Genomic DNA, 144,179 nt, shown 5'->3' on the forward strand with positions numbered 1-144,179 from the left:
GTCTTCACAGACGGAAGAAACAATCTTAAAATCTGTGTGGAACCACAAAAGACTTCAAATAGCCAAAGCATTCCAAGAAAAAAAGAACAAATTCAGAGTTATCACACTGGTTTTAGTATATGTGCTGCCGAAGCGAGCACATCACACTGGTTTTAAACTAATACTCAGCAAAGGAGTCAAGAATGCCCAATGGGGAAAAATAGTCTCTTCAACAAATGGTATGGGGAAAATGGAGAAACACGTGCAGAAACCCACAATGGAGAAAAACGTGAAATAGATCGAAGTCTTAAACATAAGACCTGATATCAAAAACTGCATAAAAAACATAGGGAAGAAGCTCATTGATATTGATTCTGGCAGTGATTCTTTGGACATGAGGTCAAAGGCACAAACAACAAAAGTAAAAATCAACAAATAGGAATATGTTCAACTCAAAACCTCCTTTCTGCACAGCAGAAGAAACAACAAAATGAAACAGCCTACAGAATAGGAGAAAATTTTTGCAACTATATCATATTAGATAAGGTGTTAATATTAGATAAGGGGTTAATACCCAAAATATGTAAAGAACTAACACAACTTAATAATAAAAAAACAAATAATCCAATTTAAAAATGTGCAGAAGAACTAAACAGACATTTTTTATAAGAGAGAACATCAAAATGTCCTACCATGAAAAGATGCTCAACATCACAAGTCATCAGGAATATGCAAATAAAAACGTTACCCCTGTAAGAATGAGTACAGTCAAGAAGACAGGAAACAACAAGTGCTGGCAAGGATGTGGTAAAAAGGGAACATTTATATAGTGTTGGTAACAATGTAAATTAATCCATCCATTATGGAAAACAATATGGAGGTGCCTCAAAAATTAAAAACAGATCTGCAATTCTACTTCTTTGCATATGCCCAAAGGAATTAAAAGGATTTTAAAGAGATATATGCACACCCATGTTTATTGTGGCATTATTCACAATAGCCAAGATATGGAAACAACCAAAAGGCCAATTAACAGATGAATGGATAAAAGATATGATATATATATATGATGAAATATTATTCAGCCATAAGAAAGGAGGCTATTCTGCTCTTTGTGACAACATGGATGGACCTTGAGCACATTATGCTAAGTGAGGTAAGTCATGATATTATTTACATGTGGAATCTTCAAAAATCAAACTTCTGAAAAAACAGAATACAGTGGTAATCAGGAGAAGATGAGTCAGGGTGTGGGGGGGGTAAGACTGATAGTGTTTAAGGGTATGAACTTATAATGAGTGGAAAATAAGCCACAGAGGTCTAATGCACAGTTTAATGAATATTGTAAAATAATACTGTACTATAATGATGTAGTGGGAAAATATTGCTTCACTGGCAATAATATTACAATATATAAATGTATCAAAGTAGCACACTGAACACTTCAAATTTATAAAATGTAACTTCAAATTTATGAAATAAAATAGTTTTTCTTGACAATATCATTAAATAGTCCCTCTCTGCTATTACCTAAACTAAGTAGGTTTCTAGACGCATACCAATAAAGTTAATTTTAACGTGCTTATTGGATTCTTGAAATAGTCCATGCAGGATCCTTGAGAATAAGGATATGGCTTACTTATTATTGTATGTTCAGTGTTTTATGTGGTATTTAATGCATAAATGTTCATTGAACAAATCACTTTTGGGAGACAAGCAACAGGAGTGCTTTCTGGTAGCAACCACCGGCATTTTTACCTTAGTTCATGAGAAGAACTATCTGCTGATCCTAATGTAATGAAATGTTACATAGAACTCTTTCATTGTCTTATAACTTAAAGCAAAATCTCTGGATAGCAAGAGAGAGAGAAAAAAGTAGAGACTAGAAGACAGACTTCAGGGTGATGAGAGAGAAAGTGTAAGTAAGGAGTAGATTGCATTTTTGTCTCCGACAAGTCGAGACATGGGATTTTCCCATGAGCCAATGAGGCCCCTAGAAAGTGGACCACTTGGAGCCATCTTGCTGATGCCCCACTCAGGAGGGCCCCAGCAGTAAAAACTGAGTTGTGGGGGGTTTCTTGGTGACCTGGAACTGAAGAGAGTCACTGAGGAGATCAGTTGGAGAGCATATTCGTAACAAGGACCTGTGAAAGGAGCATTTGTCCTGAAGAACCTACACAGCTGCCCCAGGGGAAAGCAGCATTGGGATGTTGCCTTCCCAATGGCGGGCAACATGGTGGAAGACTCTGCTTAAATTCTCTATCTAATGCCTAATTCAGAGGGATGGGAAGGGAGGGAGGAAGGGAAGGATGAAAGGAAAGAAAGGGGAGAAGGAAGGAAGGAAGGAAGGAAGGATGGATGGAAGAGGTAGAACATCCAAAGAGCATGGAAGAGAAAAGCCTTACACTGGATGGAAGATGGACATTTAAAGACTGGGCTGGATGTTCTTCATATTTCAATATTAATAATATCAAGATAAGACTGTTCTAATACCAAGGGTAGCTTATGGCACAGGCTCCAGATATAATCAAGCCATATAAAGAGAAAGTTCAAAAGAGCAAGCATGAAAGCAACGATGGAAAGAAACCCAACTCTTTCCCGGGTACCCTTATGCAGCCAAGGCTGTGCATTGCACCCATTACACTCACAACCCTGTGAAGGAAGGAAGGAGAGGAGGAGGTGCAAAGTAAGTAGGTAAGTAGGCGAGTCCCTCATGCTTAGCTGTTAAGTGCACCCCCTGATGTTACAAAGTGAGTTAGCAAAAGTGAGGATCCTGAAGAGCTTCTGACTCTGCCAAGTTCTCTTTCCACTGCTCTGCCCTACCTCCTACCTCCTGTAATAAGGGCTTCTGCCTCTACTGCACTTTCAAATTAACAAAGCACTTGGATGAACCACTGCCTAGCCAAGACTGTTTAGTCAGAACAAAATTCTGTTTAACAAGGTGTCAAAACAACCATTAAAGATGTTTCTAAGAGCATTATCTTAGCACGGCAGGGAGTCTGCAAGACATAGAGAAAATGCAGGCTTGGCATTCCGAGGGAGGTTTGCATTCTGGTCATAGCTCAATGAGGAGCCTTGCAAAAGGAGCTCAGCATTTGGAGTCAGACTGAGATCCCAACTCTGGCTCTGCTATTTAGTAGCTGTGTGACCTAAGGCACAATTCTTAACCTCTTTAATCCTCAGTTTCTTCATGCATAAAATGGGAAACCGGCACCTACTTTATAGGATTGCTGAGAGAAATAATGAGATCATATAAAGGCCTAGGAAAGTGACTGGAACCGAACCCAATAAACATCCAATAAGGTGTGAGTTTTATCAAATTTTCATCAGTACATTTTCTGCTCTGCTGAGCCAAGAGAACCCACGTGACGATGAAGTACAACAATATATGCGAGAAAACTTTTTAAAGCACAAGTTGTTTAAAAATATTTATTTTTCTTCCTCAGAGAGCGCTTTTTCTGAGCTAGAGGTATCTCTGAACAGAAGCACAGGGTAGGTAAGATGGGGAAATTCCTTTTCCTTAGAAAACAAAGTCTAATCTCTAAGAACCAATTTGTTCTATATTTCTTAGGTGACAGTTATTTTTATTTGTATATATATAACTTCCTTTCAGTTACAGAGACATAGATTCATTGTAGAGAAGTGGTAAATATTTATTATAAAGTATTTTGGTGTTTCTTTTAGAGAAGAGTATTTTTAAGAATTAGGCTTTTATATACATATAGTTTTGCAATTTGCTTTTTAAAGTCCACACTATGTAACAGGATATTTAACTTAGGATCATTTGAAACTTAGTTGAAATATCTGAATCACTAAATAATAAAAAGAGAAACTGTAATTCATCAGCAAGCAATAGAGAATGCAAAGTTAGTTCCTTAAAGATGTTAATTACTGGGGTGCCTGGGTGGCTCAGTGGGTTAAACCGCTGCCTTTGGCTCAGGTCATGATCTCAGGGTCCTGGGATCGAGTCCCACATCGGGCTCTCTGCTTAGCAGGGAGCCTGCTTCCTCCTCTCTCTCTCTCTCTGCCTGCCTCTCTGCCTACTTGTGATCTCTCTCTGTCAAATAAATAAAATCTTAAAAAAAAAAAAGATGTTAATTACTGTGAATTACATATACTGAAAGCAGAAAATGCAAAACACAGGTGTATAATGCATAGAAATATAAGAAATGAAACACCAGTGCAATGATCCTTGGAATAAAAGATCTCTAGCTCTACAGAAACATGAGTGGGCATTTTCTCCACACTGCATCCTTTCTCCTTACATCCCCCCCGAAGAAACCTGTATCCTCAAGAGTGAGACTCAGAATGGTCAACAACTCTTGAGACCCATCATTTATCACTGCCAAGGAGAGTCCTACCTTACTCAAGGTCCTACAGGCCAAGGACACCAACATGTAAAAGCCATCTACCTGCCACTTGTCCTGTATTTTGATTTTGCTTATATTGTTTGTTCTTTGCATGTCAATTAAACCTTACATTTAATTGAACTTAGCAGTTTTTTCTCTTACTGCCTCTGTTTTTTTTTTTTTTTTTTTTTTTTTTTTTTTTTTTTTTTTTTAGGGATAGCTAGACATGGTTTCTCTACAACTAAGTTATATGGGAGTTCACTGATGTTTTCTTGTAGTACTCACATGATTTCATTCCATACATTTAGCTCTCTGATGATTAGCAGTGCATTTTGGTAGACATTTCTGAGGTTAGTGCATTTTGGTAGACATTTCTGAGGTTCAAGTCTATTTTTCTCTTAGTAATTTCAGATGCCATTTTCATTATGAATTAAATAGTTTGGGCCCATTTCTAGATCTTTGTTTATGTTCATTATTGTGTTTGTCTATTCGTGAGCCAATACCATACTGTTACAGGAACTTTATACTACATTGCAATATCTGGTAAACCTCATTTCTCATTGTTGTTCTTTCTGAGGGCTTTTTCAAGTGATTTTTCCAAATTTCTTTTTCATGTGAACTTCATGACCAGGTTGTCTAACTCTAACATCAAACCAAACCAAAGCAAGCAATACTTTTGTTTTACTGAGACTATATAAATTTATGTATCAATTTGAGGAGAAATACCATTTATAATGGTGAGATGCTCACCAAGAACAAGATATGTCTTTCTATTTATTCAAGGCCAGTTTTGTGTCTTTCCAGAATATTTTGAAGTTTATACCTTATAGATTTTGTCTATTTCATGCTAACTTCATTCCTAAGAATTTTGTCACTATTATGCAATAGGGGTTTTCTTCTCTTATATCTTCCAAATGATTATAGTTTATACAGAGCAATTGTAATTTCTGTTAATTTTATGGTGTACTACCTAATGACTTGATGATTGTGTTAATTTCGTCATTAATTCTCATGAATTCTACAGGTCAACTGTCATCTTATGTGCAAAGAGAGATAACGTTCCTTCTTTTCCAATTCTCACACCTCTAATTTTTTTTTACACAGTAGTAAAGATAGTATCATTGCCTTTTTCTTGACTGGAGGAAAATATTTTTAGTGTTTCCCCATTAAATTAGATGCTGGGTTTAGAACTGATAAAGTTAGCTCATACACACAAGCACACACAAATCTGTAGATGAATATATAGCCAAATATGTATACAAAACCTTTTAAATAAAATATTAAATAAAAGCAAACAACACATTAAATATATGTATTCTTCTAGAAATTCAGGGATGGTTCAAATACAGAAAATCCTGTGATATATTTACCATATTTAGAGCTCAAGGAAAAAAAAACCCACATGATTAGCTCTCTAGATGCTGATAAACAGGTGAACAAAATTCAACCATAATTCCTATTTAAAAACTCAATAAAAATAGAAATTTATGAATGCTATCATAACATGATTATCTATAAAGTATATCCATACAGAGATAGAGAGGGAAATGAAGAAATATACTTCAGTTCTAAATGGGGAAATACAGTTCTCAATGAGGAAATATCATGGACATTTCCTTGAACTCAAGAATTATTGTTTAACATTATTAGAAGTATAGCCAATGCAATCAGATGAGAGTTATGATGCTATTTAAGCCCAAACAACTTGAATTTATAGAAATATGCACAATTGTCAAATGTTTCACCTGCAAGTTAGTTACAGGCTAGATGGTACACATGTTGAGTCCTAGTAGAAAGGGGATGGATTTACTGTGAAGGAAAGGGATGTTTCTACCATCCACAGATTTGAGGAATGATTCATCCTGGGATCTGAATCACCCAGGCAGCCTGGGTGATTGCTATAACAAATATCTAAAAATATATGGAAGTGGTTCTGGAACTGGGTAATGGGTGGAGACTGGAAGAGTTCTGAGGTGAATGCTAGAAAATCCCACATTGTTATGAACAGATTTTTGAAGGTAACAAGCTTCAGAGAAAGCTTTAAATGTCTTATAGAAAAGTCATCCTGGACAGAATATCAGTAGAAATATAAATGGTAAGGTTATTTTGATGAGGCTTGAGATGGAAATGAGGAACATATTAATAGAAAATGAGGTGCTCCTTGTTATAAATTGGTAAACAATTTGGCTGAATTGTGTTCATATTCTGGCATTTTACCAAAGGTAGAATTTGTGCATAATGAACTTGGATATTTAGCTGAAGCTATTTCTTCACAAAAGGTTGAAGGTATGGCTTGGCTTCTCCTGACTATTTACTATAAAAATACAAGAGAGAAATGGTGAAAAACAGAATCAGACCTATAAATACAGAGAACAAATTGATGGTGGCCAGAAAGGAAAGGGGTAAGGAAGGTGGGTAAAATGGGTGAACAGGAGTGGGAGATAATAGGCTTCCGGTGATGGAATGAGTAAGTTATGGAAATAAAAGTTACAGCAAAGTGAATATGGGTCATTGGTATTGTAACACTGTTGCATGTTTAAAGATGGTAGCTACACATGTGGTGAGCATAAGACTGTACAGAGTTAATGAATCGTTATGTAGTGTACTTGAAACTAACACTGTGTGTCATTTGTACCCAAATTTAAAAAAGAAGAAGAAGAAGAGAGAAATGACTTAAAGATGGAATTATGGAATTGTTAGGCAAAAAGGAAGCAGAACTTAAAGATCTAGGAAATTCTCAGCCTATCCATACTGCAAGAAAAATGAAAAAGCGTAGTGGGATGAAAACACTAAGGGTGTGGCCAAATGATCATCTATCTGATAAAGAGATGAGTATGAATCAGTCATTTCAACGCAAGCCAAGAGCTCTTCTCCTAGATAATGAAAGAAAGACTCCAAGACAAATCAGGAATCATCAGGGCTGTCTCCTTGGTTTCAAAGTGGGGAACCATGGTCATTTTTTTTTAAGAGACTAGATGCCCCCATCCAAAGGTGTGGGGGCATGGCCATGTGGAGCCTTGGGGCCCAACCCCTGCCCAGCAAATCTGTGGAGGCCGATCTATTACCCCAGGGGGTCCAAAAGGTGGGACCTGTAGGATAGACCACTGAAACAAAGAGAATTATTCTTGAGCTTTAAGATCTCATAGAGTTTGCTTTATAAGTGTGGGCTTACTGGGGATCAATTATTCCTTATTTCCTATTTCTCCCTTTTGAAATGAAATGTCTATCCTATGTCTGTCCCACCAGTGCATTTTGGAAGTACATGACTTATATGGTTTCATAGGTTCACAGCTGGATAACAATTTGCCTCAGGATGAATCATACCTTGAATCTCATCCATATCTGATTTAGATGATATTTAGACGAGACTATAGATTTTAAACTTTAGAGTTCATACTGGAATAAGTTAAGACTTCGGTGCTGTTAGGATGTACTGGATATATTTTGCATCTGAGAAAGACAGGAATTTGAAGGACAAGAGGTAGAATGCTACATACCCAAAGTTTGTGTTTCCCTAAAATTCCTAATTGAATTTTGGAAACTAACCCTTGAAATTGAAATTGAATTTGAAATTGAAAACTAACCCTTAATGTGTTGGTATGAGAAGGGGGAGCCTTGTAAAATGAGTAGTTCATGAGTGCATAGCCCTCATGAATGGGATTAGTATCCTTATAAAAGAGATTTTAGAGAGCTCCTTCACTCTCTCTACTATGTGAGGACACAGAGAGAAGACAGCTATGAAGCAGGAAGTGGACCCTCACCAGACACCAAACCTGCCAGATTTTTAAGATCAGGAGGCAGGATGCGAAAGTTTGACCTTGAAACTTTCAGCCTCCAGAACTGTGAGAAATAAATTTCTGTTTTTACAAGCCATCCAGTCTATGTTATTGTTATAGCAGCCCAGATAAAGATAATGTCTATATATCAGATAGCTCTCAAACCTGGAAATACAGGTTTTCAGAACTGATCACTGAATAAGTAGGTCTAGGATGCTATCTTGGAAGCTCTACTCTTACTTTGTATTTCAAAGGGCAGACATGGTTTCAGATACCGTTATTTTACAAGGCTTTATTATTTGATTGGTTGTTTATTTTCCACCTTGTTTCAGAAAGGATTTAAGGCACCTTACCGGAACACATAAAACACAGCTAGACCAATTTAGAGTAAATTTAAAAAGAGAGAAAATTAAAACTGAGAATGTGAAATATTGGCACAGGGGAAACTAATACAAAAAGCCCATCCCTGTAGACGAGAAGTACTAAGGCTCTTTGCAGAGGCTGGGACACAAAGCCAATCCTGGGATACGGTGTGGAATAAATTACTGTACCCTTTCCCTCTCTCTCCAATTTGCACTATTTGCATGTGCACAAAGTGGTTTAAAATAAACAACAAGAGGGGGGCACCTGGGTGGCTCAGTGGGTTAAAGCCTCTGCTTTTGGCTCAGGTCATGGTCTCATGGTCCTGGGATCGAGTCCCGTATCGGGCTCTCTGCTTGGCAGGGAGCCTACTTCTTTCTCTCTGTCTTTCTGCCTGTCTCCCTGTCTGCTTGTGATCTCTGTCAAATAAATAGATAAAATCTTAAAAAAACAACAAGAGCTACTATAGGAAAAAAGGTGACATAAAGGTTTATCACAGCCTAAAAATGTATGTGCAAAAATCTGGAGTAAATCCCCGAACTTTGATTGTGACACAAAGGTCTGGAGCCTAGATATGGGCATAGCATCTTAGATTTTCATGGGTTTAATATTTTAGCATGGGCCAGCAGGGTCAAACATTTCATCTCCAGCATCTGTATTGACAAAGCTTTATTATCTATGCCCTGTGGCTACCACAGAGAATTTACAAACGATTAAATGGCAGCAAATGCAAAAACGTGTGTGTGTGTATGTGTGTGTGTACTTACAACAATTAACATGCAGATAGGAAAAGCAATTCAGAAATCATATAAAGTAGGGTATCTGAAACCAGGTCTACTTGATACTCATTATACAGTTCTGACTGCAATTGATTATTACACTTAGATTTTAATTGATTAGTCACTAAAGCAAAGAGGGAAACATGCCAGAGATTGTTCTCTGATTAAAAAAAAAAAAAAATCTCAACTCTCTTTAGGAAAGAGAGTTTTTCCCTGCTATTAAATTCTAAGAGGAATTTACCAAATGGAGCTATCCAGGAACAGCACTGAGTCATAATTCTACAGCCTTTACCACCCTCCAACATATCAGGAGATTGGCTTTTATCTCCCTGGTTTATAGTTAGGTCTTTAGTTAGCTCCTTACATGTGCTTTTCCTTATTTAGATTATGAGCTCTGTGAGAATTAGAATATGTCTGTTCAGCTTCCTAGTGTTGCACTTTCCTTGATATAGTAGGCACTAATAAATGTTTATCAAATGAGTGATGAATAATGAATGAATAAATGAACAAACAATACTTCCAGTGTCTAAACAATTATATCTCTCAGCTATTACCCAAAGAATTGGGCTGGGGGTAGCTATTTAACAGTCCATTTATTTAACAAGTACTTACTGAGCACCTACTATATGCCAGCCAGTATTTTTAATACTGGGATATTGACAGGAAAGAAAACCCCCTCATTTATAGTGCTTATAGTCCAAGGCGGGTTGGAGAATAAATAAATGGTTAATATATAAAATATGTTAGATGACAAGAAATGCTTTTGGGGGAAAAGAACTGACAGTGCAGAAATGAGAAATAGGTTCTGTGCTCTGTAAGGGTGTGTGCGTGTGCGTGTGCACGCGCGCGTGCGTGTGTGTGTGTGCATGCGTGTTTCAGAGAGAGAGAAAAACAGAGATGGAAAAGAATATAGAATAATCATCCAGGAGAAAAGACATGACTTTTGCTTCCTGCCTCCTTATGGAGACTGATCTAAATAAGAACAAAAAACATACTGAGCTATCTTTAATGATTGTAAGGCAGGTAATAGTGTTGACGGAAAGAGGATTAACTTATACCCAGAAACACACAGAATCATAGGTAATTGCCCCACTTTGCTGCACAGATTGATTTCCGGGTACATCCAAATCATACCACGCTGGCTAGGTGCACACATGGTGGGGAGTGGGGCTGGGAAAGGTAGTGGAGGACAGAGCTGGAGGACGGGGAAATTCTTGGGCACGCTGGGACTCCTTGCAGAGCTGCAGCAGTAATGTTTTGGAGAAAAGAACTTGAGAATTAATTTCCAACTGAAAGTCTAAATGTAATTTAGGTAGGCAAAAAGTAATTTCCTGGGTTGGATTTGGGCCAGGGCATTGGAATTAACACCTCATCTCTTCAAAAAATTGCCAGGGGATCGCTAATAATCACAAGCAAGGCTGGCCTCAGATTTACAGCCCGGGTGGAGGCTGGTATCTTCAGAGGGCAGCTCTGATCAGCACTCTGAACAAATTCCAGGTGACAGATGACACCTAAAAGCCACTTACTGATTTCCTCGCACTCCGAGCTCCCAACAGCCCCTGTGTACTTCCTAGAGAGCTCCATGCAGACGGACTTCCAAGACTTTGCTCTCTCAGCTACCAAAGGACCTCTACAGTCGAGAAAACTAAAAATGAAAATAAACAAACAAACAAACAAACAAATAAATAAACAGATAAATAAATGTTACATCGGTCAAGAGATTCTTGTTACGGTGATTGTTATTTTTAAGCAGGTAAATACATCGAGATCAATATTTCAGCTATAATACAGGTGGCGAACACTGAATTAAGAATCCCAGGCCAAGTTTTTGTCTCTCTGACTATGAAACCATGTCAAATCCAGTTAAGTCACTTCATCTCTTGGAGTCTCAGCTTCCCTGTCCCTATGCACCTAGAACGCAATCCAGACAACTTACCTGTCCTAAAAAATCACCACCTGATTTATCACCTGATGGTCCCTCCAACTTTAACAGCTGTTGCTATGCCTCTCTACCTGTGATTCCAGCCACACTGGCCTTCCTGTCCTGCGAATCTGCTGCCCTTGTCTGGATTCGGGGACTTTGAACTTGCTTTTCTTGCCACGTGGCGCTGTTCTGCCCTAGAGCTTTGCACGGCTGTTTCTTCCTGTCATTCAAGCATGATCTTCTCAGAGGCTCTACCTTATCACACAATCCAGTGTTGCTCCTTGCTCCATTAATTTTGTTTCTCATGGCAACCCATTTTTATTAACTGCACTTCCAAAAATGATCTTTTTAGGGTGCCTGGGCAGCTCAGTTGATTAGGCGACTGCCCTAGGTTCAGGTCACAACCCTGGAGTCCCGGGATCGAGTCCCACATCAGGCTCCTTGCTCAGCGGGGAGCCTGCTTCTCCCTCTGACCACCCACCGCTCATGCGCGTTTTCTCTTTCTCTCTCTCAAATAAATAAATAAAATCTTTTTTTAAAAAAAGATCTTTTTAATTCAATGGTGTACTTGTTCAATGGCCTCTTCCCCCACAGAATCAGTTCCCATAAGGAAAACAGTCTATGCCTTTCTCACCAGTTTATTCCCGACATTTAGGAGAGCAACGAGTAGAGAGCATCCTTAACAAAGATGGATGAATAATGGATACTGGGCTCAAGGATGGTTTTGGGCCATCCCAGTCCCAGCAGCAGTCTGGGAGCCCATGCCTCCCTAACTAGGATGTTTCTCTGCTCCATGCAATGCCATGAGCTAGACAAGTTGTTTGTAGTGTCTTTCTCCACCTGCCCTACCCCCTGCTTATTCTAGATATAACCTCTTGCTCCCAGAGGCACTGTTCTCAGTTACAATCACAAAGAGAGGAAGATTTGGGGGTAAGAGTAACATGAGATGGAACGAATTAAGATATGTAAATCTGTGCCTAGCTCCTAGTAACTTACTCTGTGTTTTCCCCATTTCTCCCTACCTGAACATGGTGACATTTAATATACTTATTATATACAATGGGGAATAGTCAAGTGTGTTTTAATAAAAGAAGGGTGACATTTTTAACTACGATAAACTTTCAAAATAATTTCTATGAGGGGATTTTTCAAGTGCCACCTGTATCTCATGACAGGTTGGGAAGGTGAAGGATTGAGGAAAAATGAGCACAGTTGAGACTGAGCACAGGTATGAAGGCAATAGGGTATTAACTGGCCGGGGGATGAGGCAGGACCCATGAATCTGTGAAATCCAAGCAAGACTGTGTTGTGGTTGGCACAGAGAGAATGGGAGTAGACAAGTAAGGCAGGTGAGTGCTTCTTGCCAAATGAAACAGCCAACTTAAGTCTCAAACTGTCGGTCGGAGGGCCAAACCTAGCAAAAGTTGTTTTTTGTGGCTCACATGGAGTCATTAGTTTAGAAACAGAAACTCAGTGCCTCTAGTCAAGGCACATCATCTTATCAAGATCCCTTCTTTTTCACTGACTCCATTATATACCCATACGGGTAGCCTTATGTGCCCATAGGTCATTTCAGATTGCCAAAAAGCTGGAAGGCAAAGTCTTACAGTCAGGAACCTCTATCAGCCAGGGATGTTAAAGGAATAAGGCAAGACCAAAACTGGCCAAATGCAATAGCTACCATTCTCACTGATGATATTTCTACAGCAATGCTGTCTTAAGTGGTTGGGTCTGAATATTTAGACTTAACCTCTTCTCTGTCCAACATAGCATCTAAATCTGTCTCCTTCCTCTTAAAAAGATCCCAGTATCAGATGGGCTCTACAAGATTTAATGGGAAGTTCCAAAAGACATCTTGCCTGGAATAGGAAAGGGGGCAAATATTTCTTTGACTGCTTCAAAGCAACTTCCTCAGAGATGAAAGCTTCCATATGCTAGTTTTATCAGAGACCATCCAAGTAAATAAAGCTCATCATACCGGGTAAATCCAACACGGATCACTTAATCTAGGTAACAGGTTGCTAAAGGTAAGAAGAATTGGAAGACCAACCAAGAGAAGATGAGGTAACACAGAGATTAGCAACTATAGGAAGCTGCTACCAACATGAAGCCTGGAGAGGGGAGGCACTAGAACTGGAGTCCAGAAGTCTGGGCCACATATGGACATGGAACCACGGTAGACCTATGGGGGGACAGGTGGGAAAGAGGTATGTGGTACCACAGCCATTGTGATATACACCTGAAGAAGAAAGAAGAGGGAAGAAATCTTTGATTCGTATCTTCTTCCAGCCTCTAGCCAGCTCTCCCCACTGCCCCAGAGGAGCTAGAAATTAGTTGGTAGCAGAGACTAGAAATCAGTTTTCAGGGGGTCGATCCCTCCAATGCAACATAACAACAGAAGATGAATCTGAGAACTACCAGGTCCCACAACCACACAGGCAAGGACTGACACATTCACTCCAGTTCACCGAAGCATGGTCTGCCCACCGCGCACTGCTCCACCACCCCTTGGGGGCTCTCATTTTTGTTTACTTGTTTTCATTTATAAGATCCTCTTTATGGGTTTGCTGTCAGCGTGATATTGCCATCTTGCTTTAAAAGTTTCCTTCTCACACAAGTGAAACCATTCAAGGCCATTCTATTTAGATGGGTGGTTTCTTTCAGTGCCAATTTGAAATTATGTTCATAAATATATATGTGTTTGAAACCAGCAAAGAAAAGAAAAGGAACAAATCTGAGAAGAGAGTGGAGTGCTAACACAAACCAGAAATCCATTACAGCGTGCTTCCCAAATACCGTAGGTAATTAAAGACTTTTAAGGGCAACTACAGTATTATTTACTTGACAGTGGAACTCTTACAGGCTATTATGTAAATACACATTGAGCACTTTTTAAAAGTGCGTGCTATTTACTATTCATAAGTGTTGTTAATATGTATTTCATTTAACCCTAAGGAGCCATTTCAGTCTCCTGTGTGAATTTACACTTATGAATGTTTTTATAAAATGCATATTATTTACCCAATAGGCAGCTTTGCCATAGGAAATGCTAGAGCTGATTGCCAATTTAACTTCACATGAGTTTCCATGCAATTGTTCCATAGGCCTGCCTGCATGATTGGGCATCCCTAAATAGCCCTTCTTTTCAGATTGCTCCAAGTTGAGACCCATGAGTTGTTCAGATGAAGGAACTTTCCAGTCTGTCTTGGTGGTTCTGGGGATTTTAGTATCACATAAAAAAGGGCCAAGATGTGTCTCATCTTAGGAAACAAAATAAAGATTTCAGCACTGAAGATGGAAGTCTATAAAGTATATGTGTGTAATCCCTTTTTTTGCTCTGTGTACTGAAGTCAATACCCACCATAAAGACGAGCAGGCTCTAGGATGAGATTCTGAAAAAGTGAACTCCCTCCTCCAACCATCCCTCCGGGGCTCCCCTCCTTCCTTCCTTCCACCTCTCTTTCCTTCCTTCCTGTCAGGATGGAATCCTTCCTGCCTCAGTCATTTTCACTAAGACACCACTATGATCCCCTTCCCCCTCTGCACACACACCATATGCAGAATTCACAAAAGGAATGAAGATTCCCTGCCAATAAACACACCATATGCAGAATTTACAAATGGAATCTGTTCCATGACTCCTGTACCCCTCAGGCAGATCAAAGACATAACAGGGATCAGGAAAAAAAAAAAAAAAAACATTAAAGAGAACAGACTGGTGAAAAGATGTCTTCAGAGAGTCTCTAAGCTGAAAGTCCTGTTCCTTCTTTTGGAAAAGGAGTGGATGAGAGTGCCACTTTCTAACCCAAAGCCTGAAGGGACAAACTGAAAGCTCTGAATTTGTTCCTATGGGAGAAACAAAGACTTGGTGATCAAAAAAGCTAACAGAGACTGAGAACTGAAGTCTGATGCCTACCCATGAAATCTAGAGAGCAAAAGAAAGGCTGCTGAACTACTTCGATGGCAGATCTGGGGAGACTGTTGCTGTGTTGAGGTTGTCCTGGATTTCTGGAATGTGTGAGAACGGAGATGTGCTAGTGTATTCTAGCGAATGGACATGTGCCATGGTGCAGAGAGCAAGTAGGCATCAAGTTGTCCTGAGTCTTAGTCAAGAGGCTGAGGTATGAAACTGGATTGCCTGGGGCCAAGGGAGAAATCAGAAGTAACTACCAAGATGACAAGTTCCTCTGTCCAAAGTCAAGGATAAGAGAGAGATCTCTAGTAAAGAGATTCACTGAGGAAAGTATGACTGTGCCCCACACAAGAGTCAATTTTAACCATGTGCCAGATCCAGGCACAATGGATAATCAGAAGCCACCTAGCTGAGTACACCGTGGCTGAGAGTGACTAGTAGCCAGAGAAAAAGACAGTACCTGACTGGCACAAATGTTGAACAGAAGCTCAAATTCTTTGTAGTAGATTGTAAAATAGGCCACATAACCTCCCTCCTGAAATGTGGTATTACACATTCTCTCATCCAAAGGTGGAATCTCTGTCTCCACACCTTGAGTCAGGATTGACTGATTGACTTGATTGACCCAAGTCTGGAAGATGGTTAAAGCATCTGTACATGGGGGACTTGCTCTCCCTTCTTGGTCTTGGAAATCCTGTGACCACCACCCTGTGAATGACCCAGCTGGCTGGAGGATAAGAAATATGGATCACAGGGCCCCAGCCAATAGTCAGCCAAAAACCAGATATATAAGTGAGGTCGCTGACTCCCAGCTGACTGCTGAACCATGAACGAGTGCAATGGAGAACCGTGAAAGAGCCAGGTCTTTGAACCTCACCCAAGCCACTGATCCATAGACTATAGACAAATAATGATGATTGTTGGAAGTCACTAGGTTCTGGGTCAATTTATTACACAGCAAAAAGTAAGTGATAGAGCGTTTCTCCCTCAGGAAGATTTTCAGTCTGAAGCAAGCCTGAACAAGGGAAGAGGAGAAGTTTACAATCTTTGCAGGTTTAAACGTCTGAATTTCTGAATCAAGACTGTATTTTTGACCTAACATGACTATAGGAACTTCCAACACCTAACAATCACTGGTCTGCATGAATTTCCATCTATCAACAGGGGGAAATCACTCCCAGTGACTAAAGTCTGAAGTCTGAAGAGATGGTAAGGCTTAAACTAAAAATTGCATTTTGATCAAAATCTATCTGTTGTTTAGCATTTTACTCAGACTTTAATAAACATGCATTATATGCCTTGTATAATGGGCCTGGCGTGACCTCACAACAAAATGCATGGCATTTTTGAACTTCATTAAATTAAATTACTCTAGGGTGGGTCAGTCAGTTAAGTGTCTGCCTTCAGCTTAGTCATGGTCTCAGAGACCTGGGATGGAGTCCCTCATCAGGATCCCTGCTCTGAGGGGAGTCTGCTTCTCCCTCTGCCCTTCCCGCCTACTCCTGATCTGTCTCTCGAATAAAAACAAATCTTTAAAAAATTCATCTATTCTTTATCAAATATACTCAAATATGAATTTTTTCAAAGATATTAGAAAATTAAAATGGACTGCATAGCATTTGATATTAAGGTTTTATAGTTTATTTTCTGGGCACTTGGCAACCAGAGAGGTGCCTCAATCAACAACTTTTAATGCAAGTGTTAGATTAAAACATATGAAAGTGTTAATTTACAAAGAAACAATGCAGCGATATTAGGAATTTTATATGGTTCAGTCTATGGCTAGCCCAGGTTAGCCAACATGAGAAAGAATAGAAAAGAAAAACTAGTGAACTTTGAAAAATGATGTTGATTGTTGATTAGCATTCCAACACTTCCCCAATATTTCTCCAGCTCTGCTCCCTCAGACTTCCTCCAGAGTTTGGAAAAGAAAATTTACTTTTCTAGTCCTATGGCATTTTTCTGACATATACAACCTAAGCTGGGGCTTCTGGAAAGACATTTGTTCTCTTAATAAAAGGGGTGGATTGGGACGCCTGGGTGGCTCAGTTGGTTGGACGACTGCCTTCGGCTCAGGTCATGATCCTGGAGTCCCGGGATCGAGTTCCGCATCGGACTCCCAGCTCCATGCGGAGTCTGCTTCTCCCTCTGACCTTCTCCTCGTTCATGCTCTCTCTCACTATCTCTCTCTCAAGTAAATAAATAAAATCTTTAAAAAAAAAAATAAAAAAATAAAAGGGGTGGATGAAGCTGGTACCATACTATGTTTTCTCTCTTCTTCCTGTCCTGGGTTTGATGCTATAGCTGTCAGCTGGCTAAAAGGTTAAAAATGCCGATCAGAAGGATAAAAAGCAGTTGGGTCCGTGATCACATCACAATGCTGTCACACCCACCCTGGGCTTTCTACCTCCAGATTATTGCTGTGTGAGAAAAACCAACCCATATTTACTTAAGCCATGTGTACCTGGGTTTTCTGAAACATACAGCTTAAAAAAATTTTTTTTGATATGGTAGTAAACATGAATGTGTAAGCAGACACATGGGAAATTATCAGGATTTCCTGTTTAAAAAATCCTACTAGTGGGGCGCCTGGGTGGCTCAGTGGGTTAAGCCGCTGCCTTCGGCTCAGGTCATGATCTCAGCGTCCTGGGATCGAGCCCCGCATCGGGCTCTCTGCTCCACAGGGAGCCTGCTTCCCTTTCTCTCTCTCTCTGCCTGCCTCTCTGTCTACTTGTGATCTCTGTCTGTCAAATAAATAAATAAAATCTTTAAAAAACAATCCTACTAGTAAAGTTAGGGAAAGTGCTTTTTGTAGCAAATTTTATTAGAATTTGTGTTAAATATGTCACATTTCTCTGCTTCAGTGACTACAGAAATCACAGGTCTGACTGTGTGGATCCCAGGACATACTCTAGAGGTAACAATTACATTTTTAATTTTTCTAGCAGATCTGTTTATTTAATAAATTTTGAAATTTACTTGTTTTCCTGAAATTTTCCTCTGACACTTGAAAGGAAAGTTTAACAAAACTTCAAATTGTTTATGGTTTGAGATCTCATAGCACCCAACACGGTGCACACACACACACACACACACACACACACACACACACCCTGAATCCTCAATATATTACTGATTAAAATCTGGTCACTGGAAATGGCTAGGTGTATCGAGACATATCAGACATACATACATGTATATCATTATATTTTCTAAAGATTCTCCTTAGAACAAATTATTTTAACTTCCAGGCTACACTAGAAATCCCTCAAAATAAGAATTTAAAAAACCAAATCTCCTAGGTTTATTACATGCTAGTAATAGTGACACAATCACTGAAAAGAGATTTAGTAGTGTTTTATCGGTTATTTATTAATTTGCCTTAAAAGATAATAAATATTATTAAAGTTTTTTTATGTAATACATTCACTTTTGAAAGCTGTCTGGAATGTCAAACATAATGCATTTTGCATTAGTTCTATATAAATTTTCATTGAATTCAAACTTTTAAATAAATCTTCCAGTATCTAATGCATCATATTATCAAAGCACAAAAAACCATTATATGATTATAAGAAGAACCTCAGAACTCACTGTCTTCAAATTTAATGGACTCCCAATGCTTTTTTTTCCCCCTGCAAAGACTGTTTTTAAGACATTTCACGGTATTTTATACATTATAAATGGATTCCATTCTCGGCTTAGTAATTCACCTAATGGACAATGGATACAAAAAAGCTGTAACTCCAGGGACATTAAATTGGTTCTAAACTCTGAAAATTACAGCTTTTACAAAAAGAAGAAAATACTAAAAACATGTCTAATGCAACACTGCATCTAATTTTCCAATACCTCCAGATTGTGTCTAAAAGCTCCTAAACTTCTTAATGACACAATATGTTAAAATTGTGTTCCTGTATATTTAGATCTCAGAAAGATCTTACCCATTTTATAACCCTGAGGAGGGCTTACCAGAAAGAAGGGCATGCATATGGGTTTGGGGGGCAGAGAGAGGAACAAGTGTGAGGCGCTTCATCTATTCCAGATACTGTGAATTCATACCGGGGTAGGAAAGTAGCACCTTCTATGGCAGCCTCTCACTCACCAAGACAATTTCAGATCCAAATTCCCATTTTAAGCGCTCATCAGTGGGAATTCAGGAAAGGAACAGAAGAGGAAAGAAGAAAGTGTTTTCTAGACATACCTGATGATCATCTCTAAGCCTCAAGACCAGCCTCTAGTTTGTAAAACCATCATTTAGGTCTTCCTCCACTCAGAGAACACATATGCAATGTTCTCTGAAGCTAAATATTACATTTTAGCAATGGGGGGGGGAGGTTATTCCATTCAAAACCAAAACAAAACAAAAACAAAAGGCGCCATATTTTGTGACTATAAAAATCTGAATAGCACCTGAAGGCAAAGGGTCTGTGAACTGTCACAGATCTGCCTTAGTATGTTACGAGCTCAGTTCTTCTATGAGATACTCTAATTTTAAAGCGGATACTTCCCCACGCTCCTTACCTTTTCTTTCTAAAAAAAAAAAAAAAAAAAAACAAGTGATCCAAAATATTATTACTATAATGTAAGTCCCCCCATTTAATCTGTTTATATTCCCCTCCACCTTATTCTGAGGTTGGGAAGTAACTAGCTTTGTGTGGATTTCCCCCACACCTTCATAAACAGTTAACATAAGCACGGTATGGACAGACGCCTATGTTACGCGTTCCTGAGTTATCTCAGGCATTTTACGTCATTGAATATTTATGCTGGAGAAACAGCAGTTCTGTTCTACCTTTCACTCACTTTCTTTTCTCTTCTTATTGAACTATGATAGAGTTTGCACATCATTCAGAGAATCTGTTTCTTCTTTTTAAGATTCATTTATATATCTGAGAGAGAGAGAGAGAGCTCAAGTGAGTGGCAGGGTGGTGGGAAGAAAAGAGGGAGAGAAAAACTCAAGCAGGTACCCCTCCATGTGGGGCTTGATCTCAGGACCCTGAGATCACGATCTGAGCCAAAACCAAGAGTCCAGCTCCCTCCAGGCGCCCCGAGAGAATCTCTGTTTCTTTTAAATTAGAATCTTTTGGCCATCCAGGCAAATAAAAGCTTTCTCTTGCCCAATACCCGTTTTTACTCCAGATCGGACCCTATTCTAACAGAAATTTACCTAATCCGAGTCTTTTTGGCTGCCTTGATTTCAGTACTTCATCCTCCTTGTAATATGTTGATAATCTTTTTTTTTCATGCTAAGGAAAGGACTCTTATCCAGCTTTCGTTCCCAGCTTTTCTCCTCATGTGTACCTATTCTCTTTCTTAAAGGCTGTGCCTCACGCTGCAGTTCTCTCGAGGAGAGCGCCTGACTCTAATGAGAAATTCCTTATTTTTGTTAGAGGCCTAGTTAACTGTTTTTCCCTTGAATTGGTCTGAATGCTTGGCCACAACTGAATCCTTCTGTCTTGCCCCTTAGAGCTTGCTGGCTATCACATACCACACCTTCATATTATGTGAGGTAACTGTGGTAAGCATTTCCCACCATTTTTGTAAAAGATATTTGTGTGAAAACAGGCCTTGGTTTCTCTGCATTCTCCCTGCGCCCTCTGTCCTGGGCCTTCGCCATTATCACCTAACGCTCCCTAGAGTCTGTTGAATTTAAACATTTGAACCAATTTCACTCTCTCTCACCACTATACAGCAATGTCACAGAAATCCGTGAATCTGAACTCCAAAGTATCTTCAGAATGTGGTCCCTTTGCCTTCTTCCCTCTTATTTTATGTACCTCTAATGATTATTAATATTGCAAATATTGCTAATAATATTACTAATATTACTGGGACATCTGGGTGGCTCAGTGGGTTAAAGCCTCTGCCTTCGGCTCAGATCATGATTTCAGGGTCCTGGGATCGAGCCCCGTATCGGGCTCTCTGCTCAAGCAGCGAGCCTGCTTCCTCCTCTCTCTCTCTCTCTCTGCCTGCCTCTCTGCCTACTTGTGATCTCTATCTGTCAAATAAATAAATAAAAATATTTAAAGAAATATTACTAATATTACTAATAGTGCAAAGTGAAATGTATTCATGCTGCTTTGTTTTATTCCATGTTATTCTATTTAGTTGCATCAAACCATTCCATCATTACAAGTCGGTAAGGTAGACCATTTTTCTTTACTCTATAGATGAAGAAATTAAGGCACATGTAAATTAGGTTATTTTTGAGGTCCCCAAACCAAGGGAGACATCAGTGTTTGAACCAGAGAATATAAACAAGCTTTCTTCTCACGTGGATTACTGCAAGACACTCCGAAGGGCACTTCCATCCTGTAGTTTCACCCTGAAGGCCAAGGCAATAAAGCTGGAACTCTGAAATATAATTCTGAACAAGCTATCTTTTTGCTTAAAAAACTTGAGCAGCTTCCCATTACCTAGAGGGCAATGCTCAATTTTTCCAGTGAGCGTATAAGGCCCTCTGCAGTCCAGCCTAACCTCTCATATCAAAGTTCCTGTGAGCACAGAAGCCATGACCTTCCATGTCTTTTTACCCCGAGTTCCGCCTCTGCTTAAAGTGTGAGCTAACTGTGCGCTCCTTGTGTGTACCTGGTCACAACTGTCCCTTCTTCTGTGGATCTTCTATGTGGACCTTCTATGGAAACTTACTGAAATGGCTTATTGGGAATCATTTTTCCCTCTACTGAGATGTCTGAGAATCTTTGTAACTCTACTGGAGCATTTATTTGTGATCGCTCTCTCTTGATTATATAACATGTCAAGGGACAGGACCACATCTTTAAGATCTTTTTCATCTCTCCAATGCCTGTTATACATAAATATTCATCAGATAACACCTGGATTCTTCTCCCCTATCCCTTGTCTTTTAATATCAGTATTTTATTCCCTAAATAAAAAGCATATGCTTAAAGATATTATCCAGGGATCTTTCATAGAAACACTGAGTTTCAGTCAGTCAGAATTTACACCCTGAAAGATGCTATTTGATCATTTTTTTTCCTCTTGGGTCACTTAGAGTTCCTGTTACCAAATCCTGATAATCCTCCAGCCAGTAATACTGCAGCAAAGCAGTTCTCAAAGTGTGTTCCAGGGACCACGAGGGGTCCCTGAGAGCCAGAGATCTGTGAGGTCAAAACTATTTTCATAGTAATACTAGGAACTTATTTGTCTTGTCACTCTTATTCCCTCCTGAGTGCCCAGTGCAGTTTTCTAGAAAGCTACCTGGCAGGATGATATAGTCAATTCATGGCTATTGGAATGTGTGTGTGCTGTGTTTTAAGAATTCCCGTTTTTATTACTAATTCAGTGACTATTGATAAATACTCAGCAAATATTGATAAATATTTCACATAAAGAAAATCTCATTGGGCTTTACAATAATTTTTAAGATGATAAAAGGGCCCCAAGACCGAAAAGTTTGAGAACCACTGCTCCAGCAATATGCGGGCCTACAGTGAATTGTAGCATGCTGATTAAGAACAGCATATGGAAGTGAATCAAAATTCTGAAAACTACACTTGCAACTTTATTGTAGATTTTTAGTTCTGTAGTGTATTCCAAAATACATTTATGTCATACTGGAATAATGTTGGCAAAAGTCTACTTTCTGGAAAGCGATGTTGATTGTGACCCAGAAGGTTGTGCTTTGATAGGGGATTACAAATTATCTGATGATTATTAGTTCCAGGATCTGCCCATGAATCAAGGTTAAATTGACTTCTCTATAAATGTAAGACTTGTCCTTTGTAAAAAAATAAAAATGAGTACACATTTTCTTTATTCAGGTTCTTAGAGAATTCAGTTATAGTAGAGAGAAGTTCTTTCTTCTTTTATTATACTGATTCATAAACTCGTCTCTGAAATATATATAATGCCTATTTCTTCATTCAACAGAGAAAACTTAACAATTCCTGAAGTTTTCTTTCATTTAGAAACGTACAACCCCTTTTCGAGGTCATACCCACTTTCACCACCTCACATTCTACAATGATGCACATTTTCAAGAAAATCATCTGCCCTTGTGTTCTGATGTTTTCTTACATGTAGTAATGAGAAAGAATAGTCTTCTAGAAAGAAGTCTCTTCTAGGATGAACCTCTATGCTTCCTAATAACGCAGACTTTAAATTTATAGTTTTTCTTACGTAATTTCTTCTCTCACTAAGGCATACACAAAAAGAAGTGCTAAGAAAAATTTCTACTTATTTCTACTTTCTAAAAATACCATGCATACATTCATCTTGGCTAATCTTTCTGTATGTGGTTTCAAACAGATTACTTTATAACATTTTGACTGGAATAAAAATCCTTCACGAATTTTCACTGATATTAAACTCATACGAGACATAAAATGCTTATAAAGGAGTGTCTGTTTCTTTTTAAAGTGATGCATTACCAAAATCAACCAGCATAAAAGATGATATGATGTGATTTGACAAGAATAACAAATAATTAGAAAACTTAAATGTTGATACCGTCCAGGATTTGGGGAAGCCATCAAAAAACTGTGTATTGATTCTAACACAAAAGTTTAAAAAAAATTACTTTCCTCCATTACTATCATTATCATGGAAATACAGAACTTTTGAAGGTGCAGCTAGATAAGGTAAACATTTTTTTTTTTTTAAATCTGATCACAAAATCACATTGAGCTAAGTTGTCTTGTGGAGTGTGAACCTTCCAGAACTACACCTAATTCTCAAGCTCATTGCCGTGATACTCTCTTTCACGCACAGCTGCCCTTTCGGGCTCTATCCAACCCCATATAGACACCCTGTTGTTTCTCACATTTTCTTGTAATTTGAAGAGATAAATGGTGCCAGCTGTCTCCTGTTTAACTCAAGGCACGATGATATTCAGCTCTTCAGGAAGTTGGTACACACCTCAGAAAACTTGCCAGGAGAGATGAGGAGTGATGGGTGTGTGTGCATTTAATCGGGGAGGAAGTGCAGAGGAAGAAAACACCTGAATCGAGTTGCTGCATTAACATTCTTCGGGGTTTTAATAGCCAGATTAGCAATAAAATTCTTTTAAGTTGTGAGTGAAGCCTATGGAGACAGATGAGAGTTCAATACACAAATGTGGAAAAAACCAACCAACCAAACAAACAACAACAAAAAAAACCCCACAAGTATCTGGCGTTATTTGGGAAATTTTTTACATAAATGTACTGGATTAAGTCACTCATTTTCTCAGTTGGACAGACCAACTGGGGAACAAAGGGGAGAGGCAGAGTGCTATCATTATAGTAAATCTATAAAATGCTCTTCTTATACGAAAATCTATGTTGAAATAAATAAGGATATGCACAGCTGAATATCAACAGATAATAGCTGACACTTCTTGGGGGCTTAATACGTGCCAAGCACTCCTCTGAGGGGTTCGTGGGAGGTTATTGATTCAAATCTCAAACACCAATGCCAAGAGGAACTATCAATCTCCCCATTCCACAAATGCAATGAAGACCCTGAGGCAGATAAGGTCTGCAGAGAGCACAGATAGCAAATGGGATTTGAACCCAGAAAGTCTTATTCCAAAGAGTCCGCCCTTAGACACTTCCTACTCAAGACCAGGTATAATACCAAGGTATAATACAACTCTCTCTCTATAATTCCATATGCTTGAATGTTCATTACTTGTAAGTATTTTTCATTGTTTACATTTTCCCCTACCTTCCTATAGGGAATAAATCAAGAGAACAAGCTCTGTAACAAATTCCCAAGAAAACTGAGAGGAATTTGTACATAATTAGAGTCAAGAATACACCTTTGTAGTGATTAGGTCACAGCTTAGCAATCGACACATAAAACAAGGGTTCCACAGTGTCCTCATTCACAAGTGTTTTTAAAATTAACATTTAAAAAGTTAAGTTGAGGGACGTCTGGGTGACTCAGTTGGTTAAGCAGCTGCCTTGGGCTCAGGTCACGACCCCAGACATGAATCGAGCACCACATCAGGCTCCCCACTCAGTGGGGAGTCCTGTTTCTCGTTCTCCCTCTGCCCTTCTCCACGCTTGTGTGCTCTCTCTCTCTCCCAAATAAGTAAATAAAATCTTTAAAAATCTTTAAGAATCTTTCAAAAGGTAAAGTTGACACTGTAATTATAAAAATAGTGCCTGTTTGTTGGAAAACTCATAAGAAATTACTGAAATGGGAGAGTGAAATCATTCCTAAAAATCAGCCTCTATACCATTGATCTGTCTCTACAAAGAAATGTCTAAGGATCAGAACTGGTCAAGAGTAGAATGAGGAATGAGCTTAATGTTATCGAAGGAAAGCCTGAGAAGGCAGGGAGACCACTTAGCCCATTTCACAGGATAGGTAGAGTCTGTGAGGTATCGGTAAACTGGATCTCAGGGTCAGAAAGTTGGGGAAGTCTCACAGTGTCTGCTAATTTCCATGAGGTAAATACTCTCACCTTGGCTTGATTCCAGGCCATTACCATACCACTGAATGTGGAGTTTGACTAGAGGCACCTATCAGCTCTCTTTTTTTTTTTAAGACTTTATTTATTTATTTGACAGACAGAGATCACAAGTAGGCAGAGAAGCAGGCAGAGAGAGAGGAGGAAGCAGGCTATCTGCTGAGCAGAGAGCCCAATGCAAGGCTCGATCCCAGGACTCTGGGATCATGACCCGAGCTGAAGGCAGAGGCTTTAACTCACTGAGCCACCCAGGCGCCCCCCTATCAGCTCTTGAGAGCCAGTACAAGCCAGTCCCAGTAGACCCTAACAGTACTCTAAGATTCTGACAGTCTAGGACTCCTTTAGCCAAGACGTTAGAGTTCATATTTCCTGGGTGAAATTATTTTCCTTCTCTTCTTCCCAGAATGACTGTTTTTGTCTCCCAACTGGTTCACCGATAGGAACATGGTCTTCTTCCTACTTGTCCTTCACAAGGCACCTAGGGTAATCTTTTAAAGATACAATTTGGAAGAGGCCTTTTATTTTTTTCCCTGCTTAAACAAATGCAAAGGCTTCTGTGGTAGGCTGAGTAATGGCCCTCAGTGATTGTCTCTGTCCTATTATCAGACTTCGGGAACATTGTTTTATATGGTGGAAAGGACTTTGAAAATGTTATTAATTAAGAATGTTGAGATGAGTAGATTATGTTATCTAGTTGGGCCTGATATAATCATAATGGTTCATAGAAGAAAGATGCAGATAGTTCAGGGTCAGAGCAGAAGCAGAGATTGGAATAATGTACTTTGAAGGTGGAGAAAGGGCCACAAGCCAAGAAATGTAGGTGGCCCAAACATGCAAATGCAAGGAAACAGAATCCTGCAGGGAGAACCAGACATGATGACACCTTGACTTTAACCCAGTGAGACAGACTTTGGACTTCAGAGCTCCGGAACTTTAAGAGAATATATTTGTGTTGTCTTAAACCACTGTCTGTGGTAATTTTTTAATAGCAGCACTGGAAAGCTAATACAGTGTTCTTCCCTATGAGGTAAAGACAGAATCCCTTTACATGGCCCCTTGTATGGTCCTGCTTCTTCCTATGCTCCCGTGTCAACTCATATCACATGATCTTTTTTCTTTCTGCCCTGGTCCCACTGTATTTCCTTCAGTCCACTCTATTTTCCAGGCCTTGGAGGTCACAAGGCCTTTCCATATGCTGTTACTTCCTCCTTAAAAGCTCTTTCATTTAACATTTTTCTAGATAATCCCTAATCTACATCAATTCAAGCATCACTTCCTCAGAAAGACTTTTTCTCAACCAAGTGGATCAAATCTCCATACATATGTATATAGCTAGCTAGCTAGCTAGCCTGATGATAGACACTCATGAGTATCTCTAACCTTCACTATATTTATAGCAATTGAAATTTTACATGTGTTTGTATGATTTTTTTTTTTAATTGCCTTCTCCTTCACTGGGTAGGGTTCATGTTAGTTCTTACTTACCTTCATAACCTAGGGGCCTGACAAATAAGAGACAGTTAATACATATGACTGAATATACCCAGTTCATTTTTCTCTAACAGTTGTGATCAACATACTCTGTTTCATTGTGCATCCAGTCAAAATTTACCAAGGGCCAACTGTACATAAACCCTGATCTCACATGTAATCTTCTTGCAATGTCTTCAACTATAATAACAATAGAGAAACAGTAGCTAATCTCTACTGAGAATTTACTGTGTGTAAAGCACCATAAGAAATGCTTTAAGCATACAAGGTCTTCTTACAAGATAAGCATATTATAATTGCTATTTTCAGATCATGAAAAAAATGGCCTTAGGGCATTTATGTAACTTTCAGTAGACCATTTGGCTAGAACTAGATTGAGTATGTTCATGTGACTCACTAAACTTTTATTTCTTAGCACAGTATTATTGTTTGTCCTTTCAAAGACCTATAATTTTTTGTAAGAATTATTTGTATATTGATGAATATCTATTAAAGTATTCTCTTATAGCCCATTCTCATTCTTTCTTTTTTCCTCACTCAGCATTCTGTTTTTAAGAACTATCAATCTCGTTAGAACACAGAGCTCATTGATTCTAAATACTATTGCACTTTATTAAAAAATACATATTTATTATAATCGTACAATACCAAAGGGGGCTAATTCTCCTCCAATATTCATTCCTCCTTCCTTTACTAATAGTGGACAGCTGAGAACCTGGCTGTCCAGTAGAAACCACATTTCTGAGTACCCTGAAGCAACATGTGGCCATGTGACTTATGTTCTGAACAATGACATATGAATATTTGTAATATGTCAGACTCTAGATTGAGCTTCTAAAGAGAGGTGGTAGACCCTCCACTTTTCTTTTCTTGTGTTTCCACTGACTAGAGCCAGAGCAATCATTTTATACCATAAGGCAGAAGTACGTATTAGGATGGCAGAGAATCAAAATAGAAAGAATATTTGCCAGAGATACCATGGAGCTGTCATATTAGTTCTGGACAACTGAAATTCAGAGATCTACTATATACAGATACACACATTCTATCTTGTTTAAGCCATAATTATTTTGGCATTTCTTAGCGCAATTATATTGGTATTCAAACCAATACAGTATCCATTTCTCTGGTGAGAAACACTGAATTTGCTCTAAGTCCCCACCACTGGACTAACAACGCTGTATGTGTCTTCACACATTCCCCTTACAAATCTATCTGAGACTTTATCTAAGCCAGGTATCCTAGAGTAGAGTTATGGGTTACGGTTTATAAGAATACTTAATTTGACTACAAATTGTCAGATTGCTTTGCAGAATGACATTATGTTCTCAATTATTACCCCATGCTTTCTCCCTCTGGAACACTCCCTCAACTCTTTTCTCTCAGTGTACAACTTTAGTAATCTCAGCTCCTCCTTGGTGTAAAGAAAAGTTATAATGAAAGAATATATAACATGAATATACAATTTATATATCAGAACATATTCATTACATAATCCTTTATAGTTTTATAACTCATCTTGTTCTCATAAACCATTATCTCTTTGATTGTCTTGGCTTGTTAGAAACTATGCCCAGTATCCGCCAAGAAGATTTTAGCATGATGAAGATTTATGGCCTGGGATCAGACTGAAGAGTTGCCCCTGCCTTTGCTGCTAAGTGGATAGAGGAACTTAGACAAGTCCCTTCTCATTATTAGCCATTATTTATCTCCCTTATTCATAAGAAAGGCAGACCCAAATATCTCTAAGCACATTAGCATGCATGCTTCGTGTTACCAAATGAAATGACTTAAGTGCTCACTAAATCCCAAACAGTCTGCTAGGTGTGCTGGCTACACCAAGATGAATGTGACATAGCCTCCCTGCTAAATGGCCTCACCATCGAGGGATGGATATAGTAAAATAAATAGGTGATTTAACACAGCACTATGTCAGATGTCTCTTGTACCTCCCTCACATTCCTTTCAGTCTCGCGTCTGATTCCAGCCATAGCACGGCAGACAGTTCTGTGTGGACCTACTGGTGAAGCCACACAATCTGTGGGTTATTGTGTTTCAGGGTAATGCTCACCACAAATCACACACTGCAGAGGAGCCACTAAACAGTCAGGTGGACAGGATGACTTGCTCTCTGGAGTCATCACACACAATATTGTCTTAAAGAAAGTGGCCCATTTTATGGCAAAGAAGGTGAGCTATTGGGCATATGATCACAGGAGCCACTAGTCCTGCTGTATATTACATGATCAGAAGGAGCTAACCTATAAGACAAGGATAATGAAGGTGCCAGCTTGAGGGATATAGTCTGCAGTGTTGGTTTCTATCCTCCTGATACAGCAGAGCACAAGGCTGATAACCAATATCTAGCACTCTGGCCCCAAGGTCTAGACTACATGAATCCAGGAATCAAAGGGTAGAGGTTGCTTATCTGAAGAGTTCTTTGACCCACTGAGAAATTACCACTTCCTGTCCCCAAATCTTAAGATCTTCTCAATTAGTCACCATAGTTTCCAGGGAAGGCGTGTTTCCATCAAAAAACACAGCAACAATCCCATTGATCCTGGTCACATCAAGGAACTTATGTTGGTAGGTCAGCCACCAAAACTAAAATAATAACAACAAAAGAAGTTAATCTTGACACAGAATGACAGGAGGGAGGGGTGCTGCTATAAAACAGGGGCTGAGAGAGGCATGTCTGGTAACCTTCACTGGGCTGTTTTTATTTCTACTCCTGGTGGTGGTAATGAGCAAATGACTGTAACAAACATCTCCAGACAATGGAAGGGAAACTAAAGCCTCAAACCCTTCAGGAATGAAGGTCTGGCTCACCCTACCAGGCAACTCAGACCAGCTGAAGTGAATCTAAAATGGAGAGTTGAGGAGAGAGATAGCGGAGTATCACTGACAGCCCTTGGACCATTTACACCTACAAAAACTGAAACTTACTCCACCAATCTTTGTGTTAAGAATCTGGAGTGTCTGGAAGAGGCTACCACCTTGAATCCTTGATTTAAGGTAAGCATGTATGGGTATGGGCAGTATAAACTGAACTGTATCAAACACATGTTTATTTGCCTCCTCACTTTGGCCTTACCTCTTCTTCTAGCCATAGCTCTATTGAACAGTTCCATGTGAATCTCAACACACAATGCAATGACAGCATCTTGCTATTACTTGGTAAGCTGGCATGGACAGCCTGGAATGGAAAAGAGCTACCTCAAATAATTGGGGGTGTATCTCAAAGAATGGGGAGCAGGAACTGGTATATACCTACTTTTCCCTTTCAAAGCTTAAGTGGAAAACTTGAAAGACATTCTATAACCTTCTCAGAAAACATAGGCAAAATCAAGTCCTTGGTGTCCACTGTGGTCATCAACTTGGTTGTGTATGCTTATATTGACTTTTCCTCCTCTGTTATACTCTCTTGATCCCCTGACTCTTAAGTTCCCAGGATCATCTCCAGCATACAAGTTGTTGGTTCAGCCTGTGCTTTTGTAGAGAACCCAAGCTAAGGGATAAAATTAGATATAGTGAAGGGCCCCAACTCCTTATCACTATCTTGATAATTATTTATTACCTATATGCTCCATTAGAACGGAAATTTCCTGCCTAAATTTAATGACTGTTTTCCAGTGCCTAAAAGAGTGTCTGTATGAAGAAAGTGCCTAAAACATATTTGCTATATGAATTCTCACTGTGGAGATATCACTTTAGGATGCCTAGGTGGCATCCTAACCTAGGTGGTTAAGCATTCAACTCTTGAGTTCAGCTCAGGTCATGATCTCAGGGTTGTGAGATTAAGCCCCACGTTGGACTCCACACTGGGTATGCTTAAGATTCTCTCTCCCCCTTCTCCCTCTCTCCTTCCCCTCCCCTTCTCTAAAATAATGGTGGTAATAATAATAATAATAATGGAAAATAAATACCTCAATAGTTCATTGAGTAGATGAAGCCTTAGATAGCCTGGCATGACAAAAAGCACCATGAGTCTTGATCTTTCTAGATGTAGTCAAGGAAGTAGCCAGAGCCAGAGCAAGGCCTAGATGCATAAGGTCAAGGCATTGCTCAGAAATAAATTGTACAGAAACACTGAAGATTAGAGTAACTCTTTAAAAAGTCTGTAGAACATGAGAAGTGATATATAAGGGTTTGTTAAGTAGAATAAAACATATCTCATATATGTAAACTGTGAACTGATATTTGACCCATTTGGTGAACAATACAATTATTTTAAAAAGGCAATTTAAATTTTATTAGGCACTGCAATGAAAGGACCATTTTAATTAACTCTTCCTTTGCCTCATTCTACTGAGGCAAATAATTATTACCGTCTGTAAGTGTGCAAATAGTCAAAAGTGAGCTATTAATCTAATTACTTGATTCTTAAAACAGCTCAGCCCTACTAGCATTTAGGAAACCAAGTGGTATTTCTGTTAAATTTGCACTGGGAAGCTAATTGGTTTACACTTGATCTCCTCAGGGGATGTTTCCTCCTCTTCAGGGGCTCAGCATCTCCAAGTTATCATCAGAGATGCTAATGCCGGAGGCCAGAGAGAAGAGGATAAACTCCTTGTTAATCTGGTCACGAGGCAGGGCTCTATACCTTGCCTGTGCAGAGTTGCACAAATAGAACTCCAGCTGCAAATGGGTTCTGATCACTGGGCAGTGGGCTGCCTGCATCTAACTGAGCCCTGCTGGAAGGAGAAAGTCATGCTGGGAGAGAGTTTTCATGTCATTAGTGGCCTGGGTTATGCCTCAGATGGAGGTGATCAAATACATCTTTTTAGACTGTGTAATAGCCTCCAACATCTTGGCCTCATGCCTAAAGACTCTTTTTTTTTTTTTTTAAACAATAAATAGGGTTTAACTCAACCATAAAGCTTCACACTAGTACTTCCCCAAGGCCATTCAGTGGTTATAAAAAGCTTCTGTAGGAAACCTCTGCTAATAAAAGTTGTGGAAAGTTCTGATTTTACAAATGAAAAGAGACAATTCCTGTCTCTCCCCATATGGAAGGCTTATCATCTCTGAGCTCCACTTCAAGGCTCTGCCATTATGCTCTGTATGGAGACAAATTTCTTCCTGTTCGCTCCAAATCTTTTCATCACTGTTGTCTTGCAATGAATGAACATTTTTTTCTCCTTATGACTTTTTTTTTTTTATACCCAGCTCCTGTACGCCTTTCCAGCCTTGCATCTCACCCACCCTGCTTGAGATCATTCCTTACTCCATCCCTCCAGCAACTCGAACCTACCGGAAGGTTGTCTAAACTTGACGTGGCACAATCCTTCTCCCTTCTGTGCCTCTGCATGTAATGCTCACTCTTCCTGAAGCATTATTCCTTCTACTCCCTTGTCCCCTGTGCTGAGCTCATTCCCATTTATCACTTGGACTCAGGAACATGGGTCGGTTAGCAAAAGCTTCCCAACTGCTACCTGAGTTCTGAAAGGTGAGTCTGGGTGTTCAGGTTTCTCACCTGCCAAGGTACTAACGCACTCCCAGAACAACAAGGTGAATTCTGCTCCAGGCAGAACATGTCCTCTTTTTAACTGTTTAATGACAAATACAATTGTGCAAATCAAAAAGTTTAGAAATAAATGAGCATCAGCTCTTCCAGCACATATTCTAAGCATGTGAACAACTATTTTCTTTTCTGTTGGCTCCTAGACAGACACATCACCAAGGCTGATATTCAGCAGGCACGCACTCGTTCCCTTGGCTGCGTTAGCATCTCACCTTGGATACTCACAAGAACTCTCATGCAGCTAAAGGGGTAAAGCCTGGCCCAGCAGGGGGCCTCCAGAACCCAAACTGCCCCTGCAGGAGTCCAGTCTAACTGATTGATGCCATGCTCCCTGTTGATATATTTCAAGTATCACTCCTGCAGATCACCAAATTGGCCCAACTTCAAAAGGGGCAACTGCAGGTATACTCTGTTGACAGGTGTAATAACAATGCACAGTGAGATAAGCCTGAATGTGGATAAAAATCAAGTTTGCAAAAAGAAAATATTCAATATGGCTTTCTGTTATGAATCAAAGGGATCAAAGAGTCATATTCCCGCTACCAAGGAAAGGCAGCTAGGATTGGAAAAAGGAGTACTTCAGGTTCCACATCTAAAATGATTTCATTGAAATTATCAAAGAGGATAAATAACTTTCTTCATAAGAAACTTATTTACAGCAGCAGTTCATGTGTGTAGGTGTTAAAGCACATTTTGATTTCATATTTAACAACTTGTCAAATGTATATTGGGCTTTTGCGAATTTACATACTTCTGGCATATTCAGGAACTAATAATTACTGAGAATTTACAATTGGAGCAGAACATCGTGGGTCTTATTTGCATAATTTAAGGATAGTGACGAAAAAAGAAGGGGTGGAGGCAAGAGGAGATACACAAAGATTGTAAAAACGACGTCAAGCCATCCAATAATGCTTCCAACTGTTGGAGAAGTTTAATAGATACTGTTGCTTCCATTGTTGTATTTGTGAGAAATAAAAAGAAAGTAGTAACAAAAGTACCAGAAATGAATAAAATAAAACCGAAACATATACACAGAGATAAATACGTCAATAAACAAATGTTCTAGGGCCCATATTTATTTATTTATGAAGTTTTTGTTTTAATTCCAGTTAGTTAACATAGTGTTATATTAGTTTCAGGTGTACAATATTTAACACTTCCATACATCACCTGGTGCTCATCACAAGTACATTTCTTTTTTTATTTTTTTAAAGATTTATTTATTTATTTGACAGAGATCACAAGTAGGCAGAGAGGCAGACAGAGAGAGAGGAGGAAGCAGGCTCCCTGCTGAGCAGAGAGCCCCGATGCAGGGCTCGATCCCAGGACCCTGAGACCATGACCTGAGCCGAAGGCAGAGGCTTAACCCACTGAGCCACCCAGGCGCCCCCACAAGTACATTTCTTAATCTCCATCACTTATTTAACCCCCCTACCGAAACTTGTCTCTGGTAACCATCAGTTTGTTCTCTATAGGTAAGAGTCTGTTTCTGGGTTTGCCCTTCTCTCTCTCTCTCTCTCACTCTTTTTCCCTTTTGCTCATTTGTTTTGTTTCTTAAATTCCACATATAAGGGACATCATGGTATTTGTCTTTCTCTGACTTACCGCACTTAGCATTATACTCTCTAGCTCCATCCATGTTGTTGTAAATGGCAAGATTTCATTCTTTTCATGGCTGAGTAATATTCCATTGTTCACTTGTTCTTTATCAATTCAGCAGTAATGGACACTTGGGCTCCTTCCATAGTTTGTCTATTATAGAATGCTAGTGTAAACATTGGGGTGCATGCATCTCTCTGAATTAACATTTTTTAAATACTTTGGGTAAATGCCCAGTAATGCAGTTGCCGGATTATTGGGTAGCTCTATTTTTAACTTTTTGAGGAACTTCCATACTATTTTCCAGAGTGGCTGTACCAGTTTGCCTTCCCACTGACAGTGCAAGAGAGTTCCCCTTTCTCCACATCCTCCCCAATGCCTCTTGTTTCTTGTGTTGTTTCTTTTAACCATTCTGACAGGTGTAGGATGACATCTCACTGTAGTTTTGATTTGTATTTCCCTGATGACCAGTGATGTTGATTTTCATGTATCTGTTGGCCATCTGTATGTCTTTCCTCTGGAGAAATGTCTATTCATGTCTTCTGCCCATTTTTAATTAGATTATTCATAGTTAGGATGTTGAGTTTGATAAGTTCTTTACAGATTTTGGATATGAACCCTTTAACAGATATATTCAATATCTTCTCCCGTTCTGTAGGTTTCCTTTTAGTTTTCGTTGACTGTTTCCTTCACTGTGCAGGACTTTTTGTTTCCATGAAGTCCCAATAGTTTAGTTTTGCTTTTGTTTCCCTTGCCTCAGGAGACATATTTGCTATGGCCAATGTCAAAGAAGTTACTGACATGAAACCATAAAAATCCTAGAGGATCCACATGTATTTAAATGGAATCTACCCCGGCACCAGTGGGAAAGCAATTCAGGTAATATGTGAAAAGAATTCTTATATCAGAATACCATTTTTTAGAGTGGAACCTCAGGAAAAGGATGTAGATGGACCAGTGAAGAAAAGATGTGACTTTCAGAGCCCAAGTGGATATATGGACTCTGTGAAGACTTACTGAGGTCCTACTTCATGCCAAGCATTCTCTCTTACAGTGATGGATACAAAGAGGCATACAGCATCATCCTGTCCTTAAAGAGTCCACAATTCAGTAATGTAAAGATACACAAATCCTCATCATCTGGTTCAGGATGAGTGAGGCAACAGAGAGCTACGAAGACACACAAAAGTGGGTCATTAATTCAGGAAGAGAAACACTAGGTAAAGGAGCTATTCTGAGTTTAGACAGAGACAGATGAGAAGGCTCCCTGCTAAGCAGAATAGTCAACATGTGATTCAGAGATGTAAAATCATTTATTTGAAGTGATGGTGAACTAACCAGTCATGTATAGTATCTACATAAACCAGGGAAGGCTTTTTTCTTTTTTTCTTTCTTTTTTTTTTTTTTTTTTTAGATTTTATTTATTTATTTGACAGAGAGAGATCACAAGTAGGCAGAGAGGCAGGCAGAGAGAGGAGGGGAAGCATGCTCCCTGCTGAGCAGAGAGCCTGATGTGGGGCTCGATCCCAAGACCCTGAGATCATGACCTGAGCCAAAGGCAGAAGCCTTAACCCACTGAGCCACCTAGGCGCCCCTCTTTTTTTTTTTTTTCATACCATGAGAAACAAATAAAGATGAATTTCATAGTATTTCTACAATATTTGAGAGTAAAAGTGCTACTCAGAGACAAAGTAGCCTCAACAGCAGCGGCACAAGCCTGGTATCCACATTCAGAGCAACCCCATTTGTTCTTCCCAGTGAGAACTGGTGCCCAAGGCAGTGTTGGCTAGACAGGCAAAGAGCAGGATAAAAAGAGAAAGGGTGGAATTGAAGCCTCTTCAAATGGAAAATCAGGATGGGAGAAGGAAACTAGAGGATTTGAGAAGCAGCGGGGCTCTGGCACCAGAGAGTGTAGACTATATACTGACTATCTAACACAGGAGCCACTAACCGCATGTGGCTACTTAGATGTAAATGTAAATCAATTAAAGTGGAATGAAATTACAGAGTCTACTAACCACATTCTAAGTACTTGATAGTCCCAGTGACAAGTGGCTACCGTACTGATGGGTGAAGATACAGAAAACATGGTGACAAAAGGTTCTATGGAACAATACTGCCTTAATGTTGTGAGTAAAAGAGAAGAGGGTGTTGATGAAGAGATAAGCAATGGTACAAGTGAACACAAAACAAAACCTAGACAGACATCTTGAAAAAAAGGACCAAGATCGTTAGATCTTGAGGAGGGCCAGGACACTGACTGAGGACTTTTTCTCTTCTCGTATAATATATTGTCAAAGAAGAGATGAGACAAAGGCTAATTGGAGAATCAGTAGCACATGCCATTCCCAGCCACACGGATCCAGTGCCATAACAGAGAATGGACAAATGACACCAGCAGGTAGGAATGCAGCTCTTCTCATTCTCTCCCCGCTCTACACATGCTCTGCTCTATTTCCTAGCTGTGTGGTCTCAGTTAGATTACTTAAACTCCCAGGGTTCACTTTGTCACTCATAATCTCGTGCTAATAACCACACTCCAAGCAATGGTTTAACAACCAAATGAGAGAACACCAGGTCAAGTTCATTAGAACCTACATAGTTCTATGAAAAGTTATTATAACTATGCACTCTTGACATACTTCAGTCATCCTTTGGCATCTTTATTACCTTTAGTCTGTCTTGTAAATTATAAAGGAATTTGAAGGCTCTAAAATACATTAAAAGTGACACAGCCCTATGCAAGATTATGATTTTTACTTTTTTGGACATCTTAATTTTTTTTAACATCTTTTAAGCATTTCTCTCTCAATAGATAGTAAAACATTTGAGTGCAGAAACTCTAAGACAGCACCTCATTTCTGATAAAGCCAGGTCACCAATTTGAAGATTATTCATTAAAATTATTTAGTGATCCACTAAGTCAAACATTTCTGCCCTGAGATAGGGATGAGCATGCAGGATATTTATTAGAAAGTTCTTGTGGGATGTGCACCTGTAGAAGGAAGTATGATTCAACAAAGGATAAAGGTGAGGAGCATACAGTTGTAGGTGACTTATCAGCAAACTCAAGAGAGCTGGAATAATTCTTCAGATTTGGGGTTAGGGAGCATTTATGCCCCTGTGTTGATCAGTGCTTGGCTATAGGCTCTCCCTTGATGAGGTGTGACCTCAGGTGAAGCAGGACTTTTCAAGCAAGAGAGTGTCAAGGGGAGGACTGTCAGCTGATGGCCAACTTCTGGCAGCACTTCCAACGAATGGGCGGAATAGTCCTTCATTCCTAAGGGGGATGTGGGTGGTCCACAGTGGCATTTTCTCCATGGGGACAGCAGAATGTGGGGAATATATAAAGAAGAAAGAGAAATTGCATTCAGAGACTTTGGAGGAAAATCAGAAGGAATTTGGGGATGCCCAGGAAGGTGAAGGTGTTAAAAGTGAGTGGCCAAAGGCATGAAATCAAACAGAGGTAATAAGGCAAAGACTTTCCAGTCTTTGCCTTATTAGATGTGACATTATTTGTGGACTTTAGCAAAAGTAGATGCAATAGAAAGGAGAGAAGTGAAACTAAATGGTATCAGAGAAAGGAGGAGATGCAAGACGCCTAATTTGGTTGGGAGGGGGGCAGAGGGAGAGGGAGAGAGAGAATCCTAAATTAGCTTTACGCCCAGCACAAAGCCCAACACATGGCTTCATCTTGTGACCCTAAGATCATGACCTGAGCTGAAATTAAGAGTCAGATGCTCAACTGACTGAGCCACCCACCCAGGCACCCCTAGATGCCTAATTTTTCAAAGAGATGAACTGTGAGGGAGAGCAATGGGATGACAATTAGAGGCACACATACATTTAAAGGAAGTTTCACTTTATTGTTATGTAGGAAAGCATCTTTCTTTGGCTACAGGAAAGAGCCATTCACAAGAGAATAGCTGAACCTTATGTATGGAAGCTGGGGGTGGGGTGGGGGGAGAGAGCAAAATTGATGAACAAGGGGCACACCCTAGGAAGACATAGAATTCAATTCAAAGATCAGCCTCATGTTCTGACATAGGATCCAAGAAGTAAGTGTAGATAGAGAGCAATATGCAGGAGCTATGGCAGGGGAGGAAACTGGGGGTGGTCCCCTCCTGATTTCTGCATTCTCTGAGACTAAACACATGGGATAATCGACTCCAGGAGACTATGAAGTGATGGAGTTGACGGATTAATTGGTTGAACATAAGCAGGATACAATTTTTTTTTTTTAAACAAAGCTTCATTCAACCAACCTCATTTTTAGATTCTTATTATGGTTTACTCTGGAAGGTCAACTATTCACCAAGAAAAATAATGTAGCTCAGAGTCTGAGAAAAGAGCCAAATGGGTTTCTCTAGGACAGGCAAACAGAACACTGCCTCTGAATTTCTTCTTGCCTGAGGACTGCCATCACTTGTCAAAATGGGGGAAATGCATGGGCCAACAGCGCTCAAGTCCATTATTTTGTCCATATAAATATAACCAACAAGTTATGTGCATAGGGCCTCCCGATGTGATAAACGATGATAAACGATGCCTTTCCAGAAAAGGACTAAAAGCAGACTCTAGATGCATTTCAGGAATCTCCTAAATCCTATATGTACCTGTAGTTTATCAGGTCTTTCCAATTCCCCACTGACTCACATCTAACCCATTCTCAAAATTGTAAGAAATTGTTTCATTCTCCACTTAAAGAGGGAAGAACAAGGAGGGAAGAAAGGAAGGAAGACAAGGCATAGACAGGATAACAGAAAATTGCAGATTAGCATTAACACGTCCCTCCCTCCTGTCCATTTCTGTACACTCCCCCCATCGCCGCCCCTCATCTCCCCACACCTGCCCCTGCAGCCACCAACACCACAGTCTTAACATCATACCTTTAAGGAGATGTATTTTTACAACTCCTGGCAACAGATCATTTATACGCCTTCCCTTTTCAGTCATTTAAAATCCTTAGATTTTCCCCCATTTTTCTGAAGGTATTAAAGTAATAGATTGAACAGTAAAATGAATAAAGATGTCAAAACATTTTTTAAAGTTAAAATTTCAGACCTTTCCATATTGTATTAATAGATGACTTGAAGTATCACTTTGAAATCTCCCAGAATTTTAAATAACAATGGTTCTTTTCAAAAAAATGTGACAAATGGAAAAGATAAAATAATTCTTAATTGTTATTCACAATTACTCTTTCTTTCTCCCACCCAAAGATAAGCTACTTAACATATAACTGCGGACTTTAAAACACTGATATTTAATTCAGAAACTTACCTAATATATATAATGTTGAATACTTTTTTTCAAGAAATCAATGTTGGTTATTTTATTTTTAACCAAGAGCATATACTTCAGATTTCCTTATGACAGACATTTGTTCCCACATAGATAAATCTGCCTGTTCTCTTACCTGCTCATACTGTCACTGACAGCAGAAAACAGGCAAAGAAATATGAAAACCACTCTTGAGGGATTCTGTTGCTTTTCGACTTGGAAGGTAGTATTGGTCTTTTTAGTATAAGCCTAATGCCTGGTATTTTCAGACTCAAGCAATCTCTTGGGAGGAACTTTCTTCTGGCTGAAAACAAAAATGAAATTTGCTCTTGCTACTTAACCCTATTATTTAATGTATAGCTCAAAATCATGCACCGCTATGAATCATTTTAATTTTTAACTTCTACAGTAATTCATGTTATGAATGCTTTGGTACAGGTTTGAAAAGTTTGATGGTGATTCTACAGAACCACTACATGCCAGGTACATTAACTGTAGCAGCATGGACATAGAGGGAGAATGAGCAGGGACAGTTTCCAAAATCAGGGGAAGCCAATTAAATGAGCATAATGACCATCTGCATTTTTGAATCCTTAGATGAGGAGAAACATCTTAAGAGCTATAGTTTTGAGGCACCTGGGGGCTCAGTCAGTTAAATGTCTGCCTTCGGCGCAGGTCACGATACCAGGATCCTGGGATGGAGCCCTGCATTGGACTCTCTGTTCTCCCTCTCCCTCTTTCTACCACTTTGCCTACCTTGCTCTCTCTCTATGTCAAATAAATACATAAAATATTTTTTAAAATGTTTAATAAAAGAACTATAGTCTTACTCTTCATGAATTTGAAGTGGTCTTTGTTTTTGTTTTTTGTTTTTTTGGCAGAAATTCTGAACAAGGCCATGTTATGGACTGAATGTTAGTGCCGCCCAGAAAGTCATATGATGAAGTCTTAACCCTAAGAAGAGGGTTACTGGGAGGTAAGTAGGTCTACTTCCAGAATTGTGAGAAATAAATGTCTGTTATTTTAAACCACTCAGTCTATGGTATTTTGTTATAGCAGCCTAGGCCAGGCCATCACTCACCAAAAACAAAATCTCATTATGTTAATACATAATAAAAGTCTTAATGCTGTATATATAGTGACACCTTTAATAATATCAGATCTCATATTTTTCCTGTCTCTGATTTTCTTTCTGCCAGGTTGTCACTGGTGATACTTCTTTACCTATAAACATGTTTCATTCGCTTCCACATTACCTAATCCTACTCACCATTGAAGTCCAACTGAAGAGTCTTCTCCCACAAAGAATCTTTCCTTCTCCAAGTTTGTCTAGTCCCTTATCTGTGCCTCTCACATTATATTCATCCATAATGCATTTCTTAAGTGGCAAGAGAACGTGGTAGGTAGTCTCTAAGATGACTCCCATGATCCCTACCTACTTCCTAGAACTCATGATTGAGGGCTGTACCTTGTGGCTTGCTTCCAACAAATAAAATAAGGCAAAAGTGAGGGTGTCACTTCTGAGACTAGATTTAAAAAAGAATCTGGCTTTCATCTTGCTCACTTCCCTTGGCTTTGGCTTCTGAGGGGAGCCAGCTGCCATGTTGTCAGCTGCTCATGGAGACACCCACGAGCCAAGGAACTCAGCCCAATAACCTGTGAGGAACTGAATCCTGCCAATAAAAATGTAAGCTGCATTAGATCCCTGACTCACAAAAATTGTGAGATAATAAATATTTGTCCTTTCAAGCTATTAGATTTTGGAATAATTTGTTATGCAGCAATAGGGAAGTAAAGCATAGAGCTAAGCACACTAATATGAAGTTATCACATCTTTTTTAATATTGTCATTTTTTATGCACGTGTCTTTTGCTTGCTACTGGATTATTACATCTGGAAAACAGGATTCTTTTTTGATGGACTAAAAAGGAAATGCAAGAGAGTTCACAATGCTCACAAAATGCTTTCCTTCACCCAGACCAACAAAATAAACTTTGATGTTGCCAGCACAATTTTATCCTTTCTCATTTCCTCCTCCAACCACCATTTTTCCACCTCCACCACTCTACCAGCAACAGTCCAAGATTTTGTAATGCTACACCAAGGGAGGACCCAGAGGGAGAGACCTGTGAGGCTGGAGAAGAAGGGAAAGACTTAGAAAATGTTACAGGATTGGGAGGAAGAGGAGCAATATGAGAATGGAAGCCCATGAGCTGGGAACAGAAAGGAACAGCTTTAGTGGTAATTGGCAAGGAAACCATGTTTAAAAAGAACAAAGAGAATATAATAAAATAGCAACAATAATGACAATGGCCTATTTAGACTGTCATCCTACAACTCAACAATGGACCTTGTTCAATAGCTTTTCTCAGTCATTCATCCAATCCACAGATATTTATTCAATGTTCTCTGCCTTCATGGAGGTGACATTCTGGTGGAGGAGACTGAGACAAATCAATGAAATATTAATGATACAGTCATACAGCCACATCTAATTAATTCTTTTTTATCCTTTGCTCCAACCAACACACTGCTTTTACATAATAAAAGATAATGTTCATTGGATAAATAAATAAGTACCTACATTTTCTATATTTGTTTTAATAGTACCCTTTATTTATTGTTATATAAGGAGTCTCATGATCTATCTATTAGCTTGCTAAAGTTGCCATAACAAAGTACCACAAACTGGGTAACTTAATCAACAGAAATTTATTTTCATAGTTCTGGAGGCTCGAAGTCTGAGATCAAGGTGTTGGAAGAATTTTTTTTCCTGGCTTATAGATGGCCATCTTCATCTGGTATCTTCTTACGGCCTTCCTTCTGTATGCATCTAACTTCCTCTTGTTACAAGGGTATCAGGTATATTCGATTAGGCCCTAATGATCTGATTTTAAATTAATTATCTTTTTAAAAATTCTAGTATAGTTGATATATAGTGCTATATTAGTGTCAGATGTATAATAGTGATTCAACACTTCCACATATCCCCCAGGGCTCATCACGACAAGTGCCATCACCGATTCCACCCATCCTCCCACCCACCTCTCCTCTGGTAACCATCAGTTTGTTCTCTGTAGTTAACAGTCTGTTTCTTGGTTCGTAAATTAATTGTCTCTTTAAAGATCCTCTCTTCAATAGTCTCAGCTTCTGAGATAATAATTCATCAGTTAGGAGTTCAATACATGAATTTGTGGGGGGCACAACTCTTCCCATAACACCATATAAAATGCAGTCATTTACCTCTTACTCAGAGAGTAATGGTTCAACTTGGACTCTGGGGTCGGATAGCCCATTTCAGGACTGACTACACTAATTCTTGACTGTTTAATCCTAGGCAGGACAGTTAAGCTCTTTGTGCCTCAATTTCCTCATCTGTAAATTGGATAACAAGAAGGTTTTATGAAAAGTAAATGAAATTAGTCACTAAAAGTTGTCAGAAAAGTCATTGACACAGTAAGAATCCAATACAAGTTAGCTTTTCATTATTTTATTTTACCAATGGAAAATTGAGAAATCAAAAGTAAAATGATCTGCCCAGACATAAAAGCAATTAGCAAAACAAAAAAGAAAATTCGGGTGTCCTAACCCTAAGGGAACTACTCTTTCTCTTCACCACAGCACATTAGTAATAGCTTTCTGCCAAGAAACACAGATTTACTTCTGCACACCTCCTAATAAGAGGCTGATTTATAATGACTTTGAGGGTTACATTTTGTTTTTCATCTGATCGAAATCAGCTTAAGGGATATGACTGTTAGTCTTTACTCCCTCAAGTAAACTACAAAATCTATCAGCATCTACTCCGCCTTCTTTCTTCCTACTTTTGTACATTTATCAAGTACTAAATGTGTGACATGACACAGGCTTGGTGCTATAGATCGAGGTAAGACACTCTCCTTGCCTTTCAGGGGCTTAGAGGATAATGAGGAAGTTGGCATGTGAGTACATAATCATAGTACTGTGTGATGAGAATGGGCAGCAAGCCACAAGGAGGAGGAAGAGATGATGCTGAGTCAGACTTGGGGGCAAAGATGCTACCAACAGGGCTGTATTATGATTTCCGTGCATGCTAGGCACTTTTGCATTCACTGGTCCCTTCCTCCATGTATACACAAAATCATAATGTATGACTATATGTGTATAAATGAGAGTATATTAAGACGTTTTCTTTGACCTAGAAGTTCACAGTTTTCTTATGATTTTAAAAGAAATTAAAATATTTTCATAAGTCGCTAAAAGTACTGTGGTTCCTATAATACTGTGTCTACTGCTGATAAGTTGGTCCTTACTACCTAAAGGAATGACTCTGGACCTGAATTTTGAAGGACAAAATTATCTGGAGTGGTGCTTCTCAAACTTTACAGAACATGAACACCATCTAGAGTCTTGTTAAATGTCAAATTCAGATTCAGTTTATCTAGGGTGGAGTCCAGATTCTGAATACCTTGAAGTTCCCAGGTAATTCTACTGCTATAGGGATCAAGCTTTCAATAGTAAGAATCTAGAGTTCTGTTGTCCAATATACTAGCCACTAGCTACATGGGGCTATTTACGTTTTAGTTTCAATTAGCTAAAATAAAGTTGAAAATTCAATTCTTCAGTTGCACTAACCGTATTTCAAGTGCCCAATAGGCATGTGTGGCTACTGACTTCCTTATCATACAGTGCACATATAGTACATTTCTGTAATTACAGCAAGTGGTACTGGACAAAACTGATCTAGAGGAAAAAGGTGAAAAGAAAATAGAATTTTGGTACAGACATGGATGTAGAGGCCATGTAGGATGAGCCACATGATTGAAGGTTATCAAGCTAGGTATAGGTATGTGTTTTCTTGAAGTAAAGCAACATCACAGGCTTAAACAGAACGGCATTATCTCAGTTCAATCTGTTTCTCTACTTCTGTCTGAAATACTGTCACAGATATGTTTGTAGTTACTGCTAATAAATACTGAATCTTAGAATTAGGTTGCCCATACATGTACTCTCAGGGCCTGCCAGATGGAGGTTTAATCAAACTAAACCACTAGATGGCCAACTTCTGTTCAAGGTAACATGGATTCAGAGCAGAGACAGGTGAAACCAACAGTGACCTGTCTGTGTATGTGCATGCATGTCTGTGTGTTTTTAAAGAGTGATGGTTTCCTCTTCTGAACTCAGTTTTAGGAAAACTAAATGTCCTTTCTGAGGGAAGTAAAATGAATGGTCCCTGTCATCAATCCTTGTGACTTTCCTTACTTGCTTCCCACATTTGTCCCACAGATGTGCTGTGCTGATGAAGGATTTTTCACTTGGTGACACATTAATTACAACTCCCATTATTTTTCAAGCTTATAAAGGGAATTGGAACCTAAGAGGTAAGTGCCTTTGAGGTAGTCAACATGACAGAACATATCCAAAGCATTTATCCCTCTAATTGTTCATGCTCTAACCTAACCATGCAGAAATTTCAGTCCACAATTCCTGGGAAGCACATTGAATGCCTTAAGGGTTGCGAGGACCTCAGATTAGGTTGGACATCTCCCTGTGCTGCTAATTGTCTTTGGGTTAAACATCCCACAATGATGAGGTGTTAATTTTCTTTTTCTCATATGGCTCATTAAATTCAGGACAAATAATGAAACCCAAAGGCTTTGTGTGTTTTACACAGTGTCAAGTGAATCTGATCACTTTACAGTCCACCAACTTTAAATATTTCTAGTCGGGGCTGGTCCTGCTGGGGGGAAAAAATTAAAAACTCTAAAGGAATATGATAGCACACTTTGGCTGCAGGACACGTGTGAACACAAAGAACACACTCTTTTCTTCCAGCTTAAAGTGCATCTGGCTGGGAACTTCTGCTGCAGCCTTTCCAATTTATCACTAAAATACCTATGAAGTAACAGAACAAGATGAAAATTCACACCTTCCAAAAATAAAGACTGATAGAAAACCTATTACTTAAGTCTAGAATTTCCAATTGCTACTCAGCACTGGGTGCTGGATTAAGATTGTAACTTTGCATGCAGTGTTTTATGAAACAGAAATAAATAGGGTAGGAAGTTATTTCACCTCTCCTCTATGTCTGCTGGGTGCCAAAAAAACAAAACCAGGTAGATATTCCTTTACTTTTAGAAGCAGAGAGAGGATTTTGCCTCCCCCCCAATTAATCTTTCAACATACATTCCTGGACTGAAATTATACAAAATAATACAGAGTATGAGTGAATGTTTGGAGGAATACTGTGAGCTAAGAAATTACATTAGCAGCTATTTTGTCTTCAAGTGTTGGGTATTGCAAATGCAGGAATATGTACATTTCTTTGAATTTTACCAGTTTGGAGGTTTACAGAGCCAGATACAGGGAGAAGAGAAAAATCTTCCCTCATCCCAGTGGTACTGAACAAGGTGAATATCTACCAGACACTGACAACTCGGATGCAAGCTCTACATAGATACCATTGTTTAAGACAATACTAAAAAGAAGACGTGCCCCAAACAAAACTAGAAACTATGCCCCATACATAGGAACAACAGTAATTAACAGAAACTGTGTCTGAGAAAGCAGAGGTACTGGCTATTAGAAAAATACTCTAGAGATACTGTAACAAGTATGATGAAGAGAACAAAAGAAAAACCAAGAAAATATGTCTCGCCAAGTAGAGAATATCAATAAAAAGAATAGAAATGTAAAAAGAAGCCAAAAACAAATATTGTAGTTGATATCTAAAATAGCTGAAGTGGAAAATTCACTAAAGCTGTTCAGTGATAGATCTGAGAAGACAGAAGAAAGAATCAGTGAACTTGAACATAGATCTACTGAGACTATCTAGTCAGAGGAAAAAAAAGACCAAAAATGAAGAAAAATGGAGAGAGAGGAATGGAGGGAGAGTGGGAGGAAGGTGGGAAAAGAAAAAGAAAGAATCTACTTGAAGTCATAATGGCCAAAGCCTCTCAAATTTGATGAAAAACTCTAATATACACATCCAAGAAACTCTACAGACCCCAAGTAGGATAAACTTAATGAGATTCACACCAAGACACATCATTATTAAACTGTCAAAAATTAAACATAAAGAGAGAAGCTGAAGGCAGCAAGAGCAAAGCACCTTGTTATACACAAGCAATCATCAATTAGACTGACAGCTGATTTTTCATCAAAAACCATTAAGGACAAAAGCCAGTTGGATGGCATGTTCAAAGTGTTAAAAGAAAAAAACCTGTCAACTAAAAATTTTATATCCAGTGAAAGTGTCTTTAAAATTAAAAATAAATTAATACATTTTCATATAAGCAAAAATTGAGAATTTGTTACTAGTAGACATTCCCGACAAGAAACACTAAAGGAAATCCTTCAGGCCAAAATAAAAGGACAATAGACATTAATCAAATCTTCAAAAAGAAATAAAGAATACCAGTAAAGGTAACTACATAGGTAATTATAAAAGTTAATATGTATTTTCCTTTGTAACTCTGTTTTAAAGTGTGATTTTTTAAAAAAGCAATAACATAGAACAATATTAAATCTATATTAATGAGTACATTAATGTAATTTGTGACAATAACAACATAAGAGAAGGCAAGGGCTAAACTGGAGCAAAGTTTATGTATAATATTATAATATAATTGTTATTAAGCTGAATTAGATAGTTATAAATTAACATGTTAATTGTAATCCCCAGGGCAACCCAAAAAACAACTTAAAAATGTATAATAAAATAAACTAAAGTGAATTAAAATGATACCTAAGACAATAACTAACTAAAAAAGAAAGAATTAACGGAAGTACTGAGAAACAAAAAATCTATATAATACAGAGAAAACAAATAATAAAATGGCAGAAGTTCTTCCTTATCAGTAATCACATTAAAAATAAATGAATTAAGATCTCCAATTAATAGGTAGAGTGCCAAAATGAACGTAATAAAGCACATGATCAAATAACCTGTCCTTAAGAGACTCTTCTTTAACCCAAAGAGACAAATGACTTGAAAGAAAAAGGGTTAAAAAAGAACCCCCATACAAATAGTAACAAAAAGACAGTTGATATGGCTATACTAATACCAGAAATAATAAAATTTAACACAAACATTTACCTGAAAGACAACAAATATTATTACATAAAAGGGGCAATCCACCAAGAAGATATAAAGCCTGAAAACACAAATGAAAATAACAACAGGGTCACAATATAAATGAAGCAAAACTTACAGAACTGAAGGGAGATATAGCCAGATCATTGATTACAGAGATGCCAATAACCCACTTTCAAGAATGAACAGAACAGCTAGTTGAAGATCAGCAGAGTAATACAAAACGTGAACAACACTATGTCACCTAGACCTAACAGACCTAAAATTCTTATTTCAGCAAAAGCAAAATAGGCATAGGGCTCTCTGCTCAGCGGGGAGCCTGCTTCCTCCCCTCTCTCTCCACCTGCCTCTCTGCCTACTTGTGATCTCTGTCTGTCAAATAAGTAAATAAAATCTTAAAAAAAATAAAAAAGTAAAAAATAAATAAAAATGAATAGGAAAAATACATTTCGCTCAAAACAGTAGCCAAAAAAAAAATCACAGAAGCACCCCCACCCAAAAATGAGCATCTATTCAGGCCTGTTATATTTTAAGGTGCAGAGAAGTAGAACCACTGTCAATTCTTCCTTAGTAACCACCCAGATGACTAGTATGCCTCTTCCTACCATCCCAGAAATAAAATTTGGAATTTATAAGGAATTTCCTGGGGTTTCTCCAATACAGAAGCAAATACTGCTCAACACAGAAGGAAGTAAAAATATTCCCAGAATATTAGTACTCTAAAGATCCCTTCCTCTCAGAATGGATGACATTTCAGATGCTCTGAGAAATCGGGAATATAACTCAAGAAGATAAATTAGGGGATATTCCTGGGTGGCTAAACACACTGGCGGGAAATAGTGGCTCTGACCAGACATACCCTTGGTTGGGGAGAAAGACTGCTGTTTACCCAGCTGTGCTCTCAACTCAGTCCTTGACCCCAGCTGTTCTCTTTCAATCATAACAAATTAATAGTCTTTAGGGGCAAGTTCAAACATGCCACCTACAAACTGTCTCTGAATATATCAGGTAGAATACAGTCTTTAGGTCTACTGAAATCTCCCTAAATGTTATATTTTTCCATCACATAATTGTATACTTTTATTGACAGAAAAGATGTTGGATTAGGAAAAACCTGCTGTTTTATTGATTTCCAACAGCATTTCTTCATAACTAAAGCCACAGGGTGGTCTGCTTTCATGCAAAAAATAAAAATAAAAATAAAAATAAGGCTTTGGAAATATACTTGTTTGGTGGAACCAGATGCAATCCACTAGGAAGGATCTCTATCCTAGAATTAGTAGAATTCAGACATATTTGTTTATTTACTTGTCTGGTGAAACACACATAATAAAACTTTCTCTCCTGAGATGATCAGGCAAAAAGTGGGACTTATATTAAGACAGAGGAAGACTTTTTGTGTATGTTAAAAGCAACAACACAAAAAATTGTGAAGCAATATGAAATGTCAAATCAGATGAGGTTAAGTATTTTTCCTCTGGAGATGATTTTTTAATTTCCATATCTCAAGTGTAAATTGTATAGCGATTTCTAAAGTATGGTATAACTACAATTTATTTTCAAATATAGTATCTCATTTAATCATAATTCTTTTAAAATGAGAAAAATAAACCTTGGGAAATTTATGTAATTTACCCAAATTCACACAGCTAGTAAGGGACAGAGAGGGACAAATCTGGTCTTTTTATTTGACAGAGAGAGAGAGGTCACAAGGAGACAGAGAGGCAGGCAGAGAGAGAGGGGAAAGCAGGATCCCTGGTGAGCAGAGAGCCCGATGCGGGGCTTGATCCCAGAACCCTGAGATCATGTCCTGAGCTGAAGGCAGAGGCTTAACCCACCGAGCCCAGAATTCTTTAGAAAATGGTTTGTTTTATAAGAAAATTGTCATTTCATAGACTTAAATGACTCAAATCTGAGCTTTCTCTGCTGAGACACTGATAGACCAATACTGTGTGTTATCTCATTGTTTTCATTCTCTGGACATGGAAATACATACAATAAGCATATAAAACTTTGCACAAAGTATCATGGCAGAGATGAAGAGTTGCTTTAATTATAATAGTTGATTTTACCCTCTTACTGTGCCATAATGTAACCCACATCCTTTTTGAAGATTAATGATGATGACATCCATACATTTAGGAAAGAATATTACAAACAACATTTTTGGAGTTTTAACTCAAAAGGAAAATAAAATGAGCATATATTAATTTTTCCCATACAATGACTAATTAATTCATCCCAAACTAATGGCTATTCTTCTTATATGTTATATGTATATATGTATATTATATACTATATTATAATTATAATTCATAAGAAACATAAATTTGTTCCTTCAAATCAGCAAAATGTATTTCTCATATATATTTGGTCTTTGTCCACAATTCCTGGCTCACAGCTTCCAGAACCCTTGGAACTTCCTGAGTAATAAGAGCAATAGGAGCATCTTTTGTTATAATACTTGGTCTCTTGTCCTCACTTCCTGAAATTATAAAATTATGGCTTCAGAACCATAAAGGTGAAATGGTCGTCTTGTTATTCATAATTGGGTTTATGTTAATGAGATGACTTTTGGAAAGTACCTCGGGAGGGAGACTGGTTGCCAGGGGAAACAGTCTTGAATAGAGGATCAGAACCTTCAGTCCCATCACCTGATTTCCAGGTTGGGGAGAGGGGCTGAAGATTGAACCGATCACCAAAGTCCAATAATTAAAGCATCTATGTTTCCAAAAAAAAAAAAAAAAAAAAGGAAAGAAAAGAAAAGAAAAAGGGGTTTGAAAGGGCTTCTGGATTGGGGACCACATGGAGATGCTATAGTCACACATCTGGAAAGGGCATGGAAGCTCTGTGCCTGCTCCCCATACCATGCACTGTACATCTTTTCAATTTGGCCATTCCTGTCTCATAGCCTTTTATAATAAACTGATAATTTAGTAAGTAAAACACTGCTTTGAATTCTATGAGCCACTCTAGCAAATAAGTTGAGCCCAAAAATGGAGTTGTTGGAACCTCCAACCTATAGCCAGTTGGTTGGAAGCACAGATGATAACCTGGGCTCGTGACTGGCATCTGAAGTCAGGGCAGGACGGCCGGCTTATAGGACTGAGCCCTTAACCTGTGTGGTCTGATGCTTTCTTCAGGCAGACAGTATCAGATGGAGTTAACTCCTTGGTGGTGTGGGAAACCTCCCCATCCCCCAAAAACACCCACATCAGATTTGGTAATCAGAATAGCTCTGTAGTTGTAAAGTCAATTTAGCAAAATATTTGCACACGATGACAGTACTATTCATCTATGAAATCACAGAATAACTGTTATACATAGATCCATCCACATTCACTCACGAATTATCATCTAAAAATGCTGGACAAGTAAAGGCAAGACAAGATACAGACAACTGGAATGATTTCTAACCCACAGACCATGGTTTTGCAAAATCCTACATTAAAATGTTTATCTTTCAAATAGAGCTAGAGAGAAATTCTTAACCACTGAGTGAAAGCCAACCAATAAACTCCTATAATTTTACCTTCTTTTTTTTTTTTTTTTTTTTTTCAGTTTCTTTATCCTTCAATCTAAATGTGCCTGGCTATCAAGATCTTTTCCCTATTTCTATTGCAAAAAGTATCTATTTTAAAATATGATTTTAAATAATTTTAATAAATTAAATCGATGCAGATGGTACTTTAAATTTGAAATAAGGCCATAAACAAAAAAAGAGTTCGGGGCAATGGTGCAGGAAGGGAAATTGAAAATAACAGACATCAGACACATTCACTAAGGCATACAGAGCAGGAGAAACAGATCATTTGCTGTTAGTAAAAAAGAGATACCTTCAGAATGACAAAGATGAACAGATATCACCTGGTATGAGAATAATGAAAGATTCAACTGTGGTGATTTCAGTCCTATGGGATTTAAAATACTTTTGTAAATAATACTAAAAATGTATTTAACAAGTGGGACTTTAAGGGCTTAAAACTAGATAACAAAAGGCTGAGAGAAAGAGCTGAAGAAAAGTTATCACAATCAGGTTGAAAAGAATTTTTATCAAATCACTTTGTGCTTTGAATTTTTCTTTGGAAATCCTTGCTTCATTTGGTACTAAGAGATGTATTTTTAATAGTAAATGTACTTATCTACATTTTGCTAGATCATACTAAAATACCGGTATTTTCCTTCCCTCTGATATTTGGTTCTCAGGACATATTCCATTCCGTAAATTCACTCAACAAAGTTTTTACAACATGAACTGTGTGCAAGACACTCTACTAGACCCCGAAATAGATATAAATTTACAAGGTCCCTGGGTTTTTTAATAAATCACTCCTTTTAACCCACTGAGCCACCCAGGTGCCCCTTAAAATCACTCCTTTTAATAGTGAAAACGAGGCATGTACCTAAATATTCTCAGTTCAAAATAATACAAGAACCATTATAGGTGTAATGGAGAATAATAAAGAAAGGATACACCTTATTTGACAGTCAGAGATGATATCAAAGAAATGATATTTGGGATAACTGGAGAAGAAACGGAGTAAGTAGAAGGTAGAAGGACACCAGGAACAAAGATCTAGGGAAAAGAATAAGCAAGGCCAGGAATAATAGACTCATCTCAATTCATATCCCCAGGGTATCCAACTTCAGTGGCCAACTTCCAACCACCAGTGTTTTTACCCATTTGCCTGAATGCTTTCTCGGAAATGATAGAATGCCTTTTCCATAGATAGGACCAGCCAAAGAGCTGGGGAATTAATACCTCCCACAGTTGCTGTTGCCTCTCAGAGTTTTCCCAATGGAGTTAAGTTCTAATTGCCTACAATTGGAGAGACCCTGTAACCCTTTCTTCATAATCCTTTACTCCTTGCTTTCTTGTCTCTGTCTCACTTTTGTATTTTTCTACTGATATTTCCTGCACCTCCCAGACAAATGTGAATCCTTCCACCAAGGCTATTTAGGAAGAATCTAAATAAGAAAATACGAATGTTTAGGAATGAGGAAACATTCAGAAAGTTGGGGGAGCACGGCCCATATTGGGATATCACAGAAGATAGGACTAGAAAGATAGGTTGTAGTCATCGGATCCACGTTTCAAGCATTATCTCTACTATATCACTAGACTAAAACATCATACATTAACTAACAGCAGAGCGAAGTCAGAAAGAAAAATACTTCTTTCTCTTCAAATCATACGAATAGAAACAGCATCCTTTTCTCAATGCATCAATCAATATTTTCCCATTGATGCACTCGAAAAGGTTGAATGGTAGAAGGTGGAACAAGTGTGGGAGTGGAAATGGGCTTGGCATGGAGTAGATGGTGTTCTCTTTGGTTTAAGTTGGATGGTTGGTACCTGTTTTCTAAAGAGAATATATGAAAATTTCTTTCATTATTTAATAAAGATCTATTTTAACATAGTGATTTGAACGGAGCAGATCCTCAAATATATTCTTAACTCATCTTCTAAAAAATAGTAAATCTTTCTTTCTAAGGCATATCACAGTGTGCTTTTATTTCCTAAGACCATCTTTTAAGCATCATGGTATCTCCCTACTAAGTAAAGCATAAATAGAGAGATGTACCATTTCCTGTTCTGATCACTGCCCTTAAACATACATATCTTCTTTCTTTCCTTTATTAAAAGATTTTATTTATTTATTTGACAGAGTGAGAGGTCACAAGTAGGCAGAGAGAAAGGGGGAAGCAGGCTCACTGCTGAGCAAAGGAGCCTGATGTGGGGCTCAATCCCAGGACCCTGAGACCATGACCTGAGCCAAAGGCAGAGGCTTAACCCACTGAGCCATCCAGGCACTCCTATCTTTCTTCTTTGTTAGACTTACATGTAATTGAATCTTTTCCCAAAAAAGTATCTTAGTGTGTGATAAATACTAAATTAATACCTATTAGCTCCTTCATACATATGTATCAAAAAATACTATCCAATAATCTAGACTTTTTACAAATGATTGAGGAGCCCAAAGATGATACCTTAGCCCTCAGTGGAGATTGGTTTCCTCATAAGTCACTTTTCTTACCAATTTTAAATGGTTCAAAAATTTTTATTTCAGAAGTTTCAACATTCTAGAGAAAAAAGTGGCAACAGTGAAAAGTCTAATCTGGGTTCATTTTAAATTCTTACAAAATGAAAGCTTCCTTACGATAGCAGTTGAAGCTGCAGGGGACGGGCATCTTAAGGAATATCTAGGAATGGTGAACTTTGACTCTTCCAGAAATGCTCATACTTGGGGGGGTATGAAAAGTTCTGATTTACAGTAATGACATCTCCAAAAGAAAGGCAGGGTCCTTCTGAGGAAATTAACCCAGGGAGCTGCTTCCTTCTATTTTAGAAGTCCTCACCTTTCTCTCCCTCCATCTGGACTGCTCTTAAAGTCTGTTGAGGGGGCACCTGGGTGGCTCAGTGGGTTAAACCTCTGCCTTTGGCTCAGGTCATGATCCCAGGGTCCTAGGATTATGTCCCATGGGCTCTTTGCTCAGCAGGGAGCCTCCTTCCCCTCTCTCTCTCTGCCTGCCTCTCTGCCTGCTTGTGATCTCTGTCTGTCAAATAAATAAATAAAAATCTTAAAGTCTACTGAGGCCTGTTTTGTATGTTTTTGAGGCTCTTTCTCTCTTTAGAGATGAAGGAGATAAAAGAGGCTATAGTTAATGGTGGTTCTAGGTAGTGACTCTGCACCTCAGTGCTACAAAAGGAACTGAATTACGCTTATTCTATAAATTTAATTTTTTAAAAGATTATTTATTTGACACAGAGAGAGACAGCACAAGGAGGGGGAGCAACAGGCAGAGGGAGAGGGAGAAGCAGGTTCCCCACTGAGCAGAGAGCCCCGGATGTGGGGCCAAATCCCAGGACCCTGGGATTATGACCTGAGCCAAAGGCAGACACTTAACCGACTAAAACACCCAGGTGCCCCAACTCTATAGAATTTATAAAGGAAAACCTTTTTTTGGCTTTTCCTTTTGAAATTTTATTTTACATTAACGTGCTTCAGAATCACCTACAGAAGTAACAGAGGCAATAATGTAGCATGTTTCCTTCCATCTGTATTGAGAACATCATCAAAACCACACAAGAAAACCAAACCACCCCACTTTCTCCCTGTTCATCAATTTGAAAATGAATTCCACGACCAAAGCCACAGTTGCTGACACCAAACAGATGTGTTCTTTCGGAGCCTGACACCACCGCTGCAAGTTCAACTTACCCTGAGTTTATTCTCGGGGCATAACAGGAATAAATTGCTACAGTTATGATAATATCTATCCAGAAGGGAAATGATTTTGAATGGAATTGAGTGGAAAATTCACCTTCGGGGACTGACAGGATAGTGACAGCTTTAGACATCAAAGTCAACCCCTATATGAGGGAAGGCAGTTCTTGAACTTGAAAATGGAAGATAATGTGCCTGGGTTCAGTAAACATCCATTCCAACCTCTTTTTTAATGCAGAGGAAGCTAAAAGTTACATTTCCCCCAGTTGAGTCAATGTTAAAATTCGTGGATATGTTAATGGTATTGTGGTTATGTAGGAAAATGTCCTTGTTCTTAGGATATTTGTGTTGAATTATTTAGGGGTGAAGCGTCATGATGTATGCACCTTACTTTCAAATGGTTCTGCAAAAAAGTCACTCATGTGTGGAGAGATATGGAGGGTAAAGCATGTATTTATGAGGGAAAGCGGGAATGCAAATATGGCAGTAGTTGATAAAACAAGTAAATGATAATAAGATATACACATACTATTCTTTCAATTTCCCTGTAGCTTAAGTGCTAATTTTTTTTTTTTAAGTGACTAGGTAAACAAAAGTATGTTTAATTTCATCAGTTTCTGTCAAATGTTAATCAGCATGTTCTCTTTTGAAATGAGAGTTGATTAAATGTAAATCATTGCTAATTTTGTTTTTTCTCAGCAGCCTTAGAAAAGAATGTCTTCAATTCTTAGGACTCTAGAATTTTTTACCTGAAATATCACACTTCTGAAAAAAGACAATATAAATCAAGTGCGATGTTTATCCAATTTCTAATTAAGTTTTATTTCTCTTTATTTGTGTGATTAGCGTCTAAGTCAAAAGAACACTGTAACAAAATAGCATAATTATTATAAAGATTAAATAAAGCCTTGCTATTACAAATAAGAACACCTTCCCAGATTCCCTCATAGCTAAGTTTCTTAGTGTGATTCATGTTCCACCAATTTATGCCCTGGGTAAACTTTGATCCCTACAAAAGTTATGTGAGATAGACAGGGAGTACATTTATTTTGCTGGCACTGAATACAGCAGATATGATAGTGGCTCTAGAAGCTCTATTAGCAACTTCTCAATCTGCAGCTTATTTTCCTGGCATTTCCATGGGAGAGCTAGTATGTTTTGCAAACAGCAGTGGTGACAGCATCTTCCGGGATTGTCAGCTTTCTGTGAAGGCAGAAGTAAATTTAACAACTGCAGTAGATCAGTTCTGAGTCGAGAAATCGTTCCTTAACCTTAGCCTAGAACCGATTCTTGGCCTTTTCGATAATTTTGTGAGTTTCTATTTGTTGGAGAAAAACTGTTCTTCTGATCAATTAGATTATATTCTGTTATCTGCAACTTAAACTTTTTCAATATATCAGTCTTTCTCTTTAGCCATAGATGATCCATATTTTTTTTAAGATTTTATTTATTTATTTGACAGAGAGAGAGATCATAAGTAGGCAGAGAGGCAGGCAGAGAGAGAGGAGGAAGGAGGCTCCCTGCTGAACAGAGAGCCCGATGTGGGGCTTGATACCAGCATGCTGGGATCATGACCAGAGCCGAAGGCAGAGGCTCTAACCCACTGAGTCACCCAGGTGCCTCTAGATGATCCATATTAATTAGAATTTCTAAAACACTGCTGAATTTATTTTCAATGTATGGTCTCCCCTCTCCACCCTGTCAAGGTTTCTACTCTATCTTTCCAAAGACCACTTACATCTTATTTAAATAAATATCAATTTATTATTCCCAAGTATTTTCTCTCCTTCTCTTTTAAGAGACATTATCTCCCCTCACACATTGACATTATCTTGGCTATCTGATCTGTGACGGTCAATGGAATGGGAGTAGAACACAAGCCATGTGTGAGTAGATGCTTTACAGGCCATTGGCTTGTTCAATATTGCTATTTCCTCTCTCCCACAGAACGATTTGCCTTGGGTAAAGGATCCAGAATAGTGAAGGGACAGTGAGATAGAACCACAGATGACCTACAGGTGAAGGTGGTGTGGGCAAGTATAAATACTTGTTTCTAAAAACCATTGTGGGGTTTTAGGGAAGGTTGTGTTACCATAAGCACACTCTTAGGATTTATTCCTGAGTAGTTTCTGCCCTATCTCTCTAAAGTTCCTCTAAGTATATTTTAATTAAATAATTCAACTTGAAATCTACTATCAATCCTCTTCTTCACAGATGTGTTTTGAAGGGGTCCACTAGAGACATAATTAGTGTCTTTTGTTTGAACAAATAATATCTAGACAGAAAATAAACTATCCATTTCTTTACAAATTATTCTAATAAACATATTTGGTAATTGTTTTTAATCTGCTTTTGCTCATCTTTGAATCCCCAGCTTCTATCTCAGTGCTTGACAGAAAATAGATGCTTAACAAATATGTTCAGTGCAACTGTAAATGAATAAATTAGTTTTCCCCAAGATGTGTGACAATTAGTAGAAACGGCAGGATTTATCCACCTGTTTCTTCTACCTTCATCCTCTTATAAAAGTTCTTATGCTGTATTCAATCCCAAATGATGAAAGAAAACAAGAGTTATGGGTAAAATGGGATTTAAAATGCAGGATACTCGGGCTGTTCTTTTAGTTGCTTTATACCCTTCCTTATGGCCAAATGCAACATGACATTAAAGATCTTATTGTGGGTGACATTAGGGCTTCTTTTGTTTTTTGTTTTGTTTTGTTTTACAAAACATCTTTTGGAGGAAGACGAGATGCCATTAAAGATAGCAAGCTGACACTCCAGATGTGAAATCGCTCATTTATTTTAGTTCTAGAACTATCAAAGGGAGGTGTAGAATGGTGAAAATCAATGAACTATAGAAGCAAGTAGGATTTAAAATATGTTGCATTCAGGGCATGAGCGGAGGGAATGGGATAAAAAGAGAGTAGACTGTGGTTGGAAAGTGGGATGTTTAGGAATTGAGATTCCGGAAGAAGTGCGACGGAAGACATTCCTGTTGCATTTTAAGTAACAAGGCTATGCGCCCTCGCCTTCGACTCTTTGCTTGTAAGTCTCCACAGCTAAATATCCAAGTTCATCATTGACAAGCTTTGCTTTTCACATAGCCTCAGGCCAAAATTCAGCTAAGTTTCTGCCACCAAAAGAATCTACTTCCCTCCTGTTTCCAATAACATGCTCCTCATTTCATTTCCATCTGAATCCTACTGGTGGAGGAGTCAGTGTCCTAGTTCTCCTAATAGTCTGCTCATACTGATTCAAGTGTTTGCTAAAATAATGCATGTTTTCTCTACTATTTTCTTCAATTCCTTCTGAGCCCGCAGAGGCAGAGTTGTTAACATCTATGTTTCCATTACCAGTCTCTTGAAGGCAATCCAGGCTCTTTCTGTCTTCCAAATTCTTTCAGCCTCTGCTCACTGCCCAATTCCAAAGCCACTTTCACATTTTTTGGCCACAGCAGCCCCATCCCAGATATCAAAAAGCGAATTCCTATTGGTGCTTCAAGAAATTATCACAAAGTCAGTAACTTAAAAAAATCCAAATTTATTGTCTTACTGCTCTGAAGGTCAGACATCTGAAATGTAATGAGCTAAAATCAGGGTGTCAGGAAGGCTACGTTTCTTACAGAGGTTCTAGGGGCAAATCCATTTCCTTGCCATCTGCACTCTCTGCAGGCTTCCACATTCCCTGACTTGTCTCCTCCTTTTGTCTTCAAAGCCAACAATGTCCAGTCAAGTTCTCAAATTGCTTCAGGACATTTAAGGACCCTTGTGATTATACTGGGTCCAGGAGATAATCCAAGAGAACAGCTTTATTTTAAGGTCAGATGATTAGAAAGCTTAATTTCATCTATACCCTTAATCGCCCTGTCACATAACAATATGTTCACAAATTCTAGAGATTAGGGCATGGGCATCTTAAGGGAGACCAATATTCTGCCTGTCACAAACATGATGTAAAGATCTAAGAAATTTAAGGCAGCTTTTTTGAAAAGACAAGTCAAATGAAGATACACACACAGCACAGCATCAAAAATGAAGAATGGACAAATCTCTAGACGTGGTGCATGACTTTCATACCTGCATCTCCTGCTCTCACCTTACTATGAATGATCTCAAGCACCTGCCTCCATATACTATGAGTGTTCTGCTGGAAACCCAGATTATCCAATCAAATTCATAATCTTATATTTAAGATATACTTCTCCACATCATTTTTGTCTGAATAAGTTAGCTTAAGTTTTTCTTTTGCATGAGTTATCATTACTAATAATACCATGATTTTTGCAGCTATGCAGGCTCAAATCTTAGCTTTGTCCTTGATTTTCTCTTTACTACATGCCAAACTGATCACCAAATGAGCCAAAAACAAACAAAAAAAAAGCTTTAATAAGACAAAAATGTGGTTTCCCTATTTAAATATTTGTTGACATTACATATTTAAACCTTCACCATTGCTTCCAGGGAGAGCCAGTTTCCAAATATGATCTCCAATGAACCACTTCTTCTGATATTCACATGCCTTCCACATTGAAACTAACTAACCAATAGAACATGGCAGAGGTATCAATTATAAAACTAGTATTTAAGACAATGGGCAGATTTTAATTCCTTTCTCTCGGAATGCTCACTTTTGGGAACCCTGAATCACCACATAAGAAGTCCTACTTTCTTGATGGACAGTCTAAATGGAGAAACCATATGGAGAGGAAGAGAGCTCCAGCTATGGTAGCATCTTTGTCAAGACTATAGATGAATTAGTCAACCCAGAGAATCATGAGAAGGAAACAAGTGGAAGGAGAAAGGCTCTCTGAAACCATTAGGAGTAGTTTATTTCAGAGTATTTAATAGATAATAAAAACACTAATTTAAATCTGCACAAAATTGGTAACATTTATATGCTTCACTGGAGTAAGCAACTGAGGCTGAGTAGACCAAGGTGAGGCTCAGTTTACCTGTAACTCATTTACAGTATTTATTGTCTAAACATACCCACACTCCACTGTCCCTAAGTTTATGATCATGTGAGCATCTGACAGTGAGGTCCCTTTGGCTCCAAGCATGGCCAGCCTCCTATGTCTGTCAAAAAACCACTAATCCTGCAAGGCCAGGTTCTTTGATTCTCCTTTGCCAGGAACCTCTTCCAAAACTTTCAGAAGAATGTGGTTCTGTCCATCTACTTTGAGCCACTAAATCATTTACCTCTCATTTATGTGGTTGATTTAATATTCTTTTAATCATCATTTAAGAGCCAGGCTCTTTTTAAAAAAAATCTTTATTATGTTCATGGGAGAACCAGATTTTCTTTCCTACTGGATCAAAATGTGATTTTTCATCTGTGCCTTTCAACCATGTCTTTAGAAACAGCTAAATATTTGTTGAATGAGAGTATAAATCCTCGGTGAGCATCTAACCTTTCAGAGTAAAACACCACACTTGTGGGACTAAAGACAATGCTTGAGTTTTGTTTGGACAATGTTAATTAAGATTAGTTTTCAGGGGTCAGATAAATTTTCAAGATTATATTTTAAAGATTAGCCAACCATAAATATTGGATTCCTCTTCAAGTATTTTTCTGATATTATTTCTCATCGCCCTATTAAGCTATCTAAATACCCTACTTTCTAATAATCTAACACTTTGGTGTCCTTGGTCTCTAAACTGCCCTTCCTACCCAGAAGAAGCCTGGCAAGTATTTGTCCTATGCATCTCACTTTGCCTTTCAGAGAATATGGTGGCAAAGCAGAGAATAAACTATTGAATTCTCCCTATGTGTTTTATGATCCCAAGTGTGAAACACTAGAGTAAATTAAACTATAACATAAAACCCATGCATAATTGCAAATAGAAATAGATGTTTCTTCCTTAATACATGGGAGGAAAAAAACCCACAGATGTAAAGTAATGTGAACCACAGGAAGAATACCAAGGTAAAATAATCTCCAACTTAAAATAGTAGTTTTAAAATAATTATTAGCGAGGAAAATTGCATCAGCATCAATAACACAGCTGTTGATACCTCATAGCACATGACAAGCAGTGGTGCTGCACAGCAGCCAGAATGAGTGGGAACTTGATAAGTGCTATCCCTGATAATAAATTAACAACATATTTTGAATATGCACAAAAAATTGACCAACTCAAGCAAAAATGTTTCCACTTTCCCCCATGGAATTTTTCCTGGCAGTAAAATAAATGAAATCATCATTTCACTCTCCTCACCTGGCATCAGGGTCAGCTCTAGGTAAAATGCTGCTACAGGAAAGCTTCTGGTTTGTTGTTCCTTAGAGCAGCAGAATCTGGACCACGCTGGAACTTTTTAGAAATGCAGAATCTTAGGCCCACCCAGAACTCCTGAGTGTGAATCTCCATTTGAACAAGGCACACCAGGAAATTGGCTTGCACGCTAAAGTTGGAGAAGCCCTTTGCTAGTTCATCTCACTTGCTGGTTTTCTCTTTTGATCCACTTCCCTACAGGGTGTTCTTGCCTGGATGAATCATTCTTTGTGTAGGGCAAGTAGGCAAGTGGCTATTTCACAGGCAGAACAATGTGTTCATAACCTGCCCTTGCTGTTACTTTCTTCTTCTAACATGGTACCCATCAATGCCTTCCCTGAGTCATCAAACATGCTGGCCTGATTCACAGCAAACCAAAAGATTTTCATCTCTCTGTGATGTTTCATCCTCTTTTCACTAGAGCACAGAGAAAAGAGAAGGCAATGTTGGCTGCTCTTACTCTTCCTTGCCAACTTCCCTCTCCCCTGCTGTCTTCAGAAATAGGGGCAATTAACACCCAGGGTGAGTTCAAGAAAGCCCACTAGTATTTTCATCCATTTGCAAAATTATCACAGAACCTTCCCGTTCTTAGCAGAGTCATAGTTGTAGCTTTGAACAAGCACACTGCTATCCAGAGTTCTGAACTAGTGTGTGTGTGTGTGTGTGTGTGTGTGTGTGTGTACATAAAAATTGTTGCATTTACAGGACAAATGTCAGTCTAACACCATTGGTTGTTTATATGTAAGAAGAAGATATATCATGACTTGTGCATGAGAACTTCAAGTTCATGTAAAATAATATAAAGCTTAACTAGTTATGATTTATTTTTATATCTTTGTAAATTTTTTTTCTGAAAATGACATTAATATGCTATTGATACAGAAGAGTATCAATCCAGAAGAAACCAATCCTCCCACAGAGAATAGTCATCAACTCTGGCCAAAAAGGAAGAAGAAAAAAAAAAGGAAGGATCTGAAGGGATCTGAAGACTAATAAGTTGACATATTTTGGGGGAAAGTTGAAACTCCTTGTTTTGTTGCAGTTTTACCCTGAGGTCAGCCATAGTTGAAGTGATGGTTAAAACTATGATCAAAAAAAAGAAGAAGGAAAAGCACCAAAAACTAATCATCTTTTTGCCCAGAGAAAGGAGCCGTAGGGTAAGCATAACCACAAGAGTGAAAAAGGAATTCAAGAATGAAGTGAGGCACAGAAGAAAATCACCAGCTAACTCTTGAATCAGGCTTGCATAGGGATGACCAAAAGCTTCAAAGACCTGAGGTTTATACAACTGAACTCCATACCAAACCATTGTCTACCACTGGTATGACAGTTAGCAATTTTTGTCTACCAGAGTTAATAATCTGGAAAAATAAAAATATCAATGTTTTGATGATATTAACAATCAATATATTGTTGCAATATAACAATATATACATTCCAGACAATCTACAACACAACATTTATAATACCCAGTTTATAATCCAAAATCACTTGACACACCAAAAGCCAGGAAAACATAACCCATTCTCAAAGAAAAAGACAACTGATACAAGCTAATAACCCTGAGATGACCCAGGTGCTAGAATAATTAGACAAGGACTATAATGCCATTATTTTAACTATCATCAATGAGGTAAAAGAAAATACACCTGTGTTGAATTAAAGACCAAAAGAGCACATGAGCAGGAAATAGAGAAAAAAAAAAAAAACCCAAATGGAAAGTTTAGAAGTGAAAACAGAAGATCTCAAATTAAAAATTCACTGGATTAGTATCAAAAGAGCATAGAAATGATAAAGAAATGTTGATGATCTTGAAGACAGATGAAAAAGAACCATAATAGTTGAAGAAGAGAGAGAAAAAGACCGGTAAAACAAAAAGATCAGGGACCTATGGGACAAGTTTCAGAAGGTATTATATATAAGTATTTACCCCAGAAGAAGAGGAGAGAGACGATGAGACAGAACAAGATTATTTGGACACATAATGACAGCAAGCTTCCCAATTTGGTGAAAGATAAAAATTTATAGATTCAAAAACTTAGCAAACTTCAAATTGGATTAATTCCAAGGACCCATGACCAAACAAGTCATCTTAAAGGAAAGCTAAGGCAATTTGTCATGACAAGGCAATGGAGCAAGAAAAAATAAAGGAAGACCTTTAGGCTGGAGAGAAATCATGCCAGAGGGAAATTCAGATCTTTAGGAATGAATGAAAAGTATCCAAATGGCAATAAATGATTTCATGAATTATTATAAAAGCATGAGCAATTATTAAAAAATCCCATATTATGTCAATTTATTTAAAATACATCTGACTTTAAGGAAAAAATTGAGAAGTTTATAATGTATTCAAGGATTTAGAGTGACACAGTCAATAAACATTAAAGCAGATTCTATAAAATATTCAGAAGAGGGTAAGAAAAGGAAAAAAACCCTAAAAATAACATGATGGTATACCTAAATCCAAACATAAAAATAATTTCATTAAATGTCTATGGGATAAATTTTCCAATTACAAGGAAGAGATTATCAGAATGAATACAAAGGCAAGATCCAATTGTATACACAGAAAATGTGTAAGCAAACATGTAGAAAAATATATGATACAAGCAGGTTGTATAAGAAAGCTGGCTTGTATATATAAGTATTATATAAAATAGACTTCAAGACAGAGTATTTATTATTGGGGTAAAGAGTACATATAACAATAAAAAGGTCAGTAAAGCAGGAAGATATACAATCATAAATGTATAAATGTCTAAAATGCTTCAAAATATATGAAACAATTGACAAAAAAATTAACAGCTGCAGAATCACAATAGGAAATTTTAACTTTTAACATATCTTGGCAAATACAGAAAAACTTAAAATGATAGAGGATAAAGAGAAGAAGGAGGTTTGATTAACTGAATGAATAAACACTAGGTAAGTGATATCCATACAATGATGTATTATCTGACCATGAAAAGTGTAGTAAGTGCTGATACATACTGTACTAAGGATGAATTTTGAAAACAATGAAGGCAGCCACCCACAAAAGACAATATTACAGGATCCCATTTATATGAAATATCCAGATTAGCAAATCTAGAAACATAAAGTACATCAGTAATTATTTAGGGTTGAGGGAAATCCAGAGATATGCAATCAATGGCTAGACAATACTGAACCTCTTGTTGAGGTGATAAAAGAGGTTCTAACACTGATGATAATGATGGTTTCACATCTCTATGAATAGACTAAAGCCAATGAATTGTACACTTTGGGTCAATTTTATGGTATAAATCATATGTCCATAAAGCTGTTTAAACCAAACAAAAATGATACAGAGGATTTGAATGTTATCCATCATCTTGACCATATTAATAAGAAAAAAAAAAACACCGTACAATATTTACACAACCTTTTCTTCACACTACATGCATGTGCTTAACATCTGTTATGTGTTAGAAGCCAATACAGATTTGGAGATTATCTCGAGGACTAAGACACACTCACTGGTTACATAGAGTTGTGAATACATAGCAGTGGTCCTCAGAGAAAGATTCTGGATGTTTGTGGGGACATTCCTGGTTGCTATTAACGACTACAAGATGCTTTCAGCATTTGGTAGGCAGAAGCTCAAGATGTTGGACATTCTACAGGTCAAAGAATACTTCACTCATGAAGAGATGCCCCATATCCAACATGATTTCCCAATCCCTTACCAGACATTCATGTGGTGAAAACATCTATGACATTATATAATGTCTATTAACCAAAACACACACACAAAATTATAGTTTTAAATTATAGTGAATTCTCCAAAAAGGCAATCATTATGAAGGTTTAGGAATAACTATATGTACTTAGTTTTATTTTGTTTTTGGAAGTTGCCAAGGGCTCTACACGATTTTATAAACAATAAAAATAATAATAAATAGGAAAAATTAAAGAAATCAGTAATTATTCTTTCAGGATTTGAGTCACCAACAAAACACACCTGCATTGGTTTGCATATGAATCTGTCACTTTCACAATTATCCTATATATTTGAGCCAGTGTCTGACTATCTTAGTTGTCCTGACATTTAATCACGCTTACTATTTACACCCAGAAACAGATACCATTTTATGATAGATTTTAATTGTCCTTTCATTTCTCCATATATTACAGGTAAGGCATTGTATTGACTTTTCAAATTATGAGTGCAGGTGAATTTCTCTTCAGGACAGCACAAGCGGCGTAATAACCTAAGTTTTTGGATCTGGTTGGAGTAGAAAAGACAAGTACACAAATGACTACAAAAGCATGAAACACTTGCTAAAATGGAGGAATGTACAAGCAAGAGAAGGCATATTAGTTTCCTATAGTCACTGTAACAAGTTATCACAAATTCAGTGGCTTAAAACATCAGAAATGCATTCTCTTGTACTTCTAGAGCCCAGAAGTCCAAAATGGGTTTCACCTGGTTGGCACCAAAATGTTGGCAAGGGCACGCTTCCTCTATACACTCTAGGGGAGAATTAATTCCTTTGCTTTTTCCAGCTTCTAGTGGCTACGTCTATTCCTTGGCTTGTGACCCCTTCCTCCAACTTTAAAGCACAGGACCCCAATCTCTACTTCTGCCACTCATGTCATCTAAAATCTAATTTCATTTTGCCTGCATTTTACAAGGACAGGTATGATTACACTGGAAGGTCACCTGAATAATCTAGAATAATCTCTTTTTATGATCCTGAACTTAGTCATACTGGCCGAGTCATACCTGTCATATAAAGTAAAATTCAGAGGTCGTAAGGATCAGGACCCATACATCCTTGGGAGGCATTATCCAGCCACCCACAGAGGGATATATAAGATCATCTACCCAAGTCAGGGTGGGTAATTAAGAAAAGCCTCACAAATTTTTAGTATAAGGCCTAGCAGGCATCTGGCTGGTTAAAAGTTAACAACAAAAAAAGTAAGGGAGGGAGCAGACAAGAATTTGGAATAGAAGGGTTTTTCCAAAGTGAAGAAAGTTAAGGGAAAAGAGAAAGAAAGTCAGGTTTGAGGGGGAGGGCAGGGAGCTCATTACTGCAACTTAGACAAAATGGACAGGGGAATGGATCACATAGAACTCTAGGAGATATGTGACAAAATTTAGTAGATTTTTTTTTCCCTCTAGACAATGGTGAATTACTGAGGAATTCTAAGCAAGGCAGTAATACAATCATATCAGAAGGAGCACTCGGATGGAGGTCACTTAGGCAGGGGACCAATAAGCAAACTGGACAGTACTACAGGCTAGAGATAATGAGGACTCAAATAATAATAAATTCTAAGATCATCTTTTTTTTTCCTATTTCTATTTGCAAATAATCATCTTATTTACAGCCCCATGTCTTTTAATGACAGCCCATAAACTGTGGAGTTTTCTTTTTTAAACTCATTATCTCAGAATTTTAATACGCTGAGGGTCACACACCGGGTCACACAATCTCTGAAGACAGTCAAAGAGCAGTAACAGGCAATTCTCAGAAACCTCTGGGAAAGTAAAAATAAATCTCAGTCTCAGAAAGATCTACACTGCTGAACCTTTGCCCTACTTGGTGGGAAATCACCTCTGAGAAGCTTTAATTTCAGTCCTCAAAGCCCAATGAAGGGGGCACTTTTTATATCACTGTATTTTTAAATGTTGCACTATTTTGCCATTCAGAAAATAAGAAAAGAAAATCAATATTCTACATTCCCATTAATAGGATCCAAGAATTAAAATATGTCTGCATTTGGAAAAAAATTCCAGAGGCTTCTCTTCCTATTCCTTCTGTGAGAAAATTAAGAAGTCAGAAAACTTGGTCTTGGCACACAAATTTTTCATTCACTCTACATGATATTAAAAAGCACACTTCTGAGTCTAAACTACAATTAAGTTTCAATTAATTAACCCTTTCTTCATCTGTGAAGTTAGAAGAGTAGAATTGTTTTATATTCCCTTCAACTGATTTAAAATTTTACCATGGGAGAATAATAGATCATAATCTACATTCTCAAATATTTCCCACGATCACTGGAATGTAATTTAATATAAACAAACAATATAGCCTCCTCACCAAATTTCTTCCTTCCTTGTCTTCTTCCTTTTCTTCCTTTCCTTTCTAGACTTTATCTTCTTCCCTCTGATTCATTTTTAATCTAATAAAATTAAATATCAGGCTTAACCTTCAATGACTCTACCAAAAAAAAAGGGGGGGGGGAAGGGTGCTTAAAATGTTCAGCTGCCTTAAAAGTTTCCAGATTCCATGAGGCCTATGAGAGTAGATCATAGAGCTAAAATGAGAATAGACTCCAGAGGGATTTCCCTGCTGCCCAGTCCAGTCCCTTGTGGGACAATCCGAGAAAATATTGCAGGGAGCGACTGTATTACTGAATGCAGAAAGAAAGTATCCATTTGTGACGTGCACTCATATCGTCCTTTACCTTCTTGGAGATTCTGATTGCCAAGCTGTCCCTTGATCTTTTTCAGAACAAGGGAACTGAGATAGATCATAGAGGTATATCAAAAGAACAAGCAAGCGAGAGATGAATAAAAGAGGACTTAGTATTCTGTATCCACCTCTCGAATTGCAAATAGACAGCCTCTTACTGGAAAGAGTAAGAAATTTTTGTAGAAGTTGCTTGTGATAACAATTGAAGTCTAGATTGAACCTGTTTTCCTAGAGAAGGGAAAATGGAGGTCAGGAGACTCTCAAACCCCATGTAAGGGATTTTCTTGAGGGTATACCGTAATAGGAATTTTACTTCAAAGGAGACTGTTTCAGGTAAGGTAATATTCAGAAGCTACTTTTCACCAGTTGGTTCTGTGTAAAATGCAAAGATGCAAAAATGTTTCTAAGATTTTCATTACTTAAAATACAGACAATTAGATGTTTATAAAATATACTCAGTTCACTACAATTAAAAATTTTAGATTAAAATAACATTCATTCAGTTTGGTTCATGGATGGGAGGATAAGAAAATATGATAATTCTTTAAAAGCCAAAAATGATAAGGTATCATGAATTTAGAGGTGAGACAAATATAGAGCCAGTGTTTGGTCTAAGGGATGTGTCCAGACCAGAATTTAGGTTTTAATATACCATCCATTATACTGTTTATCTAGAAGTAAAACCTGGGATGTACTAGGGTGTAAGATTAGTTCTAAGATCCCAAATAAATCTAGGCCTTATCAAGTGAGACAACTTTAAAAGGCAAAATAAGGGGGTTAGGTATAGGGGAAACCCACACAGGGAGATAGTGAAGATACAAACTATTTAATAAAAGATTAATCTTATTCCAAGAGAGATATTTCCCTTGTCTTTTGTTCCTAGGAAATAACCTCTAGGCCCTTGGAATGCCGTGCCTGATAAAAATATCTTTGTTTATCTGATGGTCTTGGACCATACCAGATAATCCATGTTAACAGTATGATTTATGGTGATAGCCTTGGCCCATGCAGAATCAATGTGACTCTCAGCTAGAGACTAAGGTCAAATATAAAAATGGTCAGTCATGTCCATATGACTGACCCTTAATAAAAACTCTGGACCTCAAGGCTCCGGTGTATTTCTCTAGTTGGCAATACATTCACCGTGGCTGGAAGTTAAGTGTTGTCTGCATGACCCCACCAGGAGAACACAACTGGAAGCTCATATTTGAGCTTCCTACTAAATCACTAAAACTGAATGTGATGTAATGGAATTCCCAAGTTTCACATGTCTACGTTTGTCCTTGCCCTGGTAGGACCAAGAAAAATAAATTCATGTTCTGAGAACTAAGTAATACCTAATATGCTAACCAATATCTACATCAATTTGGATTTGAGGCCAGAATCTGTAATAACTACTAGTCTGAAAAATCCATAAACCTTAAATTTAGTTTAAATCTGTCCTTTGGGGTGCCTGGGTGTTAAAGTCTCTGCCTTCGGCTCAGGTCATGATCTCAGGTCCTGGGATCGAGTCCCACATCGAGCTCTCTGCTCAGCAGGGAGCCTGCTTCCTCCTCTCTCTCTCTGCCTGCCTCTCTGCCTACTTGTGATCTCTGTCTGTCAAATAAATAAATAAAATCTTAAAAAAAAATTAAATCTGACCTTTATTTTTTAAAAAATATTTTATTTATTTATTTCACACAGAGAGAGGTTGAGATCACAAGCAGGCAGAAAGGTAGGCAGAGAGAGGGGGGAAGCAGACTCCCCGCTGAGCAGAGAGCCCGATACAGGGCTTGATCCCAGGACCCTGAGATCATAATCTGAGCCGAAGGCAGAGGCTTAACCCACGGAGCCACCCAGGCACCCCTAAATCTGACCCTTAAATTATTGCCCTGAGATGCCTAGCATACACCATATAAAAAACCTTTTCGGAAGAACACACCAAAGACCTGGTCTCAAAGACTTTCCAAAGGTAAGAGTAAAAGGTATCCAAATTCACAATAAAATAAAGCTCTAAAATTAACTGGAAACAAGCTAGCATGAGTTAATGCAGAAAATATAACCAATATGGATTCAGACTCCAAAAGACTATAGATCTTAAAAAGCCAAATGTCTAATAAAAAACAAGTACATTTATTAAGCCAAAGACATCTTCATTTTAACCCTGAGGGACTCTGAGAAGATGACCTAGCTAATCTATTCCCAGACACCTGACCCACAGAAATTGAGAGATAATAAATGTGTGGTTTTAAGTGACTCAATCTGTGCTCATATTGTTAACTAAGCAATAGATATATATAAATTAACTCTGGAATTTATTGTTGAAATGGGTATGCAGATTTTCTACATTAATCATTAAAATAATTTTTACAAAATATATAACTTCCAAACTATTAGAAGGGAAATAAGGAAATTGAAGGGAAAAAGCCCAGTTGACCCAAAAGAATATGCATATTAAAATATATGTAATAATTAGACTCTAAATAAAATAGGAAAATAAAACCAAATATATCAGTAATCAGAATAGTAAGTACTGCAAGAAATCTAGTTAAAAAACAAAAATTGAAAAAAGCAAAATTCAAGTTTTCTTGTTTACAAATTCACATTTAGACATAAAGACCTAGAGAGGCACCTTGGTGGCTCAGTCGGTTAAGCATACAACTCTTTATTTCAGCTCAGGTCATGATCTCAGGTTCATGATATCAAGTCCCACATCAGTCTCTGCACTGGGCATGGAACCAGTTTAAGATTCTATCTCTTAATCCACCCACTCCCTTTACCCCCACCATGGGCACATACACACATTCTCTAAAATACACACACACACACACGTGAAAACGCACACACAAAAAAACATAAAGACTGAGAAAACTAGAATATTAAAGTGTATTCTTATAAAAACTAATCAAAAGAAAGCTTCTATAAATATATTAATATTAAAAAATTCATTAAGCTGAAATTATTATTTTTTTACTTGTTCTTTCTTGTGTTTTTAATTTTAGCCATTTTGATAGGTGTGAGGTGATATATCATTGTGATTTTGATTTGCATTTCCCTGATGATTAGTGACATTGAGCATCTTTTCATGTGTCCGTTGGCCATCTGTAAGTCTTCTTTGGAAAAAAAAAAAGTCTATTTTTGTACTCTTTCCATTTTAAAAATTTTATTATTTGCTTTTTTGGTGCTGAGTTGTCTAAGTTCTTTATATATTAAGCTCAGATTATAAGAAAATATAAAAATATTACAACATATTGATAAAAGTTTAATTTACAGGGAAGATATTAAAAATCTAACCTTGTGTACCTAATAACATAGCTTCAAAATACATAGGGTAAACTTGCAAAATCACAAGAAAAAAATGACAAAAATACTGCTATAAACTTTTTGTTTGTGTCCTCCTCAAAATTTATACATTGAAACCGAATACCCAGTGTGATGGTATTTGGAAGTGGGGCCTTTGGGAAGTGATCAGATTATGAGGACAGAGCCTTCCTGAATGGGACTAATACTCTTATAAAACGGTCATCAGGGAGTTCCCACTCTCCCTCTTTACCATGTGGACACAGCAAGAAGACTACTGTTGATGAACTAGGAGGTGGGTTCTCACCAGATACAGAATCAGTCATTGAATCTTGATCTTGGATTTCCCAACCTCCAAAACTGTGGGAAATAAATTTCTGTTTTTTATAAATAACTCTGTCTACTGTAATTTGTTATAGCAGCCTGAAGGGACTTGGACAGATATTATCATAATTGAAAATTTTAATGTACTTCTCTGCAGTTGATATACTAAACAAACACACAAAAATCAGTATAGATAAGGAAATTTGAACAGCTTGATTAAGTTGTTACAAACAGATTTCCTGGCTTTTGCAAGTGGGAAATATAAATACATTCATTTCAAACACAAAATTCACTTTTGCAGTAACTGATTTTCCCTAAGGTAAGTTTCAACAAATTTCAAATAAACTGATATCATAAAGTCTATATATTCTGGTCCTAATAGTATTAAGTTGTAAACTAATGATAGAATGATAACTTTAAAATGGAATATGACAGTGACTGCTATGTCATTCATCCATTTTTTGGTCATGTAGCAGATGCTTTTTGATGACTAAACTTTCATCTTGTTTGTCCTTTTTTTTTTTTTTTTTTTAAAGATTTTCTTTATCAGAGAGAGATAATGAACACAAGCAGGAGGAGTGGCAGGCAGAGGGCAAAGCAGACTCCCTGCTGAGCAGGGAGTCCTAGGACTCAGAGCTCAATACCAGAACAATGGGATCCTGACCTGAGCTGATGGCAGATGCATAACTGACTGAGACAGCCACCCAGGCACCCCAGTTTTTCCTTCTGAATTAGAGTGAAAACTTTATGTAACTTGTCTTAAATTTTAAAAATGCATCATTTAGAAACTGATTCTGCCTGTATTCTTTTTGTGTAAGATATCAGACATAAAAAAGAATGTATATAATTTATATATAATAATTGTGAAAAATTATAAAATGTTCATATACTCTCCATCAAGCTGAAGAGATATATTAAAAATATATTTTATAGCCTTTATGTACTCCTCTCCTACTCATCCAAGGAGCCATATGTTATACTTTATGGATACACCACATATATACGCAGCCCACATTAACCACACATATATCATTCCTGTATGTAGTTCTGTTTCCTCTAGAACTTTATTTATTTATTTGTTTGTTTGTTTATTTATTTATTTGACAGAGAGAGATCACAAGTAGGCAGAGAGGCAGGCAGAGAGAGAGGAAGGGAAGCAGGCTCCCTGCTGAGCAGAGAGCCCGATGAGGGACTCGATCCCAGGACCCTGAGATCATGACCCGAGCCGAAGGCAGAGGCTTGACCCACTGAGCTACTCAGGCAGCCCCCATTTTGTAATTTTTTTCTATGATTTACTCTTTGCTCAACATTTTGTTTATATAGTTCCTCTGTGTCGATATACATCTCTTTCATTTTTCTTAGTATTTCTTTGAATGACTGTGACAAAAATATTGATCTATTTTACTATGATAATAAATTCGGATGTTTCCAATATTCTTATTATTTTAAACAATGCATCAATCTATGTAGTAGAGTATTATAATGAACCCAATGTTGTCACTGTCTACATTAAAAAACTGTCATTTCTTAGCCAATAGTCCACTGGATTATTTTGAAACAAAGAATGAATTTACTGTTGTAATATTGAATGTTTTAAATCTGTAATATTACCTTTGGGGGGGAGAAATTGCATAAGAACTAAAATCTCGAGAAATATTTGGCTCTTTTGGTTTAGTTTATGCATAGAAGTTAAAATCCTAAGAAATTTTAACTGTTTTATTATTTTTATATTATTACTGTTGTACACACTTAGGTATTATTAGAACAGAATAGTATAATGAGCTAAATAAAGGAAAAAGAAAGGAAACAGGAGGGAGAGATAGAGGAAAGAAAATTAGGAGAAAGGAATGTTTTGTGCAGAGGTGTTAAATTGTGTTTTACAGGTAAAGGATTTGAAGTCCTAAAGGACTACCTGAATGGAGATACTTAGTGCACATGAAAAAATTCAGGTCTAGAGTTTGGAAGAAAATTGTATCTAAAAATACAGAGGTATGCATTATTCATGAAATGGTGCAAATGTAAGAAACTGCCAGAGAGAGGGTGCAAAGGGGCAAGATTATAGTCTACGGAGGGGCTGTAGGGACACACTTTTATAGGGTAGAAGAGGAGAACATAAAGGAGACTGCAGAGACAACCCACAGATATATACATGCATCATGGAAATCAATTTAGGAAATAATGTTTGTAAAGGTATGATTAGTAGATTTGGTAACTGAGCAGATTAACTATGTGATTGTTGAAGTTTACAATGTTTTCTTTGCATTTTTGTAAACTTGGCCAAAGTGGCTTTCTGCAAAGGGAATCTTACTTCCTTATGGTGCAATGAATTTCAAACAGCTCTATAAAGATATACCAACTGTAGCCAGGTTCTGCCTTGTGACTGGAATGCAGTTACCCCCACTAGATAGCATTCCACAATTAGATACTGTGTTTCCCAAAGTTGCACCCCCCAGACCCAGCTGTGGTTTGGGAAGATTCCAACAATAAAACTTGACACCGACTCCATAAAGGGCAAGTGTTATCAAACTGGGATACTTTGGTATTGTGATTAGGTTTATTGTCATTATGTTTTTGATGTGAGGATGATATCACAAGTTATTCTGGAGGAAGTAGGCACAGAAAACCTATTTAGCTTAAATATTACAGTAAACTCTTCTCAGTGTTCCATCCTTGGATAGATACAGGGTGGGATAAAAGGCAGGACAATCTCGAAGCTTTGAAAGTGAGCAGCAAAGTGGCAAGTGGATTTAATAAGATCTTAGTGCAAGGAAAATATTCAAGAAAAATAAAAATTGAACTTTCTTCAGAGAATGCTGGGCTCAAAGCAATCAATTATGATTCAGGAATGGAGCAAAGAGTTATAAATACTGGCTCAAAACAAAGCTTTCATGGAAAAAAGACAAGAAGAAAACCCATAAATCTTCCAGTTTTATACTAATGTTTAAAAGCAAAATAGAATAATACTGTCTTCTCCAGTCTGATGGCAGTTCTAACACTGTCTACTTTATGGCATTATGATTGCTTTAAGTTCAAGGAAGACATGGGGCAGGTGTAGAGAACAAGCAAAAGATACTTATGGTGGGCCAAAATATTTTTTGTTTGTTTGCTTTGTTTGCTTGGTATCTCTTTTGGGAAATCATCTCTTTTACATTCTTAAAACATCTAGTTCTGGTACAGCGAGTCAAAATTAATCCCATATCATCCCTAGCATGAGGATCTGTTTATGACCTAGTTCTATCCAATTAGTGTCCAGTGTGACAGTGACTGGTCCAATGAAGGCCATGGGACACAATTCGGGCCAATGAGCCATCTGCATGATTTGTGCTTATGCCACAGGGAGAGAAACACGGTCTTTCACTGGGATCACTTAGTGGAAACACTAGGGGAGTCTAAAGATGCCAATGGTTATCTTTGCCATCATATGGATATTGCTTAAAGGAATGAAAACAACACAGAGATAAGTAGGGCTAAGAAAAATAGGAAACGTGTGAGATTTCTTTTTCTTTTTTAGGGAGAGTGAGAGCATGGGAGGGAGGCAGGGGCAGAGGGAGAGGAAAAGAGAGAATCTCAAGCAGGCTTCAAGCCCAGCACAGGGCTCGATCCCATGACCCTGAGATCAGGACCTGAGCTGAAATCAAGAGTCAGACCCTTAACCAACTGAGCCTCCCAGGGGGCCTGAAAAAGTCGGAGATTTCTATAGATATCTTTTGATCTCCTGAACACAGCTCTGTCCAGGATTCTGAATTATATGTGTCAGTCAGTTACCATTACGCTGACAAATACATCATTTAAAAGTAAAAACTTTGCAGTTTTCCAAAGGAATAAAGTGTAGCCAGAAAATCACGGGGGAGCAAAATAGTAAAAAATTGGACTGGACTTATTCAGCATATTTTAGAAACTGGTGTTATCCACTGAAGGCCCCCCCCCCACCCCAACAAAAAACTAAAGATGAACTAAACATTTACAAAGTGCGAAATAAACTTTACCGAAAGAGGCTAAAAATATCTGTATCACAAAAACATTAGTTATATTTATGGAGGCCATGCTTATAATGCCCTAACAAGGAAAATGACTTATCTGGGTCTTTTTCTTAAACATCAATTGTCAGAGGCAGAGTTTTGCAACCGCTGTCATACATTAATTCATTTATTCAGTAAATAGTTATTATGTGAAACCATTATTATTGTGCCAGGAAATGTGTTTAGCTCAGGAGATGAGTAATGACAGATATATTTACTGTTTTCAAGGGGCTCTCTCTCTGGGAGAGAAGACAGACATATTTGCAATAAACATTACTGAGTGGGAAGATTATCGAGTAAATAAAAGATATGGCGGTGGCGGAACAAAGGAAAAAAGAGAGAACTGTCTTGGGAGAAGGGAAGCTGGAAAAGATTTCCTAGAAGAAATAACAACGGCCTAAACTCTTGAGAAATGGCAAAGTTGGGGAGGCAGGCGAACTATAAGGAGAGAAGGAGCAAAGTCAAATGCTCTATGCCCAGAGAGGAGCACTAGGGGCGCTGGAGGCAAGGGAAGTGGAGTGGGCTGGCAGCAGAAGGTTGGAGAAATGGCCAAAAGGTCAGGTCATGAAAGTCTGGACACGCCTGGCCAAGAATGTACACCTGATCCTACATAGCCGAAAGCTGTTAAGAATTTTAATCAGTGGGGAACTCTGAATCATGAGCCTGACATAATGTGACAGTTCTATTCTCCACTTTTTTGGATTCTTACTGCTTCTCCCTCTTCCCAGGAGGTAGGGGTCTTGAGATTTTCTGCAACTGGCAGTCCCAGCACCTTCTTCAGATCTTATTTTGGGGTATATGGTTCTGTAGAAAAGAGGTCTTGGAAGCCCTCTTCTTCTTTGACTATCTGAAGGATCCATTTTGATAAGGCAGTTAAAGAAGATTAGTAGCATTTGATACACATGAAGATGGATGTTATTTTCATATTGTTAATTAATGAAACTTGAGCCCGTGTTCTGACTTGTGGTCTAAGGTTGGTGGTTTCCTTCCCCCCCTTCTTGCCCCCCCCCCCCCCCGGAGATCATAGGTTCCTGATAAGTTCCAACACTAAGTCATCAGTTCTGGGGGCACAGAGAGGGTTGAGGGGAAATGCGAACCCCAACATGGGAGGAGAATTTCCCCTGCTTGAAATAATTTTCCTTTAAAGCCTTTGATAACAAGGGGAGTGGACAGAAATGCTCTGCCCCAAATTCATGCCTTCTGACAGTCTTCAGTGAAAGAAAGCAAAGCTGAAGGAACCATGAAGTGAGTTTCAGTCATTAGGCATTTAAAGTGTTCACCGAGGTACGGCTAGCCTCTAAAATGTAAGGAGCGTGGCCCAGTGGAATTAAGAGGCAATGGTATAGAAGGCTTGAGTTCTAGGCAAGCAGTTTCTTCACTGCGCCTCTGCCATGGATTGGGTATAAGTAAACGTATTAGAGGTAGAAGACATATTTTGTTTTCAACATTTTAAAACAATTTACTAGCAGTTTCTTTTAACTGTATTTATTTTTTAAGATTTTTTTTTTTTTAAGTAGGTGCCAAGCCCAGCAGAGCCCATTATGGGGCTTGAACTCACAACCCTGAGATCAAGCCCTGACCTGAGATGAAGAGTTAGAAGCTTAACCACCCAGGTGACCCTCAATCTTTTATTTTTTTAAAGCACTTTAATATCTTCAGTCTTTACTTATTGGACTTTTGTGGGCATGGAAGACCAAGATGATAGGCTTATTGACTCTATTTTATCTGTAGTTTTTGTCAGGTTTCCTTGGTCTGCTAATAGCTTGTGAGTCTTCAGACGTTCATCTCTATTGTTCAGGATCAAATATGAAACATTTACTAACATTTAATCCTTATCTCAGATTAAATAATTCAGTATTTAGAAATAAAGAAGTCGCTTTTTGAGGCACCTGGGTGGCTCAGTGGTTTAAGCCTCTGCCTTCAGCTCAGGTCAAGATCTTAGGATCCTGGGATCCAGTCCCGCATGGGGCTCTCTGCTCAGAGAGAAGCCTGCTTCTCCCTCTCTCTCTGCCTGCCTCTCTGCCTACTTGTTCTCTCTCTCTCTCTCTCTCTCTGTGTCAAATAAAATAAAATTTAAATAAAGTAGCTTTTCCTTGAGGTAAGACATACAGGTTGAGGCACTTCATCCAAATAAAAACTGTTCCATTTGTTCAGTTTCTACTTTATTATTTTAGTTCCAAGTTTGTGCAAAATACACAGAATAAAGCACATAATAGTAGAAAAACCATAATGCACTTGATGAAAAAGAGCATGTTTTGAGGACAGGAGATAATATTTTGAAGTGCAGTGAAGAGTTTCCCCCTTACGGAGATTATGGGAAGACTAGAACATGCTCGTATTTACTAATCTAAATTACTTCTGCCCTTAACATAGAACAGGAATTTTCTTTTTCATCCTTTCATCTCTTATTATATACCTATTAATCAGGTCATTTAGATGGAATGTAGAAAATCAGTAATTGAACTAGAGAGAATCAAAGAATTTTCATTCTTACCCCACCACACTCTCTGTGACATGTGACCATGGGCAAATCACAGCTCTTGTCTGAATATGAGTTTTATCTTCTATCTCAGTGGTCTCTTACGATTTCCTAAAATGCACTACCCACTTAGAGAATGACTATGTAGGCAGACAGTGGCCAGACTATGTAAAAATGGAATTCTGATCCAAAACCTGCAGCAATTAGCCCAGGAAGGCAACCTACTACCTACTGTAATGACTCCAAAGTCTAACTAATATTTCTATCAAGCATAACCCTTGGTCGAAAATGCCAGGACTTGACTAAAAACTGACAGCTTCTCTCATCTGTCCCCCACTTCTAACTTAAGACCAACCAGAGGAAGCCATTTGTGTACCGCTCACCAATCACACATTACGGTCTGCTTCTTGTTAGCTGCCTACCTCCAGCTTTCACATGTCAACCACCTTCATTCAGAGTGCACTGGAAGCTTTCCCCTTCTTTCCACTGTAAGCTTTCCCACTGCTACGCCTGCCTTTGAGTCTCTGCCAAATGCAAGAGACGGTGGCTAACTCCCTTGCCCTAGCAAGTTCTGATAAATAGTTTCTATTCATTCTCATTTGGGTGAATCTTCATTTATTGCCATGCCACCAGTTAGTTCCCAACCTCTTCACAATGAACTAGTATCATGACCTCATAAACTGTCTTCTTTTCTCAGTATTGCTCCTCCAAATGTTCTTCTGCATCAGTGACCAAGTGAGTGTCATAAGTGCAAGTTGAATTATATCAATCCCTATTTTAACCGTTTTGCTGGTTTTCTCCACTGACCTCCGAATAAAGTTTAAAGTATTCAGCCAGACTGACTTGGTTTTCTCTGACATGTCCTGCTCCTTCTTTTGTCACTGAACTGTAGGTTGCAGGATATCAAAATTCTCGCTCAAAATGTGTCATATTCTCTTTATGTCATAGCTTTTATACAAATCTCTCTTCTTAAAATATGATTCTTCGTATTGTTCATGTAGTAAATTCTTACACCTCCTTAATGTTTAGCATAGCCTCATAGTTAACATAGCCTCTGCCTCTTCTGTGAAGTCTTCTCTAATCACAACCACAACCAGTCTGTGTTGCCTTGAACCAAACATGTATTTTCATTTTATGTGATTTGTTTAGATAGCTCCTTATTCCATTCAATGTTAGTTTTCGCACTGTTAGCACCTGCTTAGTATCTGACATAGTCTAAATATCGGTAAATATTGAATTATGAATGAATAAATGAATGACTAAAAGACTGACTACATAAATGAGCTTCTGCATGTGCCTATGTCAAACTCACAGGACCTAATTATCTTTCTTTGGTAACCATTGGAGTAGGCATTAGAGTAGGTAATGGGCCAGGTAGGGTGGTGGTGGTTTTATTATCATCATCTCCCTACTTCTCACAACAATTGTGTAGGGTTAGGTGTTATTTCCCTCCCATTTATAGATAACAAACTTAAAGTTCTAAGAGATTAAACAACCTATCCAAGGACACACTGGTAATAAGTGGTAGAAATATTATTTGAAAGCAAATCAATCTAAGAGTCAACACAGAGATCATAGGAGGAAAAAGAAATTTAGCTTCTCATATTAAAATTATAGAAATGATAGATATAATCTACTGTAAACCAAATACCTGTTGCTAATTAAGAATCGCGGTGAGACTAACTCAGAATCAGGCTGGATATACAGTTGATTCTTATTATTCATGAATCCAGTATTTGTAAATTTGCCCACTTTCTAAAATTCATTTGTAAATCCCAAATCAAATGGTACTTCCATGGTCTTTGTGGATATGTGCAGAGTGGCAAAAAATTTAAGTTGCCTGACACACATATTCTCAGCTGAGTCTGAATAAGGCCATGCTCCACCGTCTTGCCTAAGCTCTCAAACTGTTAGCATGTGCCTTCTCTTTTTAATAACAGGATTTATTTTTTAGCATATGTTCAGGTTCACAGCAAATCTGAGGGAAGGCACAGAGACTTCCCACATACTCCCTGCCTTTTCTGATGCATACGTTCCCTATTACCAGCCTCTCCCACTAGAGTGATACAATTTTTACAACTGACAAACCTACACTGACCCATCATTATCACTGAGGGTCCATGATTTACTTTAGGGAACATTCTTGGTATTGTATATTTTATGGGCTTGGACCAAATGAGAATGGTCCATAGCCATTGTGATGTTGTCACAGAATAGTTTCACTGCCCTAAAATCCTCTGCATTCTTTCATTGGAAGCCAAAGACCTTTTTAACACACTTGCATGATTTCTGCCATCCAGTGCTGGTAGTGCCTGCTATTAATATGTGGCTCTTAGATGGCTTCAGTCATAACAGAAGATGCAGCAAACATAGTAACGGTCCTACAACCACTTAACAGATTGTTAAAGGAGAGGTATAGAAGAACCCCTTAACCAACTGAAGGGACAGCAGGGTGAGCTTCAGATATTCATGGTGTAACTGCATAAATGGGAACTGAGCCAGCAAGGCCAACAGCAGAGCAGAGGAAGGGTTTGCATGAAATAAAGAACTGATTCTTTTTGCATTTTCCCTAAAAATGCATCTGCAGAATGGATGGTCTATATTCACTAGAGGGATTTAATCTAGTGCCAGAAATCCCTTAAAACAGAAAACTGTATTTAGGGAGCCACACATTCTCTTTTATCTACACAAGGCAGGACTCCTTCCTCTTACTTCAGAAGAAAGGTGTTTTAGAGAATATTTTCTAATTTTTTTCTTATCTTTTTTTTTTTTTTTTAAATTTTGGCTTCGCTTGTACTGTATCTGAACACCCTTATTCCTCAGAACTACTTTAGAGAAAATAATGACACCACATCCATTCCTTAATGTCCCTTGTGCAATGTGCTCCATGTGAAAGGTGTGTGAGACATGCGTTTTCCCTTCTTTATTCAAGTTTCTGTTTGACCTAGAGGTGGTAATGACAACTCCTTATCTCCTTTCTTTGGGTCTAAGAGCAGTCCAATAAGACACCCCAGAATCTGGAATCTGCAAAGAATAGGGATAGAGTTAAGACCAAAAACTTCATACCTGAAACATAGTCTTATAATTAGAGTGAACAAAATTTCTCCCGATGGTACAACAATCTAAAGGAACTCTGCAACTCTTAAAATATTCTCCTGCTCCCTGCAGACTAGGCAAAAGTATCCCTCCAGTGTGCTCCCACTATTTTGTGTACTTTAAGTGAAGCATTTTTGCACTACACAGTCTTTGCTGCTTTATTTCTGTATCTCCACTGCTAGACATGAGCTCACGGAAGGAGAAGGTTCATGCTCACTGCTGTGCTCTATTCTAATTAAGATTATTTTGATTGTGGGGGTACCTGGGTGGCTCAGTTGATTGAGCATCCAACTCTTGGTTTCAGCTCAGGTTATGATCTCAGGGTCATGAGACTGAGCTCTGCATTGGGCTCTGCAGTAAGCAGGAAGTCTGCTTGAGATTCTCTCCCTCTCCCTTTGCCCCTTCTCTGCTTGAGTGAACTCTCTAAATAAATGAACAAATAAATAAACAAAATCTTTTTTTAAAAAGACTGTTTTGATTACAATGAATGGGAACTCATTTGAGATAATAAAAATAATTGTTAAAAAAATTCCCATGGGGGCGCCTGAGTGGCTCAGTGGTTTAAGCCTCTGCCTTTGGTTCAGGTCATGATCTCAGGGTCCTGAGATCAAGGCCTGCATTGGGCTCTCTGCTCAGCAGGGAGCTGCTTCCCCTCCACTCTCTCTGCCTACTTGTGATCTCTCTCTGTCAAATTAATAAATAAAATCTTTTTTTAAAAATCCCTATAATTGATGGAGGAAATAAAATGGTGGGCTACAAGGATATATTTTAAGGTTTCATGGAAAGGGAGGAAGGTACCACTCACTGAGCCTCAGGTAGATTAGAACCAAAAGTCAGGAATTGAGATCATTCTTTTCATACATTTCTGACCCCATCACATCTCTTATTTTTCTATTCTCTGATGACCAGCTCCATTTTCCCTTTTTTGATCACAGTCTACTGATTATTCATATTGCATAAATCAGCTTGCCTTAATTCAACCAAACCTATTAGGTCCAACATTAAATACAATAAATTACTTCAAATGTCTGATTTGTCCACGTCTTCCCTGTGCAGAGCCCTATTACCAGGTTAAACATATTTCCTAATCAGGTCAATTATAATTGGGAGGGAAATGGGGAGCAGTCACATGGTAAAATGCTCAGAGCTCCATCAGTAAGAATGGTGGGAATGAGAAGATTCTCTGTTTAAGGTAGTTCCCTCAAAGATGTCTAGTACTTATCCTTAATATCTGACACCGAAAGGGCATCAAAATCATGTGTTAAATGAATGAACACAAAGATCTGGCAGACATTGCAGGTAACATGTCAGTTTCCCCTTATTTCTGTCTAAAATCCCCCCACTTTAGATGGGTGGTGGGTGACAACAGGCCAGGGAACATGGACCCAGCCTGGTGATGTGCTGGAGAAATTTCACACTGGTTTGTGGGAGCCAGTTATGCATACCTCTTCCCAGCTCTCCCATGGTGAAGTCAGGTCGGTAGCCTAAAACAGCCATGATAAGAATACTTGTACCATGGAAACCAGCCAGTGCTATAATCAGTCCTTGTTATTTTTTTTTCCTCCCCAGAGAACAGATTATTAAACATTTACCAACATTCTACTAGCCCAGCCAAAATCATGGTTGGTCTAAGCTAATAATGGAAATCCCAAGACTTATTTCCAGGATTGCTTAAGGGGATGGCCTGTGATCCAGTTTTATCAATAGGACCTGGGCTTTCTTGGATTTTCTGCCAAATAAAAATGAAGATGCTCAAATTTCCTGCCTTTGGGTATTGTCTCTTAAGAATGGGATACCTCTGACTAATCCGCAATAAAGAGAGGGAATGGCTCAGTCAGCATCTAGGTGGCTCAGTCGGCATCTGTCTTTGGCTCATCTGGGTCCTGGGACTGAGCCCAACAATGGGCTCCTAGCGCACAGGGAGTCTGCTTTACCCCTCCCTTTCCCTCTGCCCCTCCCACTGCTCGCCCTCCCTCTCTCTCTCTCTCAAATAAATAAAATCTTTGAAAAGAGAGAGGGAAGCACAGACATGAAAAGCAACAGTCTTAAATGAATGAAAAGAAATACGAAGACAATCTAGTTCTTTGATGACTGTTAAGTAACACCATCAAACAGGGAACTGCTCTGCCTCAGGACATTTTGTTATGAGTTAGCAAATGACCTTTATTTCTTAGGGCAATTTTAGTTGAATGTTTCACAACTTGTAACCCAAAGATTCTAATACAGTGAAGGGATAGGTGAATGAATGAATGAATGAATGAACCAACCAATGAATAAAGAATGAATGAATGAATAAGATTATCTGTATAGATGTGTAATGGACAAAAAATAAATACCAGGGATAATTACATGTATGCTCAGGTATGGAACACATGTCCTGCAGGATTTCTATTTTAACCTTTAGCATTATAATATATTATAAACCTTTCACATTTTTTTTTTTTTAAATCATGGATGAACAGAGAACTCACTGAAGAAAATGTATGCACATTAATGCTCTTTTACATGACTATCTACACTTAGGGACCTTCTTAATGAAGGACAAATTGTTCTCTGCCACTCCATGCTCTCTGGAAAATATTCTAAATTTAAATAAAAATATGTGAAATGTATGAGATCTTTAATTCTGTATCCTAGCAGTTAAAATTCTAAGGGGTAATTTGTGTGGGTGCCTGTATGTGCATATATGTTCTCTGAGAATGATGGTTTTTTCAATTTGTTTTGTATTCATTAAACAAGAATCTACTCTTCTTATAATGAACAAAATTTAACTACAGTAAAACTTAAAGCCATTACATGCACTGAGAATGATTCATGGCATCATTTTTACTTCGACTGTTTTCTTTCTCAATTTTGAGTCTAGGAGATGGGCTCTGGCAAGCACAAGTCTTTGCCAGCTGGTTAGAAAGCCCCTTTTCCACCTGGTCAGCTGCAATGAATCATTGTTTTCATCCCATACTCTTATCCATAAATCCAAGTTCTCTCCAGAAACGAATAAATTGTGATTCTAGAGAAGAGGAAAGGTAGTCCAATGCATACTTGATGACGGATGCTATCTCATGAGTACCTAATAAAAGAAAAATGCCAAAGCCAGGCCACTTCATTCTTCTAAGAAAGAAAGGTAGCTAAGGTGAAAGACTCTTAAACAACAACCATTTTTTTTCAGTCCCCAATTACCCTTCTCAGGACTAGCTATATGCATAACAATAGCAAAAATGTTGTCCTGGATGTTACTTCTTTCGGTTTCTATTAAAACTGTAATAGTGCCTGCTTCCATTATACATTTCCCTGTATATTTCAATCAAAATGTCACTTAGCCACTGTTACTAGAGTGCACTTAATATTTTCATTAAAACCAATAAAACCAAGAAATGACAAGGGTGCAGGTGGGTGCAGGCAATTAAACTCCTCTTGTACGTATCGTTAAATAGCAGTTGAGGAAAGAAAGAAGCCCCATTGAACACCTGTCCCTTCTCCTTTGAATGGCAGCTTACAGAAATCCACTTAGCTAGCTATTGTCTGCTTATTTTCCTGACAGATAATGTGAAGAACAGGCAGTTATGGGGCCACTAATTCAGAATTAATTTTTTCTTCACAAGAGTGCTGAGGACACAAGCGCAGTAATGGTGCCTGACCAAGATTCGGCGGGGTAAACAAGACATTCTGAGATGATGGGCAGAAGATAAAAGCCCTTTACAGGTCTGCTCCACTTGCCAGCCAGACCTGTGGTTTTTGCTGGCACCTTGTGTTATTATTATTATTTTTTTCAATCTGTCTCAAACCAAAGTCTAAAGAGTTAACCATTAAAGCATTTGCCTGGTGTGCATGTGTGTGTGCACGTGCGTGTGTGTATGTTAAAAGAAAAGACAAAAGAAGATTCTAGAATGTTGCTCTCCATCTTTTCCTGCCATATTAAAACTGTGAGTGGCTGCAAAAGACAGCTGTTAAGTCCCACATTGAAATTGTTTATGGAACTGCCTCCTGTGAGCTTCTACTTCAGTTGAGAAAATTACCGCATTTCCTTTAGTAAGTCTGGCCCTTCTGCTAATCCACCAATTATCGCTTGTTTCATTCTGGTAGGAAACACCCAACCCTAACATGCACACCAAAAACTGGTTTCTACTGGATCAAATTAAAATGCTCTCTTGCTCTTTTTCTTTCTGACTCTCTCCCTCTCTCCTTCGCCGTTCTCTTCCATCCCCCTCTTTCTCTCTCTCCTTCTTCCTTCTAAGTCCCTGTTCCCACATGTAGTCACCCAAGTCATTTCAAGAGCCAGCTGAATGGAGACTCTCAGGGGATGAGTTACTGAGGAGGATTAGATACAACTTCTCCGGCCAGCCTTTCAGACCCCTCTGGCAGACAAACGGCAGGGATATCTTGTGAATCATCTCCTAGTCGCTGACACAAACCACTCAGAATAAATCAGGACTGGAGATTGATTTCCACAAAATTGCTTTATTACTCAGGTAAAATTTATTGACCTGTTATATAAAGGAAAAAAAAATAATAAATGAAAGAGGATAGGCCATGCTAAAATAGCAAACATAAAACCTCCCATAAATCTTCTCATTTCAAATATTTGATAATTTAGTGTAGAATGTGTTTTCGGAGAAGTTCTTCTTTGTTTAGTTTATGTTGTCTGGGAGAAACATACAGAGCCCAAGCACCTTCAAGACCATCAGTTAGCCGTTAAATACTTGCTGATTAAGTCTGCTGACCAGTTTCTAAGCCCCAAATCAGGAAACATACTCTTATAAAGTTTTTTTTGGTCCTTATAAATTAATCTGGTAATATTTTTGCTCACACAAACATTAAATCCAGTAAGACTGTAAAGTTCTATCTACCCCAAATATATAAATTATAGACTTTCTATCCATAGGGGCCACCTCCACTCAACTCATGAAGTTGCATGGAGGGTCAGTTTTCATGGGCAAAATGAAACCATTATTCTATTTTGAAATCTTTTCAGTTTTTCTGAACAAATCAAATGTAGTATCTATGGATACCCAACTTTGTGTACATCATAAAAAATAACTCCTTGCAATCCAGAGGCCATATATCTGTTTTAAGAGAGATATCTCAAAACAAAATCTTGTGTGATGATTCTATCTGATGAAGACTGGCAACATAGAAAGAGAAGAGCAAAATCTTGACCAAAGCTTATTACTCTAAGAGCAGTTATATAAAAGACAGAAGTTTACTTTCTACATATCTGTGTGTGTTTGAGTGTATGTATGTGTGAGTGTGTGTGTGTTGACTTTATCTGAGGGTGCTCAATACTCTGAGACAATGAGTACCAGACAGGGAGAGCAGTCCACTGCTACACACTTTCAAGCAATCCAATCTTAATTCATAGAAACCTCCAGGAGAATGGTCTCCGTAATTTCTCACATCCATGTTTCCTTCAAAGAGTTAGCTAGTCATACAAGCAAATCAAAGTTGATCCCAAAACACTTGGTTTATCTATGCTGTTCCAAAACCTGCCAGTGGGAGAAAGACAGAAAACATGCCAAAACATGCTTGAGACCTTGCAGACTCGCTGTTTCCTCTTTGACCCCTGGTGTGAAATCTCAATTTTCACAGCCTTTTGATGACTACAATACTGGGAACCACCTTCCCACTCCCCTTTCTCAGGGCCCCAAGAACTGCCTCTTCCCCTTTATCATTTCTAGATTAAGTATCTTTCTGGACAAAAATTTTTCTTCTTCTTGACCAGGACATGATTGCCTATATCTACTGATTTAACAAGGTCAACATCTACCAATGAGATGTAATACACAGAATATTTCCACATTAATCATCAAATAGAGAAGCTATCCTGTGTCTGCCTAAGCTAATAATTTTTCCACATTGTAATGCGATAAGTTGGATCTAGCTCTATGGCAAGTCCTCTCACGTAAAGTTGTTATCTTCCCATTTACCCTGAGGTGAAGCCTCCCATCCAGAAGCCCTACCCATATAGGAAAGCTTGCTGTCAAACTTCCCAGTGAGTCAGTCACATATGGGTATTCAACCAAGTATATCATTTAGGATTACAGAGGTATTTGAACGAAAAACAAAACTTAATAATACATAATATCTAATAAACATTTTATGTTTAACATATATTATCTTTAACACATTATCAAATTATAATTAAATTAATGTACAATTACTATAAAATACATATGTCATTATTATTTTAAAAACACAAAGGACTGGAGGGCAATCCTTACAATTTAAAGAAACGCTATATATGGATAAGTCAAAGAGCAGAGTTAAATGTGAGCCTACTATTTACAAGTCTGGTGATAAGCACCAGATTAACTAAAATGAGACACAGTTCAGATGTTCGCAGTTTAAGAACGGGAGTGGGCATGAGAGTGAAAAATTGGGATGGGGAGATCATTGAGTTTACATTTTATACCTTCTGAACTATTTGGATTCTGTTAAAAAAAAAAAAAGAAAAATATATATACATGACCTTAATTTTATGACTTCCAAAAAATGTAAAGTGATTGCACTAAGCTTTACAATTACTTGTCAAGTCTCATGCTGATATTCCTGCTGACTTGAAATCTGACAATGGATTTGGCTTCATCCTCATTTGTTAAAAGGTCGTCAACTCTGTGATATCCACCACAGATGGGAGATGAACCTCTCCACCATCTGGCCTCCAATGTACTTCCCCACCTGGCTTTCTGTGGAGAACACTCCAGACCACTTCAACAGCTGTGGGATTAGTGGGAAAAGCACAGATCATGGAATCAGAAGTTTTGAATTCAAATTCTGCCTTCGCGGTGTACCAGCCAATTTGTCATTTAAAGTCTTGTAGCTTCAGTTTCCTTTGTGTAAAGCAGGTAGAATACCCGAGTTTTGGAGGAGATTAATGGAGGTAACAAATAGAAATGGATTTGTTTATTGTAAGTAATGAAACAAGCTTTAGTATAATAGCTCAAAGGGCATTAGTTTTCCAGGCGATCTGCTTCTTGGCAAGCACTGCAGCGATTCAGCGCTGCTCTGACCTCTTCTATTTCCAACACCGGCCATTACAATGAGCAGCGTTCAGCTCAACCACAGCATTGTTCATTCTTTCCATTTCCAGCATCAGGGAAATGACTGCTTTGCTTTTCTTAGACAGCCCACTTCACCCATGTGCAGAGAAAAAGAATCTGTTCTTTATCTTGTTATGTTTTCAATCTAAATGATTTACATTACCTAGATGCAACATTGCTAGGAGGGCACAAAAGGTTAATTCCTTCCCCCTTATACAGAGAGTTGGACACTGGTTTGAATTATTGACCAGGGATGGCTTTTAAGGGTCATCGAAACAGTAAGTTGTGAATTGTAGCCTCCTTGTCTGAGCCCAAAGGCTGACTGTCTTCTTAAAAGTGGTTAAGTGGAAGTTATTGATGAGACCTCGAGTGAGATGTGACATCAGGCTTTAATTATGCTTTGAGAGGCAAGGAAATGGAAAACGAAGGCTAATTCAATTGAACAGTTGATCACTAAGCAATAATCACAACACAAAAAAATGTATTTCTGTTTCACTCAAGTGCTGCCCACGTGGAAGGCTGGTATCAGTAATTTGACTTGTGTTATTCTTTTTAAGATATTTTATGTGGATCAAGAGAGGGATGTTTTATTTAACCTCTTTGCAAATGTGTTTGCTTGGACATACAGACCTGGAGCTTCCTTAAAATGTAAACGAGTGGCACCAAAGAAACTCCCAAGTTATTTCAACCCTCCTGAGGATATTAATCTACATTTCCTGGTCAGCACAGTCTGCATTAGAAATAGAATACAGCACAGAGAAGTACCACCAAAGACTCAGAGTTAGAAATATAGCACCCAAGTCCTCGTTACCAAACACATTAGAGGTGTATTAAAATATGCTTTGCACATCAACATTTGTTAAACCTTGTTAGTCTTTGCATTTTACTCATGGAAAAACATAGGTGTGGACAGCTTGTTTGTTTCCAGTCTCTGTCACTCTCCTGCCAAGTGGAGCTCCTTGCATCAAAAGTAGAAAAATTATCTTCATAGTCACAGAATTTAAGAAGTTCTTTGCAAGGTTGCCACAAATTGACTACATTGAACCATCTCATAGATTCCTAATATTCAACTACTTTTTACCTACAAATATGTAGTGCCATATGGTTCTAATAGATACAGACAAATTTGGATCATATTTCTCTAATTCTTGCATAATAAATTATGAGTCATGTCCTCCATGAGCATTGTTCAGGAAAACACTTCCTGGTTCAAGAAACTCAGTGGAATTTACCTTTGGCTATAATAAAGATTAGTGTCAGAAAGCTGTGTTCATTCAGGTGACTGTTCCCTTCTGCAAAAGCAATTTCAAACAAAACAGCATTGTGCTAAAAAAAAGTTAACTAAAGTAGTGGATATATATTATTTTTTTTCTTCTTTATACTTTGCCATTTTTTCTAAATTTCTACAATGAACACATATTTTAAAAATCAGAAACATGCTGTTTTTAAAAATTAAAAAGGGGTGAATTTTAAATATCACTTTAAAATCTGAAGAGAGCAAGTCATGTAATAAATAGGCCTATTCCTTCAGACAAAATACCTATGAATAATTCTGAAAAAATGACTTGTTTATTACCACTACCACCCCAATTTCTCCTCCTGTTGACAAGTAGTCAAGGTAGTTGACACTTCCAGTTTCACTTGAGCTGATTTGTGACACTTATTAGTCAACCAATTTAGGAGCACAACGTGCTTTGGTGGTCTAATGCCACCTCTGGTCACATATTAACCTCATTTTGGTTTAAATGCTCCATTAAAATGGGAAACCCTATCCAGCTGGCAGGGGAATAGCACTTGCTTTAAATTGGATATTATTCTATATTACAGTCAACTCTGTAATTCAGTGTGATGTGGCTGCTAAAAAGCCAAGGATCTTAGACTGCATTAATAAAAGTGTAATTTCTGGTTTATGGGAAGTAATCGTCTTTCTATATTCTGATCAAGCCACATCTGGAGTATTATGTTCAATTACAGGTCAACATTTTAAGGACCATGGCAAATTAGACTATGACCAAAGAGGAAGTCAGGACGGGGAAAAGTCTGAAAGCCACTGTCATTTTGAGGAGGAGGCAGTGGAAAGCAGGCTAGGTGATAGAGATGACATAATAGCAGTCTACAGATATCTGAACTGGTTGGATGTAAGTAAAAGCACTGAAACACTGGGAATATTGGCTTTTTTTTTTTAATGAATGTGAGAAGATATTAAAATGGAGCTTCTTAAAAATCTCCTTCTTGACTGAGAACACAACAGGCTACAATGAAACATAAGTGACAGCCATCTATACAGCCCAAAGTGAGGTGCTTGACCACCTGAACTCGACTTGTAAAGGAGGTGACCCCAACAGTTTGATAAGGGCAACACTACTCTAGAGAAATAAAGGGGTTAATGTTGTAGGAGTTGAGAGTGGCTTTTTTTTTTTTTTTTTTTTTTTTTTTTGAGAGAGGGAGAGAGAAAGAAAGAGTTGTTAGAGGGCAGTGGTCTTTGCTCTCCCTGCAGGGAGAAGGGGTGTCAGCCTTTCCGAGGCAGTGGGGTGTGACAGGTAGAAGCATGTAGAGAATGTGGTTTGTGTCTCTGGGGTACAAGGAGCACAGAGACTGGAGCTGGATCCAGTAAAAGCCCAAAGGCAGATGGCTGTGGCTAGTTAGCTGCTCTGACCCCGACCAGAGAACCAGGCGAGACATGCACAGGCCCACGCCTGCCTTGCACATACAAGGTTGCACCATGTGTGTGCTGCATAAACGTGCTTGACAGAGCGGTCAAGTGGAGGCTGAAACATACCCTCTCTCTGGTCCACAAGGGTAAGACCTCATCGCCCCCTACAAGGGGTGCACTTTTCTTTGCACAAAGGAGTCACTGACTAGGAATATGTGCTCTACAAGGATATAAGGATGCACCTTTCCCAAGGGGTCACCTTTTTCTTATTCTCAGAATGTAACCACAGAAGCTAGGACAACCCTTGCGATGAGTTTTTTGCATGGACCAAATGTGGACCTTGTAGAAGACAAAGTAAGCTTGAAATCATCTTAAAGGAATTTGTCCAAGAGAGCCATCTAGTGAGGAAGTAGGACTCCAAGAGAGGATCTGAGTTGGTTGAATGATCAAATACCTGGAGAGTTGTGAAGGGCCAATGAGAAAAAATATCTTCCCTTCTCTGCAGGCTGTCAGAACCTGGGACAGGAAAGAAGTGGGGGACTCAGCACTAATTTCAGAATTTTGACTATTGCTTAAGAATAGACATTTAAACTTGAAATGAGATTTCCAGTGACTAATAATAACCAGAGAATGTTTTCATTTCAAGTCAACAACAACCACCAAACCCCCCCCCCAAAAAAAACCAAAACAAAAATCAAAAAACCAACAACAACAAAAACTACAGGAGGCACCTGAATGTCATCCAAGCAGCTAGAGAAAAACTGGCTCCAAAGCAGAGGTTGAAAGGCCAGAGGCAGAAGGGGAGAATAAAATGGTGTCACTCACATCTGTGAAATTTCACATAGCAGGTTCTCTATCTCTCTCTCTCTCTCACACACACACCATGTAAAAGGGATAAGGGCATATATTTCATCATTAGACTGTTTATCAATAAAATGGGATAATGTACTGAGAGCCCATGCTAAAGAAAGGAGACAGGAAAGAGAAAAAACTAGAAAAACTATGAATCCCCACAATGACACTAGTGCCCTTTATTTCTGAAAGCAGGGACATTCTCCAGGTGCTGGAGTGTTCAGCTCTCTCTGCCTGCCCCCGGGACCCTAAAAGCACAGATCTACTCTCCCTTCATCATGGTGTGACGGTCATTCAGTACAGAGAATCGGACTCCATTTCACAATGCATAATCAAACTTGTGGATAATGGAGAGGTGACAATTTAATGAACTCAATTACATGCACGTTTTAAAATAATTAATCTTACTAAATGCCATGCTGGACAAAATAATTTCAGATTTTGGATGAATCCACAGGGCATAAGTTCCTAAGGATGTACACGAAGACAGAGCTATGCAGAGACTAGATCCATTTACTGCTAACCTCTTCGTTCAGCCTTTAGATATGCTCGATCAGATTCATCTTCTAGGACTGAACTAAGGTAGACAGTAGTCATCTAACTTGGAGTCCCTAAAATGGAGGGAAGGGTAAAAGGATATTAAATACTTTTTATGTGGGTTGAATTAGGGGTAAAAAAAAAAAAAAAAAGGCAGAGAAATAGAGACATGGATGATTAGATTCTGTTTAAATATTCCTCCTGCCTTAAACGGAGTGCGTGCATCCAAACATCTTTATTTCTGATCTCCTATAATCTTGCCAGGAGATACAGAGCTGTCAGTTTAACTGAGATGTGAAGGATTTTGGCCTGAGCCCCAAAAGATATTATGACATGATGAAACAGGAATTCATTTATTCAATTTCATTCATTCAAAAAATATTCACTGGGCACTTGTTTTTTGCCAAGTACTGTGGTAGTTACTGGGGATAAATTCTTGAGCTAAACAGATATAAACCTTGTACAGTACAACTGGGAAAACAGCAAACAAGGAATTACAAATGTGATAAGGAATTTTAATAAAATTAGACATCATGGAAAAATTGATACATTTCAAATCTATAACAATATCAGATGCAGATATGATAGGCAGAGAAAGAGATATACTAATGAGCTATTCTATGTAATAGCCTGTTTGGACCTGTTTGGTGAGCCTATGAAGAAGTAATAGAAGTTTACAAAGTGAGGTTCACTCCTTTATCACACATCTGTATTTATTTTACCAAGGCAAGTTAAGGGAAACATTACAACTTGTGATAAGGTACCTGAGAGGCATTCTATCCTTCCCCCAGAAACCTTTACTATTGCTAATGGCTGTCCATTCTCATAAGGCAGTGCATGGGGACAGAGGACAAGGACATCTGCCTTCCCATGTAGCTCAGGCTACCTGCACAAAATAACACAGGCCAGGGGACTGTAATGGAAATTTCTATTCTCACAGCTCCGGAGACTGCAAGTCTGGGATCAAGGTGCCAGTGTCGTCAGATCCTGGAGGACCTCTTCCTACTCTGCAGATAGCTTCCTCACGTGACAGAGTTATGGGGGCTCTTTCCCTAATCCTCTCAGGCTAGCGCCCCACCCTTATGACCTCCTTTGGCCTTTATCACCTCATCCCAAGACCTGTCGCCAAATATGGTCCCATTAGGGGTTAAGACTTAACAAAGGAATTTTGGGGAAGAAGACACAATTCACACGTTAAAAGAACAAAAGCACTCAGTTTGAATTTTATGCAAATGAACCCAAGTAAACAAACACCAATCAAAACCCAATGAACAAAGGTAATCCATTTGAGGCAAGACCTGAAGCCTTGGAGACCAAATCCAAAGTTTGTTCAAATGGTCCAGCTGTTATGCATTATGATGTCTCTTTGATAGGAGCATGAGGTGGAGGGAGAAGGTGGTCATAGCAGGTCCACGGGAACTCTTCTCTCGCTCTATCCGTGAGGGAACCTACCAGACCTCATTGCAAAGACCTGGTATGCACCATCCACTCCACCTCCAGCATTATTACTAATAAACTGTGAATGCCAATGTCTGATACTAAAAGAAAAGGATGAAGAGATCTTGTAAGCATGATCAGTGCATGACAGAGCACTTCATTTCCCGGGAGGCTAGACTCATTACGACAGTAACAAACTGGGCAGCTGGCACAATTTAGAAGAAGATGGCCATCCATCTCTCCGCAGTGCTATAAAGCCACTCTGACTATTGTTCTAACTGGCTGAGAATGGTATGCACTAGATCGACAATTTGCAAAGCAATGGGAAGACTAAGAAATGTTTCGGGAGTATGATATTGATTCATCTGCATGGAGACAATGAAGGATTCCGTGACTAAATCAAGGATTTTTTAAGCATGCTTTTTACAAGATTTCTCTTAAAAAGTGAATGGCAGAAATACTACTACTATAACAATCAAAAGCAAAAAATAAATTACTTTTAATCTCCCAAGTGCAACAAATCATGTCAATATCTTGTTCTCTGGTCCATCTGAACAAGAAAATGTCATATGAGCTGGAGCAGGAACTGGAATAGGTTTTGGAATTGCTGAAGGACTTCTGTGCACTGGGAAATGATGTCATAAAGAGCTGTGACCCTGGATGTGCACAGCGAAAGGGACAGTGGAGCGATACTGCAGCTCCGTGGAACCCCGTGGAAGACTGACTTCAACTTTCAAGTCTTGAGAAATCACTGTCAGGCAAGTAATTCTGACCTCAATTAACTACTGTGTTTGTGACAGTTTATAAGTACCTACGGGAGAGCCAGCTGTTTAGCCATATGTATCTGGGTCACCATCATGCTTCCGCAGTTCTGAAGGACTTCACCATGCTTCAATGAATCCATGTTCCACAGCGACACCAAATGGTGAAAGGAGAAACAACAGCAGCATAAAATGGGATCTTCTTTGGATTATTAGATTTATTCGTTTGATTTTGTAGGTTTGGGGTCCCCCTCCAGCTTCATTGAGATTTAACTGACAGACCACACCATATAAGTGCAAATTATACAAGTTGATGATTTGATACACTTATATATTGCAAAGTGATAACCACAGTCGGGTTAGTTAACACCTCTGTCACCTCATATAATTTTTTTTTTTTTTTTTTTTTTGGAGTGGGAACATTTAAGATTTACTTTCTTGGCAACTCTCAAGTATACAATACAGTATTGTTTACTCATCATGCTGTACATTAAATCCCCAGAACTTACTTTTCTTACAATAACATTTGAACAAAATCTGCCCATTTCCCCCAACTCACCCTGTAAACACCATCTACTCTCTGTTCCTGAGTTTGGCTTTTTTTTTAGATTACATGTATCAACAGACATACAATATTTGTCTTTCTCTATTTACTTAGCATAATGTCCCCAAACCCATCTATGTTGTTACACATGATGGCAGGATTTCATTCTTTCCCCTGGCTAAATAGTGTGTGTGTGGGTGTGTGTGCGCGCACACATACATACACATACATAACCACGTCTTCTTTATCCATTCATCCATTGATACTCTTAAGTTGTCTCCATATTATGGTTTCTCTGAATAAAGAAGCAATGAACATGAGTACAGATATCTCTTCATGTTCCTGGCTTCATTCCCTTTGAATAAATACCTACAAATGGGATTGCTGGTAGTCCTATTTTTAATTTTCTGCGGAACCTCCATAATTTTTTCCATAGTGACTATACCACTTTACATCCCTATCAACAGTGCACAAGGGTTCCCTTCCCTCCATATCCTCACCAACACTTGTTACCTCTTGTCTTTTTGATAATAGCCATTCTAACAGGTGTGATGCGATACTGCAGTTTTGATTTGCATTTCTGTGATTATTAGTGATATTGAGCATATTTTCATGTACCTCTTGGCCATCTGTATGTCTTCTTTGGAAAAATGTCCACTCAGGTCCTCTGCTCATTTTTTATTGGGACAGTTTGATTTTTTGCTATGGAGTGGCAGGAGTTCCTTATATATTTTAGACATTAACCCTTTATCAGATATGGTTTGCAAGTATTTTTTTTTTCCAGTTAGGTTGCTTTTTCATTTTGTTGATTATTTATTTCCCTGTACAGAAGCTTTTTAGTTGGAGGTAGTATCAGGTATTTATTTTTGCTTTTATTGCTTGTGCTTTTGGTGTCATATTTATAAAAATAACTATCGCCAAGATCAATGTCAAGAATCTTTCTCCCTACGTTTCCTTCTAGTTTTACGGTTTCAGGTCTTCTGTTTAAGTCTTTAATCCACTTTGAGTTAATTTTTTGAGTGGTATAAGATAGGGGTTCAGTTTAATTCTTCTGCATGTGATTATCCAGTTTTCCAAGCACCATTTATTGAGGAGTTGATTACCCTTTCCCACCATTTTTGGCTCCCTTGTCAAATATTAGTTGCCTGTATATGTCAGACTTTCTTTCTGGGCTTTCAGTTGTGTTCCACTGATCTATGTGTCTGTTTCCAAGCAGAACCATACTGGATTAATAAATGATTACTACAGCTCTGTAATATCATTTGAAATTGGGAAGTGTTCTTTTTCAAGATTGCTTTGGTTATTCAGGGTCTTATCTAGATCCATACAAATGTTCAGATTTTTTTTTTTTTTTTTATTTCTGTGAAAAATGCCGTTGGAATTTTGATAGGGATTTCACTGAATCTAAAAATGGCTTTGGCTTTTAATGGACATCTTAACAATAGTAATTTTTCCAATCCATGTATATGGGATGTCTTTCCTGACTGGTCTCCCAGGTTTTTTGCTTGCCTATCATCTATTTTCATTAGTGTGCTGGTAAATGTTTAATAGAGGGAGAAAACCTTGACTTGCAGCATTTGCCAATTTCCATGGTAAAAATACTTCTGCCCTGGTCAATTTCAAGAATGACTGTGTTAAACAAAATTTCTTGTAAAATTTTTGTAAATTCAGCAATAAATTCTTAGAGCCATGAGATCTGCTCTAGCACACCACTGTTCATTTTCATAGAGCACACAGAGAGATCTTTGCAAAATGCAAACCAGATCACATCATTCTCTCTTCCTAACCTTATCTTGTCTTTCTATCATTCAAGATAAAACTAAGTCTATATCTCTACCTTACAGAGGTCTCTGGGTTTTTTGCCTTTCCCACTATCTCCCACTATGTTCCAGCCTATTACCTCCCTTATTCATGGTGCTGAAGCACACCCTAGCCTTTCTCTTTCTGGCTTGCACCTAACTCATGTCCATATTATGTCTTTTCATAGGTGTCTTCTCTGCTTGTGATGCATTTTTCCCATAACTTGTATGCTGGATCCCTGTTGTCTTTCTGACCTCAGCTTAAATAGCTCTTCAGAGGAGCCACTACTGACCACCCCATCTTCAGTATTCCCCTAATACTTTCTGTATCACATCATTCCAATTTTATTCTAATACATGAAATTCATGTTGATATCTTCATTGATTATTTATCTACTATCTAAGTGTATTATCACAATATAATTGCCATGAATGTTCTGCTCATGTCTGTAACCAAGTGCCTAGTACATGATAGATTTTTAGTGAACATTAACAAAATCTTTTTTTAATGAGTTGGATTTGATAACATGAAAGTCAAGACCAACTATATTATTTCTTTGTCTTATTACTTATTTTTGAGGTATAAATGGCATTATAACATTATACTAGTTTTAAAAGTACAACATAATGATTCTGTTTTTGTATATATTGCAAAATGCTCACCATAATAAGTCTAGCTGACATTCATCACCATACATAGTTACAAATACTTTTTCTTATTATGAGGACTTTTAAGTCTCTAGAAACTTTCAAATATGGATTACAGTATTAAAAACTATATTCCCCATGTTGTACATTATATACACATCACTTATTTTATAAATGGAAGTTTGCACCTATTGTTTCTTTCTTTCTTTCTTTTTTTTTTTTTTTTTTTTTTGCCCCTTCAATCCTATTCCATGAGTTAATGCTTTGCCATCTCTTGCATAAATCTCAGGCCAGAAGCAACTTGAAAAGTCTTTTTAGTCATAAGATTTATCTTGTTTCAATAATTAACAAATTGCATCCATATAATGTCAGAACTCTGGACTCTTATCTCACTCAAAGCTTCTTCCTTTTTCTAGGTCCTAACTGCCATAAACTGAAACCCAAGGAAAAAGTAGGTATGGTCAACTTTCTTCTTCTTCATCTCTCTACCTCCTCTTCCACTCCCCAGCTTCTGCCCTGGCTCCTTTAAGGCTGGAGTGGAAAAAGGAGAGAAAAGAGCAGACAAGATATACTTGATCAAAGCAATGATGATCTGGAATTAGTGTTGGGGCTATCTGTTGGGGCACCATCTGTTGGAAGGTTTAGAAAAGGAACTCCTTCTCTCCTAGGGCACCATAAGTAGGTTCCTTAAGGATACTTTGCTGGGATTTTGGCTGCAGCTATTGAGCAAGGACAAGACTTCTTATCCAGCTGCCACTTGGGACCTCCAACAGCCCTTAGTTTTCCAACTAGCCTCCTACATTGGGGTCTTATCTCCACCTCAAGGAGCCCTTCTTGAGTGGAGTTCCTTTTACCAGGAGCCCAGGTATGCTTGCTTCTCAGCACCCATATTTGGACCTTGAAAAGTATGCAAATCTGCCTTCCGTTTAGTCAACAAAGTTTAGTGGAAGGGGAACTTGTTCCTACACATTCCTCTTTCCATCCTTATTATTGTTGCGACTTCCAATAGATTCTCCATTTTAGATTTCTCCTTAGGATACGATTTCTCCTGTACCTTGTGATCTAGGCCCTGAGCTCATTTACAGAAGACTGCTTGAGAAAGTCCCCCATAACCATGCAGGCTGATACTCCCAGATGCCTTTGTGTTAACTAAATTGGAAACCAAGAACTGTATGAAAAATGTTCTGTGCAAGCTCATAGGACATTGAGTATAAGGATCAAGCACACCTAAATCTGAATCCTGTCTCTACTATTCCCTAACTGGCATCTAGGAGACAGAAGACTATGCTTGTTTCCTACAGGAACTGGTTTGAAAACTTGAAATAATTTAATTACATGTTTTCTTTCCTTTTTTTTTTGAGATCAGGCAACAATATTTAAGACTGTGTCTCTGACAGTTTATTTGTCAGCTGAATTACTAACCAGATGTGTTTTAGGGATGTGAATGATAAAAAGACTGTATTATTAGATTTTTTTTCATTTTCTCTTTATGTGTCATATCCACTTAATCAGATTTTCAAGGAGCTTTTCATTTTAACATTTTCTCAACAAAATATGGATGTGTCAAATCAACTCTGTATTCTAATTCAATGATTTCTAGTTTTATCAGATTCTCTTTTCTTTAAAGATAAGATTACTATGCTTTTTAAATAACTTCTTAAACTGTTTTAATCACTTCTATCATGTTTATTTTTAAATAGCATAAACACTTATAAGTTATGCATTGCTCTCTCTTTACCATTTTGGTCACATCTCATAATTTTTGATGTGTAGAATATAAATTTGAATTTTTTTTTAATCTGTATTGGAAAATTTTATTTCTTTTAGTCCAATAGTTATTTAACATTATGCTTGTTTTACCTTAAAAGATTCATTTTGGCGTTTTATTGAGACAAACCATAAGTGACTCTTAATCTCACAAAACAAACTGAGGGTTGCCGGGGGGAGGGGGTTGGGGAGAAGGGGGTGGGATTATGGACATTGGGGAGGGTATGTGATTTGGTGAGTGCTGTGAAGTGTGTAAACCTGGTGATTCACAGACCTGGGGATAAAAATATATGTTTATAAAAAATATATGTTTATAAAAAATAAAAAATTTAAAAAAAAAAAAAAAAAAAAAAAAAAGTATTTTTATTGCTAATTTAAAAATTTTTAAAGATCTGTACATGTCTTGGGGGCCCAGTATATAATTACTTTTGAATATTTATAGACTCTTGAAAAGAATATGTAATCTTGCTAGGGGTGTAGGGGTGTGTGTGTGTGTGTGTGTGTGTGTGTGTGTGTAGTAGTAGTAATGTGTAGATATAAAAACATTCTATTTTTTAATTCTAATAAAATCTCCTACACCATTAAGTTAGAATTAATTACTTTTTGTATTTTTATTTTTGCTTTTGAATTACTGAGGCAATATTCATAACTAGTATCCATATCCATTGTGAAGTATTATCTTTTATTGTGAAAATTCACTCCTTAATGCACTACAGCCAGGTTAATTATGCTTTCCATTAAAAATATGTCAATTTATGATCTCAGGGTCCTGGGATCGAGTCCCACATCGGGCTCTCTGCTCAGGAGGGATCCTGCTTCCTCCTCTCTCTCTCTGTCTGCCTCTCTGCCTACTTGTGATCTGTCTGTCAAATACATACATAAATAAATAAAAATATTTTAAAAAAATATGTCAATTTAACATCAGAAAAATTTGCTGTTAGCCATGTCTGGATTGTTGTCTTTCATCAAGATAATTTAAACTATTTATAATTATTTTTTGCAATATTTTAAAAAACTTTTCTTTAAAATGTTTTCACTTTTTTAATTATTTAAGTAAACTCTACACCCAGCATGGGTCTTGAACTCATGATCCCAAGATCAAGAGTCACATGCCCTACTGACTGAGCCAGCCAGGCACTCCTTTCCTCTCTTTTACTATATTCCTGCTTCCATTCGTCTTTAGTGATTTCAAATCTATAAATCCTTATTATTTTGTGGTTACTTTTAAGGTTTTCAAAATACAATCTTATCCCATATAAAACTAATTAGCAAAATAAAAAATGATTGTTCCTTATATAAAATGAAGGATGTACCAATTTTTACTTCTGTCTCTAAACCTTTTCATTTCATGATCTGTATGAAAATAAAAACCTGGAGTTGAGTTAGAATCAAACTGTAGTTTCAAATTATTTTTCCATACATTATATATATTCTTCAGACAAATTTTGAAATTGAAGCCATATTTACAATGTGTATTTTTTTTTTTACGTTAGGTTTTAATTTTACCTCAACTGGTTTTATTCATTACCAAATTTTTATGGCAATATCTTTGTCTTCCTAAATTCTTAATGTTGACTTTTCTCTTAGTCAATTGTCTTTCATCTATCTATTATTATTTCACAAATAGACGTGGGTGGAATATAATATGCCCACCTCCCTCTGTCCCCACCCACTTCTAAGAATCTTTCTTTCTCCTTTCCACACGAACTACTTGGTTTGCTACAAAATACTGGGGTTGGTACAAACACTAGAGAAAAGAGTGCATTCTGGTAGCCCTGTAGAAAGTATTTTCTTTGCATTAGAAAGATACCCACCCGTTTTTCTAGGTAGCATGCATGACAGATCTTGCCTATTCAATTCCAGGAATATGTAGTACAAAACTGAAAGATCTCCTTGTTCTCTTTCAAGATAGCAACCGTGCAACAGGAGCCACCAATGCATTGTCAGTTCCATTCCACAGACTTAATTATGAGAAGGGCATCCCTACTACAGTAGGCTGACTGCTATTTTTGGTTGAAATAGTGTTGCAAATTTCCTGCTTTTTTTTCCTCCACATTTCTGTTTTTAAAGGTGTTTCATTTAGAATTTTATGGAGACCTAGAACCAATGACTGTTAACCTAGTGTTATTTTTCAAGAGGCAGTTTGAGTCACCTTTGAATCTGTTCTAGCAGAGTACCCCAAGCTTCACTCCCCCTGCCCTCATTCCAAGCTTGCAGAGGATCGGAAAATATGTAGAGGCCTAGGCCTGAATTAACTGGAAAATGTGTCCATCTACTAGATGAAGACTGAAGTTAGGAATATTTACTTATCAATCCAAAACAGCATCATTGATTTGGAGTCAAAGTTCAGAGCTTGAGAGAAAAAAAAGTTCAAGATCATGGGGGTTGTTACATGTTCACAGAAAACTGGAATGAAAACTGGGTAGGAAGCTGGATTTAATTAAGAGCAGATTAGAAACAAAGTTCTGAATAGTGCAGAATTATTACCACAAAAGTAATTGGAGGACCCTCATCTTAATTTCATTAGAAAATGGATATCTGGTGAGGAATATTTTTAGGTAGAATTACAGAGAAACACATGGTCTGTGGTATTGTTTCAATATCTTCACTCAAGTTTTTAAAAAGCAGACTCTGAGATGAGGGTACCTGTGTAAGTGATTTATTAAGAAAATGGTCCCAAAAGATATTAGTGAGGAAGTAGTACAGTAGGATAAGGAGAAAAACCAAGAAATGATACAATTTCAGGTAATCTCCAGACCCAGTCCCATTCTACAGGACGATATGAACATAAGTCATATCACTGAGTTGTCAAGCCACTAGAGTAGATCAACCTTCAAACCCACCATCAGTCAGTCCTTGTTTATAGGCTGCCTGTGAAATATTGTAAACTCCCAGATACTTCCAGCTATGTCTGGAGGAAGCTGCTCCAGTAACCCAAGGATACCTTTGGTTTACAGGTATAAGTAGCTGAAAGTCAAGCAGGCAGAAGTCAGGGGACAGGTGCAGGGAATAAGTAAAAGGAATCTATGGGTATCTGGATAGTGCATCACCAGTGTCCAACTATGGAAATGTTGGTAATTGTTGAATGAAGGACCATTTGAAAAAAAAAAAAAAAAAAAGCTTCAGGACCCCAGGAAGATATAGTGTGGGTAAAAGTGAGCAGTCAGGGTTTGGGAAGATTGAAATAAACAAACAAACAAACAAAAAAACAGAAAAGTGGAAAGAAACAAAAAGGATACGAATAAAGAGAGATTATCTTCCCCCAAATTTGACAGATTATAAATTGACTTGGGCCTTCAATAGAAAACACCCAATCTGCTGGTTTATGCCCTAACTCAAAAACCTGTCCTTGAGTCCTAGAATTTACTTAAGATGATATAATACCCTCATAAGGGGTTTTCTCAAACCAAATCCCAATCCATTTGCTCTGAATTTTTCTCTTCCTTTTTGATTTCTTTTCTTGCAGTTTACCCAAGGTATATCCTACTTTGCATGAATAATAGATTTTCTCTCTCCTTGGGGCCTTGCATCATAAAATCCTTGTAGGTTGGAACAAATCACTATTTTTGTTCACTCATTTATTCACTCAGTGACAAATATTTGTTGAGTCTCTACTGTGAGACAGGAACTAGGAATACAGCAGCGAATGAGGCCTGCTCCTTCTCTCAAAATGCTTACAGGAACACACTTTTTTGTTATAACACCCATCGTGACAGGAAATTTCACAACCTCTTCAATAAGTTTATTTCATGAATTTATTCAAAAAAGATTACTGAGTATGTACTAGGTCAAGACTGTGATAAGTGCTATGGGAAATACAAAATCAATTCATCATGGACTTGGCTCTTTAGATGGTTATAGCTTATTTGGAAATAAGATATGGTAGAAAAGAAGCATTCGATAACCTCAGCTCTATCTCTAATTAGAGAAGTTGATAATTTAAAAGACCACGATGGGGGCACCTGGGTGGCTCAGTCGGTTAAGTGTCTGCTTTTGGCCCAGATCAGGACGCTAGGGTCCTGAGCCTGAGCCCTGCAACGGACTCCCTATTCAGTGGGGAGTCCGCTTCTCCCTCTTCCTCTGCTGTTCTGCTTGCTTGTGCTGGCTCACTCGCTCTCTTTCTCTCTCAAATAAATAAATAAATAGACCAGAAGGGTGGACTTGTTTTTTGTTGTTGTTGTTGTTGTTTTTTAGCATTTACTATATGCCAGTCTATGTTTAAAAAAAAGAAAGAAACCTCTTTGGGTTTCATATTTAATATTAATATCCTATGCATTAGATTATATTTATTCCTATTCAGTAAATAAGGGAACAAAAGCTAAAAAGCTAAGTCATGTGTTCCACTTCATACTGTAAGTAGCCAAACTTGTCTTCGAATTGGGGTATTGGCCACAAGACCATGTCCTTTCTAGTACACCCTGCTGTACAAAGACCACTTGAACTAGTATATTTTTGCATCCTCCCGTGGCAAGAAAAAAATAAATCTTTCTGTTTAAGAGGTCTCTAGAATTAACTGGACTGAAACTTAACAATGGAACCCAAAACAACAGAAATGGAATTTATACAGTTCAAAAATAAGAAAGAGACCTTTAGAGTTTTCTCTAGGGCATGTACACTCTGAGGAGTATCCAGACTTGAGTACCTGAAACTCAACCAAAGCCCTGAACTCTCTGAAGTTCAACAACTACTAATGATTAGTCGGGCTAATAAATATAAGGTCTGGGCTATCATACCCTCACTATGTGTGAAAGAAAAAATCAATAATATCAGCTTCATATTAAATGAAAGCCCTCTGCCTCTCAAACAGCCTCAGGGCGAATGTGTTTATGAACTGGAAGTGTGATGAACTCAGTGGTGGTCAAGGGGTCATCAGACTCCAGATATTCCAGAAGCACCACATTGTTTATCACTACCTACTAAATACATTCTAACATATCTGCAACAACCCAGCAACCTTTCTTGTAGGAATAGGTCAGAATTTGTTCTGACACCAGTAGACTGCTCAGTTGCTGAATCTGACACAAGCACATTGAGCTCCTCAAACAACAGTACTGAGCACGTAATATTTATGCAACTCTGTGCTAGGTGCATCATAATATACCCTTTAGGGGCTTATAATACAACTGGGAAAATCAGTGTAAATATCAAAATCCTAGATTTTTCCAAGACAGGTGTAACTCCAAGTGTTGCGTCCCACTGGTGACCAGTGGGTCATCATTTTGGTTCAGAATATATAAGCAGATTAGAAATTATATACATATATGTATACATATATACATATATAAAATAAATAATATATTTAATAATAATTTTTTATATATGTAAATATATATATGAAACAAATACTTGAAACAAAATATTCAAGCTGCACAATACATGATAAATGTATGATAAATGCACAAATGACTCTAGCTCTTAAATACCTTTTGAATCTATCCATTTCCTACATCTCCAATCCAATTCTGATTACCAGAATTTACCCCCGATCATTGTCATCTGTCTTAACTGGATTACAGTCATAGGCATCTTCTTTTGTTTTGTTCAGCTAAGATTTTATTTACTTGAGATAGAGAGAAGGTTGGGGCGGGGGGCGCAGAGGGAGAGGCAGAAGCAGGCTCTCCACTGAGCAGGGAGCCTGATACAGGTTTGGATCCCAGGACCCTGGGATCATGACCTAGGCTGACGGCAGTCACTTAACCAAATGAACCACCCAGGTGCCCAATAGGCATCTTTCTGATCTCCTCACTCCTTAAAACACCTCAAAACATTGTTTTTTTCACCCTGCAGAAAGGTTTTTCCTCCCCTTCCTTCCCCTAGTCCCCCTTCTCGCCCTCAGCCCCAACATACATATTTTAGATGTGACAAACATTTTCTAGGTAACTTCTACTCATCCTTCAGATCTCATTATGAATGTCACTTACTCAAGGATTCAAGGATGGCTTCTGTGTTTTCTGCGTTACTTAAACCACCTGCAGTGTGCTTCCATAATAATATAATACCCTTCCCCCTACCAAAGCAGCCATCATCCTTTTTTTTTTTCTTTTTTTTTAGGTAGGCCCCATACACAATGTGAGGCCTCAACTCAACCACCCCAGGTTCAACAGTCATATGCTCTACTGACAGAACCAGTCAGGCACCCCAACCATCATATTTTATTTTTATTATTTGCTAATACTGCTTTCTCTCTATGGGGGCAAGAGTCTCATATTACACTATTACACCAGCACATTGGCTGGCACAGTTTAGGAACTCATTAATTAAATGTGTTGGCAAGGGTAGGGGACATTTAAAATACTAAATGACTGGTATGGTATAGGTACCACATCCTTTTTTTTTTTTTTTTCCTTTGAGAGAGTGAATTGGGGGAGAAAGAGAATCCTAAGCAGGCTCCATCCCAGCACAGAGGCCGATATGGGACACAATCTCATGACCCTGAGATCATGACCTGAACTGAAATCAAGAGCTGGACATTCAACCAGTGACTGAGCTACCCCGGTACCCCTGGCCACCTCATCCCTGATGCATCGCATGGCTGCGAACACCAGCCCTGAACACAGAGCCATGAAAGTTCTTCTTCTTCTTCTTCTTTTTTTTTTTTTTTAAAGATTTATTTATTTATTTGACAGACAAATCACAAGGAGGCAGAGAGTGAGACAGAGAGAGAGGAGGAAGCAGGCTCCCCACTGAGTAGAGAGCCCAATGCGGGGCTCAATCCCAGGATCATGACCTGAGGATCCTGACCAGGATCATAATCATGACCTGAGCCGAAGGCAGAGGTTTTAACCCACTGAGCCACCCAGGTGCCCCAAGAGCCATGAAGGTTCTGACTATAGCACTGCAGTTTTGGGTAGTCATACAAAATCTTACAAAATCTAATGAATTATCTAAGGAAGACTGGTTCTGTTATGAGAACTGCATAGGAACATGAAGAGAGTGAGCCCTTCTTTCCAGGTAATTAGCAAGAAGGTGTGCAGCAAGGAGCCAGCAGGGAAGTGTCTGAATGAGGAAGTGATGAAATGCATGATGCCCGGGTTACCAAAGTATGACCCAGAAAATGGCAGGGAGTCCATGGTCATGGTGAAATACTCTGAAGAGTATCAGCCCAAGTACCTTTCCCTCTGCCTTCTTTGTCAGCACCTCACCACCTGGAATGTGCCTAGATCCCCCACCCAGTCATCTCCTCAATGCTCATCAACACACACAGAAAATCTAGCCAAACCCTTGACTATGCACCTGAAGAGACTGATAACATGGTTTGTACCTAATTTGTCCTGGGACTGCAGCAGCTGGCACACTCTGCTGAAGTCTCATGGAAATGTGTTTGACTCTGAGAGTTTCACTGACTGAACCGGCTGAGAGATCACCATTGCTCCAAGTGGCAATGAAATGGAATGACTCTTCAGGGAACTGAGAATGGGTAGACACCAACATTCCAAATGGAAGTGTCCTTTTAAACATTGAGTTATGTCTTAAAGGAGTGGTTCATGGGTCAATTAATTTTTCTTTTTTTAATGAGAAAGACAGAATTTGACCAAAGACATTAAGTATTTAAGGGTTAAATAAAGTACTTGTTATTGAAGTAAGCCTTCTTGATCGTGAAAATCTATGTAGCTTTAGGCCTTTAAGTGCAAACAGAGAAAACAGTGCTTCTACAGTATTCATACAGTACGTCTGTTTGCAGATGTTGAAGTGAATCTGACATAATGGGAAGTAGATCAAACAATCTATATTGCTAGGAGCTCTTTCTCACAGGAGATTGATTTTCCAGCACCATCAGCAACAAGCCCAAAAACACCTTTCCCTTCTGTTTATCATCCTATAGGCCTGGGGTGTATGTCACACAGTCTGATGACATTAAGCAAACTTTTAGACATTCAACTGGCAAAGTTTATGAATTATTTTGCTCTTCATTATAAACATAAGAGTCATCTTGCTAAATAGCTAGTCACCAAGGGAAGTTTGGTTTGGACAACCAGGAGAAGGAGAATAATGAAGACTATCACATCAATGAAAGTCCACTCAGGGAAAGAGCATCTCCCAGCAAGCATCTGAGTAGAAGGATTGTAGTACTGGGGACCCATTCTCAAAAAGCTGAAGGCCTAGAAACCCTTATAGTAAGCAAGGGACAGAGGCGCAACAGCAGCAACCCCTCACCACCTCCTAGGGCTGGAGGGACAAAAGGAAATATGATGACCTGAGCTGATGAATTGAAAACACCTGGGGGGGGGGTTCCAGAACCATAACAAGAGCTCCCCAAGGAGAGCTCTGATCACAGACGGGGTGACAGCCACCTTGAGCAGAGTGAGAGAGGCATAATACCCTAGCTCCTCTTGGCCTCTAACAACCCAACTCTGTCTCACGTTAGCTGATCTCAGATGAAAGTCAGTGAACCACAGAGCCTGGGAAATCTAGTTAGAATGGGCAAGCCCATGTAATACAGAACAGAGTGGAGAAATGGTGAGAAAAGGATCTGAGAGCATATAAGCAGGGCTGTACATCATAAGGAAGGTGACATGAGAAGAGAGCACCATGCTGGGAATTCAAGGGCAGGCCCCAAATAGACTATGGGGGGGGGTGCTGGCCATCAGCCCAGATGTATGCTTTAAGTCAGGCCACTGAGAACACTCATTTTGGGTGGTTCACAGAGACCGCAGCAGAATCTTGGCGAACGGCTAAGGATAAAGCCCTTAATGAGAAAGAGAAAGACAAACTGGGGTTAGGAGGACAGTCCCCTACCAAATAGGCCATCAGCTCTGAAAGTAATTGAGTATAATCAGAAAATCAGGTATACTAAGAGGAAGAACCTTATCCATTAAGGTCTTACAAGTAGAGAAGGGACATGAACAGACATGTATTTTGAAAGGATCAGCCCAATGGGACTCTATCTCCAGGAATGGAAGGGCCAAGAACTGTTCCAGTGATGACTGCTCCAGCATGTGTTTGGTTTGGTTTGGTTTGGTTTTAAGATTTTATTTATTTGAAAGAGAAGGACAGAGTGAGAGAGAGCATGGAGAGACAGAAGCAATCTCCCTATTCAGGACTCTGGGGCTGAATCCTAGGACCATGAGATGGTGACCTGAGCTGAAGGCAGACACTTAACCTTAAGATTAAGCCACCCAGTCACCCCTCCAGCACGTGTTCTTTTAAGGGCATATCCCACTTCAGCAACTCAAAGAAGAAACTCAGATCTTTTAGCAATGGTAGTGGGAAGTTTCAGCTTTGGTGTAATTCTTCTTTCCAGATTCGTGGCCCCAATTTAAGTTCAATTCTAAAACTATCAGACTGAATCTGATGGGTTCTTTTCAGTCAATCCCAGAGTGATCATACATTCTGAGGGTTGTTCCCTACATGCCAGTCTCTGTTCTCTCTTTCCCATTAGAGCGCATATAGACTTAGGGTTTACTCTCCATGATGTCTTAGCAAAAATACAGGGGAAAAGCACCACAAGCTTCCACCATCAGGCACTGGAATGTAACTCAGACTTACACTTGGAGGTCATGCTTTCTGAGAGTTCAGGCCCAACTGTGATCCTGGAGCTGGAAGATATTTACCTTGATTATATTAGCATGAATTTAAGAAAAAGATATTTTTCCCTTAAGATGCTTTATATAATAAACTTTTTATCCCATTATGGCATGATGATTTTTATCCTCTGAGGAATTTTAGGGAAAGAAAGGAGAGATATTTCCAGGAGCAAGCGCCTTTTTTAAAAAAAAAAAAAAAAAAAAAAAAAGAAGAAGGAAGAAAGAGCAAGCAGAGGAAGGTGGCAGAAGGAGAGGGAGAAAGAGGATCTTAAACAGGCTCCAACTCAGCACAGAGCCTGACCTCAAAGCTCGATCCCACAACCGTGAGATCATTACCGGAGCTGAAATCAAGTCAGATGCCCTGAAGGCAAGGGTTTTCAATGTATTAGACTACTCCTTCCCCAATTCCTGGGATAAAATTGCAGACTACCTACCAACTTCAATTTTGTATTCTCAATTCACGTTATGACAACAGCATGTGCATCCCGTACATTTTCATTCTCCACTTTAAATGTACAATATAAAGAAAAATGCAAAAGAATATTCCAAAGAAAACTTTTTTTTTCCTTGAAGATCAACTTTTTTATAACCTTGAAGACTTCAAACAATTTGCTGTCAGGGTGTGAAGAACTTTGATGGAAGCGAGCAATTTGCTGAAAGCTGCTACAGGCTTTTCTAACGAGCTCTGAATTCATTTCAAATAAAATAAAAGGAAGGGGAAACCAAAAAGGAGGAGGAATTTAAATAATAAATTCAGCAATCTTGCATGGTGTCCCCATGTTTTGGGCACCCATACTATAAGTCAGAAGAGATTTTGCTTTTTAATGAACACCGTCCTGTGCGAAGAATAGCACCCATCACATAGTTTTATTTTCATGATAAAAATGTTATTCTGAGTTACTGGCATCTATACAGTTTTGGGATTCTCAACATGTTTCATATATACATCTTATCACCCAAGTGAATGACTCCTTGTGATAATACAGAATTTTCCGCAAACATTTCTGAAAGTGAAAATTGGGTGAAGGAGTTCACACATGTGCAGATATAGGTATTAGTCATTGTTAATAGTGTCCTACTCTACAAGGGACATAATGGATATGCTTTGCCATATAAGAGACATAAATATGATACCATATAAGAAATCTCACCATATGGTACTCTACATTTGGAGTAACTTAGAGGAGCTGCAAAATTTCCCTTTTCCGTATTTCTTCCGTCCTTCCTTCCTCTCTTTCTCTCTCTTTCTTTCTTTTTTTCTTTTTCTTTCTCTCTTTCTTCCACTTTCCTTCCTCCATCTTTTTCATTTATTCCTGTCCTTATTCTAAAACAAATAAAGGTGGATTCATAAATACAAAGTATCATGTTCAATAATATATATTTTCTATACTAATATATTGAAATACGTAGACAAGGCATTAAAAGGGAAATTGAAAGTGAGAGAGAAGTAATAAATATGCAAACTACACATTGCAAAATGACATTTGTTTGCTGGAGGATGATCGTGAATTTGACTCTCGATTTTTTAGGTAACTATGCAAAGAAGGAATCAAAACCAGTTTTGAACAAACAAGAAAGCACAAAAAGAAATTTCTCTCATGGATTCTTATAAGATAGATCTTGAGTTGTGTCATGAACAAATCACTCCTACAACAGAGTGACAAGTCTCACTGAATTGTTTGTGATGACAGCCCTCAGTCTAAAGCAGTGACATAATACCAAAAACTTAGTCTGAAAAGAGCAGTTCTATGGGGTTTTTAAAATAGATTGGGTATCAGCTTTAAATTAAGTAGAATAAATTCTTTCCCAGAACTAGATCGGTACCTGGTACTAGAAGTTGTTCTGTAAATGGATATTCAGTGGTAACAAAGGAAAGCATAAATGGCTGGAGACAAGGCCAACTCTTTCTTTTCTTATGAAATATATTCAAGTAAGTCCTCAAAATCTGACTATCTCATAATTTCACACCAAGAATTTCAATGCTTTTGTAGACTGTTTATTTTCAAAGAGGCATAACCCAACAATTTGCAACTCAAATCCAGATCCTTTCACTGGTTTTAAATGGTTTTATATGGGTCTCCCCATTCATTCTTAAATTCTGAAGATAAATTATACATATTCTACTAGGAACTATCAAGTATACTCTGGACATATCACTGAGTCTCATCTAAAAAATGAATACCATCAACACAAACAAGGATCAAAATAATTAAGATAAATATCAACATCTAAGGTAAAATCCACTATTTTAACTCTGTTGCAATAAAATTGTGCCAGATATCAATGACTTATTGAAGCTATGCTGAGTTTCCACAAAGAACTTGACATCTCAGTTAGGAAAACAAATAATGTTAGCAATATAAAAGTAAAACTTGCAACTATAATGTACCACTACTATACGCTAGGCATTATCCTAGAAGACTTACATGCATTAACTGTTTTAATTCTCACCACAGCCTATGAAGCATTTGTCCATTTTACATTTGTCCATTTTACATATGTCCATTTTACAAATGAGGAAACTGAATCAAACAGTGGTTAAATGAACTGCCCAACCTCACATAGCTGGTAAGGGTAAAACTGGTAAAACATACCATACATATTCTATGGTATGTTTGTAACCACTGTTGTTATTTACTTATCAAGCAAAATTTCTCAATATATTTCTACCCAGAAACAATACTAATATTTAGCTATGACTAAAATCTCACAAGATAATAATAAAAATCATTTTATAGGTATTTAAAAAGCAACTAAATTGGCATTATCCTTATTCCAATAATGTTATTATATTTGAGAGATTTTTTAGAAATAATCAATCCACATCTACTTTATTCTGCAAAACATACTTTTTAGTCATGTTATGATTTGTTTTACCAAAAATCATTTGACACAATTATTACCATTGTCATTTATTAACTTTCTCTTCGAATAACTTGTGACTATTTACAAAACTATAATTTATTACAAAAAAAGTAAAGGTCAGTAAATACGAAGAACACCCAAAATAATTAGTGCCATGTTTCATGCATCATGTATTTCACATGGCACCTGGGATGCGAAGAGCACCATGGGTGGTGTTGGGGATTCTGAAATGAACAATGAATAATGACCTCCTACAGTCATGATGTATGGCCACCTTCTTTAATCCAAAGAAGTCATGTTTTACTGCTCTTAGCAGGCCTGGATGATTACTATATATGATGTTAGTGATATAAAAGTGATAGCACCATGGAAATATTATGTGTCTGCTGAGGGCAGGTAGTCACTTACAAGGGAAGAACAGAAAAAGATATTGCCAGAGCTCCATTTTGAATGATGCACTGAACTTGCCCAAGCCAAGGCAAGGTGGTCAGCTTGCACACTGGGATACCAGGTGTATAAAAGGCAGGTAGGTAAAAGATGGCCTGATGATTTTAGGGAACCCTAAAGAATTAGGGCACAGGACAGAGCACTGAGATAATGACAGAGGAGCAGAAGCTGGCCAGTTCCCAGAGGGCCTCATGTGAGAAGTTTCAGCTTCTGAACGCTGACAGGAATGAGATGCTACCCTAAAGCTGCAGGTAGAGGAATGCCATAAAGTGGCTTTCATTCTAGAGAAAGAATTCTGTTAGTAGGATGAAAAAAGATAAAAAATGATGGAGGCAGAAACAAGACTGGAAAATGGCAGGGCAGTGTCGAGGGGTGGGGGCGGTGCTCGGGAGGTTATGGAGGCAATCCAGGCAAAAATGATGAGGGCGATTCTGAAAGCATTCAAAGGCGCTACCAAGAATATGTTGAGAAGCAGCAGTCCTACTGACGAATGTGGAGAGCTTCCCTGAAGAGTACTTTCAAGAATCTAGAACTCATTTAGAAGCATGTGTGGCAAAGGGTGGTTTTCCGAACAACAGTCCTTAAATAGAAAATTTACTCCTCGGAATGCACATGATATTATCATAGAGACCACTTTCTCTCTAAACCCTTCAAGAAAGAAGCTACTTCATCTTGAAAATCCCTTTATAAGCTCTTCTCCTTCTTAAGAAGATACATAGAGCCAGAAGGGTTGGCAGAGCAGGATGGATGTTCTCTGCTCTCCATCCAGAATTCTGTTGAATGGCGCCTGAGATGTAGCCTAGAGTGACGGTAAGAATCGAATAAACTGCCTCCTGCCCCACCCCAAAGCCCCATTCCAGGCAACCTGCCCCGCAAACCTACTCTCCGGATTCGCTCAGTACACAGACGCCAGGCTTCCTGGAGCCTGTGCTCCTCCCGCAGCTTGGGAGACTGATTAACATTCATGTCTTTCGCAGCCTCATTATCTCTCCCAGATGTTTCGTGACTGCCCCTTTAAAGCATCTCTGTCTATATTTTATTTACATTTGTTCGGCAATATTGATGCTTAATGAATAAACGCACTAAACTGTCAGTACTGGAGACTAATTAAATCTATGTATGAGCCTGAGAAGCTGATTGAAAAATTTGCAGTAACTAAACTGGGTTTAAATAAACACTTTAGTGTAGTGCTTTAATTACACTTTAGTTTGTAATGTAATTTTTGGCTGTTTAAACTATGATTTAGGCTGAGCTAATTACAAATGATTTTCTACTCTGTAATTAATAATAACAAAATTGTAATTAGACAGCTGCTCTGGATCAGGGCGACAGTTTGTGTGTGCTGGCTCACGATGTTCGGTCTGGCAGAGGCACAAGGAGAGCACTTGGGGATTGAGGCAGCCTGCACCTTTTCAAGGTTCATTGTTAAAGACCAAGGCCAGAGTGTCTTGGTGAGTTTCGTAATCCCAGCTGATGCTAGGGAAAGGGGTCTCTAATTTGTTGTAGACTAAGTGTCCACATATGTTCTCGGTCCTGAGACATTGACTTTGAAAAAAGCACGGATACCAAATCTATTACTTCCTTATTGTAGCCTCCAACTCATTCATCTTTGCTTTTTGTCAGAGATTAAATCAAATGATACTAATATATTTTCCTAAGCCACTCGGTCATGATGAGAATGACGGTCTTATCTTAGATTTTGTTCTAGTCCGACTTGCTGTATAACAAACCATCCCAAACTCGAGATCATAAACAAGCATTTCATCATGGTTAAAGATTTCATGGGTCAAGAATTCATACAGGGTATAGTGAATATGGCTTGCCTCTGGACTTCATGGTATCTGGGGCCTCAGCTAAGAAGACATTCTAGAATGGCTGAAGCAGGGCTGTAGTCATTAGGAGGCATCTTCACTCAGTACCTACACCTGGCCTCTTGATGAGATCAGTGCATCATCAAAACATAATAGCTTCAGGATAGCTGCACTTCCTACATAGTAGCACAAGGCTCTCATGTGTGTGTTCCAGAAAACAAAGCAAACAGAATGGCCTAGCCGTGGAAGTCTCCTAGCATCATATTCGCCATACAGAAGTGGTTGAAGTAGTCACAAGCTTATCCAGATTCATGGACAAGGGGAGAGGAGATGCTACACAGACATCTTTAGAAAACGTCATCTGCCACAGATTTGCACAGCATAGTTTTTGTAGTACATTTGTTATATAATCGGAAACTAAAGCTACACCGATATAGTCAAGATAGTAAATATGACCTCTGACTTTATAAACGGAGGCCTATGAAAGATAGATAAAGAATTAGTATGTGGCCTTCTAGTATGTGGCCTAGGTGGGACCAGAACCAAACTCCAGACCACTCTATACCTCCAACTGCTAACCAGAGTCATGTATAAAGAAAGATCTGGTTTTTAGGCTCTAAATGCAGACTTAATCCTGAGTAACTTCACTCCACCCCGCTTTGTCTCTTCTGGTGCCTTTCTGGGCCCAGACCCCCAGTTCCTTTCCTCGCTGCTCCTGCTGCTCCTGGCTCCATTTTTGTCCTCCTCTTGCCCCGCTCACCTGTGGCACCCCATGCCTCCGTCAGAGCCACACACAGGATGCTCTTGTTCAAATGTCAACTGAGCTGACGAAAGTAATCTGACAAGGGATCCTGGGCAAATGTACTCTGGGGACTGGGCACAGTGATAGGCTTAAACAGAAAATAAAGTACAACAAAACTTCTAACCTTTCTACCTAACCCCTTCCCCCGCCACCTCCCATTTCTCTCTCTAACACACACACACACACACACACACACCACTTACAAGTGAGACACGAAGTTTTCAAACAGAAAAGGCAGCTTTTCAGGAAGTAATGATGCTGAGTCAATCAGAGGTTAGAGAAGCCTACCCCTTGCCTAACAAATCTCACGATTAACATGCATATAATCATGATTAATTGGAGACCATATATAATTAAGTATCAAAAAGCATGGGGAAATGGCCACATAAATTGTGATAGACAGATACCAATGAGGAGAGGAAAATGAGCAGGTCTAATAGAGAAGCGAAATCAGATTTGCATCTTATTCTGCTTAAACTGAATACGGAAGACTGCAGAGGAAAATACTTTTCATGGGGAAGAAACCAACATCAGTGAGAACAAAAAAGTGAAAGCAAGCATGGCACATAGAGATAAATATTTTAACTGTGTTTATAATGGGAAAAACTGAAAGCAGTTCAAATGTTCAACCGTAAGGGTACAGATGTTTAAAGGACTAATTATAAAAATAAATTATGCTTATCTATTTAATACAATATTCTCCAGGTGTTAACACGATCCATTTGTTGGTGAGGAAAGGTGTCCAAACTGTATTATTTATCTAAAAAGTAGGACACAAGGTGCCTAGGTGACTGAGTTGGTTGGGCATCCAACTCTTGGTTTTGGCTCAGGTCATGATCTCAGGGTCCTGGGATCGAGCCCTGAGTTGGGCTCCACACTCAGCAAAGAGTCTGCTTCCCTTCTCTCTCTGTCCTTCCCTCTGCTGATGCACTCTCCCTCTCTCTGAAATAAATCTTTAAAAAATTAAAGAAAAATAAATAAATAAATATATAGGCAGAATACAACAAGGCATATGTAACATGATTATGTAAAATATAAAGATGTAATTACAAATACTAGTATGCACACCCAACATTATTTTTAATACATAATATGTAACTTTGTATTATAAATAACATTTGGCATACACCTTAATATTTATAATACTTACACCAAATATCATATATAGTCCAATATAGAATATATACCAAATATTATAAATATAAGAATATATAGCAAATATCATATAACTATCATAAATAATATTTGGCAAATATCCTAATAACTATAATAAAATAAATATTCTATAATATTTACATTTATTATATGTTCACATATCCCAGATAGTAGATTAGGGATTACATCTCTCTTTTTAAATTAGAATTTATTACTTTAATAATCAAGGGGAAAAAAACAATGGATGACCTTTTAAAAAGGCAGTTTAAAGAACCAAAGTTACAATGGGAGAGTTTTTGTATGGCACTATTTGAAGACTGTGTACATGGCCCTATCATTTAAGTCATCTGGCATAAAAGGAAATGAAGATATGGAACCACAACATACCCAACTGAGTATTTCATTTCCTGTTTTAAGGAGAGCTATACATCTTTGGAAAAAAGAAACTAGTTGAAAGCAGGAATGAAAGGCACTGTACAACAAGGAGATAATGGCCAGGTAACGCCATTTAATGAACCAAGAATTAAGAAGGGACCAGGTTGAGGGTATTTGTGGAAGACTGGGCTTTGGGGAGAAAGCCATATTCAGTTTTCCAGAACTGAGAGGGATGGATGAAAAGGTGCAGAAAGGTTAGGGACACAGGTCAAGGGGGAAGAATACTCTAATCCTTGACACCCCAGTGACACATGAGAGGGCCCCTGCTGGAGGTACAAGAAGAGTCTGGAGGTACACTAGCTTTTGACCTTTCTCAAAGTTCCTTGTACTCATTAGAATGCAGGTTTGGTTGTTGCTGTCACAAAGCCCCAAATACACAAGAGTGCAATGTATTTCTTTCTTAAAAGAGTCTGAGTGTGTCGGTGATTGACAACTCATGAATATAGGAAACCAGGCTCACATCATCTCATCACTCTGCCTTCCCACTGCATCAAGTTCACGGTCTTCATAGTCCAAGCTGCTTTTCCACCATGTCTGTGTTTCAATAAGCAGATATAGAGGGAAACTGCAGGAAGAGGGCAAAACTTATTCCTCTTTGAAAATGTTTCATAAATCACTTCTACTCATATCATGTTGGCCAAAATGACTGTATCTAGCCATGAGAGAAGGCAGGGAAATTAGTCTGTAACTGGCATTTATGTAAATAAAAGTGCAAGGCCATGGAAAAAAGAAAGCGATAGATGTTGGTAGACAAGAAGTTCCTGCCACAGCAGGATTCAATACAAGGAACAAAAGCATATTCTAAGAACTCAAGCCTTTGTCTAGCATCATAACACTCCTTAAAGCCACTTCATAATCAAAAATCTTCTTAGAATTAAATGTGGGTAAGGCATCTTTAATTTAAAAATAATAACACACACACACACACACACACACACACACTAATGAATCACCTAAAGTGCCAGTCCTAGGTTGCAGTAATAAACTGAGACAGATAAACAGCAAAGGCAGCAGAAGTGTTGGACTGTAATTATGTAAGTAGCTTGAATGACACATTCTAGCTGATGTTTTATGAATAAGACCTCAAATTGAAGCTTGTTTGCTCTCTACGCTGCAATGTTTATATGTTGCTCTAGAACTTTCATATCTATTTCTGAATATACCTTCTCATTTCTATTCATTTCCTTTATTCCTTCACTCTGCAGCTCATAATAATACCCTTTCAAAAATTTAACATTTAATTTTTTCTCCCAAACTTTTCACCTGCTTTTGATATGCACATATTTATTAGCTCCCAGCTAACGGCTGGATTTTCCTTTATTTTCTGCCAATATTATTAATGATATTAGCATATCTCTAGGTATAACGGGGCAGTGTTCATTTTTCAACATCCACCAACATTCTTCACTTAACAATTTTTGTAACGCAAGTACTTTTCTCTTCATCTTGTCTCACAATTTGGGGACTTTTCCTATCTTCTTTGCTTCAAACATATTTTAAGTATCTCCAAATCCCATCAAATCTTTTCAACTTCTCAGGAATGTGTCCTATCTTGCTGGATCTCTTTGCTGTGTATCTTAGGATTAGTCCTAAGATGATGATTTATGTCATGGCAGTTCATCTAAATCATCAGTGGGTGCTCCACCGCCTACATTTAAAAATCCAGCTCCTCAATCCGATCTTCAAGACCCTCCACAATTTGTCCTACACCTGTCTTTCCTATCTTACTCTAATTCCCCATGATAATTACTGAGCTTCTCACTCCTCAAAGTCCGTACTTTGACCAGCAGCACCCACCTCCTCTTGGAGACTTAGCAGAATCAGAATTTGCATTTGAACAAGAAACCCTCTCCCCAGATGACTGGTGTTTATTGGTTTTGGCGCATAAATTCTGATGTGATGAGCACTGGGTGTTATACACAACTCATGAATCACTGAACACTACATCAAAAACGAACTGTATTCTATGTTGGCTAATTGAATTTAACTAAAAAATTAAAATGAAAAAAAGAACAATAAATAAATTCTTGACACAAAATAAGACCCAGCAGAGGGTCCACCTCCTGTCTAATGCCCAAACTTGTTTTTTCCTAAGTTTTACCTCTAAGAATGATTCTTGCCTAATCTAATATTAAAAAAAGCAGCAAGCCTGGAACTCTGGGTTCTTATGACCTGACATTCCTCACTGCATGCTGGCACTGAGGCCATGGAAACTGGGCTTGCTTCTGTGAAGAACAAGAAAGAACAAGGAACGCATTCCGGAAGAGCATCCGTCCTCTTATCACCCTGCCCTCTTGTCTGTCTTTTGCTTTGCTTATTTGCAGATTCAGTTGAAATCTAAAGCAAAATTTAACCTTGGCCAATTTGTTATTCTAGCCTATGTCTGAACCTGAATCAGTCTATGTCAAAGCCAGTTCAGGACCGACCTTAATTTTTTTTCTTTTAATTCTCTTTTTCTATTAACACCTAACCCTCAGCACTAGGAGCTGTGCATCTTCAGTACTTCACACTGCAACTGTTCAAACTGAAATCCAGTGCTGACAAAGAAAGAAAAAAAGGCGTCCTCATTTGTGATCTTGTATTAAGAAACTTCAGTACAGTCAAATGTTATATACTAACATAACTATCATTACTGTTACTACTATTATATTATGACTATAATCTAAGACCAAGATGTCATCATCTTTTTAAAAAAGGGGTGAAAGCTGGTTTTCCATTCCATATTGATATGTGGGGCCAAGACTAACGATCTGTTAACAGTAATGATTTGGATCTCATAGTGTATAAGCTTTTTATGAAAAGCCTATGATTTATTTTACCTGGATTATCTTGGCAAGAGTTATGGGTGTGTCATCTCATTACAGCTATATATTGGTAGCCACAGACTGCTTGTCAGGGCAATATAGCCACAAAACAAAATGCCTACCTTTTTAGAAAAAGCGCCAATTAGAATTAGGCATGATTTTATGAACAATGCGTCAAAACTCACAAGTACGCAAAATACTTACGGATAGCCCAGCTGTTAAAAACATTAAATGCTACCACACTCAATGCAATTTATGTGGTGGTAACTTCAGTCATCAGATCACACTGTGTAGGTCCATTTTTTCTCCAACATTCTCCCCGCTCAGACCCGCTTCAGTCATGCATTTATCCCCAAGACTACAGGGAAATCACTCTCATAAGAGTCTACATATTACCAAATCCAATTAAAATCATTAATCCTCAACTTACTTGAAATTTTAACAGCATTTGACATCCGTAATTGTTCCTTCCTTCTTGAGACTCTTTCTTCCTTTGATTTCATGACATTAAATTACCCTGGTTTCCTTCTGCCTCACTGGCTTCTCCTTTTCAGACTCCTGTGTCAACTCTTCCTCTCTTTTCTAAGCTCTTAATGTTCCTTCGATTTAGTCCTTAACTTTTTCGTCCATTCTTCAGATGAACCCAGCCAGTCCCATGATCCTAAATACCATCAATACAAACATCAATAACCATTTGATTTACATCTCTAAATTCTTGCCAAGTATTCTCCCTAAACTCTAGATTTTTTGGCCAATAGCCTACCCAATCTTTATCTGAATGTCTAATAAACATATCAAACTTTCATCCAAAACAAACCTTTGATTTTTCCCTCCATATCAGTTCTTCTCATAGCATTTGCTATCTAAGTAAAAGGCAATTACAATTAGTCAATTGTTCAGGGCAAACAATTCTTGTTTGTTTCTTTTTCTCATAGCCTGCATTATATCCATGCATAAATCCTATTGGTTCTATATTCAAAATATGTTACAATCCAACTCCTTTCTACTAAATTCACTACTACCACCCTATAATGACCCCTGAACTTCTACAAAGACCCTCAAATGGTAATACTGTTTCAACTTTTGCCTTATTACAATCTGCCCTGCACCTGGAGCCAGAGGGATCCTATTAAATCACAAGTCAAATCATGCCACACACAACTGATTACTTTCCAATTGCTTCCCTTCACAGTTACACTACAATCTAATCTCCTTTCCTTACTTCTCTGGTGCTTTTTCTATGGTAGAACGGCCCAGTGTTGTCCCTGGTTGGAATTCAGGATAGGGGTGCTCTTTCCAGCATAGCCATCAGAAGTCATGTGTAGTCCTGGAGTGGTCCTGGTTTTAGCATAAAAGCCTTGTGTTCCTGGAAAATTCCTCAGTCCTTGACAAACTGGGACAGTTGACAATCCTACAAAAGGTTTACAAGCCGTAACTAAGCCCCCTTTCTCGCAGTGGTTCCCCTGAGTCACTATCTCACTTAAATCATGGATTTAAATAGGTTTTGTGAGTTCTAACCACAGTGTTGTTATAGATTGCAAAAAATCCACTATAGATTGCAAACAACCAATTTTCAAACTATATGGAAGACCACAATTATATTGCCTGAATATGAATGCACAAAATCTAGAGGTATATTCTCACCATATACTTAGGAGTAACACCCACAAGGATTCATGAATAAGGTATGCTTTACAAGCATACCTTTGAATACTGAACTGAGAAAATACTGTTCACATTTCACACAATTGTCTCAGAGTGAGCAGTGTTATATTTAATAAAGGGTTGTTAACAGAAAGCTAGATACATACTATGTATGACAATATACTTTTAATAAAACTCTCTAAATAAAAAAAAATGAAAACATGTAAGTACAGTTATTATTTTTATTGTTTTCTATTCGTAAGCAGTACTTTTTCTGTTCAAGAAAACCAAGAAAGAAAGAAACTAATTCTTTAGAGGGTTGCAACTGAAGATGAAGTTTTATTATTTTATTTTTGGCAGCTTAACAATTGAACTGCAAAACACACTGATCCCCTATTTTCAGATTTATAATAAAAAAATAAAAACAATGCAAATGAGATCATAGATATTTGTTTCTGGGCAATGAAAATATATCTGTATCATTTATATAGAATGCCTATTTACAAAGCATTTACTTTACTACAGTTACATGTATAAAAATCATTGCTCATAATAATGTCTTATATGTTAAATTGAATTATTAATTTTAAAAGTAGGAAACACTTTTAAAAAATTTATTGAAAATAGCCCAATTCCTTCATAGCCAAGTTTAGATAGTATTTACATAAACAATATCGTTTTCTCTCTAAATATACATAATATTTTCTCCTCAACTGTTGGGTGGGTTACAATAATTGAAATTTTCTTATTTTCTGTCTTTTTGGGGGATGGGTAGCAATAACCAACTTTGGTTAGAACTGCCACCTTAAAATAGTTATTAAACAAGCGTTATATGGTCAATTCCTCCTTCCACGTAAATAAGCAAGAGAAAGGCCTAATTCTGATGACATAATCTGTGGTCTTTGCTGATTTTGCCTTAGTGGCTTATCATCTTTAGCCAGTGAATAATTCTTTCATTTTGAGCTCATCTTGTCCCTGATGGCCCAATTATTGCTTCTGGGTAATGACCCAGTCAGATCTTATTTAGAAAGAAACGTACTCCTAAACAGCACACAGTGATGCCTTTTTGACCTCAGAGAAGCCACAAAGGACAGCTGCATTATCATACAGAGTAAAATGGCTCCAGTAAAATTAGGTTCCAGCTGAGAAGAAAGCTTCCTGAAGGCATTTGGTGCCTCAGAATCATTGACTAGATCAAATGTTCCATTAGAAATTGTAATTGGTTTCATTCTTCATTCTCCCAGATGTCATTCATAAAAAATTATTAGGTGGTAATGACTAATAGCAATCTCGAATCGGCCCTGTTACTCAGCTAAACAATCCAGTTTTTGAAATAGTCTCCTTTAGATCAGTTTTTACCCCTTACTCACTACTGCGTTTGTTTTTGTTTTTGTTTTAATTCAGTTCTGTTTTTCAAATTTGCAAAAGCAAAGACCAACACTGGCTATCATAAAAACTGTTTTCTTAGTGCACTGGCGATAAATGCTCTCTAGTGTCGAATGCACAAAGAAGGAAGTTCTTGACGGTTCTTTTTACTGTGGGGGAAATCTTAACTGAGAAAGGCAGATTACACAGGAACCTGTCCAATTTATGCTGAGATTTATCATGGTTATTTTTTAAATTCACACAATCCAAGCAAGAATGCAAAATAAAGTTGAAAACAAAGAGCGCCGTCTGGTTATTGGGACTGCTGATATATTTAACAGGCTGTGGGGATCAAAACCAAGGAGGAAAACTAATGCTGGTAGGAAAGAATGGGGAATACTGGTGGAGTGGGGGGGGAAGGGGTGACAGTCACAGGCCAGCCAAGATCTGTATGCATCAATAAGACCATGGGCTTCCAAAATGGGACTCATTTGCCAATCCCTCGATTCTTAATGTCACCTTGTTGTTGTTTTGTGTCTTCCTTGCTGCCCTGGCAGGAACTGCATCTGTAACCTTTTCCCAATCTCGGCTTTCTGCATCACCATTTCCACTCAAATGACAGTGGAATCTACTAAGGGAGTCATCAATTAAGGGCCAGATACCACTGCTAACCTATTAATCTTTCCGTGGTAAAGAGCATTCATAACCCCAATAATTTTCTTTTCACCTTTTTTTATTTTGGTAACAGCTTGTCTTTTCATCCCTACATCATAAATGAGTAAGTACCAAGACTCCTAGTTCTCATTGCTGAAGTATGGCTAATTACCCTGGAAGGGCAAAACAAATCATAATTATGGACAAGGCGAAGACACTTCCCTCCAACTCTGATCAAATTCATTTCTCTCCCTCTTATAACCTCATAACTCCAACTCAAGGTGTATGTTTCCAAAGAAGGTCATGCTTTAAAATATGACTTTGGGCCCATAGATTTTACACAATTGTCTCAGAGTGAGCAAGAACATCACATAAATTCAGGTATTATTGCTGTTACTAAATCATATTGGCAGTTTAAGGCAACATTTCTCAAATTTGTTGTCAGCTGACCAGCAACATTAGCATCATCTGAAAACTAGAGGGCACATCCTTGGCCCTACCCAAGACTTACTGAATTAGAAACTCCAGGGGTAAGGCCCAGACATCTGTGGCTTAACAACCCTTCCAGGTGATTCTGACATACACTAACATTTTGATAATCACTGTCTTAAGTAACACTTAAAATATTTGATTCAGTTAACAGGGATAATAGATAAGAGCTATAACATCAACAAAAACCATCTAAAGAACAAACAGATGACATTTATTCAGCTATTCAGCTCTTTCTATGCAAGGGAGTCAACTACTATGAACTGCAATTCACAGAAACAAGGAAAGCAGGGGAATGGGAAAGCTTGATAGTTTAACAAATGTTTGAGGGGAGGCTTTAGATATATTCTGATTGCAAGTTGTTGGCATAGGGGAAGCTGGAGGGCTCGCTAGAAATGGGACATCTTATGTGACTGGTTTCTGGAACGTTATCTGGCTTTTTCTGCTGGTTCTGAGCTGAAAGCAGGGTATAAAAAGAGGGAAGCTGGCGATCATTGACCATTCTAGGCCGGGTGTGGTTTGGCTTACTGGAATAGATGCCACCATGGTTGGTGGGTCAGAGTTCTATTATCACATTTGGTCTGGCCACTGTCTGTTGCTATACTCAGCCTCACAGCCCATCCCCCACATCCATCCTCACTTCTTTGGTCATTTTCACACTTGGGAGAGACTGCACAATTTATGGAAGGGGAAAGATCCAGGTCTTCACTGCTCAGGCACTGTACAGTCTTTTCCACAGTCCATTGCAACATGAGATCTTCTTGACTTTTTTTGTTGTTATATCATCATGACAAACATCTGACAAGAAACTGACTCCACAGGATCACTTAAGACTCCAGAAACTGCAATGAACCTGCATCATGAACACTCTGACTGAAACAAGGACAATTAATACTTTTTATTAAGTCTTTGGAACCCCAACTGCTCAACTCGAGCCAAGAGAACTAAGCCATAGGCCATAAGAATTAACCTGAGAGCCAAGTAGCTTTATCCTAAAGTTGATACATGCAACTTGTTCTATCTCGTCTGTGTTACTAATTCAACTGGAGGGAGAGATATTGCCAATGGCCAAGACACCAAAATGATTAGCCAACAACAAACCTTGAGCAAGACAACTGTCCATTTCAACTCATGCCCATGGGTTAAGATTGATCTGTATTCCATGCAGGACATTGACCATATCTTTAATAACTTCTGTCAATTAGTGATAACTGTTTTTACTGCCTTTTCTGTTTGTATGATTGCCACCATTGGAAACACCGCTCTAGTAGCTTATATAAATAATGAGTGAGTAAGCCTCTCACGGGGTGTGTGCCAGTAATCAAATGTGATCTACCTTTGGAGCTCATACATGAATAAGACTTTAGAGAACTAGACATACTTTGTATGCTTCCAAAAGTGCATGAAGGTATTAATATGAGGCAGTGAGGACCAGGTATCTCCAACCAACAGAGGAAGTAAGAGTACATGGAGATCCAGAATAAAAAAGATGAATTGCATATGACAAAAGGTCAGGGCTAAGGCCTCACATTAACTGGATTACATATTTGGATCTCTATTATTTCTTTTCATTTGGTAAGTAGTTAGCTTACTGCCCTGCAAAGATTGTTGAATTAAATTTAGATTTACCTAGAGTCTGATCAATAGAAGGTAATTCTTTGTTCTTTTTCTGAGAGAAAGGAATACTAACAAAGGTACAGAATGAGTTGCTGAGAGCCAATTCCACTTGGATTCAAGTGGAAATGCCATCACTTGTAATTCCCTATGATCTCTTATGAGGAGATGAAAATTGCCAAAAGGTTTTAATCATCAGATCCAGTGACAGGTGGCATATGCAACACGGTAAGGTCAATGGCAGTGGCTACTATTTGGTTTATCTAATAATTAGTATGGCACCAGAATATTCATATATTCTCACTTAAAAATTATAACAAAAAGGAAAGAAAAAGCTATTACTCTATAATCAAGGAAAATAAAAAAGAGATGATTATAAGCAAACAGAAAAACAAGACAGACATTACACAGGGGTCTCAGTCTGATATCTTGAGCAGAAGCTATCTACATTCCAAGGTCATCAGCTTGTTTCAAAGGTTTTGAGTGAGTTGTCTATTTCCTAAGATAAGCAGCTATGATTTCTGAGAATCCTCAGTTTGAGTTCCCCTTTTGGTAGCTCTCTAATTGCGTGAATTCCCAATGGCTTCTTTAGTTGTGAAACATGAACCCAAGGATTGACCTTCTGGAGTTTCACTGCTGCATTTGTTATTAACAGTTACCTAGTAAGATTACTTCTAGGAGTTTCAAGAAGTTTTTCTCTGATGTCTTTTCCAATAGACAAATCTCCTGATTGAAGGTTAAGAAGAGACTAAAAATCATATTGATGTTGTAGAAAGGCAGCCTTAATCTGTTAATAATAAGATTGAGTATAGCATCCAAGTCCCATTAAATATCTTGCCACATCAATGCCTGTGCAGCATAGTCTAATATCAGAAATGAAATCTGTAAGTGCATGGACCTTCCTGTTCTCACTTCATAGAAGGATAACAGATATGTCCCCAAGGGAGTGAACCATAGATCATAACAAGTAGTGGGAATAACTTTGCCCCAAGGAATGCAAGGGTTTCTGAAAATTTTCCTAGGTATACCCACAGATGTCATTAGTTCTTTCAACCTTTCCAGAAGGTTGTGGGTAATAAAGGCAGTATAGTTTTTAAATACGAGTTAACACATTACCAAGTTTTCTTATGTTTCCCATAAATTTGTGCCACAGTCACCTGATACAAAAGTTGGGTAGAAATCTGGGTAGAAAACATAAAATCAAATGCATTTTAGAGACTGTATCTTTTGAACAAATAAAAGGTTTAACCCATTCTGAAATTAGATATGTAATAAGGGGAACATATTCAGATCCCATGGAGGATGGGAGCTAAATAAAATTCATCTGAGGTAGTCAAATGGTTCTTACAGCTTTTTCATGCTTATGCCATATCTTTAAAGTTTTTCAAATATTATATTATTCATATATGGCACATGACCTGAATATAAGCTTTCTTGGTTATTTTTAGTTTTCCAGCCAATGCTGAATTAAGATAATAAGGATTCTGTCTATAACATGATGCGTGACTTCATGGAGAAATTTAGTTAATATCTCTGGAATCATTTGTTGCCACCAACCAGCCATCTTGTGATCACAGACACCACCTGAGTGAGGGGTACAACCATATTTTTTCCATTCTTCCTTTCCAAAAGCAGGAGCTATACATTAATATTGCCTAATAGCCTCTTTCAACCCCTCCAGAGCATATCCTTTGAGGGGTTAAATGGGATCTTATCTTTAGTTAACGCTGCTTGTTTTGCAAAATCATTTGATAGAGATTTTCCTTCAGTTTCCATATTTTCCCCTTTTACATGGATCTCAAACTTTACAGCTCTTTAGAAAGTAACAGTGCATTTAAAAGTTTCTCAGCTTTTGTTGCATTTTTGTGGATGCTGCAGCAGAAGTAAGAAGCCTCTTTTCTTCTTAAAGCATACCAAAGTCATGTACTACTCCAAAAACATAATGTCTATATACATGGTTACTCTGTTTTTTGGCTAGCTTAAAGGTTCTAGTAAATGTCAAAAGTTATTCCTTCTTAGTTAATTTTTATCTCAGATAGAGAAATAAATTCTAAAGGAAAGCTTAACTTAGTGAAAACATGTCCTGCTTTCATAGCCTCCAGTTCCATCCTTGAGGTATGATCCATTAAGAAATAATAATCAGAACACTGAAAAGAAATAAAATAACATAAAACAAAAAAAAAAATTTAAGATGAATAAATTTTAAAAAAGAAAGAAAGAATAATAAGTCACAGTTCTCAATGAATGTCTCCATAAATCTGAGTAAGATCTAGAAAGTACCCTATCTGAAGTAAGACAACTGTGAGGTTTCCTTTTTCTGGTAGGGGAAGAGTGGAGAGTAGTGGGTTTCAGGATGATGCAACAGGGAACATTATCTGAGAAGCAGAGAATAATAGCATCATAAGAGGTTAATTGGACTGCAGGAAAACACTGTATGTTCTCAGTCAATAGAGAGGCTATATGGTGTGAGGAACAATAAAGCCAAATGGATTGTTTAGAACTAGTTCCACAAAAGCATTAAGTTTTGAAGTGGCGACAACTGCTCTACAAGGAAGAGAAGTCTTGCATTCAAGTCAAGGTTGAAGTTACTGTATGCATTTTTTTGTTAAGATTTTATCTATTTGAAAGACAGAGTGAGTAAGTGAGGGCAACAGGGGAGAGCTGGGGCAGAGAAACTCAAGCAGACTCCATGCTGAGCAAAGAGCCTGACAAGGGGCTCAATCCATGACCCCAAAATCACAACCCGAGCTTAAACCAAGAGTCAGATACCCAACTGACTGAGCCACCCATGATGTTGAGTTAAAATCCTGAGGATGTGCCCAAATTGCAAATGCATTAGTAGATAAAACGGTCTTCCATAAGGAGGAAGATCAATTCATGCTTGGCTCCCTGAAGAGAGGATCTCTTATTGATCAGTTGATCAGTTGGTCAGTTGGTCAGTTCATAGAGTGTTGCAGGCTCAGAAAAACCTGACACCCATTTATTTTAATATCCAGATGAACTTAGAAATTCTCTAAGTTGTCATTTGATGAGGGGTCCACACTATGTTTTGATAATCTTTAGCCTATTTGGAGAGTGTTTTTGCCCTTGGAGAGGTCATACTTTAAATAATAGACTGTACCTTGGCAAATTTGTAATTTATCTTTTGAAACTTTATGTCCCTTTTTTGCTAAGGCTGAGAGCAAACAAATGGAATCTTTTTATAGACGTGCTTGTTCTCTGAACAAAGTATTTGTTCTTTAAGCAAGTCACCCACTTACTGTATCAAAACTGAGTCACACAGGAAATTTAGATCTAATTTTTGAATGAAGCTCTGGGAAAAACAGGAGGGGGGTTCAGTGAACCCCTGAAGCATACCTTTCCACATGTATCCACAGGTATTAACTGTCCTGGATGAGGGGCACACTGAAAAGAGCAGAAAAAATTGTCCACTATATTGAAACAGGTGACTCTGGGCAGATTTGATGCCAAGATGGTATTTGGGCTAAGTACTATTAGGGAGAGAGACAAAATTTTTTTTTTTAATTATTCTAAGATCATGAACAAATCTGTATCTTCAGCCATTTAGTATATTTACTGGCAATATAGAAGTGTTACAAGGCCTAGCACAGAGTATGAGAAAGCCCTTGGACATAAGATATTCAACTATAGGTCTGATTCCTTCCTTTGCCTCTGGCTCTAAGAGCTATTGGGGTAGTTATGTAATAGGTTGGCAGGATCTATCTAAACTTTAATAGGCTCTGCTCCAATTGTTTTTCCTAAGTCAGTAGAATTTTTAGTTCATAAAGTGTCTGGTATGGTGTTTAGATCAACAGGAGTATGCATCAGTTAGACTAGAGAACACAGAGCTATGTCCAGGGGAGACACAACTTTATCTGAATATGGAGTCCTCTGAAACCTCAAGTAAAAGTCTCTCTCATGCACATCTAATGTTACAACTCCATTTTCTATCTTTTTAAAAAAGATTTATTTATCTGAGAGAGCGAGAAGGAGAGAGAGCATGAGTGGGAGGGACAGAGACAGGGAGAAAGAATACCAACACACTCTACGTGAGCTCAATCTCAGGACACAGAGATCATGACCTGAGCCAAAACTGAGAGGAGCTTAACTGACTGTGCCACCCACATGCCCCTACAATTCCATTTTCAGAGTAAATCTCTCCCTATAAATTTCTCAAGGGTGGTATCAAAGAGCAGAAACCAATGTTGTTTAGTCAAAGATCTAAGGATTACATCTAAGGTTAAAAGACAGGAAAACCCTGTGGGCTATTATAAATACCTAACACCTGTGTGCTATATTTATGCCAAGGAAGAATTTGAGCAAAAGTCACAAGATTTAATGTAGGAAGTAGTGCCCATATGTGTCAGAAATTGATGAGGTTGACCATATATATTTATAGTTAGTTCACCTTAAGCATTTAAGGGTAAAGCAGGATAATGGGTGTTTTTTCTCTCCTTGGTGGAAAGGAATTAGACTTGCAGTTGAATATCTTATGTCCAAGGGCTTTCTCTTAGTGTGTCTTCTTTGATCTAAGTTGAGTTTTTTTGTTTTGTTTTGTTTTTTGTTTTTGTCCTTCATTATCTTTTGTTCAAACTATTCCTTCTGTTTAAAATACCTACAAGTGTCCTTGTCAATAAGTGGTCTGTTCAGAAATGCCACCACCTCCCCGCCCCCGGCTAATTGGCAGGGCCATAGTTTGAATGTTGCCTTGTTATTCTTCAAAAACAATCTCAAAATGTTCTGCCAGGTGTTACAACACCTTCAGTTCAGGGAAAAGGATATTTCCCACTCTAATATAATTTTTCCTCTATTTGAATTATTGAATTACGGCCAACTGATTTTTATTGGAAATATTTCAATATGACTTTTAGGATATGTTTTTCTATTTGGGGGTCTCTTTCAACCCTTGGTTTATTCTAGAAAGAAGAATCTTTACTTTGCAGAAAGGAAGTCCCTTTCTGGGTCAGTTCCATCATCTTTTGCCATTCAAAATTTAGCATCTCAGGTTCTGACCCATATGTATGCAAGGTGACACAGGCCAAGCAGCTCTGCATCATATGCATCCTAAAGAATTCTGGTGCTCCTATAAACACATTTTCTGTGTTTAGGAAAGCCCCAAATTACAGCCTTCAATTTAACATGAATTTAAGGTTTGAAATCTACAGTAGACTATAGACTCAGCTCATGGGATGAATGTATCTTCAGAGGCAAAATATATTCGGGGGTCTTAGACAGTCACTGGGAAAAAGGTAAAAGGTCTGGACAAGAAGAAGAGAAGGAGTCTAGATGGGTTAAGCGTCTGAGTCTTGGTATTGGCTCAGGTCATGATCTTACTGTCATGATCTCGGGGCCCTGAGATCAAGCTCTGAATGGAGCCCCTTGCTCAGGGTGGAGTCTGATTGTCTCATTTCCTCCCCCTCTGCTGTTCCCCTCATTCTCTAATCAATAAATCTTATTTTTAAAAATTGCTTTTAAGGTAAAGAAAAAAAAAGGAGAGAAGGAAGTAGTCAATGGGAGATATGGAAGAAGAGCAAGCACAGTAGCAAAGGGGAAGAAGGGAACCAGATATTAGGGAGTCAAATGGAGATGAAGGAGAGTGAAGATGTATGAGGGCAATGAGCCCAGTTTCTCATCGCATAAGTTTATCAAATTACTCATTAGATTTGGCAAAGAACCTTTTAGTGAAGCAATTTCTGCATGAGAATGTTGTTTCTTGTCCTCTACATACCAATAAAAAATGCTGCCCACATTCTCTTTTAGTTTTTTTTCCCTGATTCTCCAATGACTATTTCTTAGGGTGGACACCGAAGGTCCCAAGCATCCTTGGTGATGTTATATTATTTAGAGAGATAGATACAAGAATTAAAATTATAATGAAAATATATGTAAGAAGCAGAAGGTTTTCCTGCATTAGGAGAGGATTTAGACTTCGATGATCCCATGAGAGCTAGCAACAGCTAGTCATAAGTGATGCTTGCGCACTTCATGCTAGATGCAGAAGCTGTAGGTAAGCTAAGGAGATATAAGACATTTTATATGACTGCTTTCAGAGGCTTTTCTATCTCTGATTGGTTCTGATTTGGAAGTGAGGACAAAAAATATAGTCACTGATCATGTCCTTACCATTCTGGGCTGACCACTATGGTGTGGCTTGGGCTCTTGGGCAGGTTTCCACCAAGGTTTGTGGATCAGAATTCTATTGTCATAAATGATCTGGCTATAATCCAACTGTATCTTTGTTTTACATATCTTTTCTTGAGGATAATGGGAAATGAGAGCAGAAAATAGGGATAATTAAAGTGCTTATTAAAAGTACTTTATTAGTGTAAAAAACAATTTTTCTAAGACTTTATTTATTTATTAGAGAGAGAGAATGAGAAGGGGGAGTGGCCGAGGGAGAGGCGGAAGGACAAGCAGACTCCTCACTGAGTGGGGAGCCTAATGATAGGCAAAATCTCAGGACCCTTAGATCATGACCTGAGCTGAAGTCAGACATTTAACGGACTGAGCCACCCACGTGCCCCAAAGAAGGTACTAAATAGATCTTCCAACGATATGCCTTTTTCCCCCTGGAAAGTGAAACAAAAAAAATAATGATTGATAATTCTAAAGTTAAGTTCTAAGAATTCCAGATTAAAAATTATTTTACCTTTTACTCTGTGCTATGGACCCTCATTCTGTCATGCACAAGAGAATTCTTGGAACATATACATAGTACAGAATTAAGAATATATAGCAAAGAGCTCTACTCTCTCCTCTTTGCCCTCTCTCCTTGTTCAGGGGACTTTACAACTCCTACATTCCACCCAAGTCTGTATATGCAATTGTGCTTGAGGATTTGAGTCCAGTCACATTCTGAACTCAGTTCCATGTCTGTAGACCCCATTTTATCTGGATCTATGATCTCAGGACCCCACCCACTAGAGTCAATTTATATTCTGAACCATCTAGAATTCTTTTCCTAAACAGCTTCTTAGGATGTCACTAGGGCCTAGGGGGACATTGCTGCTAGTCTAATGCTCTCAAGGGTGGGCAGGGCTCTAACATGTGAAGAATGACCAAAGAACCATTTGCCTAGGATAGTAAACAGGGCTTGGAGGTGCAGGTTAGGATATCCTCACAAGGGCATACATGGCTCTTCAGCATTTTAGTATAAATGTGTCTTTGACCCTTGCATACACCTGAATCACTGAGAATTTCAGAAAACCAAAGGTCTTCCCCCCACTTTTTTTTCAATACTTTCTCATTACTTATGGTCCAAAGGTCAGAAACATCACCTGGGAGCTTGTTTAGGAATACAGAAGCTGAGTTCCCACCACAGACCTATTTAACCAATAATCATTTTGGTAAGACTCCACCTAGGTGATTCATAGGCTTATTAAAATTAATTTCACCTTATTCTTCCTTCTTCACTTAGGTTTGCTGGCCCATTGTATGCTCAGGAGGGCAGGTTCTATGACCGCTTATTCACTTATCTTCAATGCTTAGAACTGTCTTACAGAATGCATTCTACCATGTTAAGTGACTTACTTATCAAATTAATGAAGGAGCTAGACATTAAGTGAATTTCAGGTTTATATAATGTCAATGCACTTACACTGACCCTCAACATTGGTCTGTTTGGGAATTTAATAATCAGCCATCTGAATGCCACAATGCCAACCCCAGCTTCATAAATAGACCAAAAAGCTGACCTTGACTATGCCAAAACCCTCTGAATAGTTTTCTGCATGGGATTTGTTAAGAAGAGGCAATCTTTAGTTTTTCCCCATACTACTCATCGTAAAATATGCCTACGAACACCCGCCAGTAATCATAACTGCTTTCTACACTAAGAACTTCAGTAGGATACTAATATATGAAAGCAAAATTCATCTGGAAATGGAAATTGTGTCTAAGCATTTTTCCCTGTAACGCTGCCAGTTTTATGTAGTTCTCTTATACTAAATGGGCAATGTAACTTCTTTTTTTAATATAATAGTGTTTCTCTTCCTGAGTTTCAAATAGTACTCTAGATGATAAGATGATTTGTTGCTCCATACTGGTGATACTCTATATTCAACTTATTACAAAGCTAATTATATGTTCCTTAACTCTCTAAGTTAGAATCTAGGAGGAGATGCTTAAGTCTTTAAAGTTCCTTTAAAAATCAGGCATACTCAGTCACACGTATTGGAAAATAAAGTAACAAACCTAAAGTATATCTCAGTTTGAGCCCATTTCATTAATTCACCAATTAATATACAAATTCATTCAATGAGTGTTAACCAAAATGATTTTATTTATAAAACACTGCACTAGTTAATGTGGAAGATACAAGATAAAATAAAATGAACCCTCCCCTCAGGGAGTCCCCAATATGTTTATCTATACAATTGTTCTAGAACAATTATAATTTCATTATAATTGTAATGAAATTATATTTCATTATATATATAATTTCATTCTTTCTTAAAAATGATTAGCTATATGACATGGGCTACAGTCTCAGTTTCCTTACTTCACCCTTTCCTGATAATTCATGCATTCATTCATTCAAAAAATAATAATTCCTGGAGACACAAGGAATACAAAGATGCTGGGTGCACAGTGGCAAAAGAGACCAGCAGTATCGCTAACCTCATGGAACTTACAGTTTAGTGGAAAGAGACAGAAATGAAACCAGGGGTGCCTGGGTGGCTCAGTGGGCTAAGCCTCTGCCTTCAGCTCAGGTCATGATCTCAGGGTCCAGGGATCGAGCCCCACATCGGGCTCTCTGCTCAGCAGGGAGCCTGCTGCCCCCTCTCTCTCTCTGACTACTTATGATATTTCTCTCTCTGTCAAATAAATAAATTTTTAAAAATTTAAAAAAAAAGAAATGAAACTAATAAGACTGTCAATAAGATAACTGAAGGGAGTGATAAATTCTATCAAAATAATATCAAGACAATAGAAAGGAAAATGATTGAAAGATACAGGTTCTTTTGGGCAGGGCAACCAAACTTTATCAGATGAAGTGAAATTTAAGCAGAGGTATAAATAATAATAGGAAGCCAGCCATATATAAATCCAGAAGAAAGATGAGCCATGCAGAGGAAGCAGCAAGTATAAATACATTAAAGTGAAAACAAGCTTGGTACAAAAATGTTCAAAACCGCACACCCAGGTAAACCCGTTTCACAGTGAAACATCCTATGGTGTTTAAATAAGAAACTGTTAAAATTTTATTTTAAAAATGTGAAAACATAAAAAGTCCCCCATTTGTGTTACAAAGCTCTTACAATTTTTATTGCCAAACCTGACAAATGGAATATTAAAAACACCAAATTATAATCGAAAGGAGATGAAGAAAATTCCTACATAGTCTAATTATCACCTACTTGAATTACCAACCTACTTGAATCTGTATCTATAAACATCACATCACTTTCTCTACTGTTGTCATAAATGGATTGTCTCTGCTTCCAATGCCACCTGTTCTGCTTACATCAATCCGATCTATAATCTCTTACCTATTCACGGATTTAGTTTTATAAACTCTACCTTCTCTCATAAAACATCAATTTTGCACTGTCTCCTGGATTATCCCCACCTGGGAATAAAAGTGCTGTTATATTTTCTATCTTTCAAAAATGTAAAAAACAAAAAACAAAAACCTCTTGACTGTAGTCTTCTTTAGCTAACACTCGAACATTTTTGTTTCCATTTATGCAAAAATTCCTTAAGAGATTTTGCTATTGTTCTTACCATGTCAAATTCCTCTCCAATTCTTTCCTGGACTCACATTAATCAAGCTTTACATCCCTACTATTTCACCAAAAGGCCTCTTGTCAAGATTATGAATCATTCCCACATTGCCAAATCCAATGGCCAATTCTCTGTCCTCATCCTACTTGACTAGCAGGTAGAGTCTGACAAAGAAGATAACCCCCTTGCTCTTAGAACACAAATTTAACTGGCCTTCAGAATAGCGCTAACTCCTGGATCACTTCTATATTCATCAGTCTCTCAGCCTCCTTTGCTGGCTCATATATAAAGTTTTACAGACTCTAAATTTTGAAGCATCCCAAGGCTCAATCCTTGCATCAGTTTCTTCCTCACTACACTCACTCTGAAGTGAATTCATCAAGTCTTACCACTTTAGATATTGCACACATCCTAACAACTCCCAACTTGTACGTCCAGGCCACTAAACTCTATATTGATAGATTAAATTCAACTGCATTTCAATCTCACAAAGGTCCCTAACTTGACATATTCAAATCAACGTCTTGCTTCTCCCCAGTTCAGTTCCCCTGAAGTCCATCTCACCTCAATATAAAGGGGACCTTCATCCTCGTAACTGAAAATGGGACTCTCAAATGATGTTTACTAACTGATTGGTGATAATACATAGGTGGAAAATGCCATCGAGTTTTATGTTTATTTTGTTTTGATTTTTATAACTTATTGAATTATACTATTTTTACAACTTTTCTTTTGGCTTTCTTGAGCTTGATAATCATGGTCTTCATACACATGCTAATTTTTACTTCCTCTTTTCTACTATCAGTACTCACTTACTCTGCCTTCCAAGTTATTACAATAAAACTTCCAGAATAAAACTTCCAAAACTTCTAAAATAACATCCTTGCCAACTTTCTCACTTTAAAGGGAATACCTTTAATTTAACATAACATCTGCTATTAAATATAATGTTGACTGTTAATTTAAGATAAACAATTTTTATAATATTGAGGAACAATATAATTAATATGATATTCTTAGTTTTCAAAGATCATATGGTCTTTTTATTTTGTATTAATGGTTAAAATTTTAATAATTGGTCTAACTTCTTCTTGGTCATTGCATATTTTCCTTATTTTAAAGACCTAAACAGATCCCACTTGGGAGTTTTTCACGCACATGATTCGATTGGTCTATGGGCCTTCTGTTCTCTTCATCGGGATTGAATGTGATAATGTTAGCTTTATAGATTGAATACAGGATCATGCCATTTTCTACAAAGAGGAATAAAGCCTTTTTAGAATGTGTGTTGGGGGGTATGGGAATCTAATCCATAAAATCACCTGGTCTAAGGTGATTTAGACCAGGGGGAGTAATTACTGGTAACTTTTCTAAACTTCCATGGTTATTAGTCTGTTCCTCTTATTTACTTCTTGTTGAGACAGTTTGGTTCACCTTGTATTTTCCTTAAAATTCTCCATTTTATCAAGACTTACTAATACAAGCTTTAAAAGATATCTTCTCACAAACATTTCAATATCTTTCCTACGTCTGGCTCTATCCTCTGTCCACTTCATTACAGTTTTGTTTCCTTTTTCCCTTCAGTAAACCCTTCATGAAATTGACTATTTTATTAACATTTCAATTATTTATCAATCTCTTGTTCTTTTGGTCCTAAATCATTAACTTCTACTTTGAGTTTTATTAATTCATTCCTTATACTTTTCAGGGTTTTAAATTTTTTGCAGCTTATTGCATCTGAATGTTTTATTTTCTCTTGTTTTATAATAAAAGGATTCCAGACTATGGATTTCCCTCTAAGTACAGCCTAGGTTGAAGTGTGGTTATTATTTTTTTTATTGTATGCAATTATAGTTTTGATGTCATTTTGTTAAAAGAATTATTCTGGAGAGTAATTTTTTTTATTTCTAAATGACTGATTTTTGTTGTTGTGTTTGTTCTTTTCATTTGTGATTTTCCAGAGTAGATCAAACAATTACATGCTATTATAGTTATGAATCCATATAAATAGGCTTGATTTTCACCTGGGAGTAATTGAGAAAACCACTGAAGGGTTTAAACTTTGGACAGAACCAATCACATTTTATTATAGAAAAATCTTTCCAATTCCCATGTGAAGAAGGCAATACAGAAGAGCAGGATTAGCTACAAAAAGATCTGTTAAGGATATATGGGGTAATCCAGGCAAGACATGATGGTAGCCTGAAATAAAGGACAGTGGATATGGAGAAACATGGATGCAGTTATGAAATATTTTAGATGCAGGTTCAGCCAACTGGTGGTTGACTGAATATGGTTATGAAGGAAAGGGAAACATAAGAGATGGCACTGAAGATTCTGGTTTGAGCAAGAAGGTGACTGTTGTCATTCATGGAGATCAAGGGGAAAAGTGGAGGACTGGAGGTGAAAGAAAGTAATAGTCTGTACATGTAGAGTGTCTAGTACCTATAAATTTCTAAGTTTAGATAATGAGTAGGCAGTAGAAAATACAAGTTTGAATGAAGAGAAAGAGGAAAGATCTGGAGATTAGGGGGTCCTCATTATACACCTGATATTAGAAGTCAATGAAGAGTGAGATTAGAATAGCCTATGAAAGAATATTGATTTCCAGAAAAGTATCTTTCTTCTTTCCTTAAAAGAAAATAATCATTTAAAAACATAAATATCTTTAGCATAACTTGCAATTTTGTTCACTGCATTTTCAAATGGGCTCATTTTGTATATATCTCTTTTCATCTTACGTTGTTTTCCTAATAAATATCTGGTAAAAATATTGATCCTTCAAAATCAACTGGCTCTAGTTCATTCTTTTTAATTCCTGAATGATATTCCATAGGGCCAAGAATAATAATGTATGGAACCATGTTTTTTAGTTGAGCATTTCCTTTGTATTCCATTTCATACCACGACTAATGATACTATAATAAACATTTTTGAAAATAAGTCCTTATATATTAACCATTGAGTGTGGTACACTAGCAATATGACATACTGGAAATATAATTCTAGCCTTTTTCTGTCAGCTTTACATTATGCTTAAGCAAGCACCAACACCTTCCCTGGTATGAGCCCAGTACTATGAGTCAGGCTTTGTACCTGTGCCTCTAGGAAGTGAATGACATGACATTTCATTCCTCGCTCACAGTGGGAGAGAGGGCAATGGATTAGCCCAACCTCTGGCTTGACTGAGAGGCAGCTCCAGCTGCCATACTACACAAAATACTATAACCTGTGTGGTGTAAACAACAGAAATTTATTTTCTCGCAGTTGTGGAAGATGGAATTTCCAAGATCAAGGGTTCAGTTTCTGGTGAGAGCTCCCCCTTCCTGGTCTGCAGATGGTTACCTTCTTGCTGGGTGCTCACAGAACCTTTTCTCAGTGTGTGTGCATATAAAGAGAAAGAGAAACTCTTAATACCGTTATGACTTCACCTAACCCTAATTACCTCCCAAAGATCCCCAAATACCATCACATTGGAGGTTAGGACTTCAACATAAGAATCTGGGGGAAACACAAACATCTAGTCCCTAACAAAGGCTGAGTGCAAACCTTTGGTTTCAGCAGGATTGATTGCCTTATGGACATGGCTATGGATAATTACCATAGAACTTTTCAGGAAACCATCTCTTTTTCTGAGAGGCCAGGCCATAGAGGAGCAGGATAATCCTTAAACTTTAATATCTTCTGATAGTTTTCTTATAATTTCTTCTTCTTTCCTCCTTCTCCTCCCCCTCTCTTTTTCCCACCCTCTCCCCCCCTCTCCTGTGCCCCCTCTTCTCTTTTCCCACCCCTCTTCTCCCCTTCTCTCATTTTGAAAACTCAAATTGCTGGTAGTTAAAACATTACAACTGCTTTGGGAAAAGCTTTAGCAGCTTCTTAAAAACTTAAACATGGACCACACAAGCTGGTAACTGCATATGACAAGTGAACACACACATTCACAAAACATGTCTACATGGATGTTTAGAGCAGCATTATTCATGGTAGCACGAAACTGGAAACAATCCAGATGACCACCCAACAGAGAATGGATAATTAAAATGTGGTATATGCATATGATAAAAAACTACATAGCAATAAAAAAATGAACTACTGACACAGACAATACAGATAAGCCTCAAAAACATTATGCCATAAAAACATAAAATGCCACATACTTATGATTTCATCATGTGAAATTATAAAAAAAGCAAATTCATAAAGACTCAAAGCAGATCAGTGGTTGTCTGACACCCAGAGTATCACTCAGTCACCCAGCGGCTGACTGCAAAGGGCACAAAAGCACCCACCAATTCTTGGCAACAGCATGAGTTTCCCATGGCTGCTATGTAACAAATAACCAGAAATTTAAAGTTTTTTTTTTTTTTTTTTTTTAAAGATGGGGGGAGCACAAATGTATTCTCTTAGAGTTCTAAGAGGCCACAAGTCTAAAATGTGACTTACAGAGCTAACACCAAGCAGGGCCCCCTCCCTCGGAGGCTGTAGGGAAAATCCGTTTTCTTACCTTTTCTGGGGTGTAAAGCATTCCTGGGGCTCGTGACCCTTCTTGCATTTTCAAAGGCTGTGGTATAAAATTCCTCTACCTCTGCTTTTCTCTGTTTCTGTCACATGATTCTGCCTATTGAATCTATGCCTTCCTCTTATAAAGATATATGTGATTGCATTTAGGGCCCATGCTGAAAATCTGAATCTCCCCACTTCAAAATCCTTAATTCAATCACATCTGTAAAGCCTTCATTGTTTTAATTTACCACATAAGGTAATATTCAAGGTTCCAAGGATTAGAACACGGAGACTTTTTTTTTGTGGTTGGGGGGGTGCGAGGGGTCGCTCTCTCTCTCTCTCTCTTTTTTTTTTTTTTTTTTGCCTAACCACAGGAGTGATGAAAATTTCCATGTCTCAATTACAGGATAATACCAAAAATACATAATTATTTAACTGGTACATTTAAAATGAATACATTTTAAAAAGCTGCAGAAAGACAGGGAAAAAAAAAAAAGGAAACAGGGAGGGAGGAAGGAAGGTAATTATCTTAAAAATGGCAAAGGCACGAGGAAATTGTAAAATGGAATGGCCAGAAACCACAAAGCTAGTGAGCAAATTAAAACAAAAGACACATTTGGAATTTTTTACATGTATCATTTTTATACAAAAGATGCATATGGAAACAAGCTCTGTCATAGATGGAAGAATAATTTAGTACATTATCTTTGGAAGACATTTGGTCAGAATATAAAAAAGAAATAAAATCAGCATCATTTGAAAGCACTAAGACACTTTAAGGAATGTGTTTTAAAAAAGAAATCTGTGGGGTGCCTGGGTGGCTCAGCCAGTTAAGCATCACACTTGTGATTTTGGCTTAGGTCACGATCTCACGTGTAGTGGGACTGAGCCCTGAGTTGGGTGCCGCGCTCAGCGTGCAGTCTGCTGGAGATTCTCTCCCTCTGCCCTCCCCCCACTCACAGTCTTGCTCTCAAATAAATAAATAAATAAATAAATCTTTTTAAAAAGATACCTGTTTATCTAGGAAGTTTTAGTAACGGGAAGGTTCATAATAGAAATTTTATATTGAGAAATTCAAATCAACCTAATCGTTGAACACAACTTGAACCAAAGAATGTTCAAAAACAAGTAAAACTGTGTAATATGCATTTGAGAGAAATTTATAACCATGTATCTACAGCAGAATCTTATTTTCTCAAAAGAAAACGATCCTTGTACGTGGAAAAATATTACTCATATGTTATTTCCTCTCTTGCTTATCTTCACTTCCCAAATTTTCACCGTGAAATGTACCTATTTTTATAGCAAGAATAGGGCACTTAAAACGCTTTTTCCTTCCCAAATAAATACTGCTTTAATTTTTCCACCACTTTGCCTTTCTAGTGAAAAAATAATGGTAAGACAGTTCAGTCTAAAACTTATTAGATTCACTTTTAGAAATCCAAAATCAGGGAGACCCTTGGGAGGAATATAATTTTTGCAACAACAGGTCAACCCACTATTTCTTTAGTCCTTGTTCAGGAAAGACAGAGCACTTGAACCAAACTAAAGCCTTCCAAAGAAAGTTGTTTTCTTTAGAGACCAGACACGTGTTACAACTATCACTGTTGATTTGCTGTCACTTTGTAGCTATTTTATCTCTTGGGGCGGGGGGGGGGGGGGAGGGGCAGGGGGGATCTTTCTGTTTCTTTCGCCCCAGCAACTGCTATAGACCTTTCATCAATACATTTAAGTTTGGTGGTAGGGAAAAAAGTGCATTTAAATGAAGCTTTAAAAACAGATGCTGTGATACTTAAAACTGTCAGAAAGTGCCTTTTCTAAAGACCAGTGTAAATAAGTATTTTCTTCCAAGGGGAATTGGTTTTAAGACTAGGAATAAAGACTAGGATAAAAATTTACATCATTACTGTAGAGGCCGCTTTTAGGCAACAGGCTTAAGACATGGAGACTTGAGCAAAAAGGCCCAGGGTCACTACCGAGCTGGACACAGACTCCTAAGTGACCCACTGGGAAATAGCCACAGGCCCTGACTGACCAATGGGCTACTTACAACCAGGCACAGACACCAAAAAAGGGAAATTTTCATACTTTTCCGCACTTGGCTCACTCTGCTCTATAACTATAGCCCTTCACCACCACCTCGTGGCAGACCGTCTCTCCTTTGCTGTCCTGCCTGCTGCTCCCTTGCAGTGCATTTACTAAACTTCTATCTCTTTGTTCTGCCTTGGATGAATTCTTTTACTAACCCACACCGCCAGCCCCTATCCAATCAGAATGTGACACAACTGTACTGTTTGTCTAAATTCAGACCAGGACACTTTTCTAATATAATATAATGTAGATTCACGTCTGCATCTGATTTCCAAACAAATCAGGCAACAGATGTGTAAATCAAAATCAACTGAGAGATTTTCACTAAAGTAAAGAGCAACACTATGAAGGAACTTGTTTTCAAGTTTCATTAAGAATGGGGCACAGGACATGAACAGACATTTCTGCAAAGAAGACATCCAGATGGCGAACAGACACATGAAAAAGTGCTCCATATCACTCGGCATCAGGGAAATACAAATCAAAACCACAATGAGATATCTATCACCTCACACCAGTCAGAATGGCTAAAATCAACAAGTCAGGAAATGACAGATGCTGGCGAGGATGCGGAGAAAGGGGAACCCTCCTACACTGTTGGTGGGAATGCAAGCTGGTGCAGCCACTCTGGAAAACAGCATGGAGGTTCCTCAAAATGTTGAAAATAGAACTGCCCTATGACCCAGCAATTGCACTATTGGGTATTTACCCTAAAGATACAAATGTAGTGATCCAAAGGGGCACATGCACCCGAATGTTTATAGCAGCAATGTCCACAATAGCCAAACTATGGAAAGAACCTAGATGTCCATCAACAGATGAATGGATCAAGAAGATGTGGTATATATACACAATGGAATACTATGCAGCCATCAAAAGAAATGAAATCTTGCCATTTGCAACAACATGGATGGAACTAGAGCGTATCATGCTTAGCGAAATAAGTCAAGCAGAGAAAGACAACTATCATATGATCTCCCTGATATGAGGTAGTGGTGATGCAACATGGAGGCTTAAGTGGGTAGAAGAAGAATAAATGAAACAAGATGGGATTGGGAGGGAGACAAACCATAAGTGACTCTTAATCTCACAAAACAAACTGAGGGTTGCCGGGGGGAGGGGGTTTGGGAGAAGGGGGTGGGATTATGGACATTGGGGAGGGCATGTGATTTGGTGAGTGCTGTGAAGTGTGTAAACCTGGTGATTCACAGACCTGTACCCCTGGGGATAAAAATATATGTTTATAAAAAAAAAAAAATAAAAAAATAAATAAGTTACTAAAAAAAAAAAAAAAGAATGGGGCACCAGGCTGGCTCAGTGGAAGAAGCAAGAGACTCTTGATCTCAGGGTCATGAGTTCAAGTCCTGTTTTGGGTGTAGAGATTACTTAAAATAAATAAAATTAAAGAAAAATAAATCATTGAGAGACACTGGATGGTTGGGTCAATTCTGTACTTGTCTCTAGCCATTCATGATCCCAACTCTTTCCCTATTTTCATTGCTAAACATTTCCAAACTTAGTGCTCTCATGCTCTCTACTCTGACTCACTGTACCATGGTATTCTAGCTCCTAATTCCACCACTCAGAATATTAACTCAAAAATGTCTTACATATGTTGTTAAGGTAACACCAGCTGCAGTAACAAAGCCACAAATTATAGGTAAAACAATAAAAGTTTTGAGGGTTTTTTTCCCACCTCCAGTAGACTACTTATTTCTACTTGATGGTTCTCAGTCTAATTCAGGATTGTAGTTTCCTTCTATCTTGGAAAAAAGAAAAAAAGAAAAATCCTTCATGATTGTCAGCATCTAGTAAGCAGAAAAGGAACAAAGAAATATAGTGATGATACACTTGGGCCAAAAGTAATAGAACCCACTTCTATTCTCATGCCATTGATAAGAACTGCTCAGATATCCATACATCAGGGCAAGGGGTATTGGGAATTTTAACCCTTGCATAGAAAGCTGTTCCCTAAGAAATTCCTACATTATGGGGTAGAATAGTGCCAGAACTAAATCTAAAACAAACGAAAACCAATAAGGAAGAAGCCTAAGCCAGGGAGACGCTTAAGAGGAAGTACATAATTTCTGCAACAACACATCAGTTCGTCCATTAAAGCTCTCATACCTATAGTCACGTTCCACATGACCCCTGCCTGGCATTCACTCTCCATTGCACTCTATAAATATATGGGCTTAAGACAGACAGAGAAGGATTTTACAAAGAAAGACCTGATTCTAAGATGATAAGATAAGATAGATTAGATAAGATGATTCTAATATCTTATCTTAATTTCCTCCAGTTCTCACTCCTCAATTCATGATGGCCCACAGTCCATTAGCAAGAGATCAGTTTTTTCCAGTGGGAAATACACTCCCAGTCTACCCTTTTTTCTTTCTTTCTACCCTTTTTAAATTTCTTCTTTGAATTCTAAGATTATTTGTACCATTCATGATATCCTGATGCCAAATTAGCCATGAAGCCATAACAGCACCTTGGTTATCTAAATTTTACTATCAGGAGTCCGATTTCCCCATTCTAGAGAAATGTATAAGTTTAGCCATCTGTGCTACAGAGACAAACCGAGATTTCTAACCTTCCATGAAAGGGAAGCCAGATTGAAAGCCTTTGCCCATCTGACTTTATTCTAACTCTGCCGGAGAAACATCAGCCTTCTATAAACTGAACTTGTTAGTACAAAGAACAGCAGCTGAACAAAAATTAAAGCATTCTATAATTATTGTTCCACATCTAACTGCAAGTTACAGAAAAAGGGATCTCAAAAAAAATCAATGCATATAATTACTTTGGCTTAGATGTATAGTAGATTCTGCCCAATTTGGGAACACAGCTTTAGCCTCCAATATGCTTGTACTTTTTCAAGAATGCAGCCATCACATATAAAATATCAGAGCATAAACGGACTTGAACACATCTGTAAGACCACACAAATTTTATTAATCTGAGAGGAAGTCATATTTCCAGAAAAACAAACCCAAAGGATAAATCATCTTTCACCTTCATTCTGGGTACCACATGCAGCCTCAGAATTTATACAAAAATGTAGTAGGGAAGTTTTGACTAAATATATTGTCATATAAAATGAGTTAAATATACTCTTTGCCTTTGAATACATAGCTCAGTTTTAAGAGGCAGAGCCTCCAAATACACATATATATGTGTACATACACACACAAACTATAAATGCACACATACCCATTCATAACACATCTTTATGAATAATGTAGATGAGTATTTTAAATATTTATGATTTGAAAGTTACCAAAAGACATCTTAATTCATATCAACATATTCTGTAGAGTTAAAATATATACCAAAACCAATCTAGAGCTTATTAGGTCACACTCCACTGCTTCCTTGATTCTTGATTCCAAGATTCTTCCTTGATCTGACCTTGATTCAAGGTCAGGGTGTACCTTGGCACAAGGACTATCATCTTTTGTGTTCCATGCCCCCTCCCCAATTGTGTCACACATCAAAGGTGGGCACAGGGGCAGAACTGAGCACAGAACAAGGAAGAAAAACTTGCAACCCTTGATGCTCTCATGATAATTTATTCATGTGGCACCTGTGA

This window comes from Mustela lutreola, chromosome 12 (assembly GCF_030435805.1).
Source record: "Mustela lutreola isolate mMusLut2 chromosome 12, mMusLut2.pri, whole genome shotgun sequence".
NCBI lineage: Eukaryota > Metazoa > Chordata > Mammalia > Carnivora > Mustelidae > Mustela > Mustela lutreola.